Genomic DNA, 142,114 nt, shown 5'->3' on the forward strand with positions numbered 1-142,114 from the left:
CTCCTATGTCCCTCTCCAAACCTGTTAAATTACATGAGTGTAGAAAGAAGGGAGCTTTTTTATTATTATTAATTGACACTCATCTTTAGCTGGCATGTGCTGGCAGGTCTTTTCCAGACAAACCTCATACGGTATGAGGCAGAGCTTCAATCTGTAAGTTTGGGGAGTATTCTAAAGCTCTGTAATGTGGAAGCTAGGAAGTGTAATATTAAAGTGATAAACATCTTATATTCAGTGTAATTCGCAGTTTCTTTCATTCTTTTTACTATCTATAGATCTAAATCAAAACAAATTCCATAAAAGAGGGGGTTATTTTCAAGCACATTTTTCTTCAGAGCTCTTGAATATTTTATCATATCTATTTCTATACATATGCTATACATTTCTAGATCCCTGTTGAACAAAATCCAAGGTGATGATAAAAAAAAAAAACAACAACCACCACCAACAAAAAAAACCCACACAAGACTATGACATTAGAATTCTAAGGGGATATAAAGTTAGCCCTTGTAAATGAAATAAACTTTGTCTTGGCAATTAAAGAAAGCACAGAGATATTAAGTCAAAGAACAATATGTCTGAACTATTAAATTGGTTTTTTTCAGGAGGTTATTAAAAATGTATTTCAAATTACCAGAGTGGCAGAAAAAATAACAAATAATAACTTAAAAGCAGTTCCATATTCCTAGGCTCCTGAGAAGGCATATTGGATTTCCTACAATGTGATTTCCAAGGAGAGTGGTGGTGAGCACCAAAGATCCGTGGTAGGACGTGTCAGCGGCTCAGCCCCTTCCCGAGGGGGGCACCTTTGAGCTGTTACTGGGGCAAGCTGTGAATGGGTGAGCGCCTCCACTGTCCCGGGGCGGTGGGAGCAAGTGGATTCTTCGGCAGTCCGTCCAGTGGCGCAGAACCCCGAGATGGAGAAAAGCTCTTCGCGAGGTCGAACAAAAATCAAACCCGGATCCCGGCGCTGCCCAGGAGCGAGTGGGGGCAGGAGGTGTACGCTGATGGTGCCAGGAGGCAGCCTCTGCTGTCTTGTGCGACAGCGCCGCAGACCTCAAATGGTTAATCCCCTCAGGCTGTCATATTGCATAAACAGATCCTCCTTTAATAAAATTAATTAGGTTCTGAGCTTTATAGGGTGATGCCCACTGACCCTTTACATGCCTATTGTTCCCAGATCCAAGGGAAAGCAAAAAAAGAGAGGCTGCCCAGTGGAAGAGAGAGAGAAAGAGACACCAAGTTGAAAGATTCGAAAGCCCAAGTAGGTGCCGAAAGAGGGGGTGGAGGAAGCTAGGTAGTGTTTGCTTCCGCACAGAACTTAAGAAAAACACACACACACACACACACACACACAGAAAAACCAACAGCGCGGTGGTGGTGGGGTTTTGTTAATTTCGCTCTTTTGCACGCGCCACGGAATTCTGGCAGCGCGAGCTCCTGAGAGTCATCAGAGTAATTGCAGATCGCAGGGACTCACGGCTCCAGTTCAGAAAAGACCCGAGGCTCAGGGGCAGGGTGAGGTGGAGGGCAGCAGAGGTCCGCGAGAGGAGAGCCGGCACCTGCCGGCCCGCAGAGGTCCCCGCCACGTCCCTCCCTTCTCTTCGGGCTGCCCACCCAGCGCCACCCGGGCCATTTCGCGGCACACGTTGCTTCTGGTATTCTTTTTTAAGTTTGCTAAGGGCATTCCTCGAGGGTGGGAGCTGGGCCGGGGCCGGGACCGCCGACCCGAGGACCCTGGTCTTTCCCATTTTTTTCTTGATCACAAGGGGCTTGAAGTCTCCGTCCCGGGGACTACGTGAGCGCATCCCGGGCGCCTCTTGTCGTTGGAAGTCTGAGGCACGACAGCAAATACTGCCCGGTTTTGTTAGAAAAAAAAATGTTTTAAAGGAGAAAGAAAAGGAAGGAAAAAAAAAACACCGTCAACCGGATGTTTCCAATTACAGGGGAACCAGGGAGCAGAAAGTTGGGGGTGGGGGCGGCTGGAGAAGACTGGGCATGGTTTGGAGAGGGTGTAGGTTGAAGGTGGGAAGAGACAGGGCAGGGCAAAATGCAAGGAATGCGACTTGTGCGAGGAGCAGGGGAAAATAGGAAAATGAAGCAGAACTAGAAAAATGACAAAGTGTTGAGTGCTGATTTATTGCGGAAGCCTCTGGTCATTTCCATATATTGAAATGCGCCCAAGCGGCCAGTCAGTCAATTTCCTTGGAGCTGCAGCCGCCGCTGCCCACGGGCTGCCCACGTGACTCCCCCTCAGTCAGCCTCTTCACCACCCAGCCCCTGGTAGCAGAGGGAAGAGGGGGGTTGAAAGAGGGAGCGAGGCAGGGGAGGCATCTGTGCGCTCTCCTGGGTGACTTGGAGAAGGAGACGCCGGGGTGGGTCCCCGGGAGAGGAGGAGGAGAGCGCTGGGTTCCAAGCTGCAGCCCAGTGTCGCCTCCGTCGCTCTGTCTGGCATCTTTCCATCTGTCTCTCCCCACCCCCCGCCCCCACCTTACTCTCTTCTTAGCCTCTTTATCTCTCCTCTTTTCGTGATTAAGAAAGGGGACAGAATACAGAGATAGAAAAACTGATCTGTCTACAGAGACATAATGGGGACATAATGGGGATGGGTGTGGAGATGTAGGGTATTCGTCAGATTTTATTTTGGTATCTTTGATACTATCCATTGCTTTGGTAGATTTTTCTTAAAGAAAGGCACACGTGAACACACACACACACACACACAAATCCTAGATAAAAGCCAGTGGGTTGTTAAAAATGAATTTGCAGCATTAGAGCTGTTAGCATCATTCAGCAAGCAGCAAGCTTGATAATTTCCAGGTGTTGGGGAAAGCCGTTGTCCAGGAGCTCTTACAGAGCTTATAAATCCCTGTTGGGAGGGAGAAAAAAATCTTTGGAGGTGAATGAAATATCAAATCACAAGACTCCTATGTAGATTTATGATTGCATAAGAGGCTTGATCATTTCCATATACTGAGATGTGCTGTCCTCCTGAGTCGGCCCAGCCCTTCCAGGAGACGAAGCGCTCCGTTCTGCCTTGATCAATGTTGACTATGAAGCAAGAAAGGGGGGGGGGGAGTGGAAAGCAGGCTGGCACCAGATGGAGCGGGGTCTCGGGAAAGGTCAAGGTTAGCCCAGGCTGCTATTGAGTCGGTAGCAGCCTCACAGATAGATCTCTGCCTCGAAGGCACCCACTGGGGCTTCTCAAAATCAAATCTAATAGAAAAGGCAGTCACAGAATGAAATCGCTTCATCTGAATGCTAAAATTGTTATTAGGCTACATTAGAGAGATATCAGGCACGTGGTTACCAAAAAAGGGAGCATGCCCAGCAGTTTGTGTCTGAAAGAAAAGCTATGAATATGTTGATAACATCAGTAATGGGCAAGTAGAAGAGATGGATATATCTTTTCTTCATTTTTGTCAGAAGACCAGATTAACATATTAAATGAACATTTTATTTTTCCTTCTTTAGCAGGACTATACTTTGAATTGCTTAGAATCCTCTGGGGGAGAGGGGTGAAAAATCATTCAGTCCAGAAATAGGTGATTCCTTATTGATCTGGAAGTTGGACTCATGGAATTTGGGAGTGTTGGTCCCCCCCCCCCCCCCCCCGCCATTACCACCACCAGATGTGTGCCTTTGGACATTTATTCTTCGGGCATTACATTCAGGGGTTGACACTGCCTTGGAAATCGGTCTTCCTAGCTTTAGACCACTGGAAAGCTGTCAGAGGTCTTCCTCCTTTTCTCCCCCCCCCCCCCTTGCTTTCTCCCTTTGCATTCTTTTTAGAGACAGAGTTGTTTCTGGAGAACACTTCATTTCACAGGCAAACCTCAGCCTAGCAGAGTGCCTGGGACCAGACGTATGTAACCTGTTAGGGTAGCCACACTAGCATTTTTCTGACAGTCTCTCCCCCAATTATCATAATGAAACCCATATTAGCTGTTTTTAACCTACAGCACCACCATATCTGAAAGAAGGATGTAGTCTTGTAAAATAAATGCGGGCTACACTAGATTAAACATGATGACTGCACTCCAAGGGTTAATAAATTTAGAATTAACAGATCATCCCAGCTTGATACAGCTACTATAGATGATTTAATATGCAGCCTAAGCAGGTTGACAGTCAGCTCACAGATGCAGATAAGATCAAACAGTCTCTTGATTCAATAGATTGAATGGTTGTACTGAGAGTCTGGAAGGTGAGTGACAGAACATATATGGTAGGGGTTCTGGGGAGAGGAGCCTCAGTGCCCAACTGCTGTTTTGTGCACTGATTTTTCTTTTTCTAACAGTTTGCCTTCCGTGGCAATAAAACCTGGAGTGGGTGTTTTAACAATTCCCCTCATCATAAGGGTGACGGGTGCTTGTTTAAGTTTTGAGTGATGAAGAGATGGATACTTTAATATCAAGATGTATTTCTAATTAGTTCTGCCTGGTAAATAGCATCCACCAGGCCCCTCTCCCTCTGTTTCCTCCTGGGCTCCCAGGTCAGAGCTCCACAAACAGGGAGCAGGATTCCTGGATCTCAGGTTCTATAGGTGATTTCCTCAGTCCTCTATTTCGCTCTAGCTGTGCAGATCTGAACATGGAAAGGAGGTGCAGAGACAGCTGAAATTCCAACCCCAGTACACAGCCACTGAGAAACGTCTACCCGGGGAGCGAGCTTGCCTTTCTGAAAGTGATGTTAAAAAATAGCAAAACTGGGGGGGCTTGCGACATTGGGGAAGATTGGGGAAAGTCCAACAGAAAAAGTTCAGAGTGTCTGCCATCAAGACTTGCTGGTGGCTCTGATCTAGAGTTCCTAAAAGTCTACCTGGCTGAAAATTTTTTTTCTTCTTGTCTTTTTTTTTTTTTTTTTGTAGGTTTAAGTTCCTTTTATCCATTTCAACTTCAGTATTTAACCAGAAGACAAAAAACCAATTTTGATAGAAGTGTGTGATTTGATGTGATAGACAAGTTTATAACAGCTTTTATGATCTGATCAAGAGCAAGGGTTCCTCCTAAACCCATTAGATTCTGCCATGTGAATATATATTCAGGCAATTAAAAATGCATATTATGTACTCAATAGACCGTCACGGGCCTGAATCATATCAAGTTATTCTGTCCTATCAGCTCCCTCCCACCCCAGTCTTAATATGAAAATCTGTGCTAGAGTGACTAAAGAGCTACGATAATCAGTCTCCCCATGTTCCTAACTTGGTTGTTTCATTTATTTATTGAATTTCATTTTATTTTGAATACCAAAATGTCCAGTCCACACTATGAACTAATGGCCCATAAAATTTCTCTTTAATAAATAAAGCCATTTAAAGCTGGGTAGTAGCTCTACACACTGTTAAGACGAACTTTTCCCTTTCCACTCAGATATCCTGGGGAGTAGCAGGATATTCTTCTAATTCAGAACTTATTATCATCAGGTAACCACTAGGAAATTCTGAAAACATCTTCTTCTTTAAAAGGCTGTTCCTCATCTTCTGAGGTGTATTTTTTTGAGAAAACTCTTTGTCTATGTAACCTGCATATTTAAAGGTTTGGAGATGAAGTCCAAGCGTTCCAGGAGGAAGGTGAGTAAAGTGGAATTGTGGCAGGCAGGAGGATTGCTGAACTCGGCCATGACTATTCCTGGAGCAGGGTAGCGGGCCTTAATTTCTCATATTAACCAGATCTCAATGCTCCCGAATTTTATTCTCCCTTTCTTGGACAACCTGTGATTGCAGCAGGGGGCACCACCAACATACGAATTACTCGGAGGTAGGCAGTGCCGCCTCTCCTGTTTCCTTACTACTTGGAGGCATAACCACTGAAAACAGTTATCTCTCAGAAATTTGCATATTTATGGTGCCTCCTGCAGGTTCTTGTGATTGCTTTACAGTCAGGAAAGGTAACAGAAAAATATATATCCTCCTTTAAAACATGAAAAAAGATCATATAGGAACAGTGACTTTAATGGGAGACTAATTCTTGCAAAGCCCATGGCATGACATTTGTTTCCTGAACATTTTTGCTTTGGTTTTGTTTTAGGATTTGAAGGGAATGTTTTGCAAGTTACAAGGCTACATCCCTGATTTCTTGAAAATAAATACAGGAAAATAGTTAGTATTTGAGGGGGCAAAAAATAATCAGCAGAGACTTCCTTATTCATTGAGTGACTGCCTCTACAGATCAGAAAATTCCTTTCAGGCAAGGAAAAGCCACCCAATCGATCATTTCAAAGCCTTGTTCCATGGCACATATATTTTGTTAGCCCTCATCATAAGCAATGAACAAATGTGCAGTGCACCTTTGGGTATAAAAGTTAATTAGGTCTCAGAAGAGAATAGTTTCATTTTTATTGGCTCTGAGTTCCAAGGATACCGTTGGTGCTCCTTTGCTTCCAGCCCTTTTTGACCTTCTTTGTGGAAACTACATGGTCCCGATGTTCGGCTTGTTTGGTTCTGGACGCCGGATTTCTGTTCCTCTGCTCGTTCTCCTGAAAAGCACTCTACTGAAGTCAGCATCATAATTGAAATTACACCCCCCCCCCCCAAAATCTAATCTCATCTCTAACTCAGGCCCAAGATGCAGTTCTTGTACTGTTTTATCAAGGGGGGTTTAGTTTAGTGAGAGGTTTCCTGTACTTGTGAGATGGTGATACCTGAACGCAGGAATAGTCCAGAGAGATGGGGACTGATGCGTTAGTTCTGAGTCGTGCTGTGTCCCTGCATCTTCATCAGCACCTCATCCTTATTCTATCACAAGACTGTTGCACTTAGTGTCCTTTCCTCTTCAAAGGACAGTCTGCAGGGTTCACGGGATTTGTATCTGTACCCATCAGCAAGCATCCTTAGTGATCCTGGTATTCTGTAATGCACAGCCTTGTCTGTATCGCACCCTTTCTGTGGCGATGCCTATCAAAATCAAAAGGATAAAAATAATTTTGCCTGCAATTAGACTTTATGTAATAAAGACACCATGTAGTAAAAATAATACATGCTATCAATAATACATGGTGACATAAATGCCCAAACTGTGAGCAGAGGATTCTCTCATCATGTATTAGTCATCACAGCAGTATGCGAACGTGTATACTACCTTTCAGTGTAACATTAGGTGATATATCTGTTTGTTATTCTGGCTGGGGAAAATTCTCATTAAAATAATTGCTGCCATCATCTTAAATTTCAGAGCAAGTTAGTTTATTCACAACGTTTAGGCATTTGGTCTTATGCTAACATGTATATATGCTTCAGGATTAATATTTATTTCCTTGCTGCTCTCTCATCTCCAAAAAATGAGGAAAAGATATCAACTGAAACCAGGGGCTCTTTTACCCATTTTAACTCCCATTGTGAAAATCTTCCTTCTGGAATGTTTAAAAATCAGAAGTAACAAATCACAACTTTTTAGCATTGTCCTAATGGTATTAATTTTAGATATTTCTACAAACCAGATATCATATTGGTCTTACTGGAGGTAAAATATCTGAAAACACAAACCTGGACCCTTTGTCATGGGAATTTTAAGAAACTGAAACCCTTAAATGGGGGAATAAACAATCCATCTCAGAATTCTAAAGAGATTGCTAAAGCCAAAGTCACGTCAGTGTTAAAAAGAGTAGTTCCTTCTGGGTTTGAGGCTGCTTCTCAGTTTGATTTACTTATGCTAAAATAAGAGAAAAATTGAGTTACAAGTTCCTATTAAGGAGAGTTGACTTGTAAAACATATGTTTTAAAATGAGCGTGTTTAAAATTTCTAGAACGTTTAAATCAACACATGCAAAAGATAGGAAATCTTTAGCAAAACTTCTTTATGTGCCTAATGTCAAGCAATTAATGTATATGCTTTCCTTCTCAATTTACAGTCAGAAACTGGGTTTATTTTTAAAAATCCACAAATTTCATGTGTTCTACGAATAAGCTCTGAGTTCAAGATTCACTATTTGAGAGGATCGTGACTCCTTTCCCATTGTATTTGAAGAGCATAGACTGGTATGCCTCTTCCACCTGGAGCCAGGCCACAGAAATCACTGTTTGGGGATAGATGTGCACTGTGAGCTTTTCTTGTTTCAAAGGAGAACCAACCAGAACAGGCCTTGATATTTAAAAGAGGTAGTGTCTGGAGAATCAGGCTCCAGAATTAATCTCTCAGAGTTACTCTGGGGTACAATGCACTTGGAATTTGACTGTTTGAAAACTTTATTGCGTTTCAGAATCTGAGGATTGAAAACAATAAAAAGGAGATTTTACCAATGGTAGATAGGATTTAGAAGTTTCTGGAAACCTAAGAGGTTTACTTTGTAAGTCCTTATCCATGTATCAGACATTTTCCTAATGTCCTACTCTGTGCTGAGGGGAAACGGGATGCAAAAAACAGAGGCTGTGCCCCATAGGCACCACCATCTCAGGATGTGGGTAATGTGGCAGGTTTCATGACGTAAGTTGCTAAATGAAATATACACAGAAAGCAAAGCAATTGCTTCTGCCTGATGCTAATGGGCATGCAGTTTGTGTCAGATAGCAGGCAGGTGAGCCCTACTTCTTCACTTCTTAGAAGTGAAATAATATCATTTTCTATTATGTGAGTAGTTAATGCGTTAGTGAGCAGACATAAATACTTTTTTTTACCAACAGTAGAAACTGAAAATTCATTTGCAGAATTGATTCCTTGGTTCCACAAATGTAGTAACTGCCTACTATGTGTTAGGGAAATGAGACAATGTCATTTTAAGCATGATACATTCGTACATGCATGCTAGACTTTGTCTGGAAGAAGCCTATACATCAAATGGTAGTACCTAAAGCTCCTTTCTCAAAAGTAACTGTTAAGCTATTTGATAATATTACAAAAGCTGAGAAGATGCTAGATGATCATAGATATCCATGATCAAATTACATTAGTTACCATTCTTACTTCTGGGAAACTAAGTTTTTTCTTCTGAAAAAAAAAAAAAAGAAAAAAAATCTAGTGTGAGAAATGACCTGAGCTGTGTTGCCTCACCCAGACCCTGGTCACAGGCTGAGAGCCCTTCAGCTCAGCCAGGGAAGCCTAGGCTCTTCAAGGCAAGGGGAGCAATGTGCGCCGGGGTGGCTTTTGGCATAAGTAACTCTGAACTTTACGTGATGTGCTCATAGATGTGTGTTTTGGTGCCTTAAACATAAAAAAAATCCAAAAGCAGGGACCATGTCTCATATTTTCTCAGTGTGCTGCTCCATAAAGAAAGAAGAAATAACAGTTCTTCGTTTTATAGGAATCTGGAGAGTTAGATAACTGACCTTGTACAAGGAGTTGCTTTAAAAAAGGAGGGAAAAAAAAAGCAGGCAAATTACACATAAAAAAGAATAGAATAGAGAAATTTGCTTATTCATCACCAAGCTGCCAAAGAAAGATGAGAAAAGAGGAGGCATTTTCTATCAGAAAAGTTTCCCTTGCTGAATCTGACAGGAAGGGGGAAAAGAAAACCAACATAACTGATGATTTATCGGGGGAAAAAGGTGTTTTTAATCTCTGGAAAAGGGAGCAGAGTAGCCCCAGCTGTTAAGAGCCCTCTGGGCATGACTGGCATCCGCCTGGCTGGTCGTGGGGCCAGCCATGGTGAGATTTAGGAGGTGCTGGCACCGAAGGAACTTGAGCTGGGTGACATGACTTGACCACTGATGCTCTTTTGTCACCCAGCTAATTCCAGAGGAGAACAGCTGAAGCTATTGTGATGTTAGAATTATCAAAGCCGGGCCGGCGCCGTGGCTCACTTGGTTAATCCTCCGCCTGTGGCATCGGCATCCCATATGGGCACCAGGTTCTAGTCCCGGTTGCTCCTCTTCCAGTCTAGCTCTCTGCTGTGCCCCTGGAGGGCAGTGGAGGATGGCCCAAGTGCCTGGGCCCCTGCACCCGCATGGGAGACTGGGAAGAAGCACCTGGTTCCTGGCTTCGGATCAGCGCAGCGCCAGCTGTGGCAGCCATTTGGGGAGTGAACCAGCAGAGAAAAGACCTTTGTCTCTCTCTCTCTCTCTCTCTCTCTCTCTCTCTCTCGCTGTCTGTAACTCTACCTGTCAAATAAATAAATAAATTAAAATATTTTAAAAATAAATAAATGGGAGCTGAGATTAAAAAAAAAAGAATTATCAAAGCCTTATGATACTTGGTGGTCTGATCCCAGTGAGGGAGAACAGAGAAAAGGAACTGCTCCTCTGGAAGTAAAAAGGTTTCTAAATGCAGATGCGGTTGCTGCACAGCTCAGGGTGCATCTGTGGAAGTCAGTGACCTTAGGGTCTGTCAACAACGCCCAGCCAAGGCCATATCTTGAGGCAGGGCATAGGGAGAGGGGTGTACTGCAAGGGGCTTCATGTATTTGGAAACTTCTCTTTAACTCGTCTTCCACTTGATTTTAAAGGAATGTTTTTTCTAAAGTGGCAGAAGTTGGAGAAGCAAGTGTTTGAGCTTCTTACCTTATTCTACCTTTCATCCTATTTCTACTGCCCTCTAGTGGTCATGTTAATTAGAGAACTCACCACCACCAGCACCACCTCCATCATCACCACCACCATTACCACTATCATCACCACCATCACCAGCACCATTCGTGTTTTCCTCGGGCACAGAATCAACATCAGCCACATCATCACTAATAAACATTAATTACATATTATGGTGGTGACGGACCAGGTTAATTGTACATATTCCAAAACTCTGGTCCAGGGGGTATTTGGCTTAACAGTTAAAACACAGCTTGGGACACCCTCATCCCACTATCAGAGTGCCTGGGTTTGAGTCCCGGCCTTGCTCCTCATTCCAGCTTCCTGCTAATGAAGAGGCGTATGTGACGGTTCAAGTGTTTGGGAGGCGTAGGTGATGGTTCAAGTACTTGGGTCCTTGCCAGCCATGTGGGAGACCTGAACTGAATTCTAGGCTTCTGGCTTTGGCTTGATCCAACCCTGGCTGCTGTGGACATGCAGGGAGTGAACTAGTAGATAGATCTCTGTCTATCTGTCTCTCTGTGTTTTTCTGCCTTTCAAATAAATAAATAAACAAAAATTATTAAAGGAAAAACCTCTGGCACATTAAATAATCCAAGGTAAATTCTTCATCCATTTGTCAACAATCAAAGCCGAGTAGAGCAATCTCTGACACTGTTGTACAAGTTCGGGGTAGTTTGGTACACACTGTACCATGCTAGCTGTCGTTTTCTTAGCATTCTAAGTGATGGGAGCACAGTACAGCTTTTATGAAGTAAGCTGTTAATACCAATTCTTTTATTTCAGCTTCACACTTGACAAACAAGATGTGGAAGATGTGAGGTGCTTTATTTCTCTGCCTTTATAAATTCATACTTTTCCATCAGAATGTAACACACTTGTGTGTATGAGGTTGCAACATTTCCTGGCATACAGTCTTGATTTTTAAATTGCTTCTTCCTCTGTGTGTGACTGTATGCATATACACACACACATATACACACACACCCCATATATACACACTCCAAGATAATAGAACAATAAAAACTTATAATAATAGTAAGGAGTACTTGTCTAAATAAAGGACTAACTGCCTATAAAATTTCCTTTTAGACAGTGAAGTCATAGCTAGAAGTTGGCAATACGACCATCTGAAACCACTAAAAATCATTTGTGCAGTGCTCTCTAGCAGAGAGAGGGAGCGCTCCCCAAAGCTTCCTCAGCTGAGTTATTCTGCCTTGTATAACACAACCTCACATCTGGACTGATAACTTGAATTCCACCCAGTGCCATTTAAATAGCCCAAGTTATAAACCTCTTAAACTTGGGGTTTATAATAGAAACACTGACAGACCCTTAACTATAGTGCCTCTATAGTAATGAAAGCACAACTATTTCATTATAGCAGTGTCTGGCAAGGCTGCTATAATTAAGAGTCTGTCAGCGTTTCCATTATAAACCCAAATTTTAAGAGGTTTTTAAACTCACATTGTTTTAAATCACATTGAGCTGAAACTGGCTGTACAAAATGTCAGACCAGATGTGTGTGTGTGTGTGTGTGTGTGTGTGTTGCTTTCCCTTTTATTTACCAAAAAAAAAAAAAAAAAAAAAAAAAAGGCAAATAGGTGAAGGTTGTTTTTAAGATTGGGAGAAACAAGTATTGAAAAAATTATTCCCTTGCTAAAAGCCCAAGATTCATGGTGGTGGGTGGGCATGCAGTGGGGGCACAGAGAATGAAGTTTGAGATATCTTTTATTTTTGATTGTGTTGATTGCATTTTTTTCTTGAGAAGTGCTCTCATTTAGGAAAGCAGGTTTATACATATGCAAAAAGCAAAGTTGAAAACGTGAATCATTTGATGCTGAGTTCTTGATATTGGCTTATTTGGAAGCTATCTGATGATGTAGGCTGCTGGGGACATGGAAATACCTTGCACTGTGTTGTTAATGGTTCAGCTGCTCTGCTATTTGGAATCATTTTTTTTGAGCTCACCATCCTTGGTGGGAACCAATTTTGGGTTTCAGTGCACTGTTAGAATTGGGTTTCCAGACCAAAGTGTTACTGGTTTCTAGGGCAATGGATAACATTTGGATGGTTATGTTGGTTTCATGTATATGAGGATAGGGTTTATTTATTCAAGGACCATTTATTGAGCATCTACTGTGTACTCAGCGTTGCACTGGGAAGTCTCTAATGCAGTACACTCATTGGGCAGGGAGCTCTGCCCAGCACCTATGTGTCTTTGATGTCAGTGTTAGGAAGCTAAATTAAGTATTTCACCCAGCAGTGTTCTAACCAGATTCCAGTCTCTTCAAAGGGGCCCCTTAAGCGGTGAGACTGCAGTTCCTCCCTCCCCATACATTATAGAGGCAGCACACAGCAGCTGGGGCTAGAGGCAGGCAGAGACTTGCTTAGAGCACATGCAGCCCTCCCTGCTGCCCTCCCTGCTGCCCTCCCTGCTGCCCGTCCTTCCTTCCTTCCTTCCTTCCTTCCTTCCTTCCTTCCTTCCTTCCTTCCTTCCTTCCTTCCTCCCTCCCTCCCTCCCTCCCTCCCTCCCTCCCTTCTTTCCTCTCTCCCTCCCTCTCTCTCTCCTTCCTTCCTCCATTCTCCTCTCCCTCCCTCCCTTTTTTCTTGCCTGCCTTTCTTTTGGATGGGTCCATCCAGGCATGGGAAGCAGCCAGCTAAAGGCCCAGGGAGCCTCTAAGGCATCACCCAGGAACCACCTTGCGGGAAGTTTGTGCCTTGCTGGCGGTATAGACTCTGTCCTCCAGGGGCCTCCCCAGGTGCCAGGCTCTGGGCCAGCACTGGGACTGGAGGAGGAAGCAGTCTGCCCCTTTCTTCCAGTACAGCCCCCTGCTTTTGAATTCACTTTCCATCCTCTTAACAACACCCCAGCACCCCTACTCTCAAGAACTTTAGATGCCAAGTGCAGACCTCAGTTTTATTTTTATGAAGCTCAGTCTCCATCCTTGATTTTCTGATTGCCGGTCAGGAAAAATTAAAAATAAGAAAGAAAAGAGAGGAAAAGGATGAAAAAGTAGAACTGATTGTGTTTTTAATCATTCATTCATTCATTTATTTATCTTTAAGTCTAGAACAGTATTTCCCCCTTAAGGCAGACAGTGAATATTTTATTTTAATCTGTAGTTTCCATCGAGACAGACCTTTTAACCCTTCCTTCTCCAGCTCAGCCAGGAGATCCCGGCTCCAGGGCTGGGGCTGCATTGAGTCTCCCTCTCGGAGCTGTTTGTTGACCACATTCACGTTCAGAGCCTGGAGCCAAAAGCACTTTACACCATAAAATAAAAGCACTGTCTTTTTTTCTAAAAGGTTGCGTCTGGAGGCCACGCGGCTCATACTTCATACCGAAAACTACTGAAAGGACTATGAAATCCTCTATGATTTACACTCTCTCGCTGCATTAGGTATAGATCTACTCAACTCTAAAAATACGGTGGGTTTCTAACCGACGTGAATATATGTGCATTATTTCAGAAAGTCTGTTAGAAAACTTGTCAACACATTATAAAGCATAAACCAGGACTTGGCTATTAAGTACGGAGATCAGAGGCGCATTATATACAGCAGGAAGTCCTGGGGAGGCTCCTCAGCGGGTAAGATAAAGAGGCGAGGCGGGGAGGGCAGGGGGCGTCGGCTGGCCTGCAGCTTGCTCTCGGTGTGGTCACCAAAGCTTCGGGAAGGAGCCCCGAGCGTCCTCGCCCTTCCCCGTAGAAGCAGCCAAGGGTGCACAGCCCCCAAACGAAGTTAACTGCATGGCCACAAAATCATTTCGACGTGGTCATAATTTATGACTTTCTAAAAGCCACTTCTGGAAAGGTAAATATACTTATTGTGTAGCCAAGTGTACGCGTTTCCAGTGACCTTTCACCCCGTCCACAAAACCACCTGCATCATTAATCAATACTTAGGTAATATTTTCAAATCTCCTAGAACAACACTTTTTAAGAAATTTTCTTTACACACACACACACACACACACACACAGATCTCCCCTCCCCCACGTGGGCTCTTCTGAGAGCATCCCGCGGCGATGAGGGAGGGGGCTTCCCGATGGGCAAGGGCGTGGGGACCAGGGAGGGTCCGTGCTCGAATGCCGATGCCCCGGGTTCCAGGTCTGGGTGAAATCTGGCTGGGGGAGGGGCAGGTGTGGAGGGCAGTTCCCATTCCACCCTGGGCATTTTATGATGGCGAAATTAAATATATGTTAATGCTGCTTCCCTCTGCATGGGCACCCAGGGAAAGCAGCTGCAAAACTGGCTTTTTAATGTATGTTTTAAGATGTGGTTTCGGAAGGAACCCCCCCTGGAATCTGAAACAAGTGCAGTAACATAGCAGACCTACTTGTAACTAAGTGCTTAATTTCCTATGATTTTTTTAAAAAGAAAATCAATAAAATGTTGCCAGTTATTTATTGGAAATAACCACAGATAGCGGCCCTGATAGGGTGCCGGTTTTAGAGAGCACACAATTGTGTAATGAATTGTAATTCAGAAGACTGTTAAATGTGAACCACAGAACCTTTCAGAGGCAATAAAGTCATTACCTTTTACACTACAGGCAACCCTGAAAAGCTTTATACACGCCATTCTATATAAATCATGCGCATCTAGTATTTATTTCCACAACCCAAGTCGTCCACTTAGATTTCTTCCCCGTCCGTGGACGGCTGCGGATGGATGGGGACACTCCTGAAACCCGCAAAGCCCGGTTCCGAGAGGATCCGGCTCACTATTGTTACCTGCAGGAGCCTTGATTTCATTATTTATTCTCCAAGGCCTCCTCCCGGTCGCACTGTCTTCCTCCCTCTCCTCACCTTCCCTCAGAGCCCCCCCTCCACCCCCGCCGACCCGCCCCGCCCCTCCCCCGCGGGGACACTCATTCAGTTGGTGGCTCCGAGGCTGGTTGAACACGACAAAAACCAGACCGCGGTGGCGGAGCGCTGACCTGCTCCGAGGAACTCGATGAAAAGGGGAAATGGTGTCACGCACACGCTACAGCGCTCAACTGCAAGGGAATCTTCCTGGCTCCCAAACAGAATTTGAGCTTCTCACCCCCCCTTTAACGGGGCAGGGGGCTTGGGAGGGGGGAGACCATTACAACCACAACAGACCCATTTCCACGAACCCAGGCCAGCCCGCCCCTCTCCCGACGTTGAGCATCTAAGCCCTCCCTGCCTTGCTGAGGGGCCCGAAGCTGCGCCGAGCGAGCGAGCCAGCCACTCATTTTCGAATGGGTCTGAAACTTTGCTGAGACGACCCCGGGCTAAACAGCCGCTGGCCGGCGGGGCTGGGCGGTGGGTGAGCGCGCGCACGCCCGGGGCCCTGGCTTAAAACAATGAGGCACCCCCCGCCCCGGGCGGGCGGATGAAATTTGCGGACACCGCGCCCCTTGGCCCGCGAAGGGGCCGTGCAGCCGCGAGAGGGGAGCGCGGCTCGGGCTCGCAGATCCACACTCACGCACGTCCACCTGCAGCGCGGCGACTGGCGGTCGGGCAGGCTCACCCAGCGCCCTGAGTGCAGCGCGCAGCCCCGGGTGCACGTCCGCCCCCCGCACCCGGCCCTTCCCGCTCGGGATGGCAGCGCAGTCTCCCCGGCGGCGGCGGCGGCGTCGGCGGCAGGGTGGCGCAGGCAGGCGGGGAGGCTGGGAGGCGGGAGCCGCCCGGGGACTTTGCAGGCACGTTTCTGAATAAACTTTCCAATCGCAGGGGGTGCTGTTGCTGTACATTTTACGTAAAACTGAAAGTATCCCACGCCAGAGTGAAGCCCGCTTTTTGACAGCGGCAGCGCGCGCGTGTGTGCTTGTGTGCATTAAAGAGACAGGGGTTTATTTCCAACAGGTCTTCCCCTAATTTCCAGGGAACCTGGACAGACGGGCGAGAGGGGGCTGCGGGCTGCGGGCTGTGCGCCCCGGCCGCCGGCACTGACCCCGGGGCGGTCAGCTCACCGCCGTGGCCTCCGCTCTGCTCCTGCGGAGCCGGCCGCTCGCTTTCCTTTCCCCATTTTTTCCTTCCCCGGGTAACAGCGCAGGAACAGTTGGGCTCTGCCCGTAGGAAACATTTTCTTTCCGCCCTTCTGTGCGTTCGCGGTTGCTCTGGAGTGGGAGGGGGGTGTGTCCCTCCCCGGGACCCGAGTCGGGGACCTCCTGCGGCCCCAGGAACAGCTTCCCAGGGGCCGGGACTCCCGGGACTGCCCGCGCTTTGTCCTTCGGCCCTCGGCCGCTCGGAGAGGTGGACCTCTAGGCGCCTCCCTCGCCCCAGCCCCCGGCGCCCCCCTCTCGGGGCTGGATCGAGCCCTGACTCCGGCTCCGCGTTCTTTATTCCTCGACCTCTCTCTCTGTCTTTCGGCGACCCTGGGGAAGCCTGGGACCCGGTGCTTCCAGTTACATTCAGACTCCGCCGCTTGTTGGGGCGCTTAGATCCCTGATCCCAGGCTCGGCTTTGGGGGCGCCCTCTCGGCCCTCGGGCCCGGGCCTGCGCCGCCTCCCTCATCCCAGCTCCCTCTCTCTAGGTTGCTCTGGCTCCAGGGAGGCCCGGGCGCTGCCCTTCCGGACCCTCAACCCTCTAAACTTGGGCTGGATCACGCCTCGCCGCGCGCTCCCTCTTGTCTCCCCTCGCCCGCTGCGGAGCTCCAACTTGGAGGCTCAGCTCTCAACTTCGGGTGATTTTTCTCTGCTAGCTTCTCCTTCGGCAAAGTTTCCTGAGCGCAGCCGCGGGCTCGGGGCTTTCACTGGGGCCCCGGGCGTCTGCACGCGGGGCGCGAGCGCGGCGGCGGGGAGGGGAAGTGGGTGTGCGCACGGAGGAGGGTGTCCGAGAGCAACTCTACCTGGCTTCCCTCCGCCCGCGCTTCCCCGGCCCCGGGCTGCAGCCTCCTGGTGCACTCCTTTTATTATTTTTTCTTTCTTTCTTTTAAAAATAATCTTTCTTTTGGGATCCGCGTATGGGGGGGAGCAGGGCGCACGTCTTGCTCCCCCCTACTCCTCCCTCCCACCCCCGCCGCCCCTTTCTTCTCTCCCCGCCACGCCACCGCCGCGGCGCTCGCTGTGGCCACTGGTGAGCCAGCGGCCCCAAAGCCCCCTCCCCTCTGCCCGCCCCTCCCCCAGGGGCCGCGTCTGGCGTCTGCAGAGCCCCCCGCCCCGCACCTCCCCCGCCCCGCACTGGCCATTGGCTTGTCCTGGTCTCTTTTTCATGTCCAGCCCCTGATGTGTGTCCATTGGTGTGAGCTTCCCCTTCCCTCCTCCCCTTCTCTCCTGCTCGCCCTGCCCATGTTTTGTGTGTCTCTGTCCATCCAGACTCCTGACGTTCAAGTTCGCAGGGACGTCACGTCCGCACTTGAACTTGCAGCTCAGGGGGGCTTTTGCCATTTTTTTCATCTCTCTCTCTCTCTCCCTCTATCTCTCTTCTCTCTCTCTCTCTCTCTTTTTTTTTTTTTTGCTTTAAAAAAAAAAAAGCCATGACGGCTCTCCCACAATTCATCTTCCCTGCGCCATCTTTGTATTATTTCTAATTTATTTTGGATGTCAAAAGGCACTGATGAAGATATTTTCTCTGGAGTCTCCTTCTTTCTAACCCGGCTCTCCCGATGTGAACCGAGCCGTCGTCCGCCCGCCGCCGCCGCCGCCGCCGCCGCCGCCGCCCGCCCGCCCCGCAGCTCACCATGTCTCGCCGCAAGCAAGGCAAACCCCAGCACTTAAGCAAACGGGAATTCTCGCGTAAGTAACCCAATAATAGTATTAATAATTATTAATAATCACGAGAGTGCGCAGGACGAGGAGCAAGAGCAAGGGGGAGAGAGGGGTGTGTGCATGCATTTTTAAATTTTTCACGAGAAAAACCTCTGAGAGTCGAGTAAAAGAGATTAAAAGGGGGGGGACCCCTCATCCGATCTCGAAACAGAGCTGTGTGTGCACTTTTGAGGTAGCACATACCTTTTACATTTTATTTAATTTTACAAAAATTGGACTCCTCCTCCTTTCCGCCGCTTTATTTCTTTTCGAAAGGGAATGAAATGATCCCCCCACTCCCCAGTTTTGCAAAAATAATGAACAATGCTAAGGATGCGGACAACTCATATGCAAACCTGGAGGTGGAAGCTGGGGGGGGAAAGGGGGGTTGCTTCCACTCGCCGCAGGAAAATGGAGGGGTCCGAGTGAGTTCAAGTCTCACAAACAATTCCTGGGGAGAGAAGTGCGACTGGCCCTTGCACACCGGCGCGCTCACTGGCGAGTGTGCACGGGGAGCAAAGTAGTCATCCCCACAATAGTGAGAAAGTGGGACTGAGCGAAGGGCCTCCGGAGCTCCAGAGTCTGCCGAGTCGGGAGAGGGGCCGCGGCCGCGGGGAGAACGGGGTGACCGGGAAGCACGGGGGAGGCGGCCGGCGCTGCCGCCTTTTGTTCCGGCCTGAGGTGGGTGTTTGTCCCGCTTGCCTTTTGTGCCGGCTCCTCGAGCTGGCCCTCCTGCGCCGCCGCCGCCGGCGAAGGGCAGGAGCAAGGGCCAGGGGAGGAGGCGGCCAGGGGCACGCGGGAGCTGGAGAGAGCGAGCCCGGGCCACCGCCGCCCGGGTGGCCACTGCCCGCCCCTCCCCGCCGAACCCCAGAGGCAGCGAGGCGGCGTGCAAAATAAACAAACAAAATAAAGAAAAAATAGAAAAAAAAAAAAAAAGAAACAAGGAAAGAGAATGTAGTTTCTTGCCCCCAAATAGATGCCAGACGCTCAGCCAGTCCTCCTGCAACGCTTTCCTCTTTGACTCCCCCCCAAAAAATCTTGCAATCTCTGATTGAGGGAAAAAAACACCCCCTTCCCCAAACCCTCTCAGTTGCAAACTTAGAGCGCCAGCGGCGCAGAGAGGGAGCGAGGAACTCCCTCCTCTTACTATTTTTTGGAAGATTTTCAAAAAAAGTGGAAGTGGATTTTGATTGGGAAAAATCTCGTGTCTGAATGTTTACAAGCACCGCGTGTGCGGGAGCCTCCTGCCAACAAACAGACAGAGGACCGAGCGCGGCGCGGCAGCCCCGGAGCAGGCGGCCGCGGCGGCCCGGCCTCGCCCGGGCCTTGCCCGACCTCGCCGCGCCCAGCCCAGCCCGGGATCGCCCACCGGGCGCCCGCCGCCCACCCGCGGGGCACAGCAGCAGGCCGCGCTGCGACTCCCGCGCCAGCCTGGCCCGCGGTCTGAGTCCGCCCCAGCACAATGCCCAGGGCTCCATCCCAACCTCGCAGGCTGGGAGATCTGCTGGGTGGAACTCGGCTTTGGAAAGCATTTTTTTTTTTTTTTATTTTGCAAAGCAGCTGTAGAAGCACGTTCGCGCCCCCTCCCCTCGGCCCAGGGTACTCTCAGACTCCTCTTGTCCACGGCTCTGGACGGCGAGGAGGTCACCACGTGCTCCCCCCCACCCCCCCCGCCAGCTGCCCACAGCTTCAGACTGCGGCCAGGCCAGGTAAGGGTGTGTGGGGGGCACGCAGAGAAGTGTGTATGCATTTTGGGAGCGCTGGTTCCTGACACCCCACGCACCCCACTCCAGTATTCTTGTCCTTTACCCTGGGCCTGGCTCGGTCAGAGGTCCTTGAGAGTCTATATAAGGGGTGGTGGCTGCAGTGGCTGTCCGGACGAGCGCGCCTGGAATGGCGAGCGGTGGGCACTTGGGAAAGTTTGTTCTCCAGGGAGAGAAAGGCGTGAGAGGGCCCGCATCGACCCTCCCCCCCCCCCCCCCATTCATGACTCTTATTCTAGTTTTTGATGCAATTTTTAAGGACCACCTATACTCAATTCTGTATTTCTTTTTTTAAAGGGGGAGGGTGGGCACAGAGGAGCGAATTTTTCACTGGGCCCTGGAACTTGTCACACACTTCCGAAGCTCCCCCGCCCCGGCACATCGCGGGGCCCTCCCTCTCCCCACCCCCGCGCATCCCTCCCTCGCCGCTCTTCCCCGCCCCCCACTCCCCCGGCTGCGCCGGATGCGGAGCAGACGCGGCGCGCGGCGGTGTGAAGTTACAGCCCGGCCAGGTACCGGCGGGAAGGAAGGGCAGTGTTCGCAGGACTCGGGAAAGCCCGGCCCTTCTGGCGAAGGATGCACTGGGGGCTCGAAGGACAGACAGGCGCGCAGTGCGGGCTGCTCGCTCTTGATCCCTTGCTTCTCGGGCCCATCTCGGGACACTCCAGGCTGGGAGGGTTAGCGGCCCCCTTCCTCCCCCACCCCCCAGCCTGCCCCGGGCCCTGGGTGCGGGCACCGGGAGGGCAGAGGTCACTGCTTGCCTCGTTTTCTGGATGCGCAGAGGGGGGCGGGAGCCATCCTGTGCCTCGGGACCCCCCACCCCCACCCCCTGCTTTCGCTACGTGGGCTGAATGAGCCGTTCGGTCGCTAGGAGGCAGAACAAGATCAAGAAAGCTCAGCGAACTTGAACCTGTACCAGAACCCCCCCCCCCACCCCCCGCTCGGCTTTTCTCGGCCAGGGAGGGACCAGCGTTGCGAGGGTGGGGGTGGGGGGGAAGCGAACGGTTAGGCAGAATTCCCTCCCCTCCATCACCCCTTATGTCTTTGTTCTTCATTTTGACTTTTAAAATGCGTCTGGCCAGGGCCGCGGAGAAGCGCGCGGCCGGCACCCCCGCGCTCCAGCCGAGGGGAGCCGTGCGCTCCTGGAGCGGCTCGGGGTGCAGTTGTCGCTGGCTTTCGGGCAGGCGTTTTGGGGAGGGCGGGCGCGCTCTCGGGCGTCCGGGCACGGCCGAAGGCAATGCTGTGGCAAGTTTGCACTTGGTCTCCAGGTTCACTTCCTGCACCACCTCACCCCCGCGCAAAAGCACAGACTTCGGCGGCCGCCGAGGGCTCGCCGAGCGGCTCTCGCTGCGCGGCCACCCCTCCCCTCCCCGCCTCCCGCCGCTTCCTCGGAGTCCGAAATCACAACAATAGTAATAGTTATCATCATAATGATGCGGGCAAGCACCGTCATTAATAATGGATAACCGCAGCCGCCGCGCGCACGCCGGTGCCCGGGATTGCGGGGGAGACTCATTTGCACAGATTCCCTAAAGTAAAAGGGGTAAGCGTGTGGACACAGAATGGGTCTCAGGACCCGCGCCCGGGGTGGACGCGGTGATACCAAGACTGCAAGCCCTCTTAACCAACCGAGTTTCCCACAACCTCACTTCCTTTTTCACCAACTGGCGGGCCCGGCGAGCCGTCCTCCCGCGGCCGGGCTGGATGGGCGTGGAGGCCCCTGGCTGCCCGCCGCCTCCGGGCCCCGGAACCCAAGGCCCCGCGGCCGCTGCAGCACGTGCTCGCAGCCGGCGCAGCCCGAGTCTGCAGCCCGCAAGCCGCTCGCTTTGTGCTGCACGAGTCCCAGCGCCCAACTTCACTTTGGGCACGGCGCACCCCGGCCCGGACCCCTGCCCCGAGCCTGCAGCCCCCTGGCTTCGCTTTTGTCTCCTGGCTCCCCCCTCCCCCCGCTCATTTCAGCCTGCGTTGGCTCCTTTACCGCGCGCTCAGACTATCCAGGGGAAGCACTTGGGAAGCAAACTTGGAGACCCATCTCCGGTACCCTCCCCTCCCCCACCCCTGCAGCTCGCACTTCCCCTGCTCCTTCCCCACACGTCTTCTAAGGTTTTTTTTTTTTTTTTTTTAAATAATTCTTTTGCAACTACAGAGAGAGGAAAGGGATCTCAGGCTGCCTCTGGGACGTTGAGACCTTTCAGGCTGTCTTGCTATCTGAACGCAGAAGCATTTTGTTTTCTATTTCTTCCTCCCCTGGTGGAGAGGATTCGCGGCTAATTATTCTGATGATTTGCCCACTCCCTTCCACTTCAATGGAGCCCTCCCCGCTTTGTAGCCGGAGTTTAGGCCGAAGCTCAGAAATGATGGTGGTGTGGGGGCGAGGGCGGCTGGAGTTGAATTGAGGGGAGGGGGTAAAATGGCTGAGGCCAGGAATGTTTTTAGGGGAGGAGGAATTTGCATTAAAATACAGAGAAATTATCAGATGCCCAGAAAGGCAGTGCTGACTGCCACCGAGAAGAGATGTCACTGCACCTCGGCAGGCTGCACCCAGAGAACTGTGTTTTCATATTTCCTTTGTGCCTCACTTCGTCTGATTTTTAATAATGGAGCAGCAGCAGGAGAAACACATTTCGGTATTTCTCAGAACACCACTAGCCAAATGTTTTGCAAGGAGGACGATGTTACACGTATTTCATACATTAGGATATAATTCTTGTTAATTAGCAATAATTTACGTTAAGAGCATAGAAAATGTTGAGGTTACAGGTTTTATATCTGTACATTTGATCATCTTGTTATTTTCAAGAACTTTGCCTCCTATAAAATTAATTAGGTGAAGTGTGGAGGTGTAATCAGTAACCTCTGAATTACCACTTCATTTCCTGGTTGTGAGTGTAAATCACTTCAGTCACTACATCTACAAGACTTTAACCAAGTCTGTTTTGTACAGAATTTCCTTTAACTATTGGAAACCTAGGAAAGCATTTCCTTTTGCTCCTAAGTAATATTCCCACTTTGAGAAATGTGTCAGGCCTTGGGAATAAATGAGAGAGAGAGAGAGATGGAATTTTAACGGTGGAATTTATAAAAATGTTTTTGAAAATGTTCCATGTACTATTAACTTGAATAAAATAAAATATTTTTTCTTGGGTCTTCTTTCGATGCATAAACCTAAGAACTTGTAGTTAATGCTAAACAAAAAAAAATTCCACGTTTGTCAATATGTACTTACAATCCTTAATTCAAATAGTGTAAAATCCTTAATTCAAATAGCAGAGATCTTGGAGAATGACTTCCCTGTTCAGTTTCTCACTTGGGCAAAACGAAAGCAAATGTAGGAGAAACAAATGACATTTAGGTACAATGCAGAAGCACTTTTGTTTGTCTCCATTTATTTGAAAGTATCTTGTGTATTCTGTATTTATCTTTTGGTCAGAATGTTGGGCAAAGAAACAAGTGCTTACTTTGCTGTCTTTATTAGTAGGAATATAACCTTCATATTCCTGTGGTGACCTTATGTTAAATTAGGAGGAGGACCAGAGGCTAGAAATTATGACATGTCCTATTTGAGCACAGGTGCAGCTAGGCAGGGCTCTCTCAATATTATTTCACCCAGCACATCTGGGAGTTACTCCAGATCTTCCCCCTCAATATGCAGCCTGGGTAGGGTTGAAATAAATTTAACCTGAGTTCACTGGATTTTTGCACTTTATCAAAATCTGTTCCAATATTCTACACTCAAATTAAAATCTATTTTTTGATTCTCTGTGGCTTTAAGTTCATTAAATGTGAAATTGGCAGCTTGCTAAAGAAGGTCAGACTGATTAACTGTTTAAGACTTGTACATTTTCTGCTTCAGTTTTATTAACTGGCAGCATCCTGGAGGTGTTTTGTATTTTGTGATTTTTTTTTTTTTTTGGATGGAGTAAGCAAAAGGTTTATAAGCAAAGCCTTTTCAACTCCCCTTTTCCCTTTGGGAGGTTAAAAAATGATAGAAGCTGTTCAGATAGATGCTGGAGTATTTTGGTGCAAAGTTTTTAAAAAAGCAGAACAGGGAAGAAAGACATGTCTACCTTGTTTTACCATCCGCTGGTGGCTGTGTGCAGAAATAGTCCCATAATGAAGCGTTTTGGAGCTCATTCAGAAAATTAGTCAACTTTGACAACATTAGGCAAAGTATTTCCAATCTAAAGAAAGGATTTCTCAGTCTGGTTCTGAAAGGTGCTGTTGGCCTGACCATTTTGATTTTTATGTCCTGGATGCCACCAAGTGCAAACATGTTTAGAATATTTTAGGCATTCCTTTCTTGAGAATGAAAAAATGACTAATTGGCTTATTTTCTTAAGTACTCAGAAGTATCCTATTTAGCTAATGTGTCTGAGAAGAATTGCCAGTGAATTTGGTATTTCTTTGATTTTTGTGGCACTGCTGAGTATGAACTCGGAAAGGGTTTTGCTTGTGTGGATTATGCTGTGTTATGATTATTATTTAGATCCGTTTCACAGGTGAATGCAGAGGTTTTCTTATTACAGTGGTGTAAATGGGGCACATTTGCTGTGTGATGTGGTAGCTTTCTAATTTATGAAGCTGTGTGTGTACAGTTAGGAGTGTCTGCAGTCACACACAAAGCGTGTGTGTTTATTCACATCTCCTTTTATTGTTTGGCACAATAGACAACTTAGTGTATAGGAAAAAAGGAAACAATTTTGGTTTTAATCCATGTTTTCATCAGGTTGCTCTGTAGTTCTTATTTAAGCTTTCTTATTGTCCCCTGCCTTAACTATTTAAGTCACATTCTTTCTGAAGTTACAAATCAGGCATATTTATAATGTGTGTGTGTGTGTGCTTGTGTATCTCTGGAGTTAGGCAGGTCAGTTTTCTAAAAATACTCAACAATTTGCCTCATTGACAAATGCACCTTTTTGTGGACAACCTGCACATCCTTACACACGCTGTGTGCTCACATTTTCTGGGTGTTAACACTGAGAAGCCTAGAACTGCTTTTTACAATATGGTGGGATGGGGTGAGGTGGAGAGTGTGGCTCCCCCTTTTCTCGCCTCGCTGGCATTCTAATAATTGTGCTTTTGTTTCTCCAACCACAGCCGAACCTCTTGAAGCCATTCTTACAGATGATGAACCAGACCACGGCCCGTTGGGAGCTCCGGAAGGGGACCATGACCTCCTCACCTGTGGGCAGTGCCAGATGAACTTCCCATTGGGGGACATTCTTATTTTTATCGAGCACAAACGGAAACAATGCAATGGCAGCCTCTGCTTAGAAAAAGCTGTGGATAAGCCACCTTCCCCTTCACCCATCGAGATGAAAAAAGCATCCAATCCCGTGGAGGTTGGCATCCAGGTCACGCCAGAGGATGACGATTGTTTATCAACGTCATCTAGAGGAATTTGCCCCAAACAGGAACACATAGCAGGTAAATGAGAAGCAAGGAGGAAAGCTGTTTGCATGTTTTCTTTTCATTTTCAGAGGCGTTGAAGCCAAGCAGTAAGGAGTGGTGAAGTGCTTTCTGTATTTCTCCATGGGGCTGTCATGTTAAAATAATCATGCCTATTGCTTACGTCCAGAATAGAGAAGAATAAATATTTCCCATCCCTCGGAGTCAGCTGTAGGTGGAGTAGGTACACACACACACCTGACAGCCCCTCTCTGGCTCTCCTGGGTCTGAATTTCTTCCCTCTCCTGACCTGCTCGTTTGAAAGTGTTGAACCTGACTACACCTAGCCCGGTTTCCAGTGTCCACTTCCAGCCTTGGTGACGTGTCAGAGGCAAAGTGGCCATCCGGGTCAGCAGGGTACCTGTTCCACTTGGAATCCCTGGCCAGGCCTCCCCAGGGGTGCAGTTAGTTCTGCAGGCTTCCCTGGAGTGAGGTGGGCTGATAGGGTGGTCTGGAGGAGGTGGAAGGAGTTAACTGAGCTTCAGGGCTAGCCTTGGATCCATATTGGCTGTCAGCCCGTATGGGGCTGTAATTAAACACAGCCCCGCGGTGGGATGACACTGTGACCTTGACTTTAAGATGCCATTTTCGACTGGCCAGGCCAGAGTAGAGAGGGCAGTTGCTGAAGCGCACAGACATGCTTACTCGAAAAGTTTAAGGGCATGTTGGAAATTTCAAAAGGTTGGTTTGACAGGAACGGCTGCTCCCTGCAGTCTGCCGCCTCAGCTAAATGATAAATGCTTCTCCACGCTCTCTCTTGTCTCTGATGTGGTTTTGACAGATGTATCTTGATTTTGTTTGTGGTTTACACAACCACATGTCACCCTTACAAATGTCCAGTCCAGGCTCCACTGTTGCTGCTTTAGCACTAGGTGCAAGTGTCCTGGAACGATGGGTGCACATCCAGTGCAGCGCTCCTTCCTGGGGTTCCTCAGGGCAGGGAGGGAGCGGGGTGTGTGGGTTCCTTAGTCGCTCAAGGGAACAGGCATTGAAGGCCACCAGAGGGACTTAGGTCCTCCACTCCGAGTGATAAACAGCAGCGCTGGGTGGTGACTCTCCCCACGGCTTCTGATTGAACACACGAGACAGTGAGCACGGATTCTGTGGTGGTGACACCGCTGGGCGAGGCAGTGGGTGCGCTCCTCCCGCGTCTCCCCGAATCCCTGAAGGGTGGGTTGGCTGGGTTTTGGGGAAGGTACTGCCTAGAATCCATTGATTCTTTGGAACTTGTTTCCCCAACTGAGTCTGTTCACAAAGTTGAACCGTAGTAGGTCAGTTGTCCAGAGGGGATTAAATGTCATATTATTTCTCCTCACCCCCTCTGGAATTTGATCATTAAAATCAAATGTGACATTTTCTTCCTTTTTTTTTTTTTTAAACCGCTTTCTGTAATACCCTTCAGATACTTTTCCTTTAGTGAAATGAGAGATCTGCCACCAACAAAGGCGTTTGCCAAGTCTTAGCCTGCGCCCCCACCTTTGGCTTCTGGGCGGGCAGGCGAAGGTTTTTATCTTCCCCAGCTCGGGAGCAGGACATGGCAGTGACCATTTCCATGTGCTGTCTTGTGGCTGGAAGGAAAACGAACAGAAGTGTAAGGCGTGATTAATGAAGCAAGAGCAGGCGGAAGGGGATTTGTCCTCTTGCTAAATCACCAAATATGGAGTAACACTTGCGTGATGTAACATCGTATTTACATATCGGGCTGCTCGTTTAAAAGACAAAACACAGTGTCTGTCAAGCAGGAATTAAAACCACACTTCTTGCTGAGGTCCCAGATAGGTTATTCAGGCTCAGATTAACCAGCTCTGTGCATAGAGGAGGGATCTAAAAGCTGGGGGAAGACCTCATACAAGCAGGGAAATTGCAGCTGGGAATCTACATAGGGAAAGACCTTAGCTCCCTGATGGGCATAAGGGTCCTATTATTATTATTATTTTTTTTTTTTTTAAAGAACGAGGACAAGAGCAGAGCCTAGGGATGCAAAAGCAAAGCAAAAACAAACAACAAATTTTAAATACATTTTATGGGTGAATGCTAGATCAGTTTACTGAGATGAAAAGCTATCTAAGGTGGCTAAGCAACCTGGTGGGTGCATAAGGGCCACGACCCAGGTGAGGCAGACCTTTCATGCACGAATAATTACAAAGTCTTGATTCCTTTCATTGTGTTTAATCACCTGTTCCCACCCTGGAATTGGCTGAACATAAATAGCCTGGTCACATCTCAAAGCGAGATGTCAGTAACTAGAATCACGACTTCTCATAATTCACAGTAATGAATTAAGAGTTTCCTATGGTGAAATTAACATTCTACCGTTGCACGTAAATTATGATGCCGCGGCCCTCAGGTGCGCCTGAAGCGGTTCCGGAAGACGGCGGTTGTAGTCCCAGCCCGCTGCTCCAAAGCACACATCTCCACAATTCCAAGTCTGCTTTCCTTTTTTTTTTATGATGAGGAAGGAAACAATAACAGTCGTCATTCAATAGATATTTGAATTGTGGCAAAAAGAAAGGGGAAGCACTGCTGTGTATCAGGAAAGAGATATATTAAGGAATCTCTAGGAGGATACGTTTGGTGACCACATAAAATGTAGTTATTTAAGTGTGCTGGGTTGGGAAAGGCTTTGTTAAAGTGATGTAAGTTGGGTTTGAGTTCACTGAGTGCTCTGTGCCATTTTACAGGCAGGGAGCAGGAATAAAACAGTGACAGATCCTCCTAAGAGAAACAGAGCTTAGAATTTGGGGCCTTCCAAATAGAAGAAGGTCGAGTTCTTTGCATGAGCAGTAAAATGGTATGCATTGGACTGTGCATAGCACCCCCACCCCCACCCGGAGCTGAGCAGTTTTCAGAGAAGATGGTCCTTACCTGGAAAACGGATGAGTCTGTGTGCCTGCACTTCATCAATGTATGTGTGGTGATTAGACACATAAGACATTGATCAGGTTGCTTCTTCCACCTTATTCAAATGTTCAAAATATGGTGTGATTGTGGCCTGTTGAGAGCACTGAAATAGTGTTAATTTGACTGGAAATTAGCAACTTACATTGTCTGAGCCCAGTGTATCAAGATGTGTGTCAAACACCCACCTTGGATACGAGCAGCCTTTACTGGAAGTCAGAGCATTCAACAAGGGTTGTGTTTTGTTTTCTAGTCTCATATTCGATGTGTGGGGGGGGTGCGGAGAATATTCATGGAAGGTTCCTGCTGTTCCTTTATAGAAAAAGGCAAAAACGTGATCCCACAGTGTCAGATTCAAGGTTTGGGGTACCTGCACATAGGGAGTCTTTAAATCAGGGTTGTGCTATCCTAAAGTGAGTGTGTTGAGAGAATGAGGAAGAATATGACAAGTCCTATAAAACGTAGTCAAGTCTGCTGCTGTGGACACATAACTTTGTTCTCTTTGAAATCATGGACACAGACACTGATATCCAGGTATTGAAATGTTTTTTGTCTAGACAATACAGTGCAAATCCAGATAATGATATGTAAGGCAGATTCCCTAATGACGGGAGCAATGGTAATTCACAATGGAAATCCATGAGCGTGTTACAGGTGAATCAAGGATAACATGCTTATGCTTTTCATAATTTAGAGAGTCAACTTGCCTTTTCCTTTTGTACCCATTCTCATTCTCTCTTAGACTGAACTGGAGGATGTGTTTGTGTACGCTATGCTGTAACTGTCAATGAGACTGTAAATTAGAGTATCCTATTATGACTACCTATTTTTCATTTCTCTTTATCTGTGTGATTCTGAATAAAAACTACTGACCTCTGAAGCGAATTCTCAGTGTAGCAGCTGAAACAAAACAAAACAAAAACCCGTTACCACCAAGAGAAACAATATACTGATGAACATTCTGTTATCTCCAGAGTCCTCAAAGTAGAAAAGTATCATTTCTCTAATAAATACCTGGGATTTTCCTCCAGAGCCTGTGTTTGCCAGGCCACTACCCAAAGACTCATGTGCATGAAACTGGGAGTCCTATATACAAGCTGTATTTGTAAATAAGACAGAGAAAGGTTGTGAACTGGCAGCTTGGATGTTTTGTCAAAGTACAATGTCAGAGAAACTCTTTCTAAGACAAATTGTAAATAGAACTGTCACAGTGATTGCATGATGGGGCCGCAGAAGTGTCCTACAATTGTTGGCATTGTCAGAGGACTTTTGAAAGCTTAATTAAACACCATGGCCCGCATGACTGCTAAATTTACTTCGGAAAACCAAAAAGGAAAAAAAAAAAAAAGAAAAAGAAAAAAAGAGAGAGAGAGAGAGATCTAAAAAATCTAAAATGTAGAAGATCCCAAGGATCCTAAAGTTATCCTTTTGGTGACACAGAAAGAAGGCATTGTGCCGCCTTTTATAAATAATGGTTGTGAGAATAGGTCCACGTGGTATGAAGAGCATCCTGTGTGTGATGTGGAGATTGTGTTAGTTTTTCTGTCTCCTGCTGTTACAGACAGTTAATGTAAAAATGGCCTTTTATTGGAAACACAAATATGTATTCACTTCAAGAACAGGAGCCGAGGGGGACAGAGTTTCCCTCCCATTCTCTGTGTTTATTCTGTGAAAGCTTAAAAAAACAGAGCTGTAATTTCTGAAATCACTCCATTCCTTGTGGTGTCGGAAGTTGTGCCTTTGACTTTAAGGGACCTGAACCCTGTTTTGCACACCCTTCTGCTGGTGGAGGTGGCACTTCACTGAGGCTGCCCGTGGGCTGCAAAGGCGACTGGGTAGAGACAGGGTCAGGACAGGCAGCCTTCAGCTCAGGGAGGAGGCCAGTGGGATGCATATTAATGGCACATGCTAGCGTCCTGGAAAATCATTAATTTCACACGGCAGCCTCCACGTCGTTGGGCTGATCTGGGAGGGCTGAATTGGGAGACATTTTTCAGATTTTCAGGATTTCTTAATTGAAAGTGTTTAATAAGGGCAACGGGTGAAGGGTGGCTTCGGCAGTACTCCCCAGTGAGCGAGGAAGAAAGTTTGGCTTTCCTTTGGAGGAGAATATGAAATTTAACCAAAGTAGTAGGCTCAGCTAGGGAGATGCACCGAGATTGCTTGCGTCACTGGGTGTTGGTTTCATCTACTTTGGTTGGTCTGTTCACACCCTTATTGCACAAAGAAATCATTGGACAGAATTTACCCTAAGCCCAGATCTGTTTCTAGCAGAGTAGTAGTGCAAGCTCTATGCAGTAGAAAGCACTTAGCATCAGGCTGGGCCCAGCCTGGCATCTTGCCACTTTTTTAGCATGAGATTTAATCACCAAGGATCTTTAGTACCTGTCTGCTTGTTCAGATTTCATTTGGGTCATGACTATGTCAGCAGTGTTGTTATTTCAAGAATTAAAAAGGGGGGAAAAAAGATTTCTAACTTAGGGCCTGTTTTGACATTATTTCAGACCAAGCAGGTTTTTTATTTTATGTGTCAATTTGGAGGACATTGTGTAAAGTTCATAAAATATGTGCAGACTGTATAATTCAATGGCTGATATCGATATTTGTAGTACAAACAGAAAATTGACCACTGTGTCCCTCCCCCTTCTCCTCTTCTTTCCCAGCCAGATAAATAAGCATCCTTAAACTGCTTCTCCCCTCCCTGCCAGGGGAGAGAGCACTGGCCAGTATCAGCACATTTACCTCTGTAATTTGCCATGTAGTTTTTACAACAATGACCTAATTAATTTGAGCACAAACCATATTATTGCTACTGAAGTCATTTTCTGTCACAAACTTAATTTCCAGGAAATGCAACCTGACGAATAAGAATTCTTTAACTCTCTCAATGTGCTCCTAAAGACCAAAGGCAGATTTAAAATAATAATAATAATAATAATTAAAAATGCTAGCATTATTAAAGCCAGTATGCCTGATGCCAGAGTCCGTTGGAAGCCAGTAAACACGGGGCTGTCTTTCTCATCAGTTCTAGACTGTAACGTATTCCACATTGGGTTTGCTGGAATTTGTGCCCCTGCATTTTACTGGCCAGCTGCACTGCCTATGCATTTTTAAAACATTTCAGCAAAGCCTTTTGCTGTCCTTAGCAGGGTGAGTAACTTGAGGTCTATTTCTGAGCTCATTCGTCATTCTGCAGTGGCACGGAGTTAGGTTGGCAAGGGAAGGATTTGAGGCATGGGGGGTGGTGAGGTCACTTGTGATCCCAGCAGGGAATAGGTGAGCTTCATTTGCCTTTACAATAGGCGCACAGTCCCTGCACCTTGGAGGAGCTCTCCCGTGCCGCTCAGATGGGCGCATGTAAATGCCCTGTCAGATGCAGAGCCCAATAGTCATGCTTCTTCCAGCACCGCTCAGTAATAAAGCTGTACACGGTGAGCTTAATATGCAGCCAGTCTGGGGAATTGTATAAACTTAGATAGCCCAGTGTGAAAGACAGCAGTGGAAAAGTGCTTGCTAGGCCACGCTTCCCATCCTTGTTCTCTTTTGATCAATAGCAGAATGAAAACATCATTCTTTCCTTCTCTTGGAGTAGTCTCCCCAACTCTGCCACCTCCCAATCCACTGGCAGGATTTTTTTTTTGCATGTGCCTGTATGAAGAAATGCGCCATAATTTGTTTCATATGGTTAATTACAGGCGTTTGAATATTTAAAATTTTAAATAGCCACAGTTCCAGCTTTTCCTGTTAAAAGTATGTGATTTGAACAAAGGGATTACAGTGTAAATATTTGTGGTGATTTGCAGCACTCCTCTTTCCCCATTCAACACACACACACACACACACACACTGACATTTGGTTTAAATCCAGTGCTGACTTGAAGGGCCTTGTTGTACCTTCGTTTGTACTTCTATTAATTTTTTTTAAGCAACTCTTCACTGGAACTCCATTAAAATATTTTTCCATTATATTTTTGAGTTCACTGTTGCTAGAGGTTTTAAACAGGATTTTTATAATGTGTTCATTTAACAGAATCAACAGCTGTCAGATCCAGTTGTGGTAAATCCACACAAACGTACAAAGAAAAAAAATACACACGTTTTCTGAAGCAAAACACTTGGAGAAATGAGCTGCTAAGAACTGGCGAGTGAGAAGTTTGCAGACGGGCAGGCAAAGCGTCTCCCGTCTGGGTTCACCCCAGAGACTGAGCCGCGAGGATCTGATGCAATAAGGCCGCTGGCAGGGCCACCTGAGCGGGTGTGCTGCACCTGAGCGGCCTGGGCCCCAGCCCACTCCCTCTTCCCCTCTCCTTTTCTCAGTTCCATCTCCTGAGATAGATAAACGGCCAGGTTCTTGGAGTGCTAAAGGACAAGTTCTATCCACCTACAGGTGAGCTGATCAGGTTGAAACTTCCTGAGAGAGGGCTGAGAAGGAGCCTGGCACGCCCGCTCCCAGATAGGCTTGGCCGGGAGCGACTCAGCACGCAGTAGCTCTCCGCCAGGGAATTCCCACCGGGGCCCTGGAGCAGGGCTGCTGATGAAGGGGATACCTGGGGACCTTTGGTCACTCACAATGAGTTTTTGTTTGTATCCTCGCTGTTGTTAGCGCAGCCGCTGAACAATTACACCTACAATTTGATCTTCGTTTTAGATAGCGGTGGATCCACTGATTAAAAACTCCCATGAAAATAAAGAATGGAATTATTGTGGGACGTGCAGAGGTGCTTTCAGACAGAACACAGGTGCTGCTGTGTACCCCCTGCCCTTGCTGTTTTCTTTTTGAACTTTCTGGAAAACAAGGCAGCCGCCTGCCAGGCATCAGGGCATTTGCATTTCTGTCCATCAGTTGTTCATTTTCTTATATGTAGTGGTGCATTGAGAAAGCTGCAGAAAAACCAGTCACCTCTGTTAATTTGCAGGGAAATAAGATAAAGTGTGGGTTCTTACCTTAGCTGGAGCACAAGGCTCCACGTGCCAAGTCTGATCTTTTATGTTTTAAATGTGGAGTTTCTCTTTGGGCAAAACAAAAACCCCATACAAACAACCAGCCCCAACCCCTGCCCCCCCCCCCCCCCCCGCCAAAAAAAAAAAAAAAAAAAAGGAAGAAACCTGAAGCATTTTCCCGTCACCAGCTCAAGGTATATGAGGATCTCATGACTGAGTTCCTGTTAGGGGCATGTCTACCATGTGCTGCCCATGCCAACTCCCCCACTGCAAATCCTCTGAGTTCATAGTTAAAACAATGCATTAACCCATGTTAAATTTTAAATCTCCTGAGTTTCTCTCCCCTACTTCATCCCACCCTGAGATTTTTTTTTTAATTATTCCTTTACATTTAAAAGTGAACACTGGCTACTGAAGAACGATTGAAAGGCTGAAAAAATTTTAATAATACATCGTAACCTTCTCATGTTATGTTTTTGTTATGTTAAGGGGAAAAAATCAATAAGGAAAAATTTAATTCTGATAAAGATACTCTTGGATCTTTGAAAACAACTGCTGTCCTTTTAACTAAAACATTTGAGCAGCTTCAAAGACCATGTATTTCTTCTGATCTTGGAGCTGTGTGACTGGTAGCAAGAAAGAAAAAAATTCTTATTCTACATACAAGTGGATTGCTTAACAAGTCAGCACAGACACGTACTTGTTTGTACAATAGAGATAAAAATTCCTGTATAAAAATAAGTCAGCTGTTGACAGCAGGCATTGTTGTTGGACCTGTCTTTTGTGCTAGTCCCAGCTCCCGGGCCTCCTCCCCTCCTATCTGCTTGGGGCAGCCTGCTGCCTGCAGACTCCTGACCAGAAGTTAATTGCTGGATATTAAATCTATAGGTATTGCATTTAAAGAGGAGCGTCCCAAGCCTTCGCGCACTCTGCTTTCTGCCGTGCCAGCAGGGGGGTGCCAGGCAGCTGCTCTAATGGGGAGAGCGACTTGAAGGCAGTTAGGGGGAAATTTGGCCTTCAGGTCCCATTTGCTCTGCAGTGTAGCATCGGCTTCTAAACTTTTGTTTTTAATCTAATTCTGATCTACCCTGTCACATCCCATATCAACCCTCATTGAACTCTGCTCATGGGGAGTAACATTAGTGTCAGATGGAATCCGTCCAGACTGCGGGGCTGTGGCTCCTGCAGGTGCTGCTGGATGCGGGTTTCGTGCAGCTCTGCGCCCCATCCTTCTTCATAAAGCGAGGATGTGGCACATATCTGAGCAGAGAGGGAGGCCACAGCCAGAGCACCTGAGGTTCCCTCCCCTCCCTCTCTGCCCCCTTCCCACTTCCACCCACATTTCAGGTAAGATCAGCTGCCGCAGAAAGTCCCAGGCTTGGGAGGTGGAGGGGCAGGAGTGTGGCAGCGAGAAGTCACTGGGATATAGTACTGTGAGAGTTTCAGCAGAATCCCGCTAGCAGGGAGCCTTGTGGGCCCAGCAGTGCAGCAGGAAGCACTGACACGTGGCCCTCCAAGCTGTTATCCTCCGTCCGACTTGTTCTCCAGCTGGGATCCGACTTCCTTGTACTTCTGTGCTTTCACCTGGGTGCTTGGGGTGGGGGGAAGGGAGGGGTTCATTGGGAATTCTGTCCCTGGAATTTTTAACACGGTCAGGTTAGTAAGGTGCCAGTTAGCATTCAGGGGAAGGCTGCTTCTGCAGACTGGCAACTGGGAAGCGTGAAAGCCCCAATTCCCAGGATACTCTAATAACTGAGATGGGATGATAGTGTGTGTGTGTGTGGGGGGTGGTGGGCACCACAACTTTCTCAGCCTCAACTGATGTCTGCACAGCCCCTTCCTCTTGGACTCCTCACTGTCGGTGCAGAATGGGGCCATCAGAAAGACACACCAAGGTCAGGCCCCTGCCTCCTCAGACCTCACTCCCCGGCCTGCTGTGCCTCTCCTGTCTTGCTCTTTTTCCCTGTGGAAGCAGAAGCTTCTACCCTTCGTGCCCATGAAAAAGCTGTTTTTATACCACAGTGGATGTTTACACGGGAGAGGCAACTTGAGGGGAGAAAGGCTCTTTTTGGGGGGTGGAGGGGTGTTAATCTGTTCTGTTGGAGGGCTGTGCAGTGCTGCCTGCGAGCAACCCTGGGCTGTTTTTGATAAATTACCATGTTTAGAGATAGGTTTGGCTCTTAAGGGCTTAGTTTTATGAACAAAGTCCGTAACGATGTTTGCAGCCTCTGTTTGTCTGCGTCGCCCCTTTGGCTTGACTGGAAGCTCTATGTTTAGTTTAAGCTCAGTCTGGAAGATATAACAATTTTGCATTAAAAAAATGAGGAAATCATAGGAAGAAAAACCCTTTGCTTTTTGGATGAATCTTACTGATAATTTGCTAAAGCTCATTTGAATTTTAAGCACTTCTTTAATCTTCAAAGGCTAAATTGCTTTATGAATATGCATGGTGTGGGCAGACTTCAGTTCATTACCTAGTTGTAAATTCTAATGACCATTAGGTCCTTCCAGTAATTGCGAATTGTTTTGCATTTTTGATTGGCCTATTAACATGTACATTCGGTGCACATCAGGCCGGCCTGTCAGCCTGCTGAAGGAGAAAAAAAAGGTGAAAATTGTTTATAGCACCAAGATTCTTAGATTTTCAATCTTGCAAAATTGATGATGTAAAAAAATTAAAGCAGTGTTTTTTCTTCTCAAGATTGAAAGTTCACCAAGAGATTTGACATATTTAATTTACATGATGACTTTGCACTCCTTCATTAATGCAATTTGCATATGAAGCTGTTGTTAATCACTTTTGATCATGTTTTGTGTATTAGCTGCCTCAGTGGCTCTCCTCCTCAGATGCCCCAGTAGAAAGAAGCAAAATGAGGCATCTTCTTGCCAAGTTTCCTTTAGTGAATTGAGGAATTAGAAGTCTAACCTTGAGTAATTACATATGTTTTATCCGTTTTCTTTTAACGTTAAGTACAGTTTGTGGACGTGTTGGCTGGAAACCGTTCTCATTTGGGGAGAAGACTGTGAAACTGAAGCCTGGGAGGGAGGCATATCCAGAGAGGGACAGAGGTCTGGGTCGCCTGTCTCTTAGGTTCCCCCACGAGCACTGCTGGGCACTCTCATTGTTCGCAGGCTGATGGCAGGGAGGCTTGGATATTCCGGAGTATTAAGACATCAGGCTCCCGCTCTGGAGGAGAGAAGGCTACAGAATTAACAAATCTTTCCAACAATGGCTTGGGCTGCCTCTCTCACTGTAGGGTTAGCACCTGAATGTCTTGGGCCAGGGTCTGGCTGCCTTGTTTGTTGTTGAGATCAAGCAAGTTTTTCTGTTCAGCTCCAGCTCTAAGCTACTCAGCATCCTCCTCTGGGCACTAAAGCAAACCGCCCCGCTCCCAGGGCCTCCCTCCAGGTACAGGAATGCCCTGCTTGTGGAAACAAGGTGCTAACTCACCGTTTCCGATTTTTGAGAGCCTGTGATTTGGTGTTTACCTTTGCTGTTGAATAGCCTGTGCTGTATTATTGATGTTCGTCTTCGGTTTATGGGTTTATCACTGGTTAACAAGCAGAATCAGAACACTGAAACTGATATTCTGATTAAAAGGAATGTTTAATGAAAGAAAATAAATTGTGATGGCAACTGAACAGTGTGTAAGAAACATAACTATAATTTTAACCTCCGAGGGACCTAGCGTTGCCCTACCGTGACTTCCATCCATACCATGCTAAAAGCATGCTTCAGTTCAAAGTTGTTAATATTCAGCTGGGAAACAGTATCCAGAACACAAATAAATTATTAAGTGCATGAACTTTTTAGGCAGTAAGATGAACTGATGGGGTCCATCTGTGAGATCCAGGGGCTTTTTATTTGTGTGTGTCGAGCGGTTCTGCCCTCTCCGACTTCACAGCCTTTGGTCTCTGGCCAACTGCATGCATAATTGATTCCACACGCACTATCATTTTCTTGATGTAATTGCTTTACTAAGATATGATGAAATCTAATGGATAATTTGCTATTTGAAAATGGGCAAAAATATCTTCATACTTTATATTGGGGGGTGGGTGGGGAGTGGAGAAAGGGGTATTCAGATGGCCTGGTATTTGAACACAGAGAGCAAAACAGGCAGGACTAACCTGGACAAGGCTGCTTCAATTGTGTGGACTGTGGCTAGGAAGGCCTTTGTGACATATGGATACCAGTGTATAAATCTCTTTCTCTCCCTCTTCCTCTCTCTCTCTGTCTGTTTCTATCTCTTCTCATCCTCCTATGTTCCCTCTCTGTCTCTCCCCCAAACTTTACGAGGAAGGGATCCTAACAAGGTAAAAAGTAAACAGTTTCATCATCACAAGCCTTATTATTCAGTCTATCCAGGAGTTTTGCCATGTCGGTTTATTTAACTTCCAGGAATGTAAACACTGACACAGCCCTTAGAAGCAGCAAGAAAGATTACAGTATTAGAGTTAAAAACGTGAGCAAGGAGTAGCTGTGCTTCGTCCTCAGCTATAATAACACTGCACAGCGAAACATAATGGTAAGTCAAAACCCACTGGCAACTTCTGCTTATATGAAGTGCAAATTTCCTTCTAATAGATTGGCATAATCTAGTGTACCCAGGGTGGATTGTTATATAATGGAGAAACTGTATAAATGTCAAGTACACAAATAATTCTGCAGGAAGTAAATGAAAAGTATTAGAATTTCTTAAATCACCATTAAATTTTGTTGGTGGGACAATCTCATTAGTTCCCTCAAAATCATGTGTGGCTTTGCATAAGTCTTTGGAAAATGTACTTTGAGGGAATTTATACACATTGAAGCATTGTTTTAATCCAAACCAGCTCATGCTTTCCATGCACCTTAAAAAAATGAGAATGTTTTTTCAAAGTCCTTAAAGGGAGTGAAGGGGTAGGCAGAGAAAGTGAATCCATCTCACTGTGGCACGCTGTTTCTCAAGGAAAGTCATAATAATGAACAACACATGATCTGAAATTTGATCAGCAAACATATACTTATGCCAAGGAATTTTCTTTCTTTTTCTTTTCTTTTCTTTGCCATTCACATACCAGGGTTCTGTAAATCAGTAAACCAGGCAGACTAACTCTTCCAAGGGGAGCCAGATCCTCACGCACAGAATGGCACAGAGCTGTCTTTTTGAAGTCACACTAGCCACCTCTGCCACAACCCACAAAAAAACCTCCTTACAAAGCTGGAAATGACAGAAGAGTTTTAAAGAACGGGGAGCCCCACCTTCTGACGCTCCCAACTTCCAACTATTAGCAGACCACCAGTGAGAGAGACTGTCTTTGTGCCTTGAAATGCAAAATGAGGGAAATAATTAGCAGAGGAACAAAATTCTGGAAATTTGAAGAACTTCTGTGATTACTGGGTGTACAGTGCAAAGAAAATGCAGATTTCTTTCTGATCTTAATGAGATTGAATTGTGCGGTGGCTGCCTTGGACTTGGTGGGCAGGTGGGCCAGGGGGTACTGGAGGAGTGGTGACAGGGGCAGGGTGCGCTGGGACAGGTGGGCAGGGGCCTGGCTGGCCGGCGGGAACAAAAGCGCGCTCCAGCGCTGGTGCTGGCGCGCGGGGTGATGTCTTAACCCAGATGCTGAGGGTGCCGGAATGCCGAGCCCTTGGGAGTTGCCTGGGCTCCTTTCCCATTTGGGGCTGGGGGTTTTCATTTGTCCCGTGAGGGGCGGGACGGAGACGCGGACAAAACGACCCCGGCTGGCCTAGAATGGAGAGGCAGCCTGTGGCGAACTTTTGCCGGCCCCACGGGAAAGCCCGGGCGGGGGTGGGGGGCGGTGAACACCAAGGACCCCGGGCCCTGGGCTGCCCGCGGCCCCACCGCCTGCACGGGGCCGGTCCCCCGGGCCACGGCCAGGCCCGATCTTGAGTGGTGGTTGGTTTGGTCGGGGTCCTGCCAAAGTGTGTGCAGCAAGTTTCCTTGGCTGGAGTTCCGCTCGCGTGAAATAATAAAAGCCCTGGCCAAGGCTTAGGAATCTATTTTTGTTTCATTAATATTATTTATTATGTATTTTATTAATATTTTTAGGAGGGACTGTGCTCTCATTTGACCATTTGTAGTTATAATTAATACATTCCGTACGGGTTGTAAAAAGTGTACTTGCATTTAATTGCAAGTCAGGATAAATTAATGGATCTGATTTAAAACAAAACTCACTTAAAATATTCTTGCAGGGAGCAAAGGAGGGGGCAGCCCCTGCATTTCATTTGTTTCTCTGGGTGAGTGTCTGCCCGTGTGGGGGTGGAAGGGACCCTGGGGGTCTAAGGGAATCAGGTTGTGGTTCTGCAGGACCAAGAGGGGGCGATGGGGGGTGGTGGGGGGAGGGGACGTGCACAGGAGGGAGGGGCAGCCGGGAGCCCTTTTCTTTAATTTCTGAGGTTGCCAGGAGGGACTTCAGCAAAGTGGTCAAGTCCATCTGCTCCGGAGAAGGTGGTAAAGAAAAGAGGTTAGTGGCAAGAGGGAAGGAGCACAAAGGGAAAATTGTACGTTGGGAGCGTTGCTCTCCCTGGCCGTGGTGTAGCCAGACTGGTTTAGCAGACAGAATGATAGATTGTTTTGTCAAGGGTCCCAGGGTGCGCCCTGAACTTGAAGCACTTTGTTTATCTTGAATAGAAAGGGAAAAGCCCAGACATAATCGATGTCTAGTTTTTAGGAGCTGGAAAGAGGTAGGAGAACAGAGAAGACTTGGGGAGGGGCCGGGGAGGTGGGGGAGGGGCAGGCCCTGGTTGTGGCTGTCCATTAACAGATGAACTTGGCGGAGGGCCAGGCTTTAGATGGGAGCGTGGCAGGCTCCAGTGCAGCCAGGCCTTTTCAGTGTTTTTTTTTTTTTGTTTTGTTTTGTTTTTGTTAGTTTGTTTTGTTTTCCCTCATTTTTCTCCTATTTTTTACAAAGTACCTGCTGACTATACATCAAATACTCCCAGGTCTTTTGGCTAAAGGCAAAAATAATAAAAAGACACACACAGTTCAATTTTTTCCCCCCTTTGAGCCAGTTGAGGCCAATCTTTTGGCTGCAGATGCGGGTTCTGTCATCTTTCCTGGCCTGCCACTGGGGAGAGGAGAAGACTTGTGACAATAACGCCAGTCACCCAGGGCCCCTCGGGGTGGGCAGGTGAGGGCTGCCAGGTGTCCAGGAGGCCAGCCTCTGAGCCCCTGGGTGCAGCTGGCTGGGGCATGGTTAGGGGGCCTGCTGTGCAGGTAGGAAATCTGGGGAAATTGTTTTTTTTTTAAACGGCTGAAGTTTAACTTGTTGGAAAGGGCCTGTGAATTAATGAGTTGGTGGCTGAGAGAGATTACGTGCAGGAAAAGCAGGGGTGGGCAGGAGGCACCCTTGGTTTGGGGGAAGCACAGCCTTTCGCCTGCAGGGCTGATGGCAAGCCCTTGTGTTTGGGCTTGTTTTGTTCTCGATTATCTTCTGTTCTTGGGTCTGTGTGCGCGCGCTTTCTGTGTTTTCTAGTTTATTGTGACATTATGCATTCACATACGAGTGTTGGCAAGCAGGAGTCATCAGCCCAGGAACTTCCTGACATTTTTAGTTCTTTTAATGTGCCGTCTTTGCCCTTCTGCCAGAAGTGGCCAGGTAATTGAATTTCCCTGTTACTTCCTGGCAGGAGGCATGTTCTGGTTCCCACCAGAGGGGCTGCTTCGGCTGGAGCCAGGTGCATAGCATTGCACCTGGGGGACAAGAGGGCTTCCAAGTGGTTTGAGGCCCTGTCTACAGTGTGCTTCACACACTAACACATTTTCCCCCACCATAGACTTCAAAAGCTGCTGTTGAGAACATCCGTACACAAGGGGAAAAATCATGCTTACTTCTCCAGGCTGGAGCCTCATAAGGCAGCTGGGTTTTCTTCCTCCTAACCTGGTAGCAAAGAGAAACTGAGAAAATCTGGGGTCCTCTGATCTGCAAGTAAATTACACAACTAAGCCAAGCTTTCATTTAAAAAGTTTTTTATTTCTTTTCATTTGAAAGGCAGAGAGACAGGGGAGACACACCCACACCCACACCCACCCACACACACATCCTCTCATATGCTGGTTCACTCTCCAAATGCTCACAACAACCGGAGCTGGACCAGGCCAACGCCAGAAGCCTGGAACTCAATCCAGTTCCCCCACACGGGTGGTAGAGACTGAAGTACTTGAGCCATCACCCACTGCCTCCTGGGGTGTGCATCAGCAGGAGGCTGGAATCAGAAGCAGGGCCAGGACTCCAATCAGGGATTCCCCTGATATGGGATGGGGGTGTCCCAGGTGGGAACTTAACCACTGTGCCTCAGCCTAGCATTATTATTGTAGTCTTCTTCACGTACGTGTTTATAACTTGAGCTGCTAAGAAAGGGCAGAGGGGCTATAACTGGAATTATGCCCTTGAAAATGTGTTTTATACTCTGTTTTTTCCTCTTCAGCCTCCAACTACATGAAATGCAATCGTTTTGGTTGAAGGTTAAGAGGTAGTGCTATTTCTGGTTGTGCAAATTTGGGCAGATTTCATGTCTAAGCCTCAGTTTCCTCATCTGTAAAGTGGGAGGAGTCTAAGTCCCTCCCTTCCCCCTACAGGGCCTTGAGCCTCAGATGAGCGCACTTGGTGCCTGCGGCTCACTGCTGGACATGAGGTAAGCTTCCAACCAAAGCCAGTTACTACTAGGGCTGTGACTGCTGGCTTGGAGCTTTTTCCCTCCTGGAAGAACTGAGGTCTCAGTGTGGTGGCCTTGTGTGTGGGGGGAGTGGGTTGGGATGAGAGGCGAGCTCAGTCTCTATGTCTCAGAGTGGGCTTCTTCCTGTCAGCCAGAGCGGGGTGTGCAGGGTGCATGGGTAGAGAGATCTGGGGAGGTGGGGTGATTGGGGCCGCTGGCAGTTCCTGGGATTGCCCTCTCCCCATAACTGCCCCCTGCCCCAGGAGTGTGTTCCTGGGTGCATGATGTTATCACGCTGGTTTCAGATTTCTGCCTCACCACTGCCTGGTTGGTGGAGGTTGGGGCAGTCATTTAACTCTGTGAAGTAGAGGCAGCCCAAGGCCTCTACCTTCCAGGATGGAGGGAGGCAGCACCAAAGTCACTTGCCACACAGGATGCGAAGGTTGCTGTCATCATTCTTGGGTGTCTGGCACGTTCTTACTCCATTCCTCCATAACCCCAGGAGGGAAATACTCCAACAGTGGAGGTGGAAATTGAGGTTCAGGAAGGGCTGAATAACTTTCTGAGTGTCCATGGTTGTTAAGGATTCAGTCCTTCAGCCGCCAGCATCACCTTCTGCTACCTCGTCAAAAGATTTGCTGCTTTCTGTGGTGGGGCTAGGCACTGATTGGGCAGGAACCTGTGGCACTGGAGAGCAGTCCCTCTCGTGAGTTCTGCGGTCAGGTTCTTGAGTAGTCTGGGAAAGAGAAGAATGTTCCCATCGAGCCCCTGGGCAGTTGTTCTGGGCATATTGGAGGAGGCTGGGAGCTTTGGAACAGTTACAGTGTAAGGGATCCTGCTTTGCACGTAGTCGCTTCCCCATCTGTTCTCTAGGAGCCAGAGACTGGGCATGGGTCTTGTGAAGAAGAGGGAGGAGGTGTGACTTGGAGAGAGCAGTGGGCTGAGCAGGAGACCAGGAGAAGAACAGTGGGCTGAGCAGGAGACCAGGCCAAGGCTTTGAAGGGCTGGGCAGGGCTGGGCTGGCTTCCCACAGCTCTGTGTGCTTCTCTGGCCACACCTGTAAAGGCTGGGGTTGAGTCCCAGGGTGAGTGTGTTGGGGACGAAGGGTGCCAGGGGTCGGGATCTGTTTTCATTTCTGGCCGAGCAAGCCCTGTGGTGAGGCAGGTCTGGAAGGTGCAGGAGTGTGGCATCTACAACTCCGTAGGAACCACATGTGGCTTTCCCAGGGGCGAGTTTTCAGCCACTGGCCTCCCACAGCACCCCCACCCTCACTCCCGCCCCTGGGCTGACACTGGTGACATTTGCTGCATCAAGACCTGAGGGTCGTTGCTGAGGGACTACATCAGGGGCCCCCATACCAAATGTCCCTACTTCCCCCTCACAGTCCTCGTCCTTTCCAGCTGGCCAGCTCCGCCCACCGCAGACACAGCTTCAGGGGTTAGGAAGGCCCTTACTGTGTGTAGAGGTGTCAGGAGGAGCCAGGCCGCTTGGGGCCACCACCAAGAGACTGGCCGTGGTATGGGGCCAGCAGATTTCCGGCCTGCAGGTGGCCGCTGGGAAGACAGGCAAAGAGCTACAGACCTTCAGTTCCCATGCTGCCCCGGACATGCGTGTCCAGCGCATGTCCACCCTCCGCGGGTTTCGTTCAGGACCTAGCCTTCTCCTTCCCCCTCTGACTCTGCCCCATGTCTCTTCGCACCCCTGGTTCGAGATCTCCCTGGAGGAGAACTCTTGGTTTCGATTGCTGGGACTCCCGGACTGGGAAGCTGACATGATAAAAGGAACACCATTGCTTTAGAACCCTTATGTGTCTCTCTTTCCCCGTGTTTTCCTTCTGTTCCCTTGAAAATCAGGCCAGATCTCTGATGGTGGCCTTTTGTTTCTTTTTCTTTTTCTGGTTCTGTCTTCGTTAAGGTAAGCAGGAATTTAATGTCCCAGGGGGCAGGCTGGTGACCCTTCAGTCCAAGTGCCTGGATGTGGCAAAGCTACAATAAATATCGAGTGGTGAGAGCAATGGGAATTTAACAAAGCCATGACTGAGGAGACCTCCGAGGGCCAGCCGACTGGTTAAGAGGCTGTTGGATGAGCTGGGTAGTATTTCTACTTCAACCTGATTGAAATGTCGACTAAAAATCAATGCTGTTGACTAGTGATAATTTACAGCGTTCCCGGTGCTAAGTAGATCTCTGCTTAGGAATGCCTTGGCTGGGCAGAGATTAGTGTAGGGAGCTGTGTGTGTCACAATGAGTCAGACGCATTATGGGTCAGCCCTTTATTTGTTTCATCATGACTTTTACACAGTTGTCATGTAATTTATGGCTGCTTTCACGTTGTCAAACATTTTCATTGCGTCTTCTTCTTTAGCACACTCCTGCCACGGACACGCTGCACTTGAAGGCTTGGCATTGTTTGCTAATCCGAGAAGAAGCCTGTAAACCATCAAATTACACTATCTCCAGGCTAATCTAAGCGTGCTGCAGATTAGAATCAGCGCTCATTTGTCCCTGATGCCAGTTATTAAGTTCTCATTATAAATATCCATTTAATTACCCCATACGTTTTTATTTTGGGGACCCTTTTGAGCACGGCTGTCTGGAATGGCCAGGAGGGGGGCGGGATGCCTAGGAGACAATCCGTGGCAATGAATGTACACTTCCAAATGGTAAAGGGTAAACACATGCTGCTTTGTTTGTCTGATTGATTGATTGATTAGACATATAGAGACTTTGGCATTGGCGCAGTCCAAAGTTGAAATCTTTTTAAATGTGAAAACTATTTCAAAATCTTTTTTGGGGGGTTGGGAGGAAAGAACCAAAATATAGCCAACCAGTAGCTTGCTGCCAGAAATTATCATCCTAAACTGTGGGGTTCTGAATGTACTCAGATCGCCACTGAATTTGGTGAGATTCAGATCTGGCACAAGTTAAGGGGGAAAGGACTCAGACCTGTTTTGTACCTAGGATGTGAAGTAGTTCTTGCGGAGAATACCTAACGGTGTTGGAGAAAAATTGCATCCTTTTTCCTAGCCCTGCTGTCAGTGCCTGCTAGAACATCTGCCTATATGTGAAGACTGAGCATTATGATAAACTGTTACTTATCAAGCAGTAAAATAAAAATTAGTATGGGCCTTACAACTAGATATTTACCTTTCCATGGGAGAAGTAGAAAAATTACCCAGATTGGTTGGGAGGAGTTGAGGGCTTTGGGGTATTATAGAATTTGCTAGAACCAAACTGTGACTTTTAATGACAGTGAAAAGGTACATGGTCTGAGAACCAAGGTGCCTGGGTTGTGACCCTGACTGTGTTGGGATGTGAGACCTTCACGTGTTGGCATTTTGGTTTCCTCATCTGTAAAACAGATCAGACAGGTAGCCGGGCCTGGGCGGGTCTCTGAGCTCCCACCGTGTATCAGTGTACTGTCAGCACCTCGGGCCCCCTTCCACTTTGCTCTCCTAGGAACCTGCTGGCCAAATGGGGCTCACCTGCAAAGAAAGCAGGGTAATTGTTTTTTTTATTTGCTTCAAACATGGGAGCTGTGGTGGAGATAACTAGGCTGGGCTCATGGTCCCCTGCAGAAAGCTTAACGAAGTCTTGCAAATTGCTGGAAGCAAAGTTGAAGCGCAGTATAATGGAATGGTGATAATTCACAGGCGCTTCAAGCCTTACGAGATTTCTCCATCTTTTAATTGTCGCAAGCTGTTTTTTTGATAAACTCCAAAAAATGTAATGTGTATTTTTCTCCCAGCTTGCTTTTTTTGGGCAACTGTAACTATGTCAAAATAGAAATATGTTTGAAAAAGAAATCGGTTGGATTCCAACACCCAGGTATTTTAAATTCAAGTAACTGACCAAACACAGTGATATTTTCCGCCTGCCTCCTCCCCAGAGCTGGTTTCCCGGTCTGGACGTGGCGTGCATATGCCGAGTTCGTGGAGTTACCGATCCCTGCTTGTCACAGGCATCTGAGGCAGCATGTTTCGGAGAGCTCTCCCTCTGTTAGTGTTGAAGACGGCATAAATTGAGGGGAAGCATTCTTTTTTTATTCGTCATGTAGGTAAAAGCATATGGCCTCTTCTGGGACATGCAGTCTTTGCAATCCATGTTCTAAACTTGGTGTTTACCATGGACTTTGAGCACGGAAGTTTCTGTTTTCCTCACCGTCCGGCAGATACCATTTATATGCGGCGTTAAATTAGATGATGTTCTGAGAAGCATACTGAAAAAGAGCATTCACAGTTACTCCAGGGATAATGATTGTCTAAAACTTTCTTTTATTATCCCATGGGCTCCGAGTGAGGGGAAAATGAATCATGTGTTCCTTGTAGGACACAGGCACTCTCGAGATCTATAGCGTCAATAAAAAAGTAATTTATTTAAATTACTGCCTCTTTAATTTATAATGTTTTGGGGATTTTTATTAGGAGTGCTCTATCAGGGCACTGATAATCAGCTGTTTCAGACTTTGGATGTTCTTCTCTCACTGGCGAAAAGTAAGAGCCCCCCCCCCCCCCCCCGAATAGGAAAGCGCAAGGAAAGCTTAGCCCCCACCCAACCCAAACGAAGATGATGGACAGACCGAATGAGTGGCAGCCACCAGAGGTTCTGCCTGAAATCAGAGTTTGGAGATGAAGCAGGTGCCCAGACGTGAAGTTTAGGATTCCCTAGCCAGATATTCCCCAGCCTCCTGGCACTGTGCTAATGTAGCAGCCTTTGTATTGTTAATGTGTGGTGAGAAGCCGCTGCCCGGACAGTCGTGGCTCACTAATGGGGTCAGCTGTGTCACCATGTGATATATGGATTATGTTTACCGTGGCGTATTTTGTTTGTGAGCTGGGCTGTGAGATGGGAGCAGATGATAAATGAGGATACCCTACAGTTTTCACACTCGTTCCTGTGATCCCCAGTCTTCAAAACAATGAGGCGGCCCTGATAACGAAGAGGTGTTTATGGCTACGTAATTTACTGAAGTTTTAGATCCCTGGCCGAAGTTTCAGATGTGAATGTCCATTACATGAATATCTTTGCCTGAAGCTCCTGTTTGACTTAAATAAATTATTTAGGGCTTCTTGCTAAAACCTTGGTAAATTCGTGAGCCTTCAGGCTAAGTAACTTTCCAGTGGCTTTATGTGCCTTGGTACTCCATTCGCTTGAGCCCCTGTGTGTTTGTATGTTTTTATATTTACTTCTCAAGTATCTCCTGGCTAAGAATGATTTTTCTTACTAGCGTATTATGTGGCACACAAATAAAAGGCTTATTATCTCTTTTCAAAAAAAAGAAACCTCAGCATGCCAGCACTGTCATTGTTAAGATACAGCATACACACACACACACACACACACATCCATACAGATATGAATAGACCACTACTATCTATAGACACATGGATGTATAGTGTATAGATATGTAAGTATATATGCATACATACTGAGAGATAGAGAATAGGAAAATATTTAGCATGATTCCATTAATTCACTGTAGAAGCTTAAAAAAAATTGTCCGTGTACAAGAGGTCCACAAAATGCTCATGGAAAACGTGTATTGCGAAAAAACTGTATGTGGATTTCAATTTTTTTGGCCCCAAAATAAACTCTGTCAATTGTATTTTCCACAAACTTTCTGAAGGGCCCTAGCAGATACTATTTTTTGTCAGATTGCCATCGACTCCCTCTTGGCCAGATCTGACCGAGTGTCTGCTCCTCCCACAGCCCTGGGCAGTGGCCTGTGCTCCGTGCGTACCCTGAGCTGACCCGGCTCCTCCAGGTTCCTTCTTCACTGCTTCCCTCCTGTAACGCTCCACCATGACTGTGCTTCCTGCGAGCCGCCCCTGCATCTGGTTAAGTGGACTTCAGTAATCTGTCCGCTGCTCCTTCTTACTTGTTTTATATCCTGAAAGATATTAAGTCCAACAAGCTTTTTACCCACCGAATCTGCAGAGAAAATGGCCAGGCAATTTTTGTTTCAATCTCTGTGTCTCTCTGGAGCACTAGTTCCAGAGACTGATCAATAGGTTTTATTGTAGACCTCACTGTCTCTAAAAGCTATGTGACCTTATCCTGTCTAAAAATAGTATTTGCTCTTGCCTGCAGAACCTTGACCTGTGAAAACCCATTTGGAACATAACTGACATATCTAGTCAGCTGTATATCCAAGACATGCTCTTTGAATGAAATTCTGTGCAGAGACGACCCGGAGAACGCTTGCTTGGAAGAAAAATAAATACCAGTTCTGAACACTGGGAGTGCACCTGCCCATCCTGGGTGGTCATGGGCCATGTGGTGGGGAGTGGGGAAGGCTTGGGACCTGCCAGGAAGTCCAGAAGTGTGAGGACTGTCTCAGAGGACTCCCAGAGGGTACATTTGGCCCTAAATAGGACAAAGCCCACTGCAAGGGGCAGGAACTAGGGCTGAGTGCGGAGTGGCTTCCCACGAAGTCCACGGCCCTGCCAGGGAGTGTGCTTCTCTGAGGCTGTCCTTGGCAGCCTCAGTCTTGAAGGAGAGACTTGGAGGAGAGGAAGAGTTCTCCCCACCCCCAAAGCATGGCCCAAAGGGAAGAAGCATTTCTGAGTTTAAAGTCACTCTCCGATTTGATGATAAGACATTATTGTCATTGTATATTTTCTTAGGTGTGATAATAGTTTTGCGGTTGTGCTTAAGAGGGGAAAAAAAGGAGTTCTTATCTTTTTGAAATACATACTGAAGTATTTACTGATGAAATGATAGGATGTCTGGGATCAGCTTAAATAATGCAGTGGGCAGCGGAGGCGATAGGGTTATAGATAAGAGTGGCTGAGTTGCTGGTCGTTGAAGCTGTGTTATGTGTGCTGGGGGATGGATTTTTACCATACTTTCCTTCTGTATATATATATATATTTGAGATCTTTCCAGAAAATAACGATACTGTGTGCTTGGTCAAGAGCGAATGGCCTTGTCCAGTGGGAGCTGTTTTCTTTCCCAAGGTTTCAGCTGGGAGGGAGCGAGGAGACCCGTGGACGTCCTGTGGGGAAGAAAGTTCCTGAGTGCTTAGGCATTGGATCGGCAAGGCTTCCGGTCAAGGGAATTGTTGCAAGGTCTGTATGGTGCACCGTACTTTGCTCTCCTAGAAGAGGAGGTCCCATGACTTTCTCAGTGTGTGAGGAAGAGTTGGAGAGAGGAGATTGGTGCTTCTTTTGGGGGGTGTGGGTGTTGGGAAGAAGCAGGAGGAAGACTCCCACTTGGTTGAGGGTGTCGATGGAGACACAGTCATTTGGGCTCTGTGCCTTGAAAGAAGATGACTCACCTGAGAAGACGCTGGCCACCCTCTGAAAAAGAAGGCGCAAAGAACACAGTTTGGGTAACACAGGGTCTCCTCCAGTGGACAACTGGAGTACAGCCCAGGCAGAGGAAAGGGAGCCGTGCAGCCGTGGCTGAGCTGGAGAAGGGCATGGTGTTCTCCTGGAAGCCAAGGCCAAGGCCAGGGCCACCCTTGGACTTTGCACAGCTAGTCACCTGGGAGCCTGTGGGCCTGGTGTCTGCCAGAGCTGCCGCCTAGAAGCTGAGACTCTGGGTTCCCAAAATGTCTGCTCCGTTCGCTTCAAGCAGAGGCTATTATTAGCAAGTGTCACTCAGTTATCTGAGAGTGTTGCTTTTTAGCTGCCATCTAAGTGTCTGACACTTGGGCTTACAGTGGATTAAATTAAATTCTAGGTTGGTTTAGCGTCCCTGGTAGTAGACAATAGGAGCAGCTGTTGTAGAAATGGAAGCTGGCACCTCCAGGATCGGTGTGAGTGTGTATGTGCGCGGGCACACATGTGTGAGTGTGTGTGTGTGCACACGCTTGCATCTGGGAGTTGTGAGCCTGCAGGTGACTTTCAAGAGATTAGGGAGCTGTCTAAGCAGCTACTCACCAATTCCTCTGTTGTGGCAATGGGGAAGGCACCATTGTCTGGGCATGACCACTAGGCCACATCTCCTGGCGTCTCTTCTCCCGGTGTCATTCCTTCCTTAGATTTGCTCCGGCGACTTGTTTCTCAATCTTGGCTTCATCATGCTTGGTTGACAAAAGAAGTGTACAAATCTGGGGTCATTTTTCCTTCTTTCTATTCTTTGTGCTTCCATGTCAGTGCTTTTCTGCCAAGAAGGGTTAACTTGCATGAAAAACACCAGTGGAATCCAGTTGGAGGAAAGTGTAGACGGTTTGGCTCTGGGCTGTGTGGCCACCGAGTTGATGTGCTGGTGGTGCTGGTGGACGCACCTCCAGGTTCATCAGGCAGACACAAGGAGGAAATGGAGACGCGCTGCCCTTTCGGATGCAAATATCTGCACTGGCCTTGGAGCTCCGTGCCTTTCTGCCTTACCGGGTTGAGTCAGAGCAAAGCAGTGCACATCAAAGGCTACTGATTTAAAATTCTTCAGAAAATTTGGGGTACTTTCTCCTTCTTATAAATGGAATGCAAATGCGGGCATTATTCCACCAAAGGGCGATGCTCTTTACTTTTCTAATCGAGATTTTTAGAAATTTCTGTGGCACCTGATTTCAGTTCCTCAGATTCCAGAATTTATACTCACTGATTAGTAATGCATTATGCAAATCATTCAGTTTACATATCCAAATACTGTTTTGCATCATTCACACCTCATGTCTTGGAAAAAAAAAGTGAAATGTTTCCTCAAAATAAACAAAACCTGTAGAAGAGTTTATTGTAAGGGTGAAAATTAAAGAGGCACCCATTTGCCTGGGAACTTTTGAGGAAATTTTTAATATTCCTACATAAGTAATTGTGCAAGGCTTTTTTTTTGGGGGGGGGGAGGGCTTCTACCCATAGGACATGCCATTCAAGGTATATTATATTATCTTTGGCCTTCTGAATTTTTCAAGTTTTTTGAAAAAAGAAACTGTAACACCATGTTCTATACACATTTGTGAGCAATAAATTAAAATCCAGGCTGGGTTATTTGAAGAGGGTCTCATGATTGTTTACCAGTGACGTGATCCTCTTGCCAGGGAGGGGCAGGAGTTAGCAGGTGGAAACCCAGCTCTATGTTGAGAGTTAGCCAAGCCAGGAATTCCTAAGCTGCAAGTTGGCAAATGGCGGTGCCCTAGGAAAAGCCTCTTTCCTCTCAGTGGGTTATTTATTTAACTATCAGAGAGACAGAGCAGGAAAGAAACAGAGTTCAGTGTCTTATTTATTTATGTTAGAGACAGGGAGAGGGAGGGAGGGAGGGAGACAGAGAGAGAGAGAGAGGGAGAGAAAGAGAGAGAGTGAGAGAGTACTCGAGCAAGCTTCCATCTGCTGGTTCACTCCCCAGATGCCTGCAAGAGCTGGGACTGAGCCAAACCGAAGCTGGGAGCTTGGGAACTCCATCCAGGTCTCCCACATGGGAGGCAGGGACCCAACTCCTTGAGCCATCATCTGCTGCCTCCCAGGGTGTACATTAGCAGGAAGCTGGAATCAGGAGCAGAACCACGACTCAAATACCTAGATACTGGGATGTGGGATGTGCCCACCCCAACAGTGGGTTTTTATTGTCATTGGAGTGTTGCTGGAGAATACAGGAAGCGACTGGAGCCCTTGTGTGAGTGAGCGTGCTCCCGCGCCCATATGCAGGCCCGCACCAGCGACCCCCCACTCTTGTGTGAAAGCAGAATTGGCCTCCGGAATCTGCACAGGATTCCGGTGGTTCCAGCCCCTGTCTCTTGAGCAGTCGACCTTACTACTGGTGCAGAGCATATAAGATTTCAGGAGCAATTTCCCTCAGGAGGAAGGAAGGAAGGGAGAAGGAAGGGAGGGAAGAAAGCCAAGTGAGGACCTTCTGTCTCCTCCGAGGCAAGTGCAGGAGTCTTTCTCGTTCGCTGCTCCACACCCATCTCTCCTTACAGGTTCTGGACACATTTTTGGCACGGCATGAAGTAAGCGTTCCAACATGTTTTTAATCTTTAGCTTTCACGTCATTAAAAGTCTGATGTACTGACTTTCAGCTGCCTGGAGACAGTTCAGGGCGCAGCACCTGACAGGTGTAATGGTCTGTGTTTTATGTTTCTCAATATGGAGGTTATAGAATCAAAAAGGCCGCAAAATGCCTTAAAGATGTTGATAGCATAGATGGAGCAAGCGTGGTCTCCCTCCTCACCCCCTTTCACACCTTCTCCTCCTCCTCCCCCTTCTTCTCCCCCTGCTCTCCTCTTCCTCCACTCCCCCCACCCCCAGCTACTTGTAGCACCTGTATTTGAAAGGCGCCCTTGGTACACTTGAGCAAAAAGAAACTTCCTGCCTTGGTACTACCCACTAGCGGCACCCTGCCTCCTGCTGGGGTCAAGACTGAACATTTCCACTTCTCTTCCTTTTTCTCTTGTGCCTTGAGAGATGTGTGTTGTAGCTCTTTTAAAGAATGAGCTCCCCTTTTGCTGTGGATGGTAGGGAGACAGGTTTGTTGCTTACTGTGACTTCAAGTCCCAACTTGAATGACAGGCAGCCCCAGGAAATACAGCTGTGAGTGACTGCGTGTTGATCTTTGCCCATGAAGCAGCTTCACTTGAACTGCCTGGGTCCTTAGAATGGCCCCTCCCCCAGAAAACCTTGTGACACCCCCTCTTACATTCTGATTATTTTAAAATTATTTATGTAATTAAAAGAGAGAGGGATGGAGAGAAAGAGAGAAAGCGAGGGAGCAAGAGGGCGAGATCTCCCATCTGCTGGTTCACTCTAAATCCTTGCAAGCAGCTGGGGCTGGAGCAGGCCAAAGCCAGGAACGCAGCGCAGGCCTCTCATGGAGGCGACAGGGACTAACTGCTTGAGCCGTCAGCTGCTGCCTCTCGGCGTACACATTAGCAGGAAGCTGAAATTGGGAGTGGAGCCAGGACTCAAACCCAGGTGCTCCAGTACGGGCTGTGGGTGTCCCAAGTGGCGTCTTAACTCCTGTGCCAAGTGTCTGTCCCACATTCTAATTTTAGAGGGACTTTGAGGGGAACTCTGTGATGACGAGTAGGCTCTCAAAACCCAGATGTCCTCAACTCTCTCTGCTGGGTTTGTGTGCTAAGCCTGGACCTCTCTGGGTGGAGTGAGTCTCAGGTCTCCACGAAGCTTCTTGCCCCTGTGCCCATGCACGTGAGGAGCTGGCAGTGGCCGGTGCATTGCCGTTCCCTGGGCAGCTTTTGCTCAGTGCCCCTCTCTTACTTCCCACCCCAGCAACTCCCTGCAGTTCAGGTGTGGAGGTGTGTTGGGATGTCATCTACTCTAACACAGACATTGAAAAAGCAAGTAATTGTCAAGCCGCAGCCCTGAGCTGCCACAGCGCTCTGCGGGTCCACTTGAGGACAGGCCATCCCACGCTGGGGTGGATCCGTGGACCGATTTGCTGCCTCCTTCCCCCGTGATGTTTTCTAGAGGGTGGGAGTTAGCAGTGACTGGGGGAGCCAGGCAAGAGGATTTTAGCCCTGGGCTTGTTGGAGAGAATCTGAATCCAGAAAAAAACAGAGCCTAATTCTTTTACATTAAGATAGCTAAATCTCAGTATAACTAAAGAGTTTCAAAAATGTCTTTCTTCCCGTAAAATGGACTTTTAGGGTGAGGCTCTTGTTCATGTGTCTGACAAGAGCTATCTGAGGGATCGCAGAAGACAGAATAGGTCTCTGAACACAGGCGCTGTCCTTTGTGGGAGAGCAGAGGATGTTTGTATTGGGAATCTTCTGTGTAGACAGAACCCGGAAGTCGTGTCGTTGACCCTCTCATTTTACAGGTGAGAAGGGTTGAGGCTGGAGAGAAACTGTGTGCCAGGGGCCACTTGCTAGGTTGTGACAGAATTGGCCCCAAGCCTGGGGCTCCACACTTCCACTCCTGGCTGGCTGTGCCAGCTCTCACAGCCTCCCCTGGCCAGCAGGGACCAGGGTGGCCCTTTGGGGCTGTGCTGATGAGTGTGTGCCAGTATTTGGACGTGTGACGGCCGGGTCCTTCTCCAAGTGGGAGCTTTGCTGACACAGAGCACGGGGCTCTCGCAGCTGTGCTGACCTCAGAGCCGCCTCTGCTGTTGCCCTTGGCCCAGGCCGTCATTGTCCTGTCTTCGAGCCTCTTGTGGGCTTCCATCCTGCCGCAGGTCTGAGGCTTGCAGTGGATGGTGTGCCTTTTGGATCCAGCTAACCTGACGTTTGGGGTAAATGGAGCCAGCGGGGTGGAGCAACCTGTACCTTCTCAGGGGCAGACTGCAAGTCCTGAGACTTGGCCAGCCCAACCTCTTCCACACCACATGGGTTCTATTTTTAAAGACGGCTCTCAATCGCAGGAAATCCTTCCTTTCGTCTATCTTCAATCCCTCATGCTTCAGTTTAAACCCGTTTCCTCTTCATTACAGAAAAGACAAAGTATCCCATTACCAACTTTGGGCTAAAACTCCTCAGATTTGGGAATTCTTTGCTCTGCTCTGCCACTGCTTCTTCCTGATAACCTCTCTTCCCTGAACTTGAACTGATGGATCTATTCTGTGGGCCCCCTTAGCATTTCTGTGCCCCTCTTTAGAACCTGCTGGTTTCCCAGATTCTTTCCTCAAAATCGCTAGCCTGATTAGCAGAGGACAATGGCAAGATACTTCCGTGTTTTCCACCTTCCTCACTCTTCTCTCTGCACCTCTCTGTCCTGCTGGCCTTTTAACAAAAACAGTGCTTCATTGGTGACTGCTGCTCGGATTGAGGTCCACTAGGAATCCTAGATCTTCATCGGCCAGGTTGAGTGCAGTTCAGTTGTCACTCCCAGCTGCAGCGATGCCACATGGCTCCCCAGACGTCTCTCTCTGTCCTTGTCCATCTTGGACACAAGTTCCCCGACTCCGTCTCCCCTTCACTGGGTGATGGAGAGTTACGATCCCATCTCCAAAGGTGCCTCCTCCCTCTTGGCTCTTTGCCCAGTGACAACTTTCTAGAGGCTGAGAAATGCAGCGAGTGGCCTATCTTGCCTCACTTACTGCTCAGTAACTTAGCTCGGGGGTTGAGGGCGGCAGTGTGGCGAGCTGTTCATAACTTTCCTCTGACATCTGGAGAACAAAGGTTTTGGAGGAGCGGAGCCCAGATTCCCCATGAGCCAGCAGGGCCAAGTCTTTTTGAGTTTCCGAAAACCTGTGTTAAAATGATAGCAGTTGGTCATTGTGTTTAACAGTACAACAGAACCCGCGTGCATGTAATAAGCACATCCTTTCTGTGTGCCGGGGTGAGGAGAGGTGACAGCGAGTGTGTAGGATGATCTGAAAAGCATTGCAGACATGGGAAAGCATTTCACAGAACACCAATGTGGCATGAGTAATCACAGGCTCATAGCCACAGGCTAGATTTCCAGTCCCTGCCTCCTTTTTTTTTTTTTTTTTTTTTGGTACTCAGTGAAGACTTAACTGCAGTGGTGAGATGGGGGTCCACCTGCCCTTGAGAACCCAAGGTGTTTGCGCCCCCAGGACCCCTTCCTTGTGGTGTTGGCCCAGCAGTGCCCAGATGACACCCCTGCTTGCTCCTCTCTCAGACTGGCCTGCTCACTCCCCATCCTGCCCAGCCCGGCGGCGACTCGGTAATCCCCACGGTGTGACCTCACGTTGGGCTAGGGTGCCTGGGAACTTCTGCCTCAAGTCTCAGGTCAGGAGCAGAAATGGGGAAGCTGGGGAATTGGACGATCAAGAGTCATTAGGAAACCCCTGTGTCTGTGTCAGACCCTGCTCACGCCTGCCCCTGCCTGAGAGCACGGGGCTGTGTTTCAAAGAGGTACCCGGCTGAGGCTGGGTGCTTGGTGCAGTGGTTAAGGTGCTGCTTGGGGCACTGGCATCCTGTATCTGAGTGCCTGGGTTTGAGTCCTAGATGCTCCACTTCCAATCCAGCATTCTGCTAATGTGCACCCTAGGAAGCAGCAGATGGTGGCTCAAGTGCGTGGGTACCTTCCACCCACGTGAGAGACCCGGTTTGAGTTCCAGGCTCCTGGCTTCAGCCTGATCCAGCCCTGGCCATTGCAGACATTTGGGGAGTAGATTAGTGGGTGGGAGAGCTCTGTCTCTCCTGCATTCAATAAAATGGAAAAATAAAATTCAAAGAGGGTCCCAAAGACATTTATTAAATGCTTGCTTCTAATACAAAGATACTTCAAAAAGTTCATAGAAAATGGAATTAAAAGCTAAGTTTATTTTGGTGCATAAAGTTTTGAAATGTATGCCCGAGAGGGGTCTTCTAAAAGTTCATAGGAAATATGTGGCATGAAAAAATTACGCATGGATTTAAAAAATGCTCTGCCCCAGACTGCACTCCCCGTATCTCCCGGTGGGCCAGATCTCCCCAGGCTATGTGTCTAGGTGACTGAGAGTCTCTGGGTGGTGGCCCGGCCGAGGCCTGACTCTGCCAGCACGCTGCTTCCTTAGGAGGGGTGTCACTCTGGGACTAGGGAAAGGGGCTCAGTTCAGGTGCCCTCGGGGCTGCTGCTATTTTCCGCTTCCAAAACGATAACCTTTTTGAGGGTGAGGCTCACAGTGTGTTTATTGTATCTTCATGGTGTCCACTATACGCATGTTGATATGGGTTGGGCTGGCTTTGGATCAGGGTCCCTGGCTCTGTGTCCTGGGAAGGTGGGGGGCTGTGAGTTGATTTCCTCCTTTCTCCCAGTGGAGAAGACATCCGAGTGGAGGGGTGGGGTATGGGGCGAGGGTGGGACACGTCCTTTGTGACCTGCCCTCCGTGGCCAGGCAGGGAGCTTGCCTGCAGCTTCTGCCCTTCTCACCTGAAGTCAGTGTGGGGGAGGCTCCTCAGTGCTGGGCAGACACTGGGGAGCAGGGGATCCCCTGGGGTGTGGGAAGCTGGGAGCAGCATCCCGTGAACAGCACAGACCCTGTCTCAGTGGAGGGAATGTGGCCAGGTACAGGAGGGTTTATGTCTTTTCATTTCTTTCCAAGGAAAAGCCACCCAAACTTCATGTCTGTGTACATGGCTTCTCCCCTGGGTCCCAGGACTGCCGTCCAGTAGTGGCTAGGGTGGCCCACAGCTATGACCTTTTCTGCTTCCACTTCTTTCCAAGCTGGAGGTGGCCCCAAGCCTTGTGCAGCAGCTCCTGCCTCAGCCCAAGCCTGGCCAGCCAGCTGCCCACCTGCCCTCTTGCAAGCCTGCACTCCCTCTTGGAGACTTGGGAGTTGGAGGACCGCGGGCTTAGGAATTCAAGATGGTGGAGCTGGAGAACAAGGCTCTTGACATGGCCCAGGTTTTCTGCCCCGCGCAGGCCAGGAAGTAGCTTTTCTCCCCATGGAGGTGCCTGCGTGCAGAAAGGGGGCCGCTGCCCTTCACACCCCTGTGTTTGTGTATTTGTAGCCCCGCACCCCGTGGCAGGCTGCCACGTGCCATAGCTCCAGAGCTCCGCCGGCAGCGCTCGGTTCTCATCTCGCGGATGGTGAGGCTGTGGCAGCGTTCGTTGTGGCAGAAGCCTTTTCCTGGCCAGAGACGAGTCGGACCTATTGGGGGTGTGAATGGGGAGACCGAGGAGGCAGTCGGCCCCTGGAGAAGTGGGAGGTTCCAGAAGGGAGAAGGAAAGGCAGAGAAGATCCTGGCAGGACATGAACACGTGCTCCAAAAAGAGTAGAGCAGGAGTGGCGCTCAGGGCTTACCCAGTACCACACCTGGCGAGAGCGCGTGCGCGCTGATTGGCTGCAGAGCACCCGGGCCCTGGCCCCTGCTGCACGCAGCCTCGTGTGGGCGTGGACACGGCCTCTCCTTCACCACCTGGCACTGGCAGCCCCTGCGGAGTGCAGGCACCCACCAGGGCAAGGACCCCATGTAGTGCCACTCCTGGGACTGAATTCCCTGTCCCACGACCCACCGGCCTGGGGCAGTGTCAGCGGCAGAGACAATGGGCTGAGCTGGGGTGTGATAGGGGTGTACTGGGAACCCAGCTGGTGCCTGAGTCCCCTGGTCTGTTCATCCCTTCTCAGGGGGAGCCATGGCGGGTGGTGTGGCCCAGTGTGACCTGTCTGTCACATGTTGCCCTGGGCGTCTGTGTCAGGGTCAGGTTCATCTCTGAGATGTCCGAGGTAAAACTCCTTTCTGCAAATGGACGCCATGTGGGGGTGATGATCTTTTCATCTGTTTGAGGCGTATCACGTAGTAAAACCTGCCTGTTCCCGCACTCCTCGTCAAGATGACTCAGCCGAGAAACTGAAAGGGAGTGAACCGTCTTTGCTAGACTATGAGCCAGCGTCAAGTACTGCAGGGAAGCCCCGGTGTTTGCACCGTTGAAGCTGTCTTAAGTGACAAGCGCATAAGCGAAACGTCCTTCCTGGGGGCTTTGGTTTCCTGTAGACCAGAGGATTTAGAGCTGAAGGAAGACATCATCTAATCTCACTTTTGAAAAAGCTTCAGCATGTGTTTGTTGAGTCTTTACTCTGTGCCAGGCCCCTGACGGGTGTTGGAAAGGAGTGAGGGTGGCGAGGCAGCTCACTTTCTCATCTGAGACCTGGGTGGGCGGGGTGGGCAGGGGTAGGGGGAAGGAGAGCAAGACCTGGAGGCGGGAAAGCTGAAGGACCCAGGCCAAGGCGCCACCCAGCTGCCTGGCAGAGCTTGGGCACAAACCCACATAAATTTTTCTGAGTCCCAGAGCTATGCTTTTTTTTTTTTTTTTTTTTTTTTTAGATTTATTGACTTATTTGAGTGACAGAGTTACAGAGAGAGAGAGAGAGAGAGAGAGAGAGAAGTGTCCTCCATCTACTGGTTCACTTCCCAGATGACCGTGATGGCTGGAGCCATGCCGATCTGGAGCCAGGAGCTTCTTCTGAGTCTCCCATGTGGGTGCAGGGGCCACAAGGACTTGGGCCATCTTCCACTGCTTTCCCAGGCCATAGCAGAGAGCTGGTTTGGAAGTGGAGCAGCTGAGACTTGAACCGGTGCCTATAGGGGATGCTGGCGCGGCAGGTGGTGGCTTTAGCTGCTGCACCACAGCACCAACCCCAGAGCTCTGGGTTTTTCTAGCACATCAGGCTGCTACTTGGAGCAGCTCCATAGAACTTGTAGGCAGGGATCTAGGTGGCTTCTGAGTTGTCCCCTTTCAAAAACTCCAGGTAAGCAGACTTCCTGTCCAGGGCTGGTAGAGACACACAGATCCTTTCTGGTGCCCCAGCTTCAGTGTTTCTTAGCCCTGCAGCTTGCTAGAATAAAGTTGGAGCTGCCATGGAGATGTTTGACACTTGCATTCCCTGGAAGAGTTGCGTGTCTTTGGCTCTGTTAGTCCTAAGCCCTGAGCCCCTCTCCTCCTGTGGCCTCGGATCTCCTACCTGCCCCATCACGCCTCCAGGTGCTAGGGCAGCCTGGCCAGTCTGGGCTGCTGGCTGTAAGAGATGGAGCACCTCCCAGTCCTACTGATGGATTTGAAAGACAACCGTTCTTTTCCCGACTTGCTTGACAGTTCCTCCTCTTCTCGCCTTCTTAGCAACAGAGTTCTCATAAGCGTGGAGAATGAACGGCAGCCCCCCGCCTCCTCCCCCCTCCCCGCTGCCGCCGTGGCCCGCACCCCAATGTCTTACACTACGAGCTGCTTTGCCTGCTGCATTTTCAGCTATTCTGTGGCTTGGAAAATACGTTGACTGAGTGATGATTGTTTTCGTGAAATGGTGCAACATGTAAAGCCACGGTTGTCATTAATAGTGCAGTTATGTAGAGAGTAGGTCTTTAAGTCTTCAGTTTCGAATCAGATTAGTGCTGTTAACTCAAAATAGCCCCAAAAAAGAAGAAAGAGAAAAAAAAAAGAACTGTCGGAAATCAGAGGGAAATATTAGCATTATGAAACATGTTAACAAGTGGCCATTAGCACTTTATGTCCGCATGAATGGCATCTTTAAGTGTTTTATTGGTAACAGAATAGAGTGGAGTCACAGAGAATGGCATTACTTTCCAAATTGGCAAGTTCTTTTTAATTCAGACTTCTCCTTGTTATTGCCTACTGGGGAGCATTTATTCACCTGTCAAAATGTATGCCAAGGCCGGAAAGAGGGCTTCCGTGTTTCTGGCTGTGTGTTGGGCTCTCAGGTGTGAGGGGTTTCTCTCTCTCTCCCCACCACTTTGCTCCTGCTGCCCCTCCCTTCGACAGAGGGACCAGCCCTGCCAGGCCGGGGGGCAGCTGGCATCACTGGGGTTTAGGCTGCCCTGGTGTGAGGGGGGCCTCCCAGTGTGCTGGCCATGCAGCGGGCTCCGTGGGGGCGCTGGCACCACCAGCCCGGAGGAGCTGCTGGGCTAGGCAACCCCTAGGCTCTCAGCCTCTCCTGCTGCAGGCTCCCCGGAAGCCTCAGGAAGGAGCTTCTGCTCTGGTTCTCGCTGGCTCCTGTCAAGGGTGCCCCCTTTTTCCCTTCCCCCAAACCAGCCAAGCTCCTCCCTGTGTCCCTAAATTACAACATAAGGGGCTCTTTCCCCAAGGCCTCAGGGCCTGTGGAGAAGATGGGATTTGGCCCTAACCCAGGCTCCCAAGCCAAGCGCCCTGGGTCGGGCTGCCTGGCAGTTTTATAGACCCGGCGCTGAGCGGCCGCCTGGCAGGTGCGAGTTGTGAAGGTTTGTGCGCTCATTTCTCAGCAAATATTTTGAACACCTGCCATGTGCCGGGAACTGTTTTTGGAGGTGGGCATACGGCAGTGGTCAAAGCAACCCAAAGCTCCTGCCCTCGGGACGCCCCCGTTCTGGCTAGGAGAGCCAAGGACGCAGAGGCGCAGTGGGTGTGGGTGGTGGTCACACGGCCTCACCGAGGAAGAGGCACGGGGCACGTGTGGCCGGCATGCTCTCTGACGGGATGGTGGGGAAGGCCCCCGGGGAGGTGAGGAAGTAGGAGAGAGGGTTCTGAGCAGGTGCAGAGGTGGTGCCATCATAGGTCTGGTTGTTGGAGGCAGCAGGTGGGGGAAGGCCTGTGTTGGGGCGGGGCAGCTCCTTGAAGGCCATGGGAAGGACCCTGGCTTTGACCCCCAGGGAGATGGGAGCCACTGCACGAGTGATGTCGTAGGAGTTTGGCTGCGTTCTGAGAATCGAGCGTGGGGGGAGGTGAGGCGGGAGAAGTCAGGAGGTGCTGCCAAAATCCAGGCGAGATGATGAAGCAGGGTGCTGGGGAAGTGGGAAGGGACTTGCTGACAGGTTGGATGTGGGGTAGGAGAGGAAGGGAGCAGTCCAGGGGGACCCTCGGGGGCTTGCTGACAGAGCCTGGGACTGCTGTTCACTGGGAGGAGCTGGAGGGGCTGAGCATAGCTGGGCTCCTCCCACTTCTCCTCCCCCTCTGGGGGCCTTAGGGTGCTAGACTGGCACCCCGTTCAGGAGGGGCCCTCGGAAAGGAGAGTGCCAGCCGACTGTCCCCGGCTGGATTTGGGTCAGACTGTCACTGCCGTTCTTCAGCAAAGGCTGGTGCCCCCTCCCCATGCTCTTCATTCACTGCCAAAGACCACCCGGGGGTTGCTGATGATGCTTGAGGCGCAGAGGTGAACTCGGAGCTGCGTGTGTCCCTGGACTTGCTGCGCCCCGGGTCTGGTCCTGGCCAAGAGTCCTTCGCCCAGGAGGTCTTCGTGGCTGGGCTGTGCTGGGGTCAGCCCGCGGGTTGGACTTGCTTATGGAAATCCCTTCCTCCAACCCCCACGGCCGCCTCCTCCCGCTCCCCATTCCTGGAAAGAAGTGGGCTGGCACACAGAGCCTTTTTCCTTGAAAGGAGACTGGAGAGCCCTCTAATGGAAAAGTGAAATAATTCTTGGAATCCTCCAGACACCCAAGGCAGCCAGAGCTGAGCTCAAGTGAATCATTTGGGGGGTAGTTTGCAAGGACCCGACTCGGGCAAGTGGCTGTCTTGCTCGGACCCCCGCTTCCGTCTTTGGCTCAGCAGCCCCGGATTTGAGGAGTGTGGTGACATTTTCATCTGGACCTCTTTGCTTTTGAGAGAGGAGCTCTTGGGGGCCTTGGGGTTCGCCAGTGAGCCAGCGGAGCAGGAGAGCACTGGGGTCCTGGGGTCTCAACAGGACCTTCAGTAGCACAGGCTCAGCAGTCCTCCAGGGGGGGCCCTGGTTTCCGCTCTGTCGCCTCTATGCTGCTGGCTTCCTCGCAGGCAGCACAGATTATTTGGGAATTGCTTTGTGACCCAGAGAGAGTCCCTCAAAGGCGTCCAGCTCCCAGCCCTGAGGCCCAGCTGCATGCTCAGGGAGACCCCCAGGGAAATGCGAGGCCTCCAGCCAGTCCCAGGCTCCTCCTGTGCCCAAAGCCAGCCCCTCCCCGAGAGCCAGGCTGGGTCTTAGGGCTCTGCCTCTTTTAGTTTGCTGTAGTTCCAGCTAATTTTCATTTTTTACTTGCCTATTTTTACTTATTTGTGAGGGAGGGAGGGAGAGAGAGGGAGAGAGAGAGCACTCCCCATCTGCTGGCTCACTCCCTAGAAGCTGCAACTGTGGAAGCCAGGAGCGGGGAACTCAATCTGAGTCTCCCACATGGGTGGCAGAGACCCAAGTACCTGAGCCCTCGCCTGCTGCCTCCCAGGGTGTGCGTCAGCAGGAAGCCGGAATGGGAGCGGAGCATTTGGATCTGGGTATGGCGTTCCGCTAGGCCAGAGGCCCGCTGCGCTGAGCTGAGTGTTCAGCCTTCCCATCCCGGTGGGCGGCGGAGCCCTCTCGGAATGGGGAGAACCCAGGGCAGCGCTGACAGTCGTATCCCTGTGCAAACGTGTTGGGGATGTCTGTGTCCAGGTCAGACTCCTGGGCCTGGGGCCTGGGACTAGGGCCTCGGCATAATTCTGCAGACCCAGGACCGTTTTCTCAGACCCTTCTTTCTCATCCAGTCTTCTCCAGGGTCCCAGCCATGTGTGTCCCCCGGGGTGAGCCTCCTCCTGTGAGTTCTGGGTGGTTGTTGGGGGCGGGGCAGACAACCATGGGCTGTCAGCAGCTTAGGTTGATTCTACTGGAAGAGTGAGCTCTTAGCCACCTCTCAGCTACTTTTGTTTATGAAATAAAGGACACCAGCACCCAGACAGGAGAGAAATCCAGGTTGATTGTGTTTGCATCTGTCCGGCTCACTTAGGGCATTATCTGTGACCCCATTGGAACCCAATGGAGGCCATGGGAGTTTAAAGCGGTAGAAGTCTGTGTGTGTCGTCTGCCATCAGTGACTTTTTCTGGTTCTTTTGCTGTAGAAACTGTAGTAATAATCCACAGTAATCACCCCATAGTATGCTGTGCTTTGTTATAGGAGCGTTGGATTAGTGTGCAAACGTGGCCTGTGTACACTTGCAACAGCTTGGTGTTGCTGCTTGCTCCCCCTGCCCTGTCTGTCTGGTGCTGTTTGGGAGGCGGTTCCTGCATTTCGGCCGTATGTCTTAGCCGGGCCCCAGTGCAGGGAGCCGTGGCACCTGTGCATTCCTGTGCATTCGCACAGCGAGTCAGTGCAGGTGGGGGGCGGCTGGCCCTGCGAGGCGTGCTGTGAACGGAGGAGCTCTTCCCTCACCCAAGCGCTGCACCAGGCTCTCACTCTCCCAGCTGGACACAGAAGCGGCTTCAAGTCAACTGGGCTGCGGCAGACTTGGGAGATTTTGTACACTCTTTTTCCAGCTTTTCAAGAAAGACGAATGCTTTCTCTTCTTCTAGTCTTCTTCCTTCCTTCCTTTATTTTCTTTTGTTTTGCATTCTGCTGAACTGGAAGACGGTTTAATCCCTGGCCTCCTGTCTGTTGGGATATTATGTTTTTTTAATAGTGCTTGTTTATGACTAAGGTCAAAGACAGTATTTCAGAACAAAAATTAGAGTTAGTTCATAATTGAGCACACATGTATGTTACTGTTTATTTTTATAGTTTGCTAATTTATTTTTAAACAGCTCGGTTCCGCCATCATGTTTATAGCTCTGTTCATCATGTGCCTTTCTCGTCAGGGGGTTAAAAGGCACATGTTTTTCAATAGTTTGGATCCCAAGTTAAATTAGATAATGCCATCAGGTAGCAATTTAATTACATTAATTGAATGTTTAGGTGGAAAGGTAGTTTTGCAGGGGCTATAATGAAATAACATTTATAAGTACACATGTATAAATCTCGGCATTATAGACATTATTTGAGGTGGCTGACAGAAAAATGCATATATATCAGGCGTTTCGGAGGCAGCGTGAGGGCGTCTCTCATCAGTGGCAAATGCTGCCTTGGTAATTGTGGAGGCTGCGGGCACACCATTCCCTTATGAGCCGCCTTAGTCGTTAGCCCCCTGAGTGGTGCTGCACCCGGCACGTGGGTGCTGCACTCGATACAGCCAGGGCTTTCCTGGGAGGCAGAGGCCAGCCTGGGCCGGCTTCCTAGGGCTGTAAAGAAGAGAGTGGTCTGGTGAGGTCCTTGTCACTTTGCAGGGTCTGAGTGTTGGGGCACTTGGGCACCCCAAGCCAGCTCTGCCCTGAACCTGTCTCGTGGTTCTGTGGGGGCAGAGGGTTTACCGACAAGAATGGAAGCGCCCTGGGCAGGGCCTTGTGGCTTGGGATGTGGCTCATCAGACCCAGCCCTCTTTCCTGTGATGCAGAGGGGGTTACAGGAACAGGCCAGAGCCCAGTCATGCCACCTTCCCCACAGGCCTTGCAGACTGAGTGAGAGCACTTGGTGAACAGGACAGGTGAACCTGTCTTCTTTGCCACCTCCCTGTGGCTTACTGTGGGGGATGTCAAAGGATACAGTTGGAAAGAGGGGTTCCCGGGTGTGTTAAGGACAGGTCTCTGGCCTGTGGGTGAGTCAGTGCTGTCTCACACCATCTGGTCCACCCCGGGCTGCAAGGCTAGCTTGCGTCCAGTGCCTGGAAAGTCCCGCTTGGAGTTGTTCACCAGCTGCCGCCCTGTCTAGCAGGTGAACCCGCTGGGCCTGTGGCTGCTCCTGGGCAGCCTTGCTTTGCCAGGCCCTCTGCCCCTCCTTCAGGTACAGTTGTCCTTGGTGGAGCCTGTCATGAAGAACGCAATCTAACATTGCAGGTCCACATCCGGGGGCGGCACACTCTGGTCAGAGCAGCCAGCTGGAGCCGCTTTCATCACACTCCTCCCTCGGCGGCCTGGAGGGCTGTCTGTCCCCTGAGCCAGGGCTTAGGGGGCCTCGGCTGGACGAGAAGGGAGAGCAGGGTTGGTGTGGCAGAGGAGGGAAGGGCAGGAGACTCCCAGTGCCCGGGCAGTGTTTGTCCAGCGGAAAGCAGCCGTGTGCGGCTGACTACCTGCTGAGTGATTTCCCCCGAGCTGACAGCTGCTCCGGCACGTTGCACCTGCAAGTCCTGACAAAGTGCTCTAAGTTCTTTTGGGGCTGGTGCTGCCGCAGCAGGCATTTGAGAAACTGCTAGAAGGGCTCTCCAGAGGACAACCTGGAAGCAGCTTCTGAGTCTTGATCCTTCCCCTCCCTGCAACCCCTCAGCATTTTTCCTTTTTTTTTTTTAATTTATGAGAAAGAAACGGGGCCCATCCCTTGCCAATGTCCATTGTGCTGTTACTAAAGAAGGTAGTGATAAAAATCACCGTGTGTTTTTAGGGGTCTTGAGGAAGCTCTTTGACAGCCGTGTCGTATTTGAGCCTCATCTGATGAGCAGCCTTTTGAAGGAGGCATCAGAAGGTGGTCTCTTAACCAAAGAAGTCAGACAGCATCTCTGGTCACCCAGCTGCAGGGGTAGACTGGGGATTCCAACCCAGGCTGCCTCCCTTAGCGGGGGACCCCCACATGTCCTGCAGCCTGGCCTGGGGTGGAGTCTCAACTTGCCAAAAGCTGGTTTTTACAGTGGAAGATGTATTGCAGCTGGTAGGAGTGGGGCAGCTGGTGGGGGAAGCTGGTAGGCGAGGCAGGCGATGGGGATTACAATCATTTTAGGGTTTGGGGGGACAGGGGTGCCTGACGTTCAGTCTCTTAATGTAGTCTCAAGGCTTTATCGCCATAGTCCTTAAGCATCAGTGTCAGGGTTAACTTGGAGACGCTGTTTGCTCCGCTTCCAAGGGAGCAGCATTGCCTGTTTCTTGGGCTTCGGCTGTCTTGCGGAAGCGCTGAGAGAGGGCTGGAAGAAAAGGGTTTGGGGGAGGCAGACATGCCGCTGGCTGGCTCAGCAAACTCACTCTGCCATTTGCTCTTTGCCTTGTACTTTGCTTTCCCTGCCGAGCTCCCTTTTAAGAAGAACATTAGCATAAATACAAAGACCACAGGTCATCAGAGGTGGACTTTCTCTGTTTTATCCTACCCTCCCCGGGGGAGCAGGCCAACAGTGGCTGGAAGGTTCAGGTGTGTGTAATATTCTAGCACTATGTCCGTGCTGCCTCTGCCTTCGCAGTGGGTGACTGGGCCAGGTGAAGCCCCGCGGTGATTAGCAAGGGTGGGATGGACCCAGACTGACCTCTGGAAGACTGCGTGTCTTCATCACGGCCCCCGTGTTGTGCCCGTGGACAGCGGGTCTGGAGTTGCAGAGGAGGCCACCGTGCGGTGTGGGTCCTGGGCCCCACTCTCTTTGTGAGAGCTCAGCTGAGTGCTTCTGTTGTGGGGGAAAGTCCTGCCCTGCCAGGCAAGAGCCCTGTGGCACGGGGCGGTGTAGGCTGAAGGTTTTTTAGAGTTCTCAGTGTGTCACCCAGAGCCACGGTGCTTCCAGAAGGCACTGGGATTTGGCTTGGCTGGTTCTTAACACAGTGTTTCCCTCTCTCCCTCCCTCCCTTCCTTCCTTCCTCTGTCCATCCGTCTGTCCTTCCACCTTTCCTTCGTCAATGAAGCAGCCAATAAACATTTTCAGGTGGTTTAGATGAATGCCAATTAGAGTTTAATTGTAAAAGTTTTATAAATAGAATTAAACTCTGACAAGAGGTGCAGAGTCCCAGCCCTTTCCATGGGCGCTGGGTTTGTGTCTCATCCCCCGGATCTCCTAGACAGGTCCAGTTCATCCTCACGCAGTGTCACATTTTCCTGGCCAGAGCTCTGGGTCTCCAGGAGGGTGAAGCAGGGTCATCTGGGCGTTTAATGAAGGCTCTTCAGTTCTGGGTAGGGTGTGGAGCCGTCCAGGCTTTGAGAAGCTGGAAACAGGCCCCAGTGTCGGGAGCTTGGGCAGCGCTCAGCGCTGAGCCTGGCTGTGGGCAGTGCGGGGGCGGTCTCACCCGGAGCTGCAAGGGTTGTGCCCTGGCCTGGGAACAGAAGGAGAGGGTACAGAGAAAGTGTTGCAGGGCTGCAAGGAAGTGAGAGCCAGCTGTCTCCCAGCGGGAAGGCCGGTTCCTGGAGTGCCTGCCAGGCTGGGGTGGGTGGCATGAGCGAGGGTTTGAGGATGAAGTCAGAATCGCCAGAGAAGTGAGCGTCCTTTGGGACTCCCGGTTGGACTTTGGTGTGTCCCTGCACCTGCCCAAAGACTGCTGAGGCTTCTGAGTGGGTCGGTGATGGAGGGCAGGGGGCTGAGTGGCCTCCTTCCTGGGACTGAGAGGGACTGGATATGGAGGAAGTGGCCTCCTTTCCTGCTCACACCACCTAGGCAAGTGCAGGGAGTGGATCTGCTCCCACCCTTCCCCAGGGACCTTCATGACTGCCTTGATCTTTATTTCAAGTATTATATCCTGTGTGCATTCAGATGAGCTTGCTCCAAGCCAGCAGCCGTCCCCACTAGATGGGCCTTGGGCCTCCCAGACAGCGAGGTGTTGGGAGAGAGTAGACAAGAAGCCTCCTGTGTCTCTCGGAGCCCAGGTGGCCCCTGGGTCTTTCTCACTTTGCCCTTAGAAGGGAATCGGCCCCTCCTGGCCACAGAGCTTCTGAGTGACAGCTCCAGAACCCATGTCCATGTCACCAGCTGAGTACCCCCCGTTCCTTCTGATGATTAAAAAAACATAGTAAGAACACCAGAACTCAGGACTTTGTTGTTTAGAAAGCCCTATTTTACTGGTATTTCTACACTTGTATTTTACTGTAAGTAGCATGACCCTGGTGCAAGCGATAGTTTTTGATCGAGGAAGAAGATGCAGAAAGGAAGCCAACTGGGGACAATTCTGGATGCAGGATTGTCTTGTGTGCAAAGTGTGTTGGCAGAGCTCAGAGGGAGCTTTTGAAAAATTGGTGGAAAATACTTATAATGAAGAAAAACTGCATGTGGGTCTCAAAATTCTTTGTGTCAAAGTAAACTTATCATGTAATTCCATTTTCAGGAGTTGTAAAAAATTATTTGAGAGGCAGTGAGATAGAGAGTTTCCATCTGCTGGGTCACTTCTCAGATGCCTGATATGGCTGGGGACTGAAGCCCGAAGTTGGGAACTTGGAACTCAATCCAGGTCTCCCGGATGGGTGGCAGGCACCCAATTACCTGAATCATCACCTCTGCCTCCCAGAGTTGGTGTTAGCAGGAAGCTGGAGTTGGGAGTCGATCCAAGGATCAAACCCAGGCACTCCGATGTGGGATGCAGGTGTCCCAAGTGGTGTCTTAACTGCTAGGCCAACCTTAACCTGCCCCTCCATGGACTTTTTGAAGTCCCCTCCTATGTGCTAGCGCGACTCCGTATACAACTGCCAAATTCCACAGAGAAGTTCCTCCGCCTGTGTGCTTTCATTAGGCTCAGGCTTTTAGCCCGTGGTTTATTTTTCCATTTGCTCACAGCCTGTAGGAGGGCCGGGGAGGGAGCCGGCGGGTTTGCACTGCTTACCTGCTCTCTGACTTCGGAGCTCAGCAGATCTGTGCAGTGTTTTGTTTCGTTGACTTTGACAAATCAGGACAGTAAACCATGCTCGCAGCAGCTCATTTGGAGGGACCTGAGCTCTGATGGATGCTTGGATCAGGGTGTGCACAAATATTTCTCTGATTCGGGTAGTCTGGAGCTGTGTTGTTGCAACAGGCAGGACGGAAAGCCTTCCAGAACTCCTGGTGGTCCCGGTGCTCTGTGCACTGAGGGATGTTTCTTTCCCGTGTGGCCCGCCCCCCCCGCAGCTCTGCGAGCCTGGGATTTCACCTACCATAGAAAGAAACATAAAATGATGTGGTTCCTTCCTTCCCTAGTAACAATGATTAGAATCAGAGGTCGTCCTGGAATGCAGAGAGGCAGAGAGGCCAGCCTAACGTCTCAGGAAATGTGCTCCCACTCCCGCTTCTTGACTTTGATGTGAGATGAGCACATGGCTGAAATGAAGAAAGAATTGTAAGCGCTTGCGAAAGGCCTTTGTCTCTGGCCACTCAGGTGAGCACCTGAACGAGAACTTACAAACCAGGTACATGACTTGGAAGGTTTTAATCCGATTACAGAAGTGTCCTCCTTTTCCCTGAAGGACCCAGGGCTTCCTGGGACACGTACACGTGTATTTACAGCTCAGTGAAGATGGAGCCACTAGACAGGGAGCTCCCGGAGGGCAAGGAATGAGGCTCAGTGCCTCTGGTTCTTCCTCCCGTGAGCAGAACACGAGCGGACTACATAGCAAACCGAATGGAGGTCGTGTTTCTGAAGTGAGGGTATAGACAGGGGGCAGAACCCCAGCGCTCCCAAGGTGTCGAGTGGGGAAGGGCTCCTGTGGCCCTGGGAGACCTGTGATGCCGACTCGGTCAACTCTGAGCTGGGCCCGGCCCCGGCTCCTGAGTTCCGAGGGTCCCTGTGCTCCTGCTGGGAGCTGAGTGCACACACAGCACATGCAGCACTTCCCAGGAGGCTGGCGATACAAGATCGCCAAGCTCTGTTTTACCAGTGACGAAACTGAGGCTGGGAGAGGCTCAGGACCGCCGTGGGCTCCCAGCCAGGACGAGGTGGTAGGTGAAGGTTCCTGTCCAGGTACCTCATGCTCACCTACTGACCCATCTCAGCGGGAAGCCTCTAGGTTGCTGTTTGAGGCCCATTAGCCTTGCATCTTGGCTGCTGGCTGCTTTTGTCCCCGCCATGGTGCCTGGCTCTGGATCTTGTCCCCAGAGTTGGGAAGTGTGGGGTGTCTGGTTCATCCCCTGCCTACACTTTGTCCCTTCCCTTCTCTTCCTGCTTTGCACAGGGCCTCACCTCTCCTCCCGCCGCTGGCTCCTGGGTGGGGTGCCTGCCCCCGTGCACATTCCTGCCTGGGTGACTGCACTGGCCAGGCCACCGGCCGCACCCCACCCTGCTCTGGAGGCACGTCTGTGAGCCCACAGAGGCGTGGTGCAGGGCATCCTGGGGGAACTAGTCCCAGGGCACCTCACTTGCCCTCAGCCCCCTCCTCTGCCTGGGCCGGTCTTGGGGAACCCCATTCTCAGGACCACCCTGGAACATAAGCCCCTGTGCTGCCCCAGACCCGGACAGAGCAGCAGGAGGCCAAGAGCCCAGCCCCTGGTGCCCGGGGCATAGCCCTGACATGCAATCACTCTGGCAAGCAGCCTCAGGCAGGCCTGGGCAGAGACCGGAGAGGAGGAGAAGGAGGGAAGGGAGCTGCAGAGAGCAGACAGGAGACAAAAGCCAGCTTAAGAGTAAACAGGCCGGTGGTGGGGTGGGTGCCCTGGCTGGAGGGCTGGCCTGGGCTGGCCTGCCCTGGGAGCAGGCAGATTGACGCCTGCTCTGAGTCTTAGTCCCTCCCGAGGCCCTGCCAGCTCTGGAGCTTGCTGGCTGGGAGGAAGAGGAGCAGGAACAGAGATGACAGAGGCCCGAGCAGCTTCGGAATATCCCTTTCCCCAAACACCCCGCTGCCCCGGAGCTGCAAAGGTAGATCGTAGGCTCCAGAGCCAGGTGCAGCGGAGATGTTTTACCTGCTGGCCAGGTGGCCTTTGATGAGTTGATCAACCCCTGTGGGCCTTGGGCTCGTTATCTGTCGGATGGGGCTAATTGCCTTTCTTGCCCGTGGGAAGAGCTGCTCCTCTGGACTCTCACTCCTGCCCTGTTGCAGGATGTGCGGCTTCCACTGGAGGAGCAAGCCCTGGGGCTTCCTGGACTGCAGCCTTCAGCGTGACTGGCCAAGGCCGAGTGTGCGGCAGGGGCCGAGGTGTGATGGGCACGGCCTGTTCACCCTGCACGCGGCTCACCTGGCCCCACTTGCCTTCCCAGGCTCCGTGGTGGAGCATCGCTCTCCAGGTCATTGCCTTGGGCTCCAAAGACGGGAGAAGATAGCAGCAGCCCCAGAAAGCCCGAGTACCAAGGGACACGTCCCAGGGTCGTCTCTCAGCAGAGACAGAGATAAATGGCTGTGGCTGTAGTATCCTTCCTTTGGATGTCTGTGTGTGGACAGGGGCTGGGGTGGGGGTGGGGGCACAGAAGGGAAGGGACACTGCCCCTGCCTTCACCCCATACCCTGCCTGATGCTTCCTGTTCTATTATGTCACTTCTGGCTGCCTCAGACAGCCATCTCTGCTTGGTCAAGGCTTACGGGTGACTCATGCATGTGTATATGTAAGGCACACACAGTAATGTATAAATCCAGGGGGCTTCCCCACGCCACAAAGTCTCCAGGCTTCTCAGAAGATCAGCAGCCAGCAGTGGATGGCTCTGGGTGACCTTGGACGTGCAGGTGACCTCTCTGGCTTGTGGCCTCTTCACCTCATCTGCCTGCTTCCATCCCTTAACTGATCGTATGTGTGGCAAGTCGATGCAGAGACCAGATCACCCAGCTCAGTTCTATTCAGCACACTCAACCTATTTGCTGTTAAAATTTGAAAAACAAATGCAGGTGCCAGAGGTGGCTGGATTTTGAATGTCCCTAACCACTTCTAGGAATGAAGTAGGTATGGGGAGCCCGGTGCCTTCCTGATACCACGATGATGCAATAGGTGGAGGCTGGGGCCTCCTCAGGGCACACCCTGCAACCTTTCAGGGACCCCCTCTGTCCAGCCCAGCCTGGGTGTGTGTCTTGTGCACTTGCTCGGCACTGATAGGGGTCACTGGTGGGGAGGAGTCCTCCGAGCACATGGCTGCGTGTCCCGGGAGCTGTCCCCGAGGCTGTGCCCAGCCTGAAGTGTCCAGGGCCTCTTCTGCCAGGGCCCTGCTGATTATCGTTGTGGGCATTATCTCTGCTCACCACCACTGTATCCAGGGCTGGGGTGTCCCCACACACTCATTTACCCAAGGGCCCTTGTTTGGAGTCTGACTCAATCTCCGCCTGCCCGACTTTTGACTCATCCAGCCCTGCTCAGAGCCAGTGTCCTTACCCGAAGGACTAGACCTGGCTCTCTGGGGCCTGCCTGGTCCCTCACCTGCAGCAGTCTCTGCAGCACCATGAGTGGCTCTCGGCTGATGGAGCCGTGGGTCCAGGCCCCTCCTTCATCACCTCCACCATCCCACTGTGCAGGGGAAGCTTGGCTTCTGTTAGGACCACACCGGACCCCTTTGGTGGTTTTCCTGTTGGATCGTGGTCCTCCCATTAGCAAAGGGAGAAAGGAGACCAAAGAGCCCGTGGAAGGAAAGGTGGTATTGTTCAACAGTGGAAACTGTTGTCGTCATCTTCATGGTCATTGTCGTCACTGCCGTAGGATATGGCGGTGCCATACGTGGTCACTGGTGAGCATGGATCAAGTTTCCAGCCAGTTCCTGATGTTAGAGGTCATGGATTTGTCTACCTGGACCACTGCAACTCAATTCAGGAGTGAGGGTTTGAGCCCAGACCTAAAAGCTTTCCAGTATGTATCCCTGGCCTGCTAAGTTGAATGTTAGTTTCTACAGATTGATTTGAAGGCAACTGGTATTGAACACTAATCATTCCTATACTGAAAAATCTAAATTTATTAACCACAGCAGTTAAAAGGCAGTGTTTCATTTTGCAGATTCTTTTTTTTCACCCTGCAAAAGGATCCACAGTGGTACTTTTGATGGATGTTTATCTCTCTGTTACGTGTTAACAGGTCATTAATGACTCAGTAGCTGGACTTTTGAGAAAAGGCAGGCTGTAAACCCCAGCTCAGTGGTGCTGGTTAAGGAGAATTAGAATTGCACGGCCAACAGGTGCCTGCTGAGTTCTCCCTGTGCCCTCATCCCGGGCCACGAGTGGAGAACAGGCTTCCTCCATCTGAGAACTCACACTCTCTTTGGAATCCAGACTTACCATAAAGACAGAGTTTAAGTGCTAAGTTGTATTCACTTATCTCTTAGGATCCTCAGCAGAAAGATAGGTCCTGCTTTCCAGAAATCCAGGGTGTACACTGCTTTTTGAGGAATGCTGCTGTAGCATACAGCAAAGGAAAGGAGAGGAAGGAGCTGACCTAAGGCTCCTCTCAGGAGTATGGCGAGCACTTACGCTGGCCTCCAGAGGCTAATACTGACTGGCTGACTTGGAACGTAAGTCTGTGTGGTCAGGGTTTGCTCTTTTTTTTTTTTTTTTTTTTTTTTTTTTGACAGGCAGAGTGGACAGTGAGACAGAGAGACAGAGAGAGAAAGGTCTTCCTTTGCCGTTGGATCACCCTCCAATGGCCGCCGCTGCAGCCGGCGCACCGCGCTGATCCGATGGCAGGAGCCAGGATCCAGGTGCTTTTCCTGGTCTCCCATGGGGTGCAGGGCCCAAGCACCTGGGCCATCCTCCACTGCACTCCCTGGCCATAGCAGAGAGCTGGCCTGGAAGAGGGGCAACCGGGACAGAATCCGGCGCCCCAACCGGGACTAGAACCCGGTGTGCCGGCGCCGCAAGGTGGAGGATTAGCCTATTGAGCTACGGCGCCGGCTCAGGGTTTGCTCTTGATAATGGCCAGGCCCCCGTGGCTGCTGCTGCAGGGAGAGAAGGAGGAGCAAAGGTTGTGTCAGACAGGGGTGGTGCCCTCAGCAGGCTCCTCCAGGAGGGGTCGCCAGCTCGAATCCAGGTTTGAACCTGTGGCCAAGTGGAAGACAGATGCCATCATCTTCTCCCTGCTCCTGCCGGTGGCTCCTGGAGCCTCACCATCACCATGCGTGCAGACCTGGCCAGGGGCCGATGGTGACCTCTGTTAGACTGTGGGCACTAGCTTAGTCCTCTGTCTCTACCTTGAAAACTTTCAAAAACCATTCTTCCCTGAACACCTGCCTCCTAGGGTAGCCGCACTGCCCCTCGGTCGCACCCGTCTCATTTGGTGCCCTGGTCCTGAGGCCTGCACTCCTTGGCCAGGCAAGCCACTGTTAGGTCACACTTGGTTTTGCCTGCTCCTAATATTCTGGTCTCCTAACCCATTTCCTTTGTTGTATGTATAGCTTTCAGTCATTTCCCCTCTTGCTAGGGTCAAAGCCTTTCTCCTTGATGATGTTGCAGATGTGGGTGTCCTCTGGACCCCTGCTTTTGGTGTGTACTCGCCCCCCACACCCCTGCAGGGTGGCAGTCTTCCCACACCTACAGGATGCTTCTAAGAAGAATGGCAGCATCCTTGTACCTTGGAGACACTCAGAGCAGTGGCTGCACCATTGAGAGCAGGCACTACAGTTTGCCCTCACTGTGCCCTCTCTGCTCCAGGCTCCCACGGGGCAAGGTCTGTGGGTTGCAGGTGTGTTAAATGGCCTGTGTGTGAACAGGAAGGGAATTGGGGGTTTGCCAGACACCACTTATGTGTGTGACAGATTGAGGGTCCCTTTTGAACACTCTGACTTTCAGGGAAGCCCCAAATTGTCCAGCCTCGGGGGCCACAGCACATGCGTGTGTCTGTGCCCCGGCCCAGAAGGCAGCTGACTGTCGCCACTGGCTGAGCCAGACGTGTTCTAGGGGGTTTCCGCTCTCAGATACTGGCAGACCCTGCTGTCATCCCTGTGAACAAGGAAGGAAGCTGGTGGGACTTGAGAGTTCGCTACAGTGGCTACGACCGAAGAGCTACATGGGGCTGTCTCTGCCAGGTATGCGTAAGTAAGGGCAGGTAGCTGATGGCAGTACAGGGTTCCAGCAGATCAGACCCTGACCAGGCGGAGATAGGGCACCCACTCGCAGACACAGTGCGCCGGGATCAGTGCAGCCCTAGCGCTGGGCTCTGCTGTCTCAGTCACTTTCATCACGGAAGGCCCCAGGAAGCTGTTTTGCTGGTGGAGAATTAGATTTGATTTCTCAGTGGAGATGAAGTGATGAGCACACCAGGTCAGGTGGGTTGGATTGGCCCTCCCTCAATTGCAAAGATGTGAAGGTTCCCTGTCTGTGCACTCCCGCCCTCTTCCCTGTCCATGGCCTCCAGTTTTCATCTGCTGTCTGTCCAGCTGTCCCTCACACAGAAGCACCTATCAGGTACCAGCCACTGCATGAAAATCTACATTCCCAGTCGACTTTGCTCCCCTCCCTTTCCCTCTTATCTTTCCCTCTTCCCTATTCTGTTGACCCCAGCTTGCTCCTGGGAAAGGGCCTGAAAACCTCATTTTTGCTGAGGTGTAACTAATAAACACCAGAAGGTAGGGGTTTTATTTCACTAGTGCAGAGCCCTGACTCTGCCCTGAGAACTGTACAGATATGAGCTAATTTTCCTAACAACACTGTGCAGCAGACAATTCTCATTTTACAGATGAGTCCATGTTTTGAAATTCCAGCTGAAGAAGCTGGAAGCCGGTGGTGACTCATTAGGAGTGGGCCAGGAGCTCCCTGTCATCCCAGAGCTGTCCATCTTGGCTCCTGAGTGGCACTGCCCACTGGAAGGAGAGTAGGGGGATGTGGAGCACTTTTCCTCCCCTTTCTGGTCTCACTGCAGTGAGCTCTGAGCTACTTCCATTCTCTTTTCCCCGTATCCCATCTCTGCAGAAGTGGCACAAGATTTAGAAGACATTAGGGTATTACAGATAATATATTCCAACTTCCTTTTTTTAATTAAAAATATTTTTTAAAAAAATTTATTTGCAAGGCAGAGAGACAGAGAACTCCCATCTGCTGGTTTGCTCTCCAAATGCCTGGAAGCCTGGAACTCTATCCAGGTCTCCCATGTGGGTGGCAGGGATCCAACCACTTGAGCCATCACCTGCTGCATTAGCAGGCAACTGGGATTGGAAGCCAGAGCTGGAACTCAAGACATTCTGATATGGGGTGTAGACACGCTAATTGCTAGGCCAGGTGCCCACCCCTCAACCTATCTGTTGACAGTGGGACACGTGAGGTTCAGAGTGGTGAGGAGTCCTGTCCGTGGCCACCACCAGTTTAGGGACAGTGTAAGATGAGCAGCCAAGACCCCCAGCCCCAGCCCACATATCGCTCCTGCCCCTCTGTCACCACCGTGCTCTTTTCCTGCTGCTTCCTGGTCTAATTCGCTTCAGGATCTGTTGCTGCAGGTGTCTTATGGGGCTTTGCTTACTGTTTCCAGTTTATTGCCAGAAGCCGTCTCTCTTTCGTTTTCTGCGGCTTGAGTTGTTTTCTTTCTATTAAGTGGCTGCCCCTGTTTTGTCCCCTTCCGCCCCTCCCCATGCCCTCCCATACTTGGTTTCTGCCACTGCCTGGGCTGTGGCAGCTCCAGTCCCAAGGCCCTAGCTCCTTCAGGGGTCCTCCTGCTTCCTGCTCACCTCTGGTCCCCCAGCCCTGCCCTGCAAGAGCTGAGGAGGGGTGGGCACGGGAAGAGGGCAACTCTTCATATCCAGCGCCAAGTCTGCTTTCCACAGTGCTGGGCAGCAGCTGTTCCTCCTGGGGTGTTACCTGAGGCCTGGGTGCTAACTTTCTTCCCACGGCCTTTTGGCAAGGCAGACATTCTGTCTGGGAGCCATGGATGTCCTGCTAAGGGGCTGGTCCACCACCCTGTCTCCCACCAGGTGGGGACGCTTAGGGTTCTCACCATCGCATTTAACTGTGACTGCTGACCCAGAGGGAGTCTCTGTCCAGACAAGTGTTCATTACAGCAGTGTTTTGGGGTCTTTCCCCATCGTTTCCTTAGAGTAGTGGAGAGGTTTCTGCACAGAATAAGGTGACATTTGGCGGTTGAGCCAAACAGATGGCTGGGACGCCGACTTTGGAGTTGCACTCCCCGGGGAATGAAGTGGAAGTGGGGCAGGCTGCAGGATGACAATATGCAATATGGGGGCTCTCTGGACTCTCAAAACCTGTCCTGTGTTTCCAAATGCCTTAGAAATTCTCCTAAGAGAAGTGAAGATGTAAACGCATACACACAGGGGCGAGCCTTCAGCTTAGATGTTAGTATGTCTGTTAAAGAGCTCATGTCTCCCATTAGGGTGCCTGAGTTCAAGTCCCGTCTCTGGCTCTTGACTTCAGCTTCCTGCTAGTGTGTACCCTGGTGGTGATGGCTCAAGTACTTGAATTCCTGCCATCGGTGTGGAAGACCTGGATTGAATTCCCATCTCCTGGCTTCAGTCCCCAGCCATTTGAGGGCCTTTGGGGAATGACCTGGTGGATGGGAGCGTGCTCTCTGTGTGTCTTGTCTCTATCTCTCTGCCTCTCAAAATTTTTTTTAAAGATTTATTTATTTATTTGAAAGTCAGAGTTACACAGAGAGAGAAGGAGAGGCAGAGAGAGAGAGGTCTTCCATCCACTGGTTCACTCCCCAGTTGGGTGCAATGGTCAGAGCTGCTCCGATCCAAAGCCAGGAACCAGGAGTTTCTTGCAGGTCTCTCACATGAGTGCAGGGGCCCAAACACCTGGGCCATCTTCTGCTTTCCCAGACCATAGTGGAGAGCTGGATTGGAAGTGGAGCAGCCAGCAATAGAACCGGTACCTCTATAGGATGCCGGCACTGCAGGCAGTGGCTTTACCCACTACGCCACAGCATCGGCCTCTCAAATATCTTTTAAAACTCACATATAGGCAGTGCTCATTGTTCTTTGTTCATTATAATCAAAAAGTGTTCAGTATAATAAAAGAAACCCAAATGCCAACCAGTAGGTGAATGGATAGTCAACCCTGTGACAGAATATAACTCACCGGTAAAGGAATGAAAAGTTAGCAAGCGGGTGCTTCAACCAGTCCATGGGAAATGGAATTAAAAGCTAAGTTTCTTTGGCTAAAAATTTTTTTGAAATCCATTCACAGTTTTAAATAATACAAAAATGTTTCCATGGGCTTTTAAAAACGATTCCATCTATTCAAAATTCTGAAGCACTCCAAAAATATAGTGGGCAAGAAGCAGATGCCGGGTAGCAAAGGGTCAGAGGGTTAGGGAAGGAGGAAACTTAAGAGGGGCACGAGACCTCCTGTCTTGGTTTTGGTGGCAGTTACAAGGCTGCAATATGCATCAAGCTGCACAGTTAAAAGGACTGACCGTTATTGTATGTAAGTTGTGCCCTGGTAAAGCCAACAAAAACAAAGCACCAACCACTTGGATCGGACCAGCCTGGAAGGCTGGCTGCCTATCCGCAGGTGTTCTTAGGGCTCCCCTGGCTTCTGGGGTTGGGGAGGACACTAAAGTGCATTTCAGGAAAATAAGGGGGCTCTTCGGGTTCTCAGCAGATTCCATAGTGGCTTACTGAGATGGGGTTCCCCACCATGAGCAGAGCACGTGTGTCGGTGAGAAACGAGGGCGCACTTGTGAGTGTGTGAGAGCAAGGGAGAGCAAGGGAGAGAATGTACCCCATGGGATTCCAGTGGGGTCAGAAAATAAAAAGAAGGGTACGCAACTCAGTCCTGATCTCTGATAATCTCCTTGGGTGGGGACCCTCACTGTGTGACGGTCGGGTGAGTGCCCTGTAAGGTGGGAGCTGTTTATTTGTAACACCTGTCTTCTCCACAGCACAAATGGGAGATCTGAACTCATTGATTTGGCAGACTCATGTGGAGTGCTTTTCTGAACTCTGTGGTGCTGAGGGCTGCGTAGATGTGGGTGTTGACCCTGTGCGTGCAGTGTTGGGACTCACTTGGCCACACACCTCACTTGAGGTCTTGGTGCTCTGGGTGGAAGGAGGATGCCTGGGGTGCTTTGATACAACAGCCAACCCCATCTGAGAATCGTAGGTAACATTTCAAATAGTAGCTAAACTAGCTTGTAGGATTTCCCTTTACCACACCCAATAGCTCACGGAGGCCAAGATGTCTATGTTAGCTGCTCCTTGGCAACCAAATGGAATTCTTTTTAGTGGTGCTGGATTTAAGAGTGTTAAAAATAGATTTTTTAAGAACTTAGCTTTTTGCATTCAGGATGTCCTCATGCTGAGCCTGGCTTCACAGATGACCATGGCTGAAACACAGCTACCGAGCTACACAGCCAACTTTGAAGGTAGTGGCAGATTGTGGTAGCTCTGACAGTCAGACTTGATCGACCTGGTGCATGAACTTCACATTTGCTCTTCTGCAGGGGGTGGAGAGGGTGGGTATTAATGCTAATCTTGGTGTAGCATAACATGTTACTGCCACATGCCTTTTTTTTTTTTTTAATCTGGAAGTTCAAGCAGATATCAGAAGGAACTGTTTGTGGGTACTGAGAAGGTTAAAATTACCATTTCGAATATAAGTGATACTTGGAAAAATAACTTCCCTTTTAGGAAGGTAAATCAACCATTTAACCACTATTTGTTAAATTCTTTAGGATTTCTGAATATCATATGTCACATGTGTGCTGGGTACTTTGGAATAAATGAAAACAAGTAGAAGACAGAGTCCCTGCACTTGAGAGTGCATTGAGAAGACTTAGAATTAACCAAAGACTAGAAAGGTACCTAGCCATGTAAGGCCCAGACCCACGGTTAGGTGCACTGTGCAGTGTGAGGGCTCTGTGAAGCTGGAGAAGGTTGAGGGTGATTCTTCTTGCCAAGGAAGACCTTCCACAAAGCCCTGGAGCATGAACAGGATCCAGGAAGTGAGAGAGGAAGAAGAAAAGCCAGAAAGGAAATGAGATTTTTTTTTTTCACTTGAGCAGAATATTTTTGTTGTAGGTAGAGGGGCCTAAGACTGGAATAGAAATTCAGAGATCTTTTGCTGGAACTCTGGACTTACGGCTTAAGGAGTTGGACCTCATTCTGGAGAATGAGGGGAGTTGTTGAAATGCTCATTTGCTTAAGGCAGCATTCTAGGAGCCCCAAGCTGAAGGCTGTGTGTTGTAGAGAGGCTGTGTAATGTCCTCGCGCTGAGTTCCGAGTTCTGGAGGTAGATGTGATTGATGGCCAGGTGTTCCTTTCACAAGTGAACCTGAACTAAACACTGTAGGGCACTAGCACGTGGGTGTGTCACTAATGCAGAGGCAAGCCGGATCTTGGAAAGCTTTCATTTGGCATCTGTTGATGCTGTGGAGTGGGCAGGAGTGAAGTCGAGAGGAGAGAGCCCATCAGGTCTATGCTGGCCCCCTGTCCACCTCCTCCAGTGCATCCATGCCTGGAGGATTGTTCATGGCACAGACATGGTCTTCCTGATGACACTTACTATTCAGGTGGCCTGTGATGAAACAAAGCAGCCACCAAAATTCGTTTCCTTATGGACTCTGTTAGTAGCACCTCCCTATTTTTGGAGGTTATTAAATGTGCCTGAATTTGAATGAACTTTTTGGGTGGGGTCAATAAACCAGATAGTGAGTTGGCAGTTGGAAAGGAAAGAGGGTCTGGGGACCAGGAGATTAGCTGGAGAACATGGCAAGCAGGGTTCTGAGGGACCCAGCATGTTCTAGAGAGAGCTGGACTCTTCAGGGTGTGAAACGTCAACATTTTTTCCAGTTTCCTTCCTGGTACTTCCTTTTCCAGCCAGAATTTTCTTTTGACACTGGTGTTGGTCATTCATACTGTAGTTGTTCAACGTGGCATAGCCTGGCTCCTTGTCCTGGACAATGAGAAGGCTGTTTTAATGACGGCAGGGCGGCCATGTGTTCACTACAGAGGAATAGTGGCTTCCAGAAGACCTGGTGGCTTTGGAGACAACTTCCAGTGGCAGAAATTGGTTAGAAAGTAGATTAGAACTGGGTTCCAAAGGCTTACAGTATACGGATTTGGGTGTGCTGTGGGCAAACTGACATATAGGAGGTAGAACGAGACCTAACATAGGGGACTGACAAAGCCCTGCGGCAGGTAGGCTAGTGCTGTCTCGTTGCCCCTGTTCTATTTAGTTAGATGTTTCTATTTTATCTGCCCAAACTCTGCATGGCAGCAGTCTCACTGGGGCCCAAGATATCTTTCAGAGACCTTGGCTACCTGTTGTGTGTGGCCAGCAGCAGTGTTTTCTTTCTTTCTTGATAATTTCATTTTGGGTATACTTCAGGCTATTTTTGAATCTTTGGCTATTGATTTGAGGTCTTTTTGTTATTTTTACATCAACTGACAGCAGAAAGTTTCACTGAGTTCCCTGCTCTATAGTAAGTGTTTCGTTTCGTTGGAGAAGCAAACTATTCACAGCCCTAACAGGGTTTGCAATGAATTGTATAAGTGATACTGACTTCTGTGTCAGCAAAAAAGGAAACAAAAACTGATCGTAGATGACATTACCTAAATGACAGTACCTACGTGTGTCCTTTCTTTCACATTTGCTGTAATCCCGTTATGGCATTGTCCTATTACCTCAAGTACTGTCATCTTTAAATGCTGTCAAATCATAACTGGATTGCCAAGGACAGAGGACAAGAATCAGGAAGAACGCTGTGGCGTTTCCCAACACACCAAAGAGACAGTCACCCCCTCTCATCCACTGACTTGTCGAGAAATTGTTCTGTTAAAAATCATAACTCAGGTATCCTTTGCAAACTTTGATGAGATAGTCCTATTTACTGCTCAAGTTCCTAGAAGGAAAGAGACGCTGTCTTTTAACAGCCAATGAGATAAACTCTTCCAGGATGATATTATTATTTCTGCATAGTGAGAATGACTGTAAGTATTATTACTGTGTTTTTAAAACCAAGGTCAAAAGTAATGGCAGGGGCTGGCATTGTGGTGCAGGGCATTAAGCCGCCACTTGCAATTCTGCATCCCATATCAGAGTGCCGGTTTGAGTCCCAGCTGGCCCACATCATGTCCAGCTTCCTGCTAGTGTGCCTCCTGGGAAGCAGTGGAGGATGGCCCACGTATTTGGGCTCCTGTCACCCATGTGGGACACCCAGATGGAGTTCTGACCTCCTGGCTTTGGCCTGGCCCAGATCTGGCTGTTGTGGCCATTTGGGGAGTAAACCAGCAACTGGACAATTCTGTCAGTCTGCCTTTCAAATAAATAAATTAATCTTCCTTTAAAAAAAAATGTAAAGGCAGAAAGAGAGCTCTGTCTAGGAGTTTGACATCTAAGTATTCCTCATGCTCGCCCAGACTTACTTAGGGGGATCGATTCTAGAGCTGAGGAAATGGAGCCAGGAGATGTGAGAGGCCAGGAGTGTCAGCCACTGGGTTTCACAGTTGTGCCACCTGTTCACATTCCTCCTTCTGGGTGTAGACCAAATTCTTACCCAGATTGCCCACAATAAGTTTGTCCATCTCCACTCTTCACCTTCCTGCAGCTTCCTTAGATAGGCTGGTTGTAGGGAAAGTCAACAGGTTCAAGCCAGGCCTCTTGTTTTAATGTCCCCTTGCTCATAAATAAGAGAGTGAGAAACAGTTACTTGAATGCCCTCACGAACGGCTGCCTTGGTTGCCAGAGAATGGGACTAGCATAAGAGGGATGGGCTAAGACCTCTATTCCATGCCTTTTTTGGTTTTGCTCTAGGTTTCATAAGGGCATCGTTTAGTTTTTCCTTAATCTGATTCTGCATTCATTTTTACCATCTACTGGGGATTAGTGTGTTCTATTATTCATGCTCTAGAAGAATCCCAAGGGAAGATAATCTCCATTCGAGGAGACGACAGAGATGACGCAAGAGCGACTGCCCACTGCACTGCTCCCCTGTGGAGGGTTCTCCCCAGGCGCTCGGTGTGTGCCATTGTGGGGTGCAGACATTAGTGCCAAGAGCTTGGCTAATTGACTTGCAAAATATAGGTTAGGCAGTTTTATGGGATACCAAATTATCTTACACTTTCTTTGATTAAAGACAAAATATACGAAGTAAATCATTATGTGGCAAAAGGTTAGCACTTCATGCACTTAGGGATGTCGTGCTGCCTTTCCCTCTGCTGCTCTGTGGGAAATAACTGGTCAAAACAGGGAAAACTCGCTGCTCACAAGCTCCCAGATGTCTGAACAGAGGAGGTAGGTGATAGGAGAGACATTTGCCTTAGCTTTGAGTTTCCCAAGTCTAGATTTGATGTACCCATTTTCTTTCAATATCTTAGATGGGTAAGTCTTAGAAATTCTCTCTTAAAGTGTGTGTGTGTGTGTGTGTGTGTGTGTGTGTCTTAAGTATGGGTTTCTTGAATTTCTCGCTTACGTCAGTACTTAACTACACATATGTGCCTGAAAGGAACTCTCACAATTTGGCCACCCCTTCTCTCTCAATGTGTGAGGAGGAGGCATGGGTGCCAAATTGGAGGTGGGGCAGAGTGGGCTAGTGGAGCTGCGATTGGTGTCTCGACTTGATGTGTGGGGAAGAGAACAAATCAGAAGTCTTCTCAGGAAATGAGATGAGGTCTACCCACAGAGCAGTGATCCTCAAAGCACCAGTACCAGGCTGCTTGGGGCGTCTTGGCCCTCAACACTTTTTTAGTCAAATCCATTTCTGAGTGAAGAACAGCTTGTCTACTCTTGACCTGCTGACAGGGCAGGGGTCTTTGTGATTTTGGCTGGATGTGGAAATAGATCCTTAACTATACTAACAAAATCTTTTTTTTCTTCTTCTTGTGGTTGGGAGAAAAGAGAACCAAAGCAGAATGTTGGAGAAAGAAAGTTAGGGAGAGAGACACTAAAATGTGCAGTCTCATTCCCCAACCTTCATGTCGAACATGGGAGTCAGACGTGGCAGGATGTGTTTCCAAAAGCAGACAAAGCCACCTACTTGGTGAAGGATCGATCTGAGGGGCCTGGAATTGCAGTGTAACCTTAGGGAAACCCTGTCCTTCTGGGATGAGCTCAGCCCATTGTTCACAGGGGGCATTGCTGGTATTTATAGCCTATGCCTGCCGGTCCCAGTGAAAGGCGCTTAACTTCTCACCCAGAATAGCAAGCATTGTTTCCCATATCTAGGTTGCTGGGGCAGCTTCTGAGGAACCTAGGAGTCGGTAGCTTTGTGACGTGGCATGGAGGGTTTTTCTTAAATGACTTGATTGGGTTTTGCCACATTTCATGTTATTTTTCAGATCTAGGTTTATTTTTCCTTTACACACAGGACCTAAAAGATTTGGAGATCTGGCTCGTGCAATCCTGTTTTCCCCTCAGCCTAGAAGACTTTCCTGGGCCTGCTTTCTGGAAGCAGCTGACCAGGCTCATAGCAGCAAGGAGGCTCGGGCCTCTCTGGAGTCCTCTTGTTTCACGCTGCGTCATAGTGCATTCTGGGTTTGTGTGCATGCATGGTCTGGCTTATGACATCTACCCAACCCCATCCTGTTGCATGTCGTAAGCTAGCAACTGTAAGGCCAGACTGCCATTACCTTCTGCCCACTCTCTTGTTTGCAGGGACCTCAAGGAAAAAGGGGCCTGCTTAGGGAATTGGGTTCTGGCCTGTGATGAGATGAGTCAGCTTGGAACTGTGGTTGCAAGGGACAGTTTGTTCTCCCCGGGCCATGCCTCGGTGGTGGCGATGGCAAGTAGTTTTCTTTTCTTTTTTTTTTTTTTTTAAGATTTATTTTATTTTACTTGAAAGTCACAGTTACAGAGAGAAGGAGAGGCAACGAGAGGGAGAGAGAGAGAGGTCTTCGATCCGCTGGTTCACTCCCCATATGGCTGCAACGGCCGGAGCTGCGTGGATCCAAAGCCAGGAGCCAGAAGCTTCTTCCAGATCTCCTACGTGGATGAAGGGCCCAAGGACTTGGGCCATCTTCTGCTGCTATCCCAGGCCACAGCAGAGAGCTGGATTGGAAGTGGAGCAGCCGGGACTAGAACCAGTGCCCATATGGGATTCTGGCACCGCAGGTGGCAGCTTTACTCGCGCTACAGCTCCGGCCCCAGCAAGTAGTTTTCATAGTTCCTATTTTGATTTAAATATTAGTCTATCTTGCTCTTGGTCAAGTCCTAGGCAAGTGCAGCACGGGATTTCTTTTTTGGCTTGAACCAGATGAAATATAGAGCACACGAGTACCCCATGGTCCTGGACACACAGCACCCCACCCCAGAGCAAATGTCCCATGACGACCTGTTCCCAGGTGAGAATTCCTAGCACGTGGAGATGTTGCAGTGGTGGTGAGGGCTGGAAACCTCAGACCCCTGTGCTCCCCCCCCCCCCCCCCCCACCAATGTACGCCTTCACTTAAGAAAAACAAGTGCACCATGCTGGAAGTATAGACTTGACCTCAGCTCACCAGGTGCAACTGCTGACCGGCACAAAATAATAGGAAATATTTTTTAAGAGGAGTGGGGGAGGGAGTTTCTGTTCCACCCTCACTGCTATTTCAATACCAGGCAACCTGCTGTATCTGTGGAACTCACTTCCCTTTCTGGTTTCCAGTAGCCCCGGCCCCTGGGGGCTGGAGGAGGGAAGGTGGGAGCTGGGAGGAGAGGATGGAAGGAGAGGTGGGAAGGAGAAGAACAGGGGAAGAGAGAAACTTGAGCTGTCCCTAGCGGAACGGGAGTGCAGATTTCATCAGGCCTCTTGGCCGGGGAGAAGCGGACGGACCTTGCTGTGACTTCCCGCGCAGCGGCCGCGGTGACTGGCTCCGCTGACACTGTCGCAGTCTGGACAACCCTGCCAGCTCCTGGAAGGGCGCCTTGACAACTGTCACAGGCGAGACACCGAAAGCATGAGCTGTCGATAGTGACCTGCGTTTGCAGCAAATCCGAGGGCCTTCTAATTAATGGAGGCGCTCTGCTGTTCGACAAGCCCCTCGCACGCGGGCAGTGTCACCGTGCAGATCCTCGTCACGTGTAACAAGCTTCTGGCTCCGAGCAGCAGCCGTGCCACCAGCGCGCTCGTGAGGGTTCAGTTTCAAGGGGGTGGGAGGGGTGGAGGGGAAGCAACCCAGAAAGAAAAAGAAAGAGGAACAAGAAGAAAAGGAAATAGGAGAGAGAACGAAAAAAGCCCTCACGGCAGTGCTCGGGCAAGGGGCTCAGAGCGCATCCCCGAATGCCTCCTTCGTTGCCGGCCGAAGCGTTCGGAACCTTCTCTTTGAGGCTTTCCTGACTGTACTCTCGCTGCTAATACGCCAGCTCATTCATCCCGTGTTTCCTGGAGACGAGCGTCCTCTGTGAGTTATTTCTGACCACTGCAGCGTTCCACGGGGCCTGAATTGTCCAACGCAGGGCCCCAACTCCAGTGTTACAATCAAAGCACGCAGCGGAGACATCCACCTCGCTGGGTCTTTCCTTGGAGGGAGGGACAGACGGGACTAAGGGAACTGCAGCAGTACCCTGGGCCAGCCTGAGGTCACCTGGACTTGCCTGGACTTAGGCCTCCTGACCCTGGCCCACGCTGTCTGCACAGGGCAGGGGGTTTTGAGTCCTGCTTCAGGGGATTGATTAAAGCAATGCTTGAAGGCCTGTGTGGAGCCATCGTTTCCCTGTCATCTTTTCTGGGTGTTCCCTCTGGGAAGACCACCTCTCTGCCCCCACGTACGAGTTAGAGGGGTCAGTGCTGGGCACCCTGAAGGCCGGCCGGCCGGTCTTGTTCACGAAGCAGCAGCATACTCTTGCCTGTATTGATTCTCTCTGAGCTCCCCGCACTATCCTGGCAATTATTCATGGGAAATAAAATAATATAAATCACGCTGCCTGATTCTTCTCAAACATCTCACAAAGTAATCACAGGGTGAGCTGCAGGTTTCCTTGCGGTGCCTTTATCAGTAAATCAGATTCTGAGCATTTATCAGCAAAAGTTAGATTTAAGCATCATTCCTGTAATGTTTGAAAGAAAGAAGATTTGTTTCGGTGGGGACTCTGCCAATCAATGATCTTCCAGCCTGACTCTGCTATCAATTATTGCTGCAATTATTTGTCTAGTTGGATATTTAAAATGTCATCAGAAAGAGATGATTACATATTCCAGAAAGCAAGGCACTGTATAATCAGATGAACTGAATCCAGTTAAATGTAGTGTAGTCCCAACCTGTCCTTCAAAGTAGAATTTCTGAGCTACAGCTGAAGCCGCAGCCTTCGGCCTGCTTTTAGGAAGCTCGTCTTAACCTTGGGATGCAGTATGCTGCTGGGGTCGGGCGATACTCAATTATGGGGAACTTTCCAACTCTGAAAATGGAATTGCTCCTTCAGATACACGAGAAGTGCATTTTGGTTATCTCATTCAATTCATCTGCAAGTCTATAAATAAGCAGTCCCTCTATTCTTCTTGCTTCCTGTGCATGTAAATGCCAAATCCTGATTTGTGGTGAAGTTGTCACATGCCCCTTTCCCACTCTCCGAGCCTGGTGCCCAGGAACTAAGCAATGGCAGTAGAAATTACAACTGTTTGGAAGCCAAGAAAAAGCTCCGTTTCTCACTTTTCTCCAGTTCCGGATATTCTCGGCTCTGCTCCATCTCTCAGCCTCCTCCCCACACACCACCTCCACTGCACACCCTCCTTCTGTCCGCTCCACGAACAGGAAACAGAAATTCAGCTCCAGTTTCTTTTTGCATGGAGGAAAAGAAACCACAACCTGAAAAACAACCCAGAAATTTCCAGCCAAACTCGGCTCCCAGATAGAATGGTCCCAAATGTACTAAACTCATAGAAAAGCTCCAGTTTAAGAGATCTGTCTCTCTGAGGAGCTGAATGCCACCTCTGAAAGTGACAGACGTCCATCCCCATCTTTTTTTTTTTTTTTTTTTTGACTCTGGATGAGAACCAGGCAGAGGTTCTAAGGTCTCCGTATCTAGATAGGGTTCACGAGTGTGAGAATGCCTGTAGGACCACCTGATGAGGAGGGTTTTCTCAGAGGGCGGGCAGGGCTCTTACCAGTCCTGGACACTGTGCTAGTCCAAAGACTGTCTGTCCCACGAGGATATAAGAGGTATTCAGTGTCTGGGCTTTTGGTGCAACAGTTAAAAAGCTACCTGGAACCCCTGCATCCCCTGTATCGGTGTGCTTGGGTTTGAGGTAGAGCTCCACTCCTTATTCCAGCGTCTTGCTAACGCACTCCCTGGGAGATAGCAGGTGATGATGGCTCCAGTAGCTGGGTTCCTGCCACCCATGTGGGAACCCTGGATGGAGTTCCTGTCTCCTGGCTTCAGCCTGGCCCAGCTGGTGGGGATTTGAGGAGTGAATCAACGGATGGGAGATCTCTGGCTGGCTGGCTCTGTCCCTCTACCTTTCCAATACATAAGATCAAAAAAACTTTTTAAAGAAAAGTAATCTCATCTATAAAAAGGTATTGGAGATGGCAGGGCTCTGGGTTGTGTGTGCGGAAGCTACAGGAGAGAGAGAGATGAGAATGAGAATCTTCCATCTGCTAGTTCACTTCCCAAATGACCACAACAGCTGGGCCAGGCTGAAGCCAGGAGCCTAGATCTCCATCAGTGCCTTCCACGTGGGTGGGTGGCATGGGTCCAAATACTTAGGCCATCCTCCACTGCCTTCCCTGGTGCGTGCACAGGGATCTGGATCAGAAGCTCAGCAGCCAGGACTCAAACCAGTGCCCCGATATGGTATACCAGCATTGCATGTGGCGGCTTAACTCACTGTGGCACAACACTGGCTCCCCAGGAAACTTTAAAATACTCATAATGCATCAAAATGGAGAAGAAACAGTGTCCCTGCCACAGTTGCTCTTAGCTAGGGGCCAGCCACAATTAGCCTTGTCCCCACTTCTTCACTGTCCTTTCTTAGAGACTCCTCCAACTGGTGCCTGGGGGACTCACTTGCAGCCCGTGGTGACCTGGGTCAGTTGATCACACTGCCTTATTGGGGGTGGGGGGATGTTGAAATTACTTTGATCCTTGAGAGCATGTTTATATGCTTGTGGTGGGTGAAGTGTAGCGTGTGAAAACCACAAAACAGAGGCGTGAAGGACTCGGTTTAACTCTTGGGAGACATAAGTGAGGCCCCGAGTTCTGAATGTCTTTGCTTTTTCTGTATTTGTTTCTCTTCCCACATCTTGCAGCATATCCCATGCAGAGCCGTGCTGGTGTGTGTGTAGGGGTGGAGGTCCTGCAAGTCCATGGCCATGGTTTCCCACTCCAGGACCCCTGCAGGTCATTTGGCTGGGATCCCCCAGCCTCCCAGAGCATGTGGGGGCTTTGCATTCCTTCTTATCTGGGCTGTGGCTCAGCTGGGATCTGGTGCAACTTGGACTACCAGGTGTAGGTTGCTGCAAGTGCTCCCCCTGCAGCTGAGGCAGACAGGGGCATCCAGCCAACTTTGACTGCACCTTCCATGCCCAGAGTCCTGGCCTGATTATAATGCCCTTCGAATGGAGCAAACCATTATATGAATGAATGGTCGTCACAATGTTCTTTCTTTCGGAGTAGAAAGCTGGGGGTGCAGGTGGGGGATGAGAATAAAGGAAAAGGAATGATTGCTTAAAAAGTCAAGAGGGGAAGAGGAACGGGACCCCGACTAGTAATTGTAACAATTCATCAGAAGACTTAAGGAAATCTGACATCCATTGTAGCTCTTCTAACAGTAATTGCACAGCATTTGGAAAGTGAATGATTAACCTGATTGTCTATAACAACCATTGAGTAAATATACAATTACAGATTGCCAAAATAGTACAGTGAACCGTGGACCAGCAGCCACTTCCAAGAGGCTGTAATCATCTGGTTCAAGGCTGACCCAGAGGCTCCTTGGTTAGTGAATCATTTACCAGGCAGACCTGGATGACTTGGGAAAGGGAAGGTTTTCCCTGGGCACCGCTGGCTCCATGGCCCTGTCCTTCCAGTAGGTCATTCGGCACAGCTCTCCAACAGGAAGAAAAGTCCACTGCACAGCCCTTGACTTGTGAGTTTTTATTGACGGGCTCTTGTTTGTCTAACACGGTGCTAGGCAATCTGAGTTCTCCTAAGGCTCAGAGGGCCTGAACTTCAGCTGGGGAACTGTGGTAGATGCACACGGGTTGCATGGAGAGCCAGGGGCACGCATGTCCTTTGTGGCCTTACTGGCCCCAGCCCTGGCCACCTTTGGTGCAGAGGGAGCAGTCATCCCAGTGGGGCTTGGGCCCGGGGAAGTCCACAGCCTGCTCTGTGCTGGAGCAGCTGCCAGAATCGGCCAAGAGCCGCAGGCCTTAAATGCAAAGTATGATTTAACAAAAGCAGCTTTTGAGTGAGAAAGCTGAGTGGAGTTGTCCCAACCTGTCAACTTCAGATTTCTTTCCTCCTCTCCATAAATCAAACAACGGTTGGTGGAAGGGAGGGACAGAAGCGTTTCATTTTCAGATTTTGTAAGAAAATAAAATCAAATCAAAAGAACCTGTCCCACGCTGATACCTTACATGCCAGGTTTGAGCCTGAGGCAGATTTTTGTGGCCATGTAATAAGCCTCTTTAAGATGGTGACAGACCCTTGACTCCTTGCCTTGAATTACGTTGATAAAAGACATTTATTGCGTTAGAGCCGGGCAGGAGTACAGGATGGTTCTTGCCTGGCCGGCCCCTTTGAAACCATGTCAGCCCTGCTGTCCACGCTCCCCTCCACCTGACAGGGTTTGAGTGCCACGGCACGGAGATCTATGGGCAGGGACGGGGTGGTGGGGGTGGGGGCTTTCTTCCCAGCAGTCGAAGGTGGAGGCTCTGGAAGCAAAAGGATTTCAGCCTGAGGGGCTTGTTAGGGGAGACTGGAGACCTTCCGCATTCCTGGTAGACCTGAGACACTGAGACATTGGTGGCCTCAGATCCGCTTTGCATCCGGGACCGTGAGGCTGGGGATGCTGCACCTCTGGGGCGTCATTTCCCAGGCCAGCCCAGAGAGGTTGGAAGCAAAAAGTTGACACCGTGGGGTCCCCTGACTGGCCCTCCCCACCACCACCACCACGCCCAGGGAGCCTGGCCCCTTTGCCCAGAGAGGCTTGTTTCTCCACGGGCCAGCTTCCCAAGAGGACCTGTCTGTCCAGGGGGGCGGGAGGTCGTGGTGATGGTGCAGGCCGGGCTTGAGGCACGGGAACAGAGGCGCTGTCTCTGCTGTTGAGTCACCAGACCTAGTCCCGCTGGGGGCAGCCGGCAGCTCCACACCCCACGGCCACATCGGGCCTCTCGGGTGAGCGCGGAGTGGGCCTGTGGGCATCTCCTTTTTGTCCAAGGGACAGATTCTTCCTGGATCAGTCAGCGGTGGAAAAGGGAGGATTAGGAGCTGGAATAAAAGCCAGGAAAATCACCGTGCAGCCCAGAAAGCAGGCCTGGCTTTTGTTCTGCGGGACTCTGTCAGAGAGGTCGGGGCTGCTGTGCGCCTGGGAGGCGGGAGGTGCCGAGGGACAGTGGGACGGGAGCGATGGCCGCCTGCCCGGGGCAGAGGCCTGCTTCCGAAAGAAGGACGAGCCCTCCACACAGCTCCGGCCCCCTCCTTGTCTCGGCTCACCTCAGGCGAGAGGGCAGCCTAGTTTTGTTCCTGAAGAGATGTCAGAGCCTGACCTGCTAGACCATTTTCATTTTTTGAGAGCTTTGAAGCCTTAAATTAGTCCTGGTAATTTCTGAGCAGTTCTGTGTTAGCCACAGGACGGGATAGGTTTCATTTCTGGAGAGTGGCCAGTTCTGACTCTGAGAATCTCTGGGCCAGGGCCGCGTGTTTGGTGTGGCAGTGAAGACCTTGCTTGGTTCCATAGGGGAGTGCCTGGGTTCGAGTCCTGGCTCTGCTTTCTATTCTAGCTTTCTGCTGATGTGCGCCCTGGGAGGCAGCAGTGATGGTTCAGTGTTGGGTCCCTGTCACCCATGCAGGAAACCTGGATTGAGTTCTAGGCTCCTGACTGCAGCCTGGCCCAGCCCCAGCTGTTGTAGGCATCGGAGGGAGTGAACCAGCAGATGGAAGATCTCTCTCTCTCTCTCTCTCTCTCTCTCTGCCTTTCAAATAAATAAGTGAAACTTTTTACAAATTGCATCTCTTGGCCAGGAATATTTGAATCTGAGCCCCATGGGTTGTGCCTCCCTCTCTCCACATACCCTCTCCTCCAGGATGGTTGCAGAAGGGCAAGTGGTTGCCTGGAAGTGGCCGCAAGTGCAGACCACGCACTGGGCCGGACCCCACTCGGGGGCTTCTGAGGTGAGTGGTAAGGAGCAGTGTCCACAGCCGGACACCAGAGGCAGGCCGGATGCTGGGGTCCAGCCCTGTGCCCTGCATCCTTCCATCCCCTCCAGGCAAGGAAAGGAAGACGCTCTCCTGTGGCACAGGGCGAGGAGCTCACGCCTACCACCCCGGCCAGGATCCCCTTCCTCAAGACGGGTGAGCCCTGGGCCGGAGCCTGCCTGGGGCTGCTGTGCTCCTGGCCCCTTCGCCATGGTCCGTTGCGGGCGGCAGGACCAGAAAGGGCTCCAGCTGTCTGTGTGGCCTGTGTCCCTCTCCCTCGCCCCCCTGGCACCACGGCCCAGAACACAAGCATCGAGTGTCCTCTAGAACTGCCGTGCTTGATTTTCCTTAGCTGCTCCTTGTGTTGTCTCAAGGCGGATCACGATGGCGATAGAGAGGCCTGCGTTACTGTTTGTTGTGAGCTGACATAGATAAAACGGCCAGGGGTGGCCTCTTCAGAGTAATGTGGGAGTTTCGTGTTCTGTTGGCTTTGATAGACGAGCCTTCTCTGCCCTGGCAGGTGTTATCAGAATCAACGTTTGCCAGGCGCCTGGTCACTCCTGGGGCTCCATCTTCACAGCCCAAGTGCCTCCCCCACTCCCAGTTGCAAGGGCTCCTCGGGCACCTGATACTGAGTCTGGGAGACACTCAGGTGTGGGTTGCAAGGCTGGTGCTGTGGACGGCTGGGTTGTGGCTTTCCATCCACTTCCTCTACCTGGGAGGGAGGAAGGAGGGAGGCATGAATATTTTCTGGGAACAACTTCCGGTGAGCCTGGACGCTGAGTGACAGAAGTGTGCTTAGGGCCTCCTTTTTTTTATTTAGTCGTTTGTCCTTCCCAGCACAGAGGCATCCGGCTGCAGTTGAACCTCACCTTGAGAAGGCCCAAGACACACAAAAATCTCATCAATGGAAACTGATAAATTAGAGGGTGATTTTTCACATTACCCAAAGATTGTTAACTTTTCAAAAGGTTTCACCACGGGGTTCAGCTCCCCCACTGAATTTAAAGTGTTTGTTTACAGATCATTAGCTACTTGACAGAGAGGAGGGCGGGAGAGCAGGGCGCTCTTAAAAGGTAAAATGTTGGAAGCCCTGCTGGATTTTCCGTGGGTCTGGAAGGGCGAGGCACGCGCTCTGGAGATGGGTCAGTTTGTTGGTGTGATTCGAGTTATGGAAACGGCTTTCCAGGAACTCAGGCCGGGACCACGGAGCCTTTTCTTGGAGTCCTGCATGCGCCGTGGGTGCCAGGCCCAGGCGTGAGGCCGAGCCATGCCGCTGGCTTTTCTGGCACTGGCCGCGGAGACCTTTTCCCTTGACATTTAGCCTGGGCTTGCGGGAAGTCTCTTCCTGGTTCTCTGACCTTCCGTGTCATTGGCTTCAGGCCTTGCTGAAGCCCAGGCGCGCTCCAGGAGGGTGAAATCCCCTGACAGGCTCACTCTCCAAGCCTGCTGGTGGAACCCCGCTGCTCCACACTCTGCAGCTTCCTCCTCATCGCTGGCGGGGTCACAGCCATGCAGGCCTGCCCAGGCTGGCTTCCAGCGTGGCCACGGAGCCTTGGAGAGAGGTGTAGGAGAGAGAGGTATCTCCCGTGCGATGCAATCTGCGGACCAGAGAGGGGAGGGAAGGAACTGAAAGTCCCAAACAAGTGGTGAGGACCAGAGTTAGGCTTAAAAATGGGGACTTCACTTCCTGATGGAGGCAGCCTTGGGGTGACTGCAGTGCGACTCACCAGGCAAGGGTGTCTTTGCCTTAGCTGATGCTTCCAAACTTCCCCCAGCTAACCTGGAAAATACCTCAGGCACCCTCCCCCAGCCCCAAATCCACAAATGAGGACAGAATGCTGGGGAAGGTTACGCCCACCCTCCCCATGGCCTTGGAGAGGAAAAAGAGGGGAAGTTTGGTGGGGAGGTCAAGTTGATGATTGAAGAGCCCAGGCAGGAGAGGAAAATCTCAACATTTCCTACACAGTCATTTGTCGACAATGTGTCAGCAAGGGCAAGCCCGTCTCTCAAGTGGCAGCGCCGTGTCTGAAACCACACGCGTGCTGCAGCCAGGCCGTGGGGCTGCTCCCAGGAAGAAAACAGCAGAGAGCAGTTAGCAGCCCACCCACCCTTCAGTGAGGAGGGGGATCAAAGCCAGGACGCAGGAGCTTTCCTCGGGTCTCACAATAGTCCACCTGCCTGTGCCCCTCTGGCTTTAGGGAGGTGTTGCATTTGCACCTGTGAGCGTGGGAGACTCCATGGATCCTCAGTGGACTGATTGAGGTGCACTGCACTACCTGGTGGGCAGCCTGTGCTGTGCAGGTGCTGTGGGCGTGGCTTCTTTCTGACCAGGCTTTTTCCTTTTGTCTAGAATGTCCTTCCTCTTGGCCCTGCAGGTCCAGCTCAGAGTTGCCTCTCCCCTACAGCCTCTCCTCCCTTCCAAATGCAAGTGCAGTTAGCCCCCGCCTTGTCCGCTGGCTCCACATCCAAGGATCCAACCAACTGCGGATTGGAAATACACATCTAGTTTAATTGCATGTGCAATGTGCACTGGACATGTACAGACTTCTCTTGTCATTGGTCCCTAGACAACACGGTGTAACAACTGTTTACACAGCATTGACATTGCATTAGGTGTTATAAGCAATCTAGAGATGATGTGATGTGTACAGGAAGATATGGCTTGGTTCTATGCAAATACTGTGCCCTTTTTGTACAATTGGCCTGAGCATCCTCAGATTCTGGGGTCCCTGGGCATCCTGGAGCCAGTCCCTCACCACAACAGCCGTCATTTCTGTTCATTCAAATTTCCATAGCAGTCTGCATCTGTCTCATGACACACTTCTGCACTGCAGTGAGGCAGGTTCTGTGAGGGCTCCTGTGGGGAGGCCTGTGCCTGAGTTCTCTGTGTGCTGCCCACAGAGGCTGGCCTCTTGTTTTGGGCATTGTAAGCACTTGGTAAATATTTGTTGAATGAATGCATGAAAGAATGAACGAATGGAATTTATCCTGGGAACACACATTTTGCATAGTGAGGTACATGGTTAAACAAACAAGGCAAAAATACGGTCCTAAGACAATTTGTCTTTTTATGCAGCTGCCCTTCCAGTCTCCTAGACAAGTTCCACCATTCTACAGCAAAAGCTTAAAGTGTAATAAAAATTTATCTAATTCACACGATCAAGTGAAAATACTTTGGGCCCAGAGCCAGAGAATATTATTGGAGTGAACTTTTTTCAACACCCTAAATTTAACCAGCTGGAATTCTTTTTTTAAGTACCATCCTATTCAACCTTTTGAAATGAAGGATTTGCCTTTTAGTGGGAAATCTGCATTTCAACACAAAGATGGAACACAATGTCTCTGGCTTAGTTATTCTTCAGAGAAGCAAGCCTTTTTTTTTTTTTTTTGAATTATATGCTTTGCTTATGTTAAAGACACAGATTGCAGAAATTTTTGTTTAGGCCTGACAGATTGGTGGGTTGCAGTTTTCACATTTTGATAGATGAAGGGGCATGAAAGATGTCATCCCCCTCCTCCTCCCTTATGAGAGAAGACCTAGGATGAGAACTCTTAAAAGGTGAAATTAGACACCTGTTTGGATAATTAAGGTTCTGAGAGCTTAAAATTGGTCAAAAAGAAGGAAAAAGAGTTTTTATATGAGCAAGTGATGTGGTTAAAGTCACCGTTGAAATATCCCGTAATGCAAGGACCAGGAGCAAGTTTCAGAAAACAAAAACAAAAAAAAGACCAAAAAACCCTCTTACTTTCGTTTTTGCAGAACGCACCCTTTCCATGAGTATCATGATTTCGTTAAACTTTCACCAGTGAAAGACGCCGTGAAGGAAAAAAAATGCTCATGTAAACGCTCATTTCTAGAACAAAAGGCAGTGAGATTTTGACAATATCAGGAGGTTAATTAAGAGGTCTGTTAGCAATGATCAAGCCTGGCACAGTCTCAGCGCAGATTGACACAACTCAAGACACAGGCCTGGCTACTGTTTGCTCTCTAATGCTCTGATCAGTCACGGAACTCCAGGGAGGAGCTGGCAACTGTGGGAAACAGAGGGTCAAGAGCTGAGATGCCTCTGACTAGAAATGACATTTCCGTGGGTTGCTGTCCCGTTAAGAGAAAGAAGCTTCCAGCCGAGACCATCGGCACATTATTTGTGTGGCTGGAATCCAGTAATTGGATTCAGAGCTGGAATTGGGTACTCCCGGGTGCAGAGGCTGGCCGCGTGGAGGGGGAGGAGAGGCTTGGAAGGGCTTGGAAGAGAGTGCTCTGGTTTTGGCTGGTCACCGGTGCAGGGATAGCCCTGCCATTGCATGAGTCGCCGTCGCTCTGTCTTGAAGACCCGAGATGCAAGAGAGGCTGCAGCTGTACAGGATAGTTCATTCTAGCATTTGTGCCACGTCCCTCTGAAACAACAGGGCCATTATCTGAAGGCAGCTGTTTAAGAGAAAAGCATATCTGAAAGTGCCTTCAGACATTCATGGAATAATGGAATTAGAAGATGCATTTATTTTAGTTAAGAAATTTTACAAAAGTCAACATAGTTTTGTCATAATACACATTTCCATGAAATTTTGAAGACCCCATATATGCATGGGTTTCAAGAAGCTTTTGCATCCAAAATACATGAATCTTTAACCCCATTTCCTGCAAACTCTTTCAGGTGCTCTTCCTCACACACACACACTCCAGTGAATAGCACGCATCTGTGTACTCCTGTAGAGAGTTTTAATAACCTGATAAAAGTTGGGCTCTGAAGCCATCATTAAATGTGTTGGAAGCGATGCCTTGTGCTTAGCTGTTTCGGCATATTTGGAGATCAGCAGTATTACTTGCTGATTAGCAGACAGTGTGCCTGGATTACATGCCCAGTGATTAGTTTCAGATGCAAATAGCATGCTAATAGTCAAGGATTCTTTGGGATGTTCTTGAGGAAACCAAAAACTTGATTACCTGACCTTACATTCCAGGGACATCCACTTGGTCTTCTGGAGCTCTGTTAGAAGTTGGTACCCAGCGTATGCAGAAATGTAAAGTGTCCATCCCCGAACACTAAATCAAAACCATTCCCAATTTGATGCAGGTTTTTTTAGTGAGACCTGGACATGATTCATCATTTTATTCAGCCATTAGGCAGCTTTGCAACCTTACAATGCGCGTTGCGTTTCCGAGGCTCCAAGGGTCTTGAGAACGCTCCCTGGCACAGAACAGGTTACAAGGAGCCCAAGGCATTAGAGGAGGCCGATTCAGAAAGGGCACATCTGAAGGTCCAGAGAGGCAGAGAAGAGCCCAGGTCTTGCTCCATCTGAGCTGAGGGCCTCGGCTCCTTTCTGCAGCTTGTGTGGCGGCACTGAGGACACCATCTGCCAGACATAAGCTGGCTTGGGTGTTGTCCTGATGCTTGATAGAGACTGGCCTGTCCCTGTCTTGGTCAGTGACAGACGAAAGGAGGATGGACCACACGAATTCCACATGGAAGGACGCCTGGAGGTTCCCCACGTTTGACTGAAGGCCCCAGACAGAAGGGGCAGTACCTGGGCGTCTCTGCTGGGAGCATCAGCGCTTCTGGCTCCCCCACCCGCACCGAGGCAGGGCTTATTGTACTTGGTTGTGCATCAGAATCTCCGGGAGGGCTCACGCACGCCACAGCGACTGTTGCTTCCCATAGCCCCCTCCACCCTAGTTTCTTGTTCGGTAAGTCTGAGGTGGGGCCCAAGCATTTGCCCTTCCAACAAGCTCCCAGGTGATGCTGCTGGGCCCAGATCTGTGCTCTGAGAGCACTTTGCTGAGAGCACCAGAGAAGAGGGCAGAAGTAGACACCCGCTTCCCAGCCAGCTGCCGAGACCATTTGCCCCTGGGGAGAATGAGAGGCGTGGGGTTAGCAAGAGCACCCAGCCAGTGCTGCACCTCCCAGTCCCCAACCTCGGAAGGCAGAGCTGCTCCTTGAGTTTGATCCTTGGAAGCGTTCTTTGTGACGACTTTGCTTGGCCTAGGCCATGATGAAATGATTGAAGGCATCGTAGCAGGAAGTTAAACCCTAGGGAGGCTGTTCACATGTACATTTCCAGTCCTCGTGGGAACTCCCATTCTACTTCCCGAGGAGACGGTTAGGAACACGTTTGGTGGAAGAAGCAGCAAGAATAAGCCGGGTGCCCATGTGGCTTTGCTTTGTCCCTCTTCCTGGAGGGAGATCAAGGCCGGCCTCAGCTTCTGCACAAAGTCTGCTTATGTGAATGGCTTGTCAGGCTGAGACATGGTTTGTTTTCCTTTAGTGGGCTAATTCTGCAGGGGAAGCAGTTAGAGGAGGAGGACTGTGGAAGTGAGTCCAGGGGCCCCAAGGTGGCAGAACAGGCTCTATTTTCTAGTTGTGAAACCCAGTTCATTGGAATCTTTTTTTTTTTTTATTTCAGTCCTTTCTTTTCCCCAGAAACATTTTATTTAAGGTATACAAACTTCATAAACACAAATTTAGGAACATAGTGATTCTCCCCGCCCACCCACCCCCCCCCCCCACTTGCACTCCCACCCTTCCTCCTCCTCCTCCTATTCCATGGGGACCTTTGGAAGGCCCCACTGGACACTGCTGGGCTGGGCTGCTCTTCCTTCCGCTGAGAGGTGAATGGATGAATAGATGGAGAAGCCTCCTTCGTGGCATTTCTTGGGCAGTGAGGACCAAGGCAGGGTCAGCAGAGGGTGGAGTAGATGTGCCGGGAGAGAGCAGTGGTCAGAGACTGGTTTTAATCTTCGCTTGGTGATGAACTGTCAGTACAGCCACTGGCACGTCACTTGATTTCTCAAGACCCTGTTTCCCCACCTGTGAAATTAGGCACAGATTGGAGGAGCACTAAGGTGTTTTTTTTTTTTTTAACCAACATTTAAAAAAATCAAAAAACAGTAGGCATTGTAGAGCTGCCTCTTGGGACTCCCCCAACCCATACTGGAGTCCCTAGTTTGAGTCCCGCCGCCGCTTCTGATTCAGCTTCCTGCTAATGCACCTGGGGTACACCAGACAATCACCCAAGGACATGGATCCCTGCCACCCACATGGGGTGCTCAGATGGAGCTCCTGGCTCCTGGCTTTGGCCTGGCTCAGCCTCAGCTGTTGTGGGCATCTGGGGAGTGACACAGTGGATGGAAGATCTCTCTGTCACTGTTGTGTTTCAAATAAATAAACACAGTAAATCTTTAGAAAGGAAGCAAGCTGTGAAGACAGATGCAGAGATGCTGTCAAGGGTGAGGCCGCCCTTTGCTGCGTGATCCGGTGGCTGCAGCCGCTCAGGGTGCGGATGAGTTTGCCAGTTGGAGAGCCATGCTAATGGCTGAGCTGGGTAGGTTAGCAGTTCTCGCAGGAGGCCTTTCGAAGCACCTTAGGGTTCCCTGGCGTGGTTAAGTGGCAGGGAATTTGAAATTAGACTCTCTGCATGCAGGATGTCTAAGGACCTTAAGCTGAGGTCACAGAGATACCTCAGTTGTATGGGTTTCCTAAGAAAAGGATTTCAGTCTTGGCAGCAAGCAAACTTATTAAACAGCCAAGGCAAGAACAAGTGCAAAAATGGATTCTCAGATTTCTTGTTGAAAACTACTAGGACTAAATCTGTCGTTAATTTTACTCCGTACTCTGAATTCATTTAACATGGATAGTCAGATGTAGACACACTTGGTCTCTGAGTCTGGTTTTCCTGCATTTGCTGGTTCCTTTTGTGGTTGTTATTGTGTGTTGGGTCGGGGCGGAGGAAATGCCTCTAGATGGTCTCAGGCTGGGTCGTGCCTCCACTGCAGGTCTGCTGACAATAGATTTATGCTTTCTGTACTGTAAGAGCTGTCTCGAGCAACACATTGCTGTTACCCACCGGCTGCTCATGAAAGGAGACCTTGTCCCAACTACCCTGGCTGCACTTGGCATTGAGGTGTGTATAAGGAGAACAGGATGTGGTTTTACACCGGACACCTGCTATCCTGGAGCACAACAACACACTTCGAAGTTCTCTTAATATTAAGCTAATGGAAAACATACTCTCTGCTCACCCTCGAAATCTGTTTTTCTTCTCTCTCACCTCTCCTAGTCATCACACACTGCAGGCCTCCAGAACATAGGGAGTGTCCCCTACCCTGTCCACCCTCCACTCCTCCTCACAGTGGATATCCACTTGGTCAGTTTGTGGAAGCTGGATTTGGAAAAACCAGGATCTCAGGGGGCACAAACCAATTACTTCCCTTACAAATAAATATATCAGTGCCGGAAATGCTTGATTGATTGCTAGGTTCATGATTGTTAGTGCAAGAAGTCACCTGTCCTAACTAGAGTGCCACAGGAGCCGAGGACCTGGGACGGTAGGCTGTGGTTTCTGGATGTGACTGTTACTGCACATGGGTTCTTGCCTTATTCTTTAATGCTTTAATTCCTCACTCTCAAGGGGGTCCTGGGCCAAAGCTATGTTAATCCTTTATTCTCCAGTGCTGTGTGTTGTGAGAAGTGATGCCTACACCCACTACCCTGTGGGTAGGATTCTAGAAGGTGACCTGCCAACTCCTAAAATGCCCAAATTTCCTTGTCACTGAAGGTCATATCATAAATATAGTTGGGGGGGAGCGGGCAATGTGTTGGGGAAGGGAGAGTGGGACTTCATCCTATTAAAAAAAATGGTTGGTAAATCCACTCATTTTATGAGCATATTGTTCTTTGTTTGTGTTTGTCTTTAAAGTAATGTATGCCTGGGAACCAGCCTTGCAGGGAGGTCTCCCCATTTTGCCGACCTACCTGTGGTATCCCCCACTTTCTCCTTGCTGCGCATCTCTTACCGTAAGAGAATAATCAAACAGCCACGAACAGGTGAACCAAAGACTCTCCCACCATACCTGTAAGAAGCCTGTTTCCTTTAGCCAAAAAAGGCCAGGGTTGAAAACAAAACAAAAACTGGGGGAAGTCACTCACCTCTGTTCTTTTGCTCAGGCTTTGGGCCTGTTCACTATGTGCAAGGCTGTTCGATGATGTTACTCTGTGTTGATGGAACCGCGATGTGCTGTCCTGTCGTTTGTGTGTTGTTTGTGGCTGCAGCTCCTGATGTTGGGTTTCTTTCACAGATAAACTTCTGCACTGGAGGGGCCTGGCTTCCCCTCGGTCTGCACACGGAGCTCTAATCCCCACGCCCGGGATGAGCGCAGAGTACGCCACGCAGGGTATTTGTAAGTTGAGCATTATTTCTTCTACAAGTGTCCGTGTGTATAGAGATGGGAGTTGCTGGAAATTACCCTTACTTTTTAAGTACTGAAGGGAGTTACTTCCAAAATAGGCTGGCACCCGCAGATGCATTATTCCATTACTCACTTGGCACCCGCTCCCTGGCTCCACTCAGCCCCAAGAGTGACTTTCCCCTTCTCCTTTTTCCCTCTGCTCACTGCAGGCACGGAGCTGACAGCAGCTCTCCCTTGTGGGTCTGCTCCCCAGGGTCTTGGCTGGCTCCAGGCTGGGGACTGGATACAGCTGTGTGTGCAGAGTCTATGTTATAGCTGGACACTCACTCCCGGGCCTCACGGAGGACTTGGGATTATTCCACGATGTCCACCTCCAGCAGACTCCAGACCCAAAAGGAGTCCGTTGGCAGTCACTCTGCTGCATTTTATTGATGCATTTACATTTGTATTTGAACGTGGCATACTTCTACATATACCTGGCACATCACGTATGTGCAAGTATAAGCATATACAGGCTGCCCTCTGTATCTGTGGGCTCAGCATCTGCACAGTAACCCATCAGGGATCGAAAATATTCAGGAAAAAAAAGGAATGACCTCTGTACTGAACATGAACAGACTTGCTGTTGTCACTCCCTAAACAACACAGCCTCACAGCCATTTATTGAGCATTTACATTGTGCGTGGTATTGTAAGTAGTTTAGAGGTGATTTAAAGTACGCAGGAGGATGTGTGTGGGTTGTAAGAAAATACTATGCCATTTTATGTAGCACCCATGGATTCTGTATCCAAGAGGTCCTAGACCCGATCCCCTGCAGATACTGAGGGATGACGATACATATGCATACATGTGTACATACACGTATGTAGGCATAACACAGACATGATTTCTACCCATTTTCTCCTAGTTTTGGAGAAAAATACACAGCACTGTAGTTAAAATGTAAAGATACCACCACTACCATCATCCAGTCACTCGTCGAAGCCAACGTTGATAGTGAGGACTTTTCTAGGAAATTGGGAACCTTTTATGACATTTAGATTTGCATGTTTATAACAGCGATTTTGGAAAGGTGCTGTTTGAGGAGGTCGTACAGTGTGCTTCTCTGGGTAGGAACACATGGCATGAATCATGCATGGCTAAAATATGGAGGGGGGAGCGGCTGCTTCTACCCTCAGCAGAACAAAGCAGGTTCAAAGGGAGAAAAGAAGTGTGGCCATCTAGTTGCTATTTGGAAAGTAAGTGGAAAGGAAACAAGAAAAGATGGGGAAAGGGTCACGGGAAGAGAGTGCCCACGAGCAAGAAGCAAGAGTTAAGGCTGCGCAGGGTCTGGCTTTCCATGGGAGGGAAACTAGACTCACCCATCTCGTGAGTGGCGTCTGCAGGGCACGCACCCTGAGACCCAGTGCAAAGCCAGTTGTTTATTTGTGCTAACTCCTAGGTAATCCCAGGTAACAAAGAGTTATTGTGTGAATTTCACAAGGCCTTGAGCCCTGAGGGCTGGGTGGTGCAGGGGTTAAAAGCACCTCATCTGCCCTCCTCCTCCCCTCCAGCTGGGCCTAAACCTGGGTTAGGTCACAGATTGCAAAGAGTTTAGGGGATTGCACTCAGGGTTTCAAGTCCCTACATGCTAGCTGGGTGGGGAGCGCTCTCCTCCTCTCGCTGGGGGTGCCTGGGGCCTGCACTGGGCTGTGGGAACAGTGCCACCCTTGGAGGGAAGAGGAGGGAAGGCAGTGGGCTAGCTGAGAGGAGGGTGGAGTCCAGAGGCCAAGGGCTGCTGGCCCGGGACACTGTTCAGCTCTCTTTCTTCAACTTGGCCTTTCTGAGGGTGGGGAGTTGGAGCCGGATATGGAGCCGGTGCCCTCTCCCCTCTACCCACAGAGGGAGGGTGCGTGGTTCTGCTGGTGCCCATGGCCAGCATAGCCACTTTAGGAGTGACCAAAACAAGGTATGTGGAAATGGGTTGTGGGGTTCCAGAAAGCTCTAGAACAAAGCTGGTGCCCACTGCACCGCACTAGCCAGCCACACGTGGCTTTCAGAGTCCTCAAGCCCCGGCCTGGGGGCCTCCTGCTTGTGAATCAGGCATCTGACTTAAAAGTCGCCCCCTCCCACCTCACTAAGCAGAACCTGGTTGCTGGGAGCTGGGGGTAAGGCCTGGACCTTCCTCTGGAAGCCGTTCTGGGCGTGTCGTGTGGTTAGTCATTACCCTGGGTCATTAATCACACCTGGTAGTCATGAAAAGTCACAGTCATGTTGGCCCCGATAGTTTACAGAGGGCTTTTATATGCTTCTGTCATTTGAACTCCACAACAATTCTCTAAAGGTACTGTCTTTATGCTCACTTCACACATAGGCATCCTAAGACTTGGCAACATTAAGTGACTGTCCCAGAGTTGCAAGTTAGTAAATAACAGAGCTTCAGACCACCTCCTTGTTCTCCATCGGAAGGCTTAGATCATGGGACTTTTTAGCATTGGTGACACATTAGAGATGGGGGTTATTCTTTCCCATAAAATGAAATGAAACAAAAGCCAGTAGGTGGGCTAATAGCTGCGTTTAACCCTTTCACTGCCTCACGTTCCTATCAATGGGGACTGGTTTATTGCTTTAAATCAAAACAATCCCCGTGAATGCCCAACGAGGCTCTCGAATTGAGAAGTTGATTTTCATCAGAGTAAATGAAGAATATTATTATATTTTACACGTCAATAAATCAATGTAGCTCTAATTTTGCCACACAGGAAATCAATTCTGGTCTTTCTCAACCATCAAAGATGTTATGAACAAAGTAATTTCACAAATTATGGCAAGTAACACATTTATTGATGACTGCAGTTTAGGAATTTAGAATCGGTGAGCACTGTAATATAATATGGCGCACCAGCGTGAGCTGAGTGAAATACAGATTATATGCTGAAATTGTAATGCATCATTTGCTATTAGCGGACTGGTAATAATTACCAGTTTCAAAGCAGCGCTTTCCATGTAATCTTTAGTCTCAATCGTAACAGCCCTTCTCATTGACATTATGATTACACTGGCTGCCCTCATGATCTAGAATATCCAGTTGATGGGAATACTAAAATGCGGTAGTGAAAACTGTATGTTGTGTGCTCATTATAAGATGAAATGCCATTTTCTCTGACCTGATGTAGGAGAGAGGGGAAGATAGCGTCACAGTGTTAACATACTGTAGTATGATCACATAACTGGCTCGCTCAGGGAAAAAATGTGAAGCAGCGCAGGGCAACAAAATAAAATACACTTTGCTCATTTAAGCCGTTTTGAAAGGACACAAACGAGATCCTTGATGTAGCAGTGCCGTGTGCTGCAGGTTTCGGCATTTAGCAATGGCCGTATTCACGGTGCCTGCAAAACCAGCGGCCCTAGTGAAGGGACCAGCCCTGGGTTTCAATAGAATATTAGAAGGTAAAACATGATTTTAAGGCATTTGTACTGATGAAAAGTGTTAAGGACTTGCTTCAGCTAATAAATCTCCTTTCTTATTGCCCAGTTCTGATTGTCAGGCTAAAAGTATGACAACAGCCCAAGTCCCAAGCCAGGCACAGGAGAAAGCCACTGAGGGTCACTGTCGTTGGAAACACATAGTTTTTTTTCCTGTCCATTTGGGATCCAAGTCATTGTTCCACAACAACAAAAAATTTATGAAAATACTCTCAATGAAGCTTTTTATTTCCCTTTGGAGAGAGGCGGCAAACAAAAATAGGCAGATAATGTGATACTAATGTCAGCGTTTTCTTTCAAAATCTTGCTGCTCTCCCCCCCCCCCCCCCCCCCTTCCACATTAGACAAATGTTTGAAACCTAATTTTGGTATCTTACCATCTAATCTCGTTAAAGAGATTTGCCCAGGAGTGGGATATATTGAGTGAGATTATAAATGCATTGTAAAGTAAATTACAAGGTCAGGGCAGGAGTCCATTACTTAGACAAGTGCTGGAGCAGGGCTGGCTTGTTTTGGAGTATGAGCGTTGGGGCCCTGCCTGAGACAGCTTTGCCTTCCGAGGAATCTTATAATTGATTCATTCCTCGTTCTCACTCTTGTAGCTCCATGGTCAATTTTGTCCTCTTGAAAAAAGTTGCTGACGAATACTAGCTGTGAGCTTAAGGAAAGCCTTCTAGCCCTGCTTGGAGAAGAGGCAGAGAAGTTTATTTCTTTTTCTTTTTCTTTTTTTTTCTTTTTGACAGGCAGAGTGGACAGTGAGAGAGAGACAGAGAGAAAGGTCTTCCTTTACCGTTGGTTCACCCCCCAATGGCAGCTGCGGCCAACACACTGCAGCCAGCGCACCGCGCTGATCCTATGGCAGGCGCCAGGTGCTTCTCCTGGTCTCCCATGCAGGTGCAGGGCCCAAGCACTTGGGCCATCCTCCACTGCCCTCCCGGGCCACAGCAGAGAGCTGGCCTGGAAGAGGGGAAACCAGGACAGAATCCAGTGCCCCGACCCGGTATGCTGCAAGGCGGAGGATTAGCCTATTGAGCCGCGGCGCCGGCCGAGAAGTTTATTTCTTAGTTATTATTATTCTAAGCACTGTTGTTTTGGGGATCACTGGGACGTTATCTGTTTTTCTCATCCTTATCCTTTGGCCACCATCACTTTGGCGCTTTTTAATGCTGCAGCTGCCTGGTGAACTGTTGGTTAGTCACCCTCATGGGCTATCTAGCTATATATATTTAAATTTAGCTATCGCCAAAAATGAATGATTTTGTGAAGTCAAGCCGACCCCTCTTTGCCAAAGTGGCATTTACCACTCTGGGGTTCTTTTCAGCAAGAGAGAAATAATGTGACTTAAGCAGGGCCCCTCTCCAGACAGCTTGGCTACTGGCCAACGAGTTGACTAGCTGAACTGTAGCTTTCTGTTTCTTTCTCAACTGGAGTTGAGTCTCAGCCGAGGGCGCAGGATGTTGTATAATTTGGTTCACGTTGTTAGCCTCTCAAAATAATGAGGAGGAGGCTGGTGTAGCATTTCTCAGCCTGCTGCCTGTCATGGTGCTGGCTGCTGAAAACTGTGCCTTCAACTAGGATGCCATGTCTACTGAGGTTGGCACCAGGCGCTCCCCCTAACTTCTCTAGACTTTGTAGTTACTGCACAAGGGCGATGGCTCCTGGAGATGTGATACAGCCTATCAGTGAGCCCTGAATTAATTAATACTTTCCTTCTGAGATTTTTACAACTTCCCTTGAGATAAAAATGGTTGTCTTTGTGGGGTGCTGTGGAGCCAAAACTGACGCTGACTCTCCCTCTCTCACACAGACACACATGGGCTGGGATGTGAGAAAGTGGCGAGTTTCTCAGAGAAGTCTCCCCGAACACCATATTTAATCTAATCAACACTTGCTGTGTTTCGGGCTAGGACGCAAAGCATCGCTAGGGGCATGGGGAATTGTACTGAGTTGAGTCGCCCATCTCCGTTTTGATATCTGGGAAAGCATTGCCTGTTTAGGAAGTTTGCCTGCTCCCCCAGGGGGTACAGAACACGGGGATTTAGGAAGCACAGGGCTTGGCTTGCCTTGTCCAGGTCCCTCCTTTAACAGAGCAGGAGATGAAATGGCTGGCCCCGAGCTGCAGCAGGTGAGACTGGAAGCTTCAGAAGAGAGTTGAGTGTGGAGATCCTCCTCCTCAAGCTAGAATTCTACTTTGGGGATTGGAGATGAAATCCTTTAGAATGGAGCTCCTTGGCCGGAAGAAGCCATGTTGGACAGATAATCATAGGGCACCAGGCACTATGCAGCCATCCCAGGGTTGGGGGGCGGTGGGTGGACCGTGGGGTTGGGCCGGGGGGTGGGGGCGGGGGCAGGAAAGGCTGGAAGCGGAACATAAATAAGCAATTGCTGATGCCCGCCTCGGTGATTAAACATTGATGTTGGTGTTGTATTATTTTGCAGGTAAAGATGAGCCCAGCAGCTACACATGTACAACTTGCAAACAGCCATTCACCAGTGCATGGTTTCTCTTGCAACACGCACAGAACACTCATGGATTAAGAATCTACTTAGAAAGCGAACACGGAAGTCCCCTGACCCCGCGGGTTGGTATCCCTTCAGGACTAGGTGCAGAATGTCCTTCCCAGCCACCTCTCCATGGGATTCATATTGCAGACAATAACCCCTTTAACCTGCTCAGAATACCAGGATCAGTATCCAGAGAGGCTTCCGGCCTGGCAGAAGGGCGCTTTCCACCCACTCCCCCCCTGTTTAGTCCGCCACCGAGACATCACTTGGACCCCCACCGCATAGAGCGCCTGGGGGCGGAAGAGATGGCCCTGGCCACCCATCACCCGAGTGCCTTTGACAGGGTGCTGCGGTTGAATCCGATGGCTATGGAGCCTCCCGCCATGGATTTCTCTAGGAGACTTAGAGAGCTGGCAGGGAACACGTCTAGCCCACCGCTGTCCCCAGGCCGGCCCAGCCCTATGCAAAGGTTACTGCAACCATTCCAGCCAGGTAGCAAGCCGCCCTTCCTGGCGACGCCCCCCCTCCCTCCTCTGCAGTCCGCCCCTCCTCCCTCCCAGCCCCCGGTCAAGTCCAAGTCCTGCGAGTTCTGCGGCAAGACGTTCAAATTTCAGAGCAACCTGGTGGTGCACCGGCGCAGCCACACGGGCGAGAAGCCCTACAAGTGCAACCTGTGCGACCACGCGTGCACGCAGGCCAGCAAGCTAAAGCGCCACATGAAGACGCACATGCACAAGTCGTCCCCCATGACGGTCAAGTCGGACGACGGCCTCTCCACCGCCAGCTCCCCGGAACCCGGCACCAGCGACCTGGTGGGCAGCGCCAGCAGCGCGCTCAAGTCCGTGGTGGCCAAGTTCAAGAGCGAGAACGACCCCAACCTGATCCCAGAGAACGGGGACGAGGAGGAAGAGGAGGACGACGAGGAAGAGGAAGAAGAGGAGGAAGAGGAGGAGGAGGAGCTGACGGAGAGCGAGAGGGTGGACTACGGCTTCGGGCTGAGCCTGGAGGCGGCGCGCCACCACGAGAACAGCTCGCGCGGCGCGGTCGTGGGCGTGGGCGACGAGGGCCGCGCCCTGCCCGACGTCATGCAGGGCATGGTGCTCAGCTCCATGCAGCACTTCAGCGAGGCCTTCCACCAGGTCCTGGGCGAGAAGCATAAGCGCGGCCACCTGGCCGAGGCCGAGGGCCACAGGGACACTTGCGACGAAGACTCGGTGGCCGGCGAGTCGGACCGCATAGACGATGGCACTGTTAATGGCCGCGGCTGCTCCCCGGGCGAGTCGGCCTCGGGGGGCCTGTCCAAAAAGCTGCTGCTGGGCAGCCCCAGCTCGCTGAGCCCCTTCTCCAAGCGCATCAAGCTCGAGAAGGAGTTCGACCTGCCCCCGGCCGCCATGCCCAACACGGAGAACGTGTACTCGCAGTGGCTGGCCGGCTACGCGGCCTCCAGGCAGCTCAAAGATCCCTTCCTCAGCTTCGGAGACTCCCGACAATCGCCTTTTGCCTCCTCGTCGGAGCACTCCTCGGAGAACGGGAGCTTGCGCTTCTCCACGCCGCCCGGGGAGCTGGACGGAGGGATCTCGGGGCGCAGCGGCACGGGAAGTGGAGGGAGCACGCCCCATATTAGTGGTCCGGGCCCGGGCAGGCCCAGCTCAAAAGAGGGCAGACGCAGCGACACTTGTGAGTACTGTGGGAAAGTCTTCAAGAACTGTAGCAATCTCACTGTCCACAGGAGAAGCCACACGGGCGAAAGGCCTTATAAGTGCGAGCTGTGCAACTATGCCTGTGCCCAGAGTAGCAAGCTCACCAGGCACATGAAAACGCATGGCCAGGTGGGGAAGGACGTTTACAAATGTGAAATTTGTAAGATGCCTTTTAGCGTGTACAGTACCCTGGAGAAACACATGAAAAAATGGCACAGTGATCGAGTGTTGAATAATGATATAAAAACTGAATAGAGGTATATTAATACCCCCCACTCCCACCTGACACCCCCTTTCTCACCACCCCCTCCCCCCATCGCCCTCCAGCCCCCTCCCCCTGTAGGATTTTTTTCTAGTCCCATGTGATTTAAACAAACAAACAAGCAAGCAAGCAAGCAGAAGTAACGGAAGCTAAGAATATGAGAGTGCTTGTCACCAGCACACCTGTTTTTTGTTTTTTCTTTTTCTTTCTTTTTCTTTTTTTTTTTTTCTTCTTTTTTCCTTTATGTTCTCACCGTTTGAATGCATGATCTGTACGGGGCAATACTATTGCATTTTACGCAAACTTTGAGCCTTTCTCTTGTGCAATAATTTACATGTTGTGTATGTTTTTTTTTTCTGAAACTTAGACAGCATGTATGGTATGTTATGGCTATTTTAAATTGTCCCTAATTCATTGCTAAGCAAACATGTTGCTGTTTCCAGTTCCGTTCTGAGAGAAAAAGAGAGAGAGAGAGAAAAAGTCCATGCTGCATACATTCTGTGATACATATCATGTACAGTTTTATTTTATAATGTGAGGAGGAAAAGCAGTCTTTGGAGTAACCCTCTATAGACAGAATAGACAGCACTGAAATAAAAATCTCTGTGAGCTAAATGTCTGTCTCTAAAGGGTTAAATGTATCAATTGGAGAGGAAAAAAAAGGCCTTGAATTGACAAATTCAGAGAAAAACAGAAAAGTTTATTCTATCATTTGGTTTTAAAATATGAGTGCCTTGGAGCTATCAAGACCACATTGATGGTTCTTTCTACTTGTTATAAACATGTAGCTGAATTCTGCAGTGGGTGAGGTCATAAACCTTAGGACCTAGCATTTAATTCTATATTGTATTTCTCACAACAAAGGCTACCTAAAAGTATGACCCGTTATGTCCTAGTTAATCATCATTTTCCCTTTAGTTTTAATTTTGTAAACAAAAAACTGATTATACCAGTATAAAAGCTACTTTGCTCCTGTTGAGAGCTTAAAAGAAATGGGCTCTTCGGCCCAAAGTTTTATTTTTATTTTTTTAAATGACCATTAAATTGAATGTGTAACATGCAAAAGCCCTGTGACACCGTTAAAATGCGTTAGTATGGAGTGTGTTCGATGAAGATGATTTGTTTTAAATACTGTCTTGAGAAAAAAAAATTCTGGCACCAAAACAAATAGATCCAGACCCACTTGGTTGTCAAATGGACAATCAAATGATAAACTTTAAGACCTTGCATACCATATTGAAAAGAGACTGACAATATAAGATTTGACAGAGGGGAACAGAGGAAAAAAAAAGATGTGATTTATTAGCACAACGTGGTAATCTTTGCCAATTTAAACTAGAACAGGTGTATAAGCTAATACTGATACAATGATGATTAACTATGAATTCTTAAGACTTGCGTTTAAATGTGATTTTTTTTTAAAAAAAAGAGTTTTAAGAGTAGCAGTATATATGTCTGTGTTCCCTAAAAGTTGTACTTCATTTCTTTTCCATACACTGTGTGCTATTTGTGTTAACATGGAAGAGGATTCATCGTTTTTATTTTATTTTTTTTAATTTTTTCTTTTTTATTAAGCTAGCATCTGCCCCAGTTGGTGTTCAAATAGCACTTGACTCTGCCTGTGATATCTGTATCTTTTCTCTAATCAGAGATACAGAGGTTGAGTATAAAATAAACCTGCTCAGATAGGACAATTAAGTGCACTGTACAATTTTCCCAGTTTACAGGTCTATACTTAAGGGAAAAGTTGCAAGAATGCTGAAAAAAAAATTGAACACAATCTCATTGATGAGCATTTTTTTAAAAAAAAACTTAGAAAAAAAAACCTTTGCCAGCCATTTACTTGACTAATGAGCTTACTTACTCGGACGCAACACTGCAAGCGCTGTGAATGGAAACAGGATACACTTAACATAGAAATGAATGATTGCTTTCGCTTCTACAGTGCAAGGATTTTTTTGTACAAAAGTTTTTTAAATATAAATGTTAAGAAAAAATTTTTTAAAAAAACACTTCATTATGTTTAGGGGGGAACTGCATTTTAGGGTTCCATTGTCTTGGTGGTGTTACAAGACTTGTTATCCATTTAAAAATGGTAGTGGAAACTCTATGCCTTGGATACACACCGCTCTTCAGGTTGTAAAAAAAAAAACATACATTGGGGAAAGGTTTAAGATTATATAGTAATTAAATATAGGAAAATGCACACTCATGTTGATTCCTATGCTAAAACACATTTATGGTCTTTTTTCTGTATTTCTAGAATGGTATTTGAATTAAATGTTCATCTAGTGTTAGGCACTATAGTATTTATATTGAAGCTTGTATTTTTAACTGTTGCTTGTTCTCTTAAAAGGTATCAATGTACCTTTTTTGGTAGTAGAAAAAAAAAAAGACAGGCTGCCACAGTATATTTTTTTAATTTGGCAGGATAATATAGTGCAAATTATTTGTATGCTTCAAAAAAAGAGAAACAAAAAAGTGTGACATTGTACAGATGAGAAGCCATATAATGGCGGTTTGGGGGAGCCTGCTAGAATGTCACACCGATGGCTGTCATAGGGGTTGTACATATCCTTTTTTGTTCCTTTTTCCTGCTGCCATACTGTATGCAGTACTGCAAGCTAATAACGTTGGTTTGTTATGTAGTGTGCTTTTTGTCCCTTTCCTTCTATCACCCTACATTCCAGCATCTTACCTTCATATGCAGTAAAAGAAAGAAAGAAAAAAAAAGAAAAAAAAAACAATGTTTTGCAGTTTTTTTCATTGCCAAAAACTAAATGGTGCTTTATATTTAGATTGGAAAGAATTTCATATGCAAAGCATATTAAAGAGAAAGCCCGCTTTAGTCAATACTTTTTTGTAAATGGCAATGCAGAATATTTTGTTATTGGCCTTTTCTATTCCTGTAATGAAAGCTGTTTGTCGTAACTTGAAATTTTATCTTTTACTATGGGAGTCACTATTTATTATTGCTTGTGTGCCCTGTTCAAAACAGAGGCACTGAATTTGATCTTTTATTTTTCTTTGTTTTTGTTTTTTTTTTTTTTAATTTGGATGACCAAAGGTCATTACAACCTGGCTTTTTATTGTATTTGTTTCTGGTCTTTGTTAAGTTCTATTGGAAAAACCACTGTCTGTGTTTTTTTGGCAGTTGTCTGCATTAACCTGTTCATACACCCATTTTGTCCCTTTATTGAAAAAAATAAAAAAATTAAAGTACACAATGTCAGCTTCTTGTGTCCTCATTTGACACACTCTGTAAATTACTTCCAAGAAAAATAACAGGTTTTAAGAGAAGGCCAGTCAGTCTTTTTCAGTATTATTTCTATGGGTATTTTGATGCATGTATTATACCCTAAAGGAACATAAAGTACTTACTAATTAAAGTAGACATCACAAACCATGGAAATAGTTTGTAGGCTTTACTGTTCTAGAATAATTTTCAAGAAACTGAAGTTATTTTCAGTCTGATGCTAAGAACTTTTGCTCCATCTCTTAGCAGAAATCCATTCAGATAGAAGTGAAAAACTTGCTGGTAATAGCGTCTTCAACTTTTATTTCCTTTGGATTTTTTGCTGGTCCTGTCTAAAAGTTCTTTTCTATTCTCCCATCCTTGCCCTATCTTAGAACATCATAGAAAAGAAGGTGTTTGTGTGTGTGTTTTTAATTGGCTCTTTAGTTTCCACGTAAGAATCTTTCTCAAAATAACCCCACTTCTCAAATGTAAAAATCCAGAGACAAAGGCACCAGGTTTAAGAGAGAGAGAGAGAGAGAGAGAAAGAAAAGAAATGGGCAACCAGGGGCAACCAGGCATAGCCAAGTCTCTGGAATAAGCCATTGGTTGATTCCCTGAGACACAAGTTGGTCCGCCTTGTGGATCTGAGGTCCCAACGACCCTCGATGCTACAGGTTGTTTCAGGTGTGTTGGTAGGGTCTTCGTGGCTCACAGCAAGGGAGGATTAGCCCTCAGTTCTCTTTGACCAACAGATTTATGAAGTGTATTTGAAAAGCAAGTTGGGCCTATCTTAAAAACCCCTCCTTAGCAATCTGTGTTGTCAGTTTAACAAATCCTGCATGTTGCAGCATCTATTTGCTTTATGAAAACACACACCTCTGTGATCCTGTCTCCCTGTTTCCAGTGTAGATGAATGGACACAACATTGTTCTTATTTTTTGTAAAAACCAAAACAAAAGTTGTTCTGTTGTCTTGTGGTAGCATTTTTTTGTTGCTCAGTTCTTGTGCCCTAGTGCCTGTGAGGTGACCTTCCATGTAATGCCTTTTATCTGCGGCAAGAATAGTTTTTATCTTTCCAAAATATAGTGAAGGTGGGTATTGAAAAAAAGTAGGGCAGGGAGGAATCCACGAAAGAGATATTTTGGGGAACATTGCATGGGAGCTGGGATGCGGTGGGGAAGTTGCCGTGGAGAACGTGATGTTGAGAAGAAACATGTGTGTTTTAGATTAGGTTACCCCAGAACTGAACCCGAATCGCTGTTCAAGACAGAGCTGTTCCCCAGCGCCATTCCCGTTCTAGGTGTGGTGACTCCTGCCCTGCCATATTAAATGTCCATAAAACCTCCAAGTGTCCCTATTACTCGAGCTATGTGTGCAGCTGTGTAGGCTTTATCTCCAGTATTCATTTTAATTTATCAGTATATGATGCTGTTAGTATAATTAGGTTTTGCATCCTGACAGACAGAATTGATGGTGGATTCTGTATACTTGCATGTTTGGATTTCTTAAATCAAGTGGGGAGTGGGAAAGGGTGCAAATATCTGGTGATAAATCACAGATTACGTCTGATTTACATGGTCTCAAAGTTCAATCAACTTATTGGGAGGCAGTCTTTAGTGTAGGCTCTGACTTACTGAAGCCTTCTGATAAAATATCATTTGTGAAGCTGAGTGAACAGTAGAAGCTTGAAAACCTAGCCAACAAGGATGTTAACTTGTAAATGACATTTTGTATCCGGAAATCCTAGAATTTAAAATCTTTTAAATATAAAACAACAACAATAAAACACCCCAATTTCCAAGGTGGAGTGATGATATATTTGTTAAATGAGGAAATAATCAGGACATTAATATCTCTCAGAATTGTCAAGTTTGGTAACCCTGTTGGTGCGCTGATGGAATGTCCTCTCCCTACCTGAACTCCTGATGCTGAAAATGTGCCTTTTTACCTTCAGCTTAATAAACAGGAAGACAGCAAATACCGCTCCTCACAGGTTTTAACCCAGAGACTCTTCCAAGGCACAGGCCCTCCCCTTGCCAAGGCCCTCTGCTACCCTCTATTTAGGACCTGCAAAAGGACCGAACCCCACACATTTAAAGGTTGCTAAGGAGTGAGGCGAACACGTCTTTCATTTGTACGAGCCATGGCAGGAAGTGTGAAGTAGTCGAGTGTTTCCCAGGGCACTCTGTGGATAGAACTGTTTATTTAAATACCATTTTTTGTATATGCAATAAGTACATATTGTATATATTCATAACGCTTGAAGTGAGAATTTGAGAGGAAGTGGCTGGGGGAAGAGTGGATTAGACGTAATTTCCATCGGAGAAGTAAGGAAGCGAGGTGCTTTGTTCACAGACACTCCAAGAGTTTGCTAAACGGGGCCGGGATTATTGGGGGACCCACCCTGAAACGGAGCTGAGAAGCCGCAGGCTCCATCCTGTCCTGCTGCTAGCTAGCACCTGTAAACTCACAGCGTTTCAGGGAGGAAAGACAGTGGGTTTTCCCCTACACACACACACACACACACACACACACCCTGATTTCTTAGGACAGTATTGTCGTTGTGTAGCTTCTTTAGGAATTCTGTCACTCCATTGTCCCTGGGCCTGATGTGTTCTGGAATGTTCTCAACCCAATCTCTTTTTTTTTTTTTTTATAAACAACTTCCCATTTTTTAAAAAAATAATAAGAACAGGGACCGAGGCGCCTTTTGTCAGTACGAGGGTAGGACTGGCAGTGTTCTTTTTTAAAGTCTGCTAACTTTTAAGTGGCTTGGCATGTTTTCCCAAGCGTCTCCTTAAGGCCCTGCCACTTTCCCGATTGAGAGTAAATGAACTCGTTTCTAGAGGAATGGACATCAGAACACGTGGACACACTTGGGATTCAATGGCTGCGGCCGCTACAGGTTGTAGACACGTTGCCCTCATCTGATCCCATTAGCCCGCTGTCCGTTTCCTACAGCACATGGCCAGGACATCAGCCTTCACAGGGGCGGGCCTGTTTCTCTCTCTCTCTCTGTTTCCCAGTGTCATCTGTGGACGTGGAATACAGTAATCCCTCCCTCCCAAATGGCAAAGGAGACCGGCTCAAGTGGGTCCTTTTACTTACCTGCCTAAATTTAGCTAACACAGCTCACCGGTTTATCCAAATACTGTTTTTCCTTTCTGTAAAGTGGCTAAAGCTATGCGAAGGGCGCATATGTTTCAGGTCTTTCATAGCAGACAACAGAAAAGACAAATTAAGCGGTTTCCCCCAAGGACCCTCGGGAGAGGGAGCCCCCACATCCGCAGGGGGCTGTGGTCCGTGCCGGGTTCTCCTGCTAGGGTGTTGCCATCGGGAGCAGGTCAGACAAAGAGGTTGGACTGGGGTGTCCGCTACAGTGGCTACAACGGCAGGGCCTGGGGAGGGGCACTGGGAATTCCCCAGAGCCCACCTGGACACAGCTGCGGGCCCTCAGCCCAGGTCTCCACGGCTCAGGGTGGGGGATGCGAGAGAGCAGCTGAGCGCCAGACCCCAGGCCTCCTGCCGGCGCCGAGTCAGGGCAGAGGAGGCCCCAAGCCCCCAGCTTCGGGTCGCCATGGCAACGAGGCCTGGAATGCCACTGTGGCAGCCTCCCCCTGGGCACACCGGACTCTGAGCTCTGCTACTTCAAGTCAATGTCCACAGCCAGAGAGGAACCCGGAGGAAACTGACCACTCCTGCCTCCCCTTTCTCCATTGCCTCCCCACTTACCAAAAACAAAAAAACAAAAATTAAAAAAAAAAACTGCATGTTGGCAAGAAACTGCAGGCAGTTTTTGGTGCAATTTGAGAGCAACTATTCTGGGTTCTGGTCTTCTGAGAGATGTGTTCGCCTCTTGTAAATCGTTGGCTGCTTTGACGTTGAACTTGATGACATTTCATGTTTTCGTTGTGCTGCTTTTACATCAATTTTGAGTTTGTGTTTCTTTATAATTTTATTATTATTTTAAGAAAGTGTCCCGCTCCCCACCTCCCTCCCCCACTCTCCTCAACCAAAGGACTGTTCCCTGCTAAGTTCTCTCAGATGTAAGGGAAAGTGTTTCCTGCCAGGTGTATCCAGAGTTCATTAGGGCCATCGCGGGGTGGGGGCGGCGGCGGCGGGGTGGGAGGGAGGGCGGCCTGGGGAAGCCACTCCACTCCGGGGTCAGGGCTATGTGGGGAGGGGAGATTGAGTCTGAAACTCACGCCTAAGACACCCGTGGCTCAACCTGTGGCTGGTTGGAGTTGGCGTTTAAAAAAGCTAGTCAGAGAACAGAAAATCGCTGGGCCAAGTCACACCTGTACTTTTTTTTTCCCTCCCCTTCCTCTGTCTCCAACCTCTCTCTAGGTTCTTCACACACCCCCATTCGGCGTAGTACCCAGAGAGCTCAAGATGTGTGGCAGTTTTCGGATGGAAGCTCGAGAGCCCTTAAGTTCTGAGAAAATGTGAAGCCCCCAGGGGCGGGGTGGACGCGCGCCGCCCGCCGACGCCTGCCGCCTGCCGCCTGCGTGGTCTGTCACCCTGCTAGTTTGTGATGTTTTCCGACAGTAGCCTCCAAGAAGCCGTTGTGCGAAGACAGTCCTGCGGAGTCCTCCCAGCCTGGGCCTGCAGCGCCATTTTATTTATATTTTTTAATAAAAAGTAAAAACACAAAAACAGACCCACATTGGAACAGTGAATCCGTCCCATAGCGAAGGCCCCCGGAGCATCGCCGACCCGAGTGACGTCCCGGCCCTATTGAAGCCAGCCAACCTAACTACCCGTATTGTGGAAATGAGCATGAGTCCCCGGCCCCTTGTTTCTATACATTCTATGTTGTCTTTTAAAAAGTGTGCTTAACATTGACACAATAAATGTTGGAGCTTTAGGTGGTGTCTGCTTGTTCTTTAACTTATCACGCGTCTAAGACGGTGCAGCTGTTTAGGACTTTGTAGCTCGGCTGTTTCCTACAGGCACCCGTTGGGCGGGGAGGAGGAAGACTCGAGGAGTGGGTAGAAGACGAGGGGAAATAGGTTACCGCGTATCAGATGGTGTAAATTTTCGAGAATCAAAATGCACAACTTAGTAGTAAATCACAATATCATAATTAATGTAGTAGTAGCGTTGCTATTTATTAATGCGGAAGTGTGGTTTCCCTAACTGTCTTGACTATAATTTGCATACCATTAAATAATGCATAATACAGCACACTGAATCCTGTTTTTCAAATATATGCTTGTGGTGGCTACCGTGCAGGATTTGAGTTTGTCTTTTAATTTAGCCCAGGAACGATAACGTCACCGGATGAGTGGTAAATCCTAAGGAAGGTGATGAATGTCAGGGTTGCTTATTAGATATTCTAATTTTAGGCTCCTGGGCCCTTAGCAAATCATTCTTAATACAGGCAAACAAACGCACATAAAACTTCTTTCACACTTGTATCAGGACATTGGGGGCAGATAGGATAAAGGGGAGGGAGGTCACGTCAGACAAGACCGCTGTGATTACAGTAATGCCCCGTTCCTTAGAAATGAGTGACACAAGTAAGTTAGGTCCACACACAGGTACCAGAGACTCACTCTGGCCCAGTTAATTTGCAAAGACCCGTTCTCCATTTGGTGTTTCCTGCTGCGCAGAGATCCAGCAGGGTGTCAGAGACAATACAGCACATTAAAATAAGTTATAAATAATAGAACTCAAACACCTGTGTATCGCAGATTTGCATATTGGCTGTGAACCTAACTGAGAAACATCTTAGCACTCGCCCGCGGCTACATTACCCAGCCTAGTGAAAAGATAGCCCAATAATTGGCATCTGGGTTCTTTCCTGCTTATTCATCACAGATAATGACTCCTTACCCTGGCGCACCCTGTGCAGTCTACCTAGCATTTACGTTATGTCTCCTGGTCCTCTGCGGTGGGTTTTATGATGGCCACTTTAGGGTCAAGGAGACTGAGGCTCACGAAGGCGAGGGTTTGCTGGGGGCCAGTAAGAGGGCAACAGAGGAGCCAGGTTTTCCGGTTTCTAGTCCAGAGCTGATGCCACGGACCTCTGTGGAACTCATCAAAGGGATTGTCTCTCCCTAGGGTGCCGCTCCCCTGGGTCAGCACCCAAGGCATGCGCTCATAGAAACACCTGTGGCATACACAGCCCCGGGCCAAGGGTGTCCATTGGTGCAATGCTACAAGGTCTCTCTGCCAGGCGCTGTGTACACTGCTGAAGGGAGCTGGCAGCCAGGTCCTCCTTGCCGGCTTCTTTCCCCTGCGGCTTTTCTATGACCAGAGAACCCAGGTTGCCCAAGTGGCCTCGGGGGTTTTGGAGTGAGGATGGGACTTTAGATAAGAAGCTGTAGTGTGGAGAGCCGGCCCCTTCTGCATCTGAGAGCAGCTTCCAGAAAGGAGGGGAGCTCCTTGCCGACCCCGCCCAGGGGAGCCCCAGACCTGAAGCAGGGCAGGTCTTGGGCTCTCCCAGCACTTCAGCGTGGTAACCAAGCACGTCTCTGGTCCGCGTCTCTCCCCTGCCTCTTATTTCTTCTCAGTTTGTGAGTACATGGGTTTCTCAAGCAGTGGGCCTTTTCGGGGGGAGGGGAAAATGACCATGGATAAAGGAGATGTTTTTCCTCCTCCCTAAAACCAAACATATAAACAGATACACAAACAAGGGAAAAACACCCAAGCAAAGGAGCAATGACAACCTGAGTTTTTCCTCCACATCCTTTTTAGTTGGAAGAATATAAAAATTCGTTTATGGAATTCATTGTGAAACGGCGCTGTGCCAGGGCTGGAGCTGCTGAACCGCTCCCCGGCCCAGGATTTGTGATTTGGGAAGTCATCTCTCTGTGCTGTGTGTCAAGGTCATGGTTATTCTGCAAGGCTGGAGGCAGGGGAAGGGGCTGACAAATCTGACGGGGGTCTTCACCGTGCCCTCTCTGGAGAGTGGAACTTGAAGTTGCCGGGAGATTAATTGACTGCAGGCGTGTACTGAGCACGGATTGGAGAGCACAGTCCAAGCACCTGGGTGCGGGGGAGACCATGCGTGGGGCGTGGGTCTTATCCTCCCAAGCCTGGCCTGCAAACATCAATTCTGTGCTCTGTCAGGACTGTCACAGATCCAGGAAAAGGTCCTTTGGACATCAACGTCCTGGATGGCAGAGAGAGACTCAGCTCTTGGATACTGAGTGCCCTTGGATACTGAGTGTTGGGGTGAGCACCACTGGTACCTTGAAAACAATCGTATCAAACAGCTGTTGATGGCTTGCAAAACACCTTAGGCAAGGAGAGAAAACTTGACAGCTGCAGGCCTGCTTCAGTGTGCCTAAAACTTGGCGGGCTATTGCCTGGGCGTTTTGGCTTTGGGTTCTTGGGAACATTTGGGCAGCAGACGAGCCCTCATGTGGGCAGGAACACCTCTCAGGCTTTGTAGATGTGCGTGCACACGATTGGATTGGATTGAAGTTTTGGAGGGCTAGATAGTGAGACTAACATTGAAGAGAAGAATTATTAATGGAGTGGGCTTTTAATGTTAGCGCTGATGTTTATTCCTAGGAAAACATTGCTAATTTTGCAAACGAGAACCCCCAGGAGTAGCAGTGAAGAGGACCGGAACTGAAGTTTGCGGCAGGTCCCCCGTGCTCTCCTTACAGCTTGCCACAGACTCTGGCTCCTCGTGGGGCAGAGTGAGGGAAACAGATGTGAGGAATTTGGAGTCTGGTGGAAATTCAGCAAGAACACATGTTGCGGGCACATCTCCCGTCTTCAAGAATTCCTGCTGTCTGGGTGCTTCGCTGGCATGGAGACAAGAGCACTGTGTTCCTTCCCGACTCCCCAGCAGGGACGGCACTCTTTAGGGTGCACTCTTCTGGGGTTATATTAAGCCAAAGAAGCTCACACTTCCGGCAAAATTCCAAAGTCATTGTTTTCCTTCCTACCATGGTGGAAATTAAGATACCTTATTGCTAATCCCATTATCTTTCCCATTGCTTTATATTTTTGAAAAATGCTCCTAGGAAATACTTTATTACTGAGTGCTTTCACCAGTACATACGCGATGGCATCAATTTTCCTTGCGATTCCATAAATTAGGTAGGAAGAGATGAGACTGGAGCTGAGAGGAACCATAGCAATCATTCACTTCACCACAGAGGCCCAAAGCTGCAGTCCCTAAGATCACAAAGGAGAGGAAAAAGGCAGAACCAAGCCCAAAACCTCACAGTGGCTGAGCCCGTATTGGAGTTCTAGCCTTCCAGCTCCTGTGCGAAGGAATTCAGTCAGCAAACGTCTCCTTTGTGAACCACTAAATTCAGAAACACGAGTTGCAGAATGGTATGCATTTTTAAGTTCACAAGGATTTAAGAATGACATCAGGAGCTCCAGTTCAAGTTCCGGCTGTTCCACTTCAGATCCAGCTCCCCTAATGCACCTGGGAAAGCAGTGGAGATAGTCCAAGTACTTGGGCCCTGGCCACCCATGTAGACCAGGATGGAGTTCCTGGCTCCTGGCTTCAGGCTGGTCTAGCCTTGAACTGTCGTGGCCATTTGGGGCATGAACCAGCCAATGGAAGGAAACTCTCTCTCTCTCTTCCTCTCTCTTTCTCTGTCTTTCAAATAAATAAATCTTTAATAATAGGAAAAAAAAAAGAATGACATCAAAAGCTTGCTTTTTGGTAGCAGTCCTAGTAGGAGACACGTATGCCTGTCCCCATCCCAAGGGTTCCCAAGTCCTAGCCCTGCGACAGAACATTCAGGTCACTACCTGGAAGGATTCTTCCCGAATTCACCCTCGCAACCGTAGAAAGAAACTTAGGGAGCAAGAATTGCTGAGAGATGGCTTTCAAAGTTAAAAGGGCATAAAAAAGAGCTACTCATCAAACCAAATTCATCTCAAATGACTTAAATAGATCTCACAATCTGTTCCATTCTCTACACAGGATTTAAGAGAAACACCCACTTCATTTGAATTTCGAGGCCACATCACATCCTGTTAGGGAATCCAAATCGCCAATAGCATGGCCTCAATCTTGTTACTGGGGTTGCTGAATTTTGAGGCCCGCGGCGGTGAAGTAGCTGTGAATTAAAGGGAGAGTGGCCCCAGCAGCGACATAGGGCTTGTGGCTGTGGGGGTCAGTCCTCCGCGCAGCAGGAGGCCTCGCCCATTTTCTCCTCGGGTCATTCAGAGGTGGGCATGTTCCGTGCCCCCCCCCCCATCAGATCTGCTGTCCACAGCTCTTCCATGCGTCTCTCTTCTTGTGGTCACACTTACCTCTTCCAGTGGACGCAGGTTGACTCTGAATGCCTGGGGGCCGAGGGGGCTGCAGTGGCTGTGCTGTGCGGGGCAGCTGTGCAGAGCGCAGCTCCGGGAGCAGCGGGCAGCCTCCCTCACAGCAGAGGATCAGACATCCCTGTTGAGGATGGTCGGAGAGGAAGTGCTAGGCCTGCTTCCCCCCCCAGTGATGGTCCCCTGGATCTCTTAGATGATGTAGACAGGCGTCTCCTGCAGCCATCTCTGTCCCTTCTGCTCTTTCCCCTGCTGCGTTGTCCTCTCGTTTTGCATCCAGAGAAAGCCAACGATGAGGGATGCGGACGTGACCTTCTGCTGGGCTCCAGGATTCGCAGAGAGCTCTGTCTCCAAGGGCCTGGTTTTTACCTGTTGCTTGCAACAAGGAGGCTAAACCAGGAGGCTAATATACCTCTTCAGAAACACACCCACGGCTCAGAGCACAGGAGTGCAAGAGATTTGCCTTCAAAGCAGCCCCTGTGTGTGGGTTTGCCTGCATTCGCTCTGCTTTGTTGTGAAACTCTTCATTTTTCAGCTTCTCCGAGCACATTTCCTGTTCCCTCTGATGCAGGCTGATGGGTCTGGAGTGGCTTTCTCTGCTTTCTGGTCCACTCTGGTGAAAGGTGCTGGTCGCTGATCCTGCAGCGCAGCTGGGGGTCCTGGCTTCATCACTGCCACGCTGCCCCATCTGATGTCCCCTGTCTCTGAACTTGACCCCAGTTAATGGCCAGTCCTCCCCCAAAAAAGGAAGGGCACACTCTGCTTCCTACCTCCTACCTGCCAGCAGCACACCATAATCGTGATGGGATGAGGCACTGAAGTGTTTGAGCCCTGGGTGGGGGTAGGGGCCCGGCATCCAGGCTTGATGACTGTGAGGAAGTGGAAACGTAGTCCTAAAAATTTTAGGGCTGGGATTTCCTTCACTGTGGGCTAGTAAGCACATTTGCTTTATACATTTACACCACAGGGGGAAAAATGTGGCAGTGAGTTTTGTTTGAAAATATGTTCACGTTAAAAAACATTTATTTTAGAGGCAGAGAAACAGAGAGACAAAGACAGAATCCTCCATCTGCTGGTTCCCACCCAAATACCCGCAATGACTGGGGCTGGGCTAGAGCCAGTGCTAAGAACCAGGACCCAAAGTAGGTCCCCCATTGAATGGCAGGAACTCAGCCACTTAGATCACCACGCTGCCTCCCAGGGTCCCTACCTGCTGGAAGCTGGAGTCAGGAGCCACAGGCAGGCATCAATCCAGGCACTCTGATATTGGATTTATGCTTCTAACCGACAGGCCAAATGTCTGCCCTGTTCGCAGTTTTAAACAGTTGCGTAGGCCGGCGCCTTGGCTCAACAGGCTAATCCTCCGCCTTGCGGCACCGGCACACCGGGTTCTAGTCCCGGTTGGGGCGCCGGATTCTGTCCCGGTTGCCTCTCTTCCAGGCCAGCTCTCTGCTGTGGCCAGGGAGTGCAGTGGAGGATGGCCCAAGTGCTTGGGCCCTGCACCCCATGGGAGACCAGGAAAAGCACCTGGCTCCTGGCTTCGGATCAGCGTGATGTGCCAGCCACAGCGCGCCGGCTGCGGTGGCCATTGGAGGGTGAACCAACGGCAAAGGAAGACTGTGGGGAGCAACCCGGACTAGACTAAGTTACTGGAATTAAGACTTATTCTATACATCTGCTCTCCCACAATATGGCACTGAGAAGGGAGAAACAGCTTCTACACAGCTGCCTCCAGTTCAACCAATAAACTGTAGGACCTGCTCCTGATTGGAGGAGAGCAGCATACTCGGCGTGTGGGTAGCAGAGTTGGGATTGGTGGAAGAGGACTATAAAGGAGGAGAGAGACAACATGCACCAGGAACATCTAAGGGGAACATCTATCTGAAGGAACACCTGAGCAGCCCCCGAGAGAGCGGGCCGGCGGTGTGCCGCTCCCCCGCGGAAGTGGGGAAAGTGGCAGGGGGAACCGCCCTTCCACGGAGGTGGAAGGGATGGTAGCCAACCCGGGAAGAACCAGCAGCAAACCCGGGGAGGGCCGAGCAGACGAAAGAACAATGCAGGGTCCTGTGTCGTTCCTCCATGAAGAGGGGGCGCGACATAATGGTGCCGTGACTCGGATAGGAAGCCTAGGAGGGAAGAAACGGGAAGAAGTGGGAAAATACCGGAGAGAGAGACTAGCAAAGAGCCTAGGGAAAAGCCGGACGGAAAAGGTGCCGGAAGAAGCTATCAAAAGCCTAGGCATAGACTCAGATATGGACTACAGGGGGAAGCTGGGAGAAATCTCTAAGGTCGAAAGCGAAAGTGAAAGCTAGAACAGACTTGGATACGGACTGTGGGGAGAAGCCAGGAGAAATGAGGGAGGAATATTGTTGGAAGAAAACTTAGGGAAACATACCGGGTAGAGAAAAATGTTAGGGAAATTGAAGCCGCGGGGGGCAGGCAGAGGCGGAGATGTAAGCCAGCTTGGAATTCTTTAAGTCAGCCCGGGGAGCAAAAGGCGAAAAGTTAAACCAGAGGCGGAAACGTGGGCCAGGTTGGAATCCGTCAGATTAGCCCGGGGAGCAAAAGACGGGAAGCCAAACCATAAGGCGGAGACGCGTAAGCTAGGTTGAATTCGCCAGGTTAGCCCGGGGAACTTAGATTGAATGCCAGTGGCGGAAACGTGAGCTAGGCTGTGTGATTCGCGGAAGCCGCCGCGTGCAGAGAGAGCACAGGGCGTGAATAGATAGGGAACGTGGGGCTAGTGCGAGGCCATGGTGCGGGCGCGAAGGGGTGCTGAGACCGCGGAGTGCGCGCGCGAAGCCGGGAAGCCGCGCAGATGAGAGAAGCGCTGGCTGAAGCGGCTCAGAGCCGGGAAGCCGCCGAGAAGCAGCCTCGGGGCGGGCGCCAGGAAGCCGCAGGGATAAGAGAAACAGAAGTTTAGAAGTAAAATGAGAGAAATAGGAATGCTGGCAGATAGAAGTAAAATGGGAGAAATAGGAATGCCCGGAGATAGAGAAATAGAGAAAAATAAGGCCTCCCCTCAACATGGCAATGAGAGAGCTTGGATTCGGTCTGCCTGATTAGGGAGGTGGTGAGTACCTGCGGGCGGCTAGCAGCTTATTCGCCGCAGGTCACCGAAGACAGGCACGAATTAACATCCATAAGTCTCCCCACAATACCGCAATGAGAAGGCTTGGATTCGGTCTGCCTGATTAGTAAGGCGATAAGCACCAGCAGGCAGCTCGACCAGAGTATGAGCTGCAGGTCACCGAAGATAGGCACGAATCAACACCAATAAGTCTCCCCACAATACGGCAATGAGAGGGCTTGGATTCGGTTTGCCTGATAGGGCTTGTAAGCACCTGCAGGCAGTTCTAGCAGAGCAGAGCATGCGCTGCAGGGCACCGAACACAGGCACGCATCAGCGCCTAAAAACCTCCTCACAACATGGCAAAGAGAGGACCCGGATTCGGTTTGCCTGATTGGTAGGGCTTGTAAGCACCTGTGGGCAACTCTAGCAAGCAGAGCAGAGTGTGTGCCGCGGGGCACCGAAGACAGGCGCGTATCAACGCCAAAAAATAAAAAGAAAGGGGATCTGTGGGGAGCAACCCGGACTAGACTAAGTTACTGGAATTAAGACTTATTCTATACATCTGCTCTCCCACAATATGGCGCTGAGAAGGGAGAAACAGCTTCTACACAGCTGCCTCCAGTTCAACCAATAAACTGTAGGATCTGCTCCTGATTGGAGGAGAGCAGCGTACTCGGTGTGTGGGTAGCAGAGTTGGGATTGGTGGAAGAGGACTATAAAGGAGGAGAGAGACAACATGCACCAGGAACATCTATCTGAAGGAACACCTGAGCAGCCCCCGAGAGAGCGGGCCGGCGGTGTGCCGCTCCCCCGCGGAAGTGGGGAAAGTGGCAGGGGGAACCACCCTTCCACGGAGGTGGAAGGGACGGTAGCCAACCCGGGAAGAACCAGCAGCAAACCCGGGGAGGGCCGAGCAGATGAAAGAACAATGCAGGGTCCTGTGTCGTTCCTCCATGAAGAGGGGGAGCGACATAATGGTGCCGTGACTCGGATATGAAGCCTAGGCAGGGTTTAGTGTCGTTCCTCCATGAAGAGGGGGAGCAACAGAAGACCTTTCTCTCTGTCTCTCTTTCTCTCTCACTGTCCACTCTGCCTGTTAAAAACAAAACAAAAACCAGTTGCGTCCTTAATGCATTTCACTGCTGTGGTTGCACCTTGGGTTTGGAGGTTCTGGAGGACCCTCCCTGCCCCTCGGCCTGCTGGAGGACAGTGTTGAGGAGAGCCCTCTCCCCTAGGGCCTTACGCGCCGCCCTGAAGGTGGCAAAGGCTGTCGCACCTTCTCTTGCCTGAAGATCAAGGGCTACAATGGGTTTGAAGCGTAATCTCTGGCTGAGAACCCAGCCCTTCTTTTCCTTGACTGGGGGACTGCATGGAGCTTGGTAAAGAGGAAAATACAGGTTAAAGTAGAACTCGCGGTGTCAGCTATTGCTTATTGCAAATTTTCTGTGTTCTGGCACAGCAGTATGTGTTTTCCGTGCGTGAAACCAGAACTACCTGGTAGAAGAGGTACGGTTATTGTTATTCCCATTCTGCCAAAGTGTAAGGAATTAAATGACATGTTCAAGGACATGAAACCATGACTGGCATTGTGGTGCAGCATGTTCAGCCGCTGCCTGCAGTGCCTGCCTCCCATAATGCCATGCTGGCATCCCGTATCGGAGTGCAGATTCAGGCTTCCAATCTAGCACCTTGCTGATGTGCCTGGGAAAGCAGTAGAAGATGGTCCAAGTACTTGGGTCCCTGACGCCATGTGGGAGTCCCAGATGGAGTTCCAGGCTCCCAGCTTTGGCCTGGACCAGCCCCATCTGTTCCAGCCATTTGAGGAATGAATCAGTGGATGGATGATGTGTGTGTGTCCCTCTCTTTCTGTCACTCTGCCTTTCAAATAAATAGGTAAATAAATCTTTTTAAAGGATATACAACCAGTACTGCCACTGTGATCTGACTCCAGAACTTTTACTTTTTTTTTTTTAAGATTTATTTATTTATTTGAAAGACAGAGTTCCAGAGGGGCAGAGGCAGAGAGAGAGAGAAAGAGATATGTGCTGGTTCACTCCCCAAATGGCCACTAAGGCCTGAACTGGGCCAATCCAAAGCCAGGAGCCAGGAGCTTCTTCCGAGTCTCCCACGCAGGTGCAGGGCCCAAGGCTGAGTGTGCCATATTAAAAGAAATTAACCATGGTGCTGCTATAACTGAGTGAGAAGCCTATTGCAGTTGGCTTTGCTTTCAGGGTTCTGGTCCTGTTGCCTGTGGAGCAAGGCTAGTGTCATCATCTCTTGTGGTAGGTGCATTTCTGTCTGTCCTTGGCACTGGGAAGGCTAGCTGGGGCTTTGTGAGGCCTATCTGAGGAATTCACTTTTGAATCTTCTCAATCTACAAATATTGATTAGGTTTCTGCTATATGCAACCTACTGAGTTAAGTGCTGGGGAAGGGAAGCAAAGAGGTAAAAGGTACAGTCACTGCCCGTCAGAAATTGCCACCAGTGGAGAATTAAATTAATTAGAATCCTACTAAATAACTGGTCTCAGTTAAGCTGATGTGGTGAGAACAGTGAGCCTTTTAAGATGCTAATATGCAATTCACTTTGCCAATGTGGATAGCAGTCCCAGGCAAGGGGTTTTAGTGCTAGGGAATGAAAAGGAATGTTATTATTTCTTTTAAAATGTTTATTTATTTATTCTTATTTGGAAGGGAGATAGAGAGGGAGGGATGAAAGGAGGGAGAGAGAGAGAGAGAGATGAGAGAGGAGGAGAGATCGTCTATCCGTCAGTTCACTCCCCCAGAGTGTTTGCAACACTTAGGGCTTGTTTTGCTGAAATGAGGAGCTCAATCTAGGTCTCCCATGTGGATGGCAAGGAGCCAGCTCTAAGGAATCACCTGCCTCTCCTAGGGTGCACATTGGCAGGAAGTTGGGATAGCGAGCGGTGTTAGGACTTGAATCCAGACCCTTCAATTTGGGCTGAGGGTGTCCCAAGCAGTGTCTTTGCTACTATGCCACATGCGCATCCAGGGAATGTTACTCTTTATAGTTTGTCAGTAGAAGGCACACTTGCTTTTCAAATGTTCGGGATGACTATGCAATGACATTTCCTCACACACTAGGCCCAGTCTTGTAAGTAATAACACCAGATGATTTAGAAAGAGGGTAGCACTTGTCATAGGAGCAGTCTTTGTCCTGTGATCAAAGACAAGTGACCTGGACAGGGAATGAATCCCTGTAGTTTACCCTGTTGTAGCCAATTACCTGTCACTCATTCATTCTAAATGGAATAGACAAATACATCTATATTTCTCCCATGTGTAGTACTATGATCTCTCTCAGAACATCAGCAGGAGCAGAGTGGTCCCCCTCCCAGTGTGCAAGGTGGTGCTCTAGGCACTCTGGGAAAATACGAGGAGATACAAGACCCAAGCTCTGTCCTCAAAGGGATAATAGTCAGTCCTGCCTGGAGGCAAGCACACCACAATGGAAAGTTGCACCGTGATCCATTGACAAAAGAAAGCCACAGACTGGAGGAAAACAGAGGAAGCTAATTTCTCTGGGGCCCACAGAGACACTGAGTTTTTTTGTTGGTCACCAAAGGTACTCTAGGATTTAGATGATAATGAGAAAAGAAGAGAGCAAACCAGTTCAAGGCATGACAGTGAGGATTGGAGGGCAATAGCTAGACCAATGTGGCATGAGATTTGCCTGCAAAATACCGGAAGATGATGTTGGAGGTGAATGCAATATGATGGACTTAGGCTTATGTTTCATCTTATAGTCAATGAAGTTTTAAAAAATCCTACAGTCAGTATATGGCTTTTCAAAATCATATCCATAGAACAGTTTTAGGAAGGATGTAGGAGGCCATGGAAGGACTGCACTGAAGGACAGGCAAAGGAAGCCAAGAGGCCAATGGGCAGTGGGTCCCCTTCCTTACAAAGGAAGGGCTTTCTGCACTCATCCTCGCCTCCAGCAAATGGAGAGTGATGTGGTGTTCCACGGTCTGACTGGATTCCCACCTGCCCTGGTCCAGGCCCACCTGAGACTGTCTTCAGCGGCCAAGAAAAGGTCTTCCCTAGGGGTGTCTGTAGGAAGCCCAGTCAAAGAAGAGTCTAAAGATAAAGACCTTGAGGCCAAACAGGTTTGTTGGTTCCTAGAAATTGACTATTTTTACAAAACAAAGGAGGACATTAAGCTTTTAACACTTCAGCAGGATATCTCAAAGTTAAATGTTAAGCTCAACCAGAAAAAGAAGAGGAAGCTACAGTTGCCTTGCAGCCAGCGCCAAAGACTTGCTTTTTTTTTTTTAAGATTTTTTTTTTAATTTGAAAGTCCAGAGTTACACATACACACACATACACAGAGAGAGAGAGAGAGAGAGAGAGAGAGAGAGATCTTCCATTTGCTAATTTACTCCTCAAATGGCCACAACAGCCGTGGGGCAGTGGCTGAGCCAGACCAAAGCCAGGAGCCAGGAGCTTGTTCTAGGTCTCCCACGTGGGTGCAGGGGCCCAAGCACTTGGACCATCCTCCACTGCTTTCCCAAACCATTAGCAGGGAGCTGGATCGGAAGTGGAATGGCTTTACCCACTATGCCACAAGGCTGGCCCCAGAACTTTTCTTTCTTGGAGGAGAACATTTAAGAATTTTTAAATTTGTCTGACTATTAATGAAAGTTGTATGATGTTGAGTTTTTTTTTTTCTTGTTTGCAATATGCTTGCTGGTATAAGTCAAGTCCTGTGATAAAATTATTTTATTGTCATTTGCTCAAAGCATTAGATGCATTGTGTAATGAAGGCATGAATTGGAAGTAAGTTATATGCCCGATGTAACCAGGAAAGCATTCTCTGTACAAAGGCAGAGCAGGCGGGGGATTCGCTCTCTGGGAGCTTATGTTTAACAAATAGAAGCCTTATATTTTTGTAATGCATCCATGAGTTATGTCATATGGTCTCCTTCTATACCTCCCTCTCCCTGTCTCCCATCCCGTTCCTCCTGGAAGCAGGGTTGCTCTATGACTGTCCACTGTCCTAAGCCAGGATATTTAGCGTACATAAAAAATTCATTTGGATGTTGGGTTGTAAACCCCTGCTTCACCCAGAGCCCCCTCCCCGTGCCTGTGTCCTGTCCCAGTAACAGCTGCTCCTCTCAGGACCATGGCCTGGCACGAGAATGCCAACGCAAGCGCACCTTAGTTGTCAGTGCTGGAGTTGCCCAAGGGGTTCAGCACGAGCAGAGACATTCCCCTGAGTGTGGAAACACTCTGATATTACCAGGATGGCCCATATTTCTCCTTCCGCTGAGATAGAGTAGAGCGTAACAGGAAAAGTGAAGTATCCCCCACAGACCTCAATGGGGAAGAGGGAGGGAAGTGAGGACTCTGTGAGAAGCCTGTGAACAGAAGACAAAGCTCCCTTCACTAGCTAAGCTCCCCCAATTCTCTGTCAGCGCAAGACTCAATCCACCCCGGTGCAAAACCATAATCACTAAAGCTATATACATTTGGACTGGGGAAGCCCAAGTGCACATTCCAAGGGACACTTGGCATTGAATCGCGCTATTTCCCCATGAAGCAGAGTCCTGGTGTACGTACAGGAAGTGTGATATATGCACAGTCGCGCATCTAATTCCTCATGTATATATTTACGGTACAAGCCAATCCATGTCTTCTTGTGCCGCCTGGACACGCCCATCTAGGCAGGAAAACCCACCTCATCTCTAGTGACAGTGATGCTCTTCATGATGTGACTGGGTCTTGATCTTTGATAGTCACTGCCCCTGGTTTCTAGAGTCTTCTCAGAAACTGTATTCACTCCGTGCTCTTCCTCTTCTACAACGGTTAAGGACAAAGCCTAGAAAGCGAGACTGTAGAAGATTTGCTTATCTTCTTCCAGGCTGAGGGGTCACTGCGCATGCAGAGCAGCCATAAGGTGCGCAGGCGCAGAGGAAACCTGGCCCCTCGCCTGTTGGAAATCGCATTTCCTTGTGAGCTGCGGGCCTCCGTGTTGCGAGTGGAGAGGTAATTAAACCGCCAGACTGTGGGGTTTTTTGGAGAAAGAGGGTTCAGTTTTTCACATCCAGGATATTTTTGAAGTGCAGAGGGTGGAGGTCAGAGAGACTCAGGAAGCCTTGAAGAGAACAGAAACAAGATGCCAGGTGTTGGGTACATTGCTGTTAGGAGGTATGGATCAACAGGAAACATATGAGGGGCAGGCATTTGGTGTGACAGTTGGGTGCCCACTTGGGACGCCTGTACCCTGTATTGGAGTGCTTGGTTTGAGTCCCAGCTTCTCGGCTTCCAATCCGGCTTCCTGCTGATGCACACCCTGGGAGGCAGCACATGCTGACTTGAGTACTTGAGTCCCCGCCACCCATATTGGAGACCTCGATTGAGATCAGAGCTTCTGGCTTTGGCCTGGCCCAGCCCTGGCTAATGTGGGCATTTGGGAAGTGAACCAGTGGATGGAGACAGAAATTTCTCTGACTCTCTCTGCTTTTCAAATAAAAATAAAATTTAAATTCAAAAAACATATTTAAAAATTAATTCCATTTTTAAAAAGTCTTAAGCATCTTACCAGCATCCTTGATGGTGTGATGGAAGAACAGGGCCGTCAACTTGCCCTGTGAGTGCTGACGGCGAGGAGGGAGTCGGAAAGTTTCACCTGCAGAGACCTGGAGCGAGACCTCGAAGGACAGGCGCCAGCGGCTGGAAACAACACCTGGTTGTTAACCAACACAAGCAAGGACGGAGCCCAGGGCCTAGAGGGAGGTGGCCGAGGAAACCAGTCCCCTGAGGTCCCATTTCAGCCACTGCGGGCAAGGAGCACTCTGCTTGCTGCTACTCTGTGTGGATTTAGATGATTCCTCCTGGGTGCGTGGCTGTGGTCGAGCCTGGAAAATCTGAGGCAAGTGAGAGCGCTTGAGATTTCCATTTGGGAATGTTGACACCTTCCCGTGTTCAAAGGACATGGTGCGCACACACGTGGCTTGGGCTTGCACGGAGCGTGGGAATGCATCCCTTCTCTACCCCAGCCCCCCAGCTGTGTTAGGCTTGGTGAAGTGGAAGGTGCCACCCATCTACCCATCTACTGTTCACCCTTGCCTTTCATCACCCTCCCTTGGAGCTGAGCTGACAGAACTCTTTAGCATGGGCACCCTTTGGGTTTTTTTTTTTTTTTTTTTTGATGGGCCAAGCTTACAGTTTTCAAAGTGCTATGACAGGATGGTTGCAAAAATAAAAAGCTAGTGAAAGCTTAGTCACAATATTTCTATAGCTGGCAATCAAAAGATCATATTGCATGCAACTGGCAGAATCATCATAGGGAAATTATGCATTTTCCAGAATACCTTATTCCCTTCTGTGTATTAAACATTACTTTAATATTCCAGTGACAATGTTTTATAATTAATCTCAGTGTAAGGGAAGGAACACACCAGAGATTATGCCTCGGTGCAGAGAGGTGAAAAAGGTGTCTTTGTAGATGTAGACCGGATCCCAGCCCAACTCCACTTTCTCACCAGCAACCAGGGCGTCCCCCAGGGCTGACATCCCCTCCGAGGCCTCCCGGTGAATGCAAACAGTCAGTCCACTTCGGGGAGGAAAACCCTTTCACTCTTAAGGGTGTTAATGATAACACAGAAAAAGAGTGCTTTAAAAATTGCATTAGTTTGTAGACTTCTATTGAACTCATGAGGGGGAATCTAGCCCCAGAGACACAAAGACTAAAGAGCTGAGCCATAAACCAGTGTGATAACATCCTTATTATAAGATGCAAATTGAGGCACCCGATTCACTAAAACACATGTTACTGGTATTTAATTTTGCTTGTGGGAATATATCAGAAGTTGGCCTATGCCTTATGCACAATGTACTCAAAACGAGGGCGAGTAACTTTTGCTATAAAAAAAAAGTGAGAAAGAAGCACAGGGCAAAGCCAGGATGGAGAGATAATTGCCAGGATCTAATTTAAGTGTCAGCACACACAGCTTCCTTCCCGGCTTCGGCTGGGAGACACAGCTGAAGCCAAGTGGGGCTGAGCTCCAGACTGGGGAGGCTGGGGTCCTTCTGCGGGGCGGGGGGAGCCCCTCTGGGCAGGGCCAGAAGTGGCAGGTCCACGCCCAGTGGTCATCGCAGGAACTTCACTCGAGCTGGTATCCTGGTAGCCTGCGGTTTTTAGAAGGGAAGGTGCACTTCCCCCTGAGAACAAGGTCGGTTCCTCTTTCCTCGGGCGGCACAAACAGCCTGCTGGGTGCACCCGGGCTTCCTGCCACCACTTCCACCCCCCTCCCCAGGAGCTGAATTATGCTTCCCTCTCAGAGTCACTTGGGGAGGATGGATGGGGTCTCAACAAGCGAGGAAGGGTCCCTCCGCTCTGGCCTCCTTTCATAAGCCCTTGGCACCTGGGGCTCCAAGGCCTCCGGGGTCACCTGGCAGCCAAGCCTGCTAGGAACACACGACCTGCAGCCCCTGCTCAGAGCTGCCGGGTCATGACTGCATTTTAATGAGGTCCATTAGCTTTGTAGGAGGATGGCTAAGCCCACCCTCTGACCTACTGCACACTTGACATTCATCATTTAGGGTCCAAAACCTCAAGAGGGTCTTTCAAATATTTTCTTCTTCTTCTGATCAAAACTTTGTGATTAGAGGGAAAACATATTCTGGTAGACATAGGTAGGCATTGGAGGTTGTCAGGGCATACGCACGGAATGCTGTTAAACACCGCCTTTGAGGACGTCCAGGTCACCTTGACTGGGAGGGGAGCAGGTCCAACCTGCGGGAACTCGGAGAGCCTGTGGTGGGGATGCATCTGCCTGGAGATCATTGGCTCAGACCCAAGAAGACGCCGTGGATAGCAGGGGATCTGCCCATGCCCAGGCTTCTGCAGTCCTAGGCCAGGTACCTCCTAAGAGTGGACGTTAGTGAGAACCGGGAGAAGGGGAAAGGGCAGAGCAAATGCTCGTAGGGCAAACAGCTGGGTTGAGGCGACACTGAAGTGTGGCCTAGTGAAGGGGTAAGCAGCAGTCAGTTACCAACTCACAAGGCAAGCGAGGGCTGCCGCTCCCTTTGCATTATTCCATCTCAGAGCTTTGATTTTGCTTACTAAACCCAGGTCATTTCAGACCCAGGCGCTTGCCTCCTAGGGCTTTATGAACTGGGGCATTGCATTTCAACGTCTCAACTCTCTACCCGTCCCCATCCCACACTCTGTGGCTTCCCTTGGAGCCAGTGCAGTGCCCTGCACGCCATTCCTGAGGGGTGACTGATCTCGGTATAGAGGGGCAGAAGTAAGTGGCTGTTGGAAGGGCCAACCAAAGCTCCTGGGATCGCTTCCTCTCCAAGGATCAGTTTTACTCATTGTGTTATCACCGGAACAGCCACGTGCATCCAGGTCTCTGGGGTAACTTTCCTTTTTTGTTTCTTCTTCCATGTTTGAAAAGCAAAGTAGACATTTTCTCTTGAGACTCTTGGAGTTTTGATTACACCACCAGATTGGCCTAATGTGCTCAGATGGGTATGGACTGAGGATGGGGTGGGGTGGGGCAGATTGCGAATCACTGCGTTCCAAGTATGTGGATCAAAAGGCTGGGTTTTCGAATCATTCTGATCCAGACTCTGACTTCAGTTCTGGGGGAGCTTTGAGACACCTTGTCTCCAAGTGCTTCCTTCAGAAGGGAGTGCCCTAGGAGCGCCTCTCAGAGGGAGCCACTGCTTCCGCCTGACTTTCTCTTTTTTAAAGATTTATTTGTTTATTTGAAAAGCAGAGTGACACATTGCGGGTGGGGAGAGAGAGAGAGAGAGAGAGAGAGGTTCCATCTGTTGGTTCACTTCTCAAATGGCTGCAATAACCAAGGCTGGGTCAGGCCAAAGCCAGGAGCAGGGCACTCCATCAGGGTCTCCCACACGGGTGGCAGAGGCCAAGCGTTTGGGCCATCTCCTGCTGCTTTCCTAGGTACAATAGCAAGGAGCTGGATGGGAAGCAGAGGAGGAGGGGGCTGGAACTAGTGCTCAGACAGGATGCCAGCGTCACAGGAGGCGGCTTCGGTGCCTGCCCCACCATTCGACTTTGTCAAGTGGGATCAGAAGGAACCATTTACAAGAGGAAGCTGAACTACCCAAGAATCTCGCTGGGCAGCCCTGGGCTTTGGAGAAGGCATGAAAAGAAATGTGCAGAGAGCTCTAACCCTTTTTGCATTCCTCGGCCGTATTCTTCTTCCTACTGCACCCAACTGTTAGTTGACAAAGGAGTTCATGAGCATTGTGGGCACGCGCTGTCACATTGCCCTGTCTGGGAGACTGAGACTCAGACGGGATCAGAGCTCTGTGACATCACACAGGACCCAGGGGGGATGTCTCAGTACTGGGAGAGGACGGCATGAAGGGAGATCTGTAGACCATTGCTTATGTCTGACAAGTTCAAAACCTCTGCCATGCTTCTTCCTCCCACCAAGACTCTGAGCAAGTTCAGGGCCCTGTCCGGGGCCAGCTGTGGAAGCATCGCATCAGTGCCCGGTAGAGTCTCCTCGGCTCTCTTCACAGCCAGCTCACAGAGCTCTGAGGCCTTGAGGTTGACTTACAGCTCGGGACAAGTCCTACTCATCCCTCCTGCCCCCATCACAAAAACAAGCAAACACCACTTAGCACTTGCTAAGATGGCTATGACAAGGAAACAAACCAACTGAGTAACACAGGGAACAAAACAAATGTTGGTGACAAGGTAGAGACATTGGAACTGTCATGCCTTGCTAGTGGAAACGAAAACGGTGGAAAATGATTGGGCAGTTTCTCAGGAAGTTATATGTAGAACTTACTGTATGATCCAGTATACACTCCCAAGTGTATATTCAAAAGATTTGAAAGCAGAGGCTTGAGCAGGTAACTGTGCACTCATGTTCATAGCAAGATTATTCACAGTAGCTGAAAAGCAGAAACAATCCAAATGTCCGTCAACAGATGAGTGAATAGACAAAATATGGGATTTGCACACAGTCGAATAGTATTCAGCCGTAGAAAGCAATGGAATGGTGACACACACTACTGTGTGGACAGAACTTGGAAACTTCATGCCAATGACAGTGAACCAGGCCTAAGAGGAGCAATAATGATTCTGCTTATATGAGGAGTCCTGCACCAGGAAAATTCACGGAGACAGAAATTAGAGTAGAGATTGCCGGAGTGGGGAGAGGGATTGGGAAGAGGATGTAACCGACTGCGTTTGAGTTCCTGCCACACACACGAGAGAGTTCCTGGCTGCTGGCTTTGGCCTGACCAGCTCTGGCTGCTGTGGGCATTTGGGGACTGAACTAGCAGGTGGGAGATCTCCCTCTTTCTGTCTTGCTCTGCTTTAAAAGAAAAAAAAGAACGAAAGAAGTAAGCAAACAAACCCAAAGAGCAAACAGTTTATTTATGTGTTTTATCTCCAGAGTGTGGCAATAAGCAATAATAATCACAACAATAAAAAGAGGAGGCAAAGAAAGAAGAAGAGGCAGGAAGATAAGGGGGGGGGGGCTGGTGTGGCAGAGATGAAGTGAAGTAAAAGATGCAAAGCGGAAGAAGGAACGGGAACAGGGCATCCCTGGGAAGGGTGCAGCCAGGGCTCTGACGAGGGCCGTGACCTTGGACTGGGGTCCTGAGGTTCCTGCAGAGAAACGGTCCCAGTGTCCTCCCCAGCTCCATGGCAGTGAGTCTGAGCCCTGGGCAGGTGCATCTCCCCAGGGAGAGTGTCCCTTTCCGGTTTACTTATGTTTTACCCCAGAGTGAGCTAATCGGCTGTGAAGTCCACCTGCTACTTCTGCCCGCGTGGAGGCCGGTGGTGGACAGGAATGCTTCTCCAGGGACTGCACCCTCGGAGCCGTTGGCTTTAGTGAAAGGCCTCTGTGGAGGAGGAAATTGGGGGAAGTTGTCAGTTCTGCGGATGCTGCTCCCTTTGATTTTTTTCTCACTTTTAAGCAATTTCCGAGCATTTAGGAAATGCGAGAAGTTGGGCATCTTGAAGTTCTGGGGTAACCTCCCCAAGTCACGTAAGATGTTGCCTCGTTCAAGGTCAGGTTCTTGACTGTCAGTTTATGAAATCTCCTTTTATGACTCTAAAAGCTTGACGTTGTCCTTACGGTCTGTTCAGAAAAGCTGTGGCATCTGGACCTGTGCTCCGGCTGGGTCCAGAGACCGGGACGCTAAATGGTGCCTGTGTCGATTTATGTGGTCACCCCTGTTTCCTATAGAAGCCTCTCCGCCTTTCTCCCTCTGCAGTGACAAGATGGTATACGTTTCTCTCTCTGTCCAACTCTGATGGCTAAAGCCTTGGAATGCAAAGTGTGAACACCGGATGAAATGGTGCGAGTGTGTGTTTTGTCTGGGTGCCCATCAGAAAGAGATCAAGAACAGGTGTCAAGAGCAAAGGCGAGGGGGCTGGCACTGTGGTATAGCAGGTAAAGCTGCCGCCTACAGTGCCAGCATCCCAAATGGGCACCGGCTTGAGTCCCGGCTGCTCCACTTCCCATCCAGCTCTCTGCTATGGCCTGGGAAAGCAGTAGAAGATGGCCCAAGTCCTTGAGGTCCTATACCTGTGTGGGAGACCTGGAAGAAGTGCCTGGCTCCTGGCTCCTGGCTCCTGGCTCCTGGCTCCTGGCTTCGGATCCACTTAGCTCTGGCTGTTGTGACCATCTGGAGAGTGAACCAGCAGATAGAAGACCTTTCTCTCTGGCTCTACCTCTCTCTGTAACTCTTCCACCCTGCCCCACCATGTGGAAGAGTTTTTATTTTCTCATTTTGTTTCCATGTCACCCAGGTATGCCATCACCCTCATTTCTCAGGTGAATGGGCTGATGAACAGGGCAGTCCAGTGGGTTGGTTGGTGGAGGCCACAGGACCGGTCAGGAGAAGAGACAGTGGCCAGGACCCAGTTACTGTGACTCAGGCCGCAGACTTCCTGGAGGGGTTTCACTTGCCCCTTCTGGGCATGCCCACTCCCAGGTCTGGACTCACACTAGGTGCTAGGTGGGAAGGTACCGGAAGTGGTGGGGTAAATGTGGGGGTGGAGGTGGCTCTTGAAGATGCAAAAGGCTCAGGCTGAGGCTGCTCCTAACCCTGCCATGGAGGGGAGATGGGAATCGAGGACAGACCCTTTCCTGGAAGGGGTGGTGTGGGTGTCGGGTTCACGATCTCGAAGCATGGTTCTCAGCGATTCCACTCAGGTTGCAAAGAAGACGAAGCTGAAGACCTGCACGCTATGGACCCCGTCTGAGCCTGGCCAGCTGCTATCCCCCTTGGCTCTAGGAGAACAGCTTGCCCATCACTCTCTGAGTGCCAAAGTCCTGCTCTGGTCAGACCTTCAGAGGGCCTGTACTTCATTCTTTTCCGATTCTCTGGGAGGAATCTTTAGTCTCCACCTCTCAGATGGATTTGCCGGTCAGCGTCTCACCATGGTTGCTCCCTGTCCAACAGTGTGTGGCCGACATGTAGGGAAGTCAGCAAAGAGAAGCTTGCAGCCCTCGGGCTGTGGGCAGGGAGGGTGCAGCCTTCTGCAGGTCAACTTCTTGGGTGGCTTCGGGCCACGTGCCTTGGGATGGCGCTGGATTGGAGCCAAGTCCCTTCTCTTGCAGCTCATTTTCTTCTTTAGCAATGAATTCCAAGGTCACTTCAGACTCTATGACCTTCCCCGAAACAGAAGACCCAGGCAGGCACCTGAGGCAGCCGGCTGTTGGTGGTGGCCAGGGAGGGATCAGTGAGCCACAGAGGAGTCGCTGGCGGGGCGGGGTGGGGTGGGGTGGGGGTGGGGTTGTCGGCTCAGGCCAGTCGGGAAGGAAGGCGGCTGCTACAAACGCTGGGAGCTTCCCCAGAAGGGTCTGCCCGAGGAGCGGACCAGCCTGTGCAGGGTCCCGGCTTGGCCAGCAGTGGAATGTTTTTTGTTCAAAAAGGAAATAAATCCAATCAAGTCTTTTATCTTGTTTAGAAATCATAAATTTAAACTTCTCTTAGGGTGAGTAGACCAGTTCAGGGGCTGCTTGGGGGCATGGGCTCATTAGCCTGGAGTATTTATGAGGCAGAGTTTAAAGGACACCATTCAACAACCCTTGGCCCAGCCTGTCGTGGCCACAGCTTCGGGTGATCCTTTGGCTTTCTGTCTCAGAGTTCCATTTATTGCAACAACTAAATGCCTCTTGGAAACAACCCCCCCGCCCCCCCGCCTGCCCTGACCAACTCAATTCCTAACACTTTTGGACCATGCCTGTGATTCAGTTTACAAATGCAAACAAAGTCCACTATGTCTACAACTGCAAGATGCAGGGAACCAAGTGAAGGAATTGACAATGAACAATACAGTAGGGCCACAGCAGGTGGCTCAAAAAACGTTGTCTGAATTGTAAGTCATTTGGAGAATCTTCCTTTTCTGATAAGAAGGCGCATCAACACATATCTCTACACTGCCTTCTGTGTGTCTTTTTTGCTGTAGGAATTGGTCTCGGCTCCTGGAAACTTTTTCACAATTGATGCGTTGAACTTTATCCTAATCAAAATATGGTAGGATGTGTTCCAGAATGAATAATGTCCAAAGCAAAAAATAGACTCTGGCATGGGGATTGGTTTAGCCATCAGTAAATGAATTCCTATGCGTCGGACGCTTGGCGAGGGTGAAGGACGTTGCATATTTAAGCACATAGATTGAGTGTATTTCAGTTATTCTTTTGAGTCAGGTGGTGGTGTTGCCACTTTCTGGATAAAGAAACTGAAGTTAGGCCGGTGCTGTGGCTCACTAGGCTAATCCTCTGCCTGCGGTGCCAGCACCCTGGGTTCTAGTCCTGGCTGGGGCGCTGAATTCTGTCCCAGTTACTCCTCTTCCAGTCCAGCTCTCTGCTGTGGCACAGGAGTGCAGTGGAGGATGGCCCAAGTGCTTGGGCCCTGCACCCGCATGGGAGACCAGGAGAAGTACCTGGCTCCTGGCTTCAGATCGGTGTAGCACCGGCTGTGGCGGCCATTTGGGGAGTGAACCAACAGAAGGAAGACCTTTCTCTCTGTCTCTCTCTCACTGTCCACTCTGCCTGTCAAAAAAAAAATGTTTTTTTCTTTTTTTAATTTTTTATTTAGTAAATATAAATTTTCAAAGTACAGTTAATGGATTACAATGGCTCCCCCCCCCATAATTTCCCTCCCACTCACATCCCTCCCATCTCCCGCTCCCTCTCCCATTCCATTCACATCAAGATTCATTTTCAATTATCTTTATATACAGAAGATCAATTCAGTATATATTAAGTAAAGATTTCATCAGTTTGCACCCACACAGAAACACAGAGTGTAAAATACTGTTTCAGTACTAGTTATAGCATTACTTCACATTGGACAACACATTAAGGACAGATCCCACATGAGAAATAAGTACACAGTGACTCCTGTTGTTGACTTAACAATTTGACACTCTTGTTTATGGCATCAGTAATCTCCCTAGGCTCTAGTCATGAGTTGCCAAGGCTATGGAAGCCTTTTGAGTTCACCGACTTCGATCCTATTCTGACAGGGTCATAGTCAAGGTGGAAGTTCCCTCCTCCCTTCAGAGAAAGGTACCCCTCCTTCTTTGATGGCCCCATTCTTTCCACTGCGATCTCACTTGCAAAGATCTTCCATTTAGGGTTTTTTTTTTTTTTTTTTTTTTTTTTTCTGCCAGGGTGTCTTGGCTTTCCATGCCTAAAATACTCTCATGGGCTCTTCAGCCATATCTAAATGCCTTAAGGGCTGATTCTGAGGCCAGAGTGCTATTTAGGACATCTGCCATTCTATGAGTCTACTGCATATCCTGCTTCCCATGATGGATTGTTCTCTCCCTTTTTGATTCTATCAGCTAGTATTAGCAGACACTAGTCTTGTTTGTGTGATCCCTTTGACTCTTAGACCTATCAGTGTGATCAACTGTGAACTGAAATTGATCACTTGGACTAGTGAGATGGCATTGGTACGTGCCACCTTGATGGGATTGTATTGGGATCCCCTGGCATGATTCTAACTCCACCATTTAGGGCAAGTCCGATTGAGATGTTCCAAATTGTACATCTCCTCCCTCTCTTATTCCCACTCTTATATTTAACAGAGATCACTTTTCAGTTAAAATTTAAACACCTAAGAATAACTGTGTGTTAATCACAGAGTTCAACCAAGAGTACTAGAACAAAACAAAGAGAAAATACTAAAATGGATAAAGTATTACATTGTACATCAACAGTCAGGACAAGAGCTGATCAAGTCACTGTTTCTCATAGTGTCCATTTCACTTCAACAGGTTTCCCCTTTGGTGCTCAGTTAGTTGTCGCTGATCAGGGAGAACATATGATATTTGTCCCTTTGGGACTGGCTTAATTCACTCAGCATAATGTTTTCCAGAAACTGAGGCTAAAACTAGCTAACTGAGTTAATAAAGGGCATCTAGTTAGGAAGAGTGAAATGTGGTCTTTCTGACTTGAAAATCCATTCATTTAACACTTCTTAATTGAGCATTTCCCGTCAAACGACATTCTGGGTACTCCGAGGGGCAAATCAAACATAGCACAATGTCATGTATGTTGTAAGTAAGTGCCTACATCAAGCACTACATGAATTCAGAGAAAGGAGAATGGTGGGGGTTGCCGAGGCTTGGCCAGGTGTCATGGGAAGATCTCAAGCTGCATCTCAGAGTACAGCAAAGATTTTCAGGGCACAGAACAGAGAGGAATCTGGGCGGATGGTGAGGTGCGGAGGGACACCAGAGTGGATGTTTAACCTTTTGCAATGTCACGTGTTTTGAATTAAAGCTATCTGCCTGGAGTGGCCTTTCAACCCCCAAATATTGGACAGGGTGGAAGTGACTTCCAACGCCTCATGCCCATGTTCATCTGCCTTAATAGTGAGTGCCTCTGGGATACCTGGGGGGTGGGGGAGGACATAATAGAAGTACTCACTGATGACAATTTTCTCACGTGTCCTAAAACAATACCCAAACCAATGACCTTTCGACAGGTGCATCTACCCAGATGGGGTTAATAAACCTGAAATAAGAAGGAGGGAAGTCATCAAAGCAGAGATTTTAGAAGCCCTGTGTTCGCCTAAGGGCCAAATGTTATGCGCCGCAGACACTGTCCTTTCTGTGTGTGATCCAAACCTTTCTATTCCTTTTCAACATAATCCGCTTGCAGGTAAGTGCTTCACTGGTGAATAGTCGCGTGGCTGCTGGCTTGGTTTTCAGAGAACAGAAATAACATTTCTGTGGAATCAGCCAGACCTGGGTATTTCACTCTGCTTCTTACAAGTTGCCAATAAACTTAATTTCAAGAGGGTCTCAGAGGAGGCTGTGGTGACCAACTTAAGGCACGCCATGCCCACTCTTCCCTCCGCTTTGGTCTTCTCTACAGGACTGGGTGAGCCTGAGGAGTTGGGATGGGAGGAGAGATTCTGAGATGGACTGGGGCTCTGAAGTTGGTCAGGAGACGTGGGGAGCTGAGGGCTGGAGTTCCAGAAGAACGCGGGGCTCACGGTGGTGCTGAACAGCCTCATGGGCCCCACATTGTGTCTCCCCAGGAGGAGGCCGTGGCTCCGTCCACCTGCCCCTTGCCATGGGATTTGGGATGGCAGTCCCGAGTCTTCTCTTGGGGCCTGTGGATTTGGTTGTTTGGGCACTCCTGGGAGCCTTGTGGTGTTGTGGAAAGAGCACTCAAGTAGAAAGGAAGCCTGGCCCTGGACACTCCTGCTCTGGGGCCTTTAGCCAGTT

The 142,114-nt window shown here is 49.3% G+C and overlaps 1 protein-coding gene across 10 annotated transcripts; it reads left to right on the plus strand.

Annotated features, from left to right (window-relative positions):
* Positions 1–17,974: 17,974 nt before the first annotated feature.
* BCL11A (BCL11 transcription factor A) lies at positions 17,975–116,938 on the plus strand. Of its 10 annotated transcripts, none has more exons than XM_051838528.2 (5): positions 17,975–18,166; positions 25,039–25,368; positions 100,791–100,892; positions 106,806–108,828; positions 116,419–116,938. In XM_051838528.2, exons 1-4 carry the CDS (start codon positions 18,112–18,114, stop codon positions 108,824–108,826), a joined length of 2,508 nt encoding a protein of 835 aa, XP_051694488.1. In that variant the 5' UTR covers positions 17,975–18,111; the 3' UTR covers positions 108,827–108,828; positions 116,419–116,938. The 10 variants fall into 10 exon arrangements, with proteins under 10 accessions (XP_051694488.1, XP_051694499.1, XP_051694509.1 ...); XM_051838539.2 differs by having other exon boundaries at positions 106,806–108,700; XM_051838549.2 differs by having other exon boundaries at positions 106,806–108,548.
* Positions 116,939–142,114: the final 25,176 nt, after the last annotated feature.

Source organism: Oryctolagus cuniculus, chromosome 2 (genome assembly GCF_964237555.1).
Source record: "Oryctolagus cuniculus chromosome 2, mOryCun1.1, whole genome shotgun sequence".
NCBI lineage: Eukaryota > Metazoa > Chordata > Mammalia > Lagomorpha > Leporidae > Oryctolagus > Oryctolagus cuniculus.

Excerpts from the sequence above, each read along its gene's own strand:
- BCL11A (XM_051838528.2), top strand. The coding sequence starts at position 18,112 with ATGTCTCGCCGCAAGCAAGGCAAACCCCAGCACTTAAGCAAACGGGAA. Across the intron at positions 18,167-25,038 it reads AAGCAAACGGGAATTCTCGC|CCGAACCTCTTGAAGCCATT; the intron begins GTAAGTAACCCA and ends CTCCAACCACAG. Across the intron at positions 25,369-100,790 it reads CAAACAGGAACACATAGCAG|ATAAACTTCTGCACTGGAGG; the intron begins GTAAATGAGAAG and ends TTTCTTTCACAG.